Source organism: Magallana gigas, chromosome 5 (genome assembly GCF_963853765.1).
Source record: "Magallana gigas chromosome 5, xbMagGiga1.1, whole genome shotgun sequence".
NCBI lineage: Eukaryota > Metazoa > Mollusca > Bivalvia > Ostreida > Ostreidae > Magallana > Magallana gigas.
Genome location: NC_088857.1, coordinates 15,221,131 through 15,338,949, shown reverse-complemented (window position 1 = coordinate 15,338,949; position 117,819 = coordinate 15,221,131). Strand labels below are relative to the sequence as shown.

Here is a 117,819-nt window from a genome sequence, read left to right as displayed (position 1 = left end):
CTAACGGGAAAAGCCACCATGCAGATTACATGGAAACTATTGAAAAACGGCGTCCTATAGCCAAAGACGATAACGACGATTTCATCGAATCTTTAATACAAAATAACAAGGTTTATGTTTCAAAAAGAGGACACACGTTTAGTCCTTGGGGTGGTAAACGGTCTAGGATGAGTGTAGCCAGACGGAGAGGCGGTTCTTGGGACAAAGAAAAAATACGAACCATTTTGGACATTTTGGAACTTATACAATACGGACAAAGCAAGGAAGCCACTTTGGAAAACCGTGTTAAACCACCATTTGCGACTGGTTCTAAGGAACGCTTGTTTTATGAACAGTAAGTTGTCCGATTATAAGAACAGTAAAACGACGAGAGTTACTATTTTATTTACAGCAATTACAACAACTGGAATTTACCTAGTTGACCAGTTTTTGATTTTGACTGCAAATTAATGTACGGGTGATATTAAGCTTATTATAAAATTTTATTCATGGTTTTCAATTATTTATCAGAACTGTGTACTTGTACGATTGATAAACGATACCAGGATTCCTTCAAACTATAATGTTTCGATGAGGGTGCATAGTTGTGTTTTTTTGTGAGGAACTTAATATTTTACGTTGAAATATTAGAATAGAATTATATGTCTATCATTACATCGATTAGTTTCAAACTGTTGAAAAATAGTACGTTTTATTTAACTATTGATGTCTGAGGCTGTCATGATAAAAACTCAGTTTGCCATTCACTGCACATTGTTTTTTTCAAAAATATATGTGCAAATTACAAACATTGAACAAGTGTGTTATTTTTATTAAGGAGGCAGATACAATTGACCTCTCTGAACGACGTTTACGATTTATAAAATATTAAAAGTGGGTCCTTTTTAGAACGCTTATGTGTATATATTCAATGCAACAAAACACACCAGTAAAAGCTGGAAAATAACAAACACTTTTTCATAAAACGTAAAATATCAGAAATATTAGTAGCAATTGTGCACAAATTGTATGTAAGGAGATGTACATTTTTGAACATGGTTCACATATCAAATAGGTGAAAAGTGTTGCTTTGTTAAAAAAAGGAATCAAAATGATAACTTCTACATTTATTTATTACACATTAAACTCTCTCAGCTTTCAAGAGTTTATCTTTAAAAATCGAATTCATTGTTTGAAATACTTAATTACAAACGTTAAAAAATATTGTATTATGCTATGATTACGGTCATGATATATGAAGATCTGATTTTAATCAGATTTTACTACAAGCCGTTGTGATTCATACAAACACCGCCATTAAACGTGAAAAATAGTCCATACGTAGCGCTGTAAAAGTCTACTGTGTAGTTGCGACGACCAGAAAGTACGGGAAATGTTAAAAGACTATAACATCACACAAAACAAGTCATCAAAAAAGCTAAAAAAAAAAAAAAAAAGGAAAGGGGAATCGATCAATTTTTAACACGAGAAAAAGCATTTCATAAATAAACGAAACAATATCTTCAAACAATTATTATACCATTAATTTGATTAAATCCAATTTATTATGCCTGTTTTATCCAGCATGTAATTATTCTTTGGAGCGGGCTTAATTTTTTTTTTCTAGAGTGTTTAATGTACAAGATCGATGTGCTTGACACGGAATGCCTAAGTATCTAGATTCGCTTTTAACTAAGGCATACACTTAACAAATCATTATCATCTTTCAATTATAAGTTAAGGGATGTTTAATTTATCAAAAATTGTTGCTGTTTTAATAAAATTTATAGAATGAATTAATAAATATGTAAAATATTAAGCAAAGATCATACAAAGAACTGCGAACGGTAGCATATTGTCTAGCCGCCTAACTAAAAGTCATTTTTTGATAATTGTCTAATTGAATTTTTTTTTTATATTTATGGAAACATTTATGTATATTTTCATTAGACATAAATGATTCGTCAACAAAACGAAAAAACTTAGTATTTTGGGGTAAAATAGCTCATTTCACAATAGAAACTAACGGAAAACGAAATTTAACCCCCCCCCCCCCCCCTTCCTGTGAAACATGAATTCCTATTGGTGGGTTTCACATATTCACCTTAATATCCAACGTAATTATGTGATTTTTAAGTTTTCATGCACACATCGACCGCTAAATAATATTTTCCTCACTCATAGAGACCGATTTCAAATATTTAAATATTAAGACCCTCGTTAAAAAAAACTTTTGTTTCAAAATTATTTGACTTAAAATTCCATTTTGATATAAATCAATTAGGGATTGGTTATACTTTTTAGCATCGTCTCAAGCCACAGGTTTGGTGTCCATTCTATTTCCACAATAGTTTGTGGAAATAGAATGGACACAAAACCCTTGGCTTGTAGAAATTAATTCTTTGATAATTATTCGAATAAAAAATGAACTCTATACAAATCAGCATCCCTTCTCAGAATCTACCAGACAGATCAAATTTAAATATTATACTAAATTTTAATTCAAATAAGGGTATGACCTTGAGCACATGGGCACAGTTAAATGATCTAGACTTTGCAGATGACTTGGCACTTAACCCACACACCAAGGCCCAAATGCAAGAGAAAATTAACGCAGTGGCAGAAACATCAGCACAGATTGGTATTAACATCAACATTGCCAAGACAAAGACCTTCAGAGCAAGCACACCATCAAATGATACGGTAAATATAGAAGGAAAGGAAATAGAGGAAGAAGATAATTTCACCTACCTTGGTAGCATAGTGTACCAGCAAGGAGGAACAGAGGCGGACATAAAAGCTAAAATAGGATAGGCCAGAATAGCATACCTGCAACTTGGAAACATCTGGAAAGCCAAGGGAATCGCAACACGTACCAAAATTAGACTGCTTAACAGCAACGTAAAGGCAGTGCACCTATATAGTTCAGACACATGGAGGATGATTGTATCTAGGGGTATCTAGACTGTGTGTAGGCGGACAAAAAAGGAATGGGTAAAACTGTAAAGAGATAGAAGAGGTTGCACAGGATAGATGGGCCTGGAGAAATCTTGTCAGCGGCCAATCCCATAGAAAGGGTAGCAGGCATAAGTTACTCAGTAAGTAAGTTAATTTATTAACAATTGCTGCTACTTCAATGAAATTAATAGAATGAATTAATTAATACGAAAAATATTAAGCAAAGATCATAAAAATTTCAAACCGAAGATCATTTCTTTGATAGACATTTACTCTACTCTTAATTCAAAACAGATGACTATACATACGTTTGGTAGTCAATATTGTTCTGTAATGTTGGTTTACTTAATTTCAGGATGATTAACAGTAATATTGAGTAAAGAGAGTGGTACACAATTCAAATACTGCAGTTAGAGTTACTTTTCTTGAAACATTATTACATACTTTGAAATGACAGTTTCATATAGAGCAAAAATTCAAAACAATCAATTCTTACAAGACCAACATTGTATATAAATTGAAACATCTTAATGTAAGTATAACTTTTAGCAATATTAAGAATATTTCACAAAAAACTTTGAAAAAAAAAGTTTTTAAAGTAATGTTTTTTTCTTGAAACTTATTTTTATTGCAAAAATTTCTTTTCAGAATTTATGCCTAATAAGCTAAAGACTACACACCCTTCAAAACAACCACCAAATAAAATACATATAAGACATTTATTCATATGATAACCCGTAATGATGAATTTTTCAAAAGTGTGAGGAAAATATAATTAAGATTCGGGTAAATTACAGATTTATCTCGATATAATCCCATTTACAAACTTACTTATAAATGAGATACAAACAGTTGTTCATTTGACTAATGATAGTTCGTCGTTGGAGTTTCAAAGTGTCAATTTCTATTGTAAAGTGGATTCATACCTAATTAAAGTTTAGATATATCCAAATATCCGATTCATTTTTGCATCATTAAATAGAAAAAGTTTTGAAAAAATAAAAATAGAACAACACGGGGATTCAGTTTAATGGACTTTCAAACTCTTTTTAAGCCAAATTACTGTTGCTGTTGAAATATATTTTAATGCCGTTGTTTGTGTTACTCTTCTTGAATTCTTGATATTACCGACACCAAATGCTATAGATTACATACATCAAATTGACAGTTATTCTTAAAGAAAACACAATAACCTTTTATACCAAGACATGAAATAGATTGATTCTTTAGCAGTTTTATAAATCATTGTTATATTGTAACAGCATGCCTCTTTTTAAAAAAAATGAATTGCACTTCGTTTCCTTAGTCAAACCATCGATTAGCATTATTTGTTACGGGGTTTTTTTCCATTCAAAATAATGCAGTCGATTCTCATGACTCATTAATGAAATGAATTTAAATAGATTTATTTTGGGTGTGTGAATGGTATAAATTGTTTATTAAAGGTGGAGTTTGGAAACTAAAACAACTCAAAATCCTGCATAAACCATATCATATGCTCATTACCAAAATGCAAAATCCATGTGTTTTCAATGTCGTTAAGGAACTCCACCTTTGATGGCGTATTATATGCAGACCATTTTGTGAAATATATCTGTAAAATATATGAAAAATTACATTAACATATAAAATACATGACTCGCAACATGATAAATGTGTATAATTGTTAACCCGATCAAAACTATTTGTACATCCTATAGTACAAGTATGTCACATAAAGTATACGAAGATCAATCAAAATATACGTAGTTTTTTTCATAAATATTTAACTTAACGTCATTTTTTCACCAAATTTGTTAGACATAACTTAGCAATGGATATTTGTTTTATATAAAATAAAACCATTAATATATATTTGTTTAGAATTATTAAGATTTATTTATATACAACTAGAAAACTGAGGTCACATGTTGTGTTTTGTCGAAGGTCAGAAAAAAATTAGGCCTAAAACCAAACAACATTCAAACCTTAAAGAAAGTATTATTTTGTGTATGTGTGTGTACCCTATTGTGAAAGCGTATATAATTTGCTTGAACAGAATCATTTACAAAGAACAGAAATAGATAATCATCAAACTTTACTTAACAAAATAACATCGCAGGACTTCATGGAGCAGCCAGAAGTGTTCAGTCAAATACACCAATACTAACCGAAAATGCACGTCAATGCAAACAATTAGTCAAAAGTTTATCGTGTGTATTAATGGAATGTTTTTGGGGTGGTATAACTTTGTATTGGACGACAGCCTCAAAGTACACATCATCAGTAAATACATAGTCAAAAGAGTTTGTACCATTAAGTGTCGTTAAAAATATTTTCTCTGTTGTGAACAGAGATACGCAAAAAAATCAAACAAACAAACAAACAAAAATCGAAAAACTACCGTCTAAGGATTCTCCAACAAGTGTGGAAACGTAAAATTTTACGTGTTACTGAGTCAAGCTTACTTCAGTGTGAAGAAAAGAAAGGGGCATTTTGGAAAACAACAATACGTCATCATGATGTGTTTAAATGTTACCGTGATCAGTGGTGACAAAAAATAATGTTTTTAAAATCGGATAACAAAAATGTTTTTCAATCAGTTGGAATGAAACTTCACCAAATAAAATTAAAAAAATTGCTTATTCATAAATTAATCTTTAGATTTGACCTTGAAGCTCGCACCCGATAGGGACTTTGTGTACGTATTTTTCGATTTACTAGTATTGACAATATCGGTAAGTATCTGGCAAATGAGAATCGATTCTGATTGGACTGCACTAATAGGATCGGTTTACACTGTGTAGTCATTTCATAATTTATAATTCGTAATCGGACCACGATTTGAAATATGAAGATTTAGCGGATTTGGTTGGTAGTGTAAGGTATAGCATCAATTGAATAAGATAATTGAAGAAGGTGATATTCTAACATTTCTCATGTTTTGGACTGGTTATGAATAACGGACCTGAATTCAATTGTAAATGTGCTGCACAAGTATTTAAGGGGGAAATAATAATGATTTTGATAAATGGTGAAAATAAAAAATATGATTTTGACACGGGTAGTATTGACAAATTTTAAAAATTTGACTACAACTTGGGCAGTTGATTAACTCAAAAGAAGAAAAAAATCATTGATTCGACGTTTCGTCAAAATTAAGCTTCTAATTCTATTGATTGGGTTTCTATCAATATTAAAAATGCTTTCGGAAAATCTTAAAGAATCCTAGAAATAGTTCAAATATCTCAAGGTATGACAACACCTGAAAGGTACGATTCCTCCTAAATATACTTTAAATAAGCTAACTCCCACACAGGCTAATTCAAGTCTTATCTATGTCTTCTTTGGGTATCAGTAACTGGTTTTTTTTTTCTTAGGAAATAATGAAACCGTCTTCAACAGCAACTAAAACCAAAAAGCGTCATTAAATCTCGAAATGTCTTCAAGTCACGATAAAAATAAAGCTGGTGGAATTTAAATTGTCTATTCCGATGAAACCTATTCGGTTGTGCAAAACGATAAGGCATATTATCAGAAATAGAAAGCGAAACATTCTTCAAATTAATTAGACCGAATAATGTGTTCATCTATGACGCAGACGGCGAAACGTTCGTCGAATAGTTACATGTGTTGTTTAGCAAAGTCATTATTAAGAATTGTCGAAGTCCTTGTTTTGAAATGTTTTCATGAAAAACTGCTGTATCCAAGGGTACGCAAAATATTCAATTAGCTGGGTAGCAGACTTTCATTTTGTAAATCAAATAAATGTAGATAGGATTTGGAATTGCTTTCGTCCGTGGTGTACGCTCCACTAAGAATAAATAACATCTGATGCAGCGAGAATTCAATGGTATGATTACAACGTGATAATTTTATCAATATAACCATAAGGCATTTGAAATTTCTTTAAATTAGATTTTTAACTCTATTTAAAACCGTCTTTTTTATATTAAACAATACATCTTGTCTATTTTCTTATTTCAAAAATACATGCAGTACTCCACGCCCTGCTCGCCGGCACGCTATAGAGTATAACTGCAGAGCCTTTTTATCTTGATAATTATCCTTTTTATCGACGCTTATATATTTTAATCCTGCAATCTGCTTTAGTTTGGTTATTTATGATTATAATTTGTTTTATAATATGAATATCGAAGTGTTATGTATCGTTTAAGTTTAAAGATTTACACATTCGATTCACGATTCTATGAACCGATTTATGACATTTACATAGAGACTGATGCAATCTTAGTTTGCCATATCCTTAAATCCATCTGACTGCTCAATATGTAGTTCATCTAGCAATAAACATGTCTACAGGTATGATATGCTACGAATTATATGTACAGCATATTTTGTAATTTTAAAAAATACCTTTCTAAACACGATTTATCACAAATTTGACGTAAATTATTGGAACACATCTCTCCTCAAAAGAAAATCATTGATCAATGCTCACAGCTAATTCCAAAAATCTAATTTACAATGGTACAAGTATAACGAAATATCTAACCTTAACAATTTGTTTAATCTAAGAAAAGTAATTTTTGAAGAAGAATTATCTTTTGTTTCGTAGAAAAAAATTACAATACAGTGTACTTTATATGGGAGTGCGTCTCGGGAACGTAATGGGCATTGCGCCCTGTTGATAGACGAAAATTGAGTACAAAGTGAAAATTGACTGTAATAAAGTAACTGATGGACAGAAATAGCCGAACAATTGAAATTGAGAGAATGTGATCAATTGCAGACTATTTCAATGTTAGGAGGTAACTACAGTAAGGAATATCTGAGTAACATTTAATATTTTACAGAATGACAGACAATGCATTTGGAAGGTAACCTTTGCATTCAATGAAACGTATCTTTTTGTACTGAATTTTCAATTCGCAAATAACACAACATCAATAAAAAAGGGCAAGAATAAATTAAATAACGATCAAATAGACGCGTGAATTTAATATTATAAAATAATAGTAAAAATTATTGCATATAATGTCATTTCCTCTATTCTTACAATTTTAAACGATGCTAAAGCCTCTGATAAAAAAGAAGTTAAGGTTGAAATGACTGAATTCGATACGATTTTTATCAAAATAAATGGCTGCAAGACAAAACAAACAACGTATCCAGCCAACGTAGAAGACATCAAGATTTCTTAATTGCTTGCGTAATTGTACGGATACAGCTACCGTTACCGCTGCCACCAATGCTGCCTGTGATAAAGGTTTAGAGGCAATTATTCCTCCCCAACCTCGCGTCCTTCCACTGTCACAGAAAATTAATACGGGCGTCCCATTTCACTTGTCAAAAAAAGATTTATGTGCACTAGTTTGAATGGTGGCTAATTATTATCTTTTTATATTCTTAATCACATTTCATCGGTTTAGAAGAGGGTGTTCGAATCGCAGGAAATGATAGGATCACACAGTGGTAGGTGAAATTCGTAAACAAGACCAAAAACAACGAAATTGAAAAAATAATCCATACTAGGTAATACATGCTATCTGCTAAAGTTAAAACTGTACAATTATTTATTTTAAAAAAGCATTTTTTATCTATTTTTTTTTGGGGGGGGGGGGGGGGGTTAAAATCACAAAACTACAGATAGGCAGACCAATTAAAGTTATTACTCATTATTAAGATATTTTGTTGATTCAATTATTAACAAATGCATGCACACGAATAAAAGTGCTGGTTGGGCACCTTAAGCCAAACATATTTTAACCGAAATATTGACAGTCATTTATCTTTATATCTATTTCAAGTTGTAGTCCCTTTGACGCATACTCAACTATAATCGCAAACAGTCATTGCGTGCTAATAAGCAGTATTCACTTCTCTTTTTACTAATGTTGACTAACCCTGAAATGTGTGATCATGGCAAAATCTAAAATCAAGAGGGAATACTTTTTAATAAAGCTTCCGGCTGACTTACGATAATCAGTTTTTCCCACACAAATTAATACAAGGTGATAGTAAGCTCCAGTATATCTAGAAATAAAGAATTTCTGAGAAAAATTTAATTCCTAATACATTTTCAGCCAGTGTCGTCACAATTCTATGACACTATCAAATTACGCTAAGTCTGAAATCATGATTTGAAAAATTCCTCCAACTCGATGACACATATTACGTTCTCTGCTGAATAAGAAAACAACCTTAAGCTCTCTGAAACAAAAAGGGTGTGCGTGGCGATATGTCAGGTGGACTTGCAAACATTTTATGGTTGCATCTGCAATTTTTATTTTCTTATCCATAACATAGTACAAGTATAAAATATATTGACGTGTGTCTGTGTCATGTTACAATGTATATGCCCGGTACAATTGATGGCATTGTAGAATTTTTATAATTTGAAATTTGAAATCCGGTTATAAAATGCAACGCATTCGATATCATAATACCACTTATAAGAATATTAATTATGATATCAAACTGTTTATGTTGGGCATCAATTCTCGAATTTTTTAATCAAAAGAAGCATGCATATTGTGAATAATTAACCCTTTTTTGTACTACTTTTTATGATTGTCAAATATAAATCCAAAGAGTTGATATAGCTTATTTTTTTCTTCATCTTAACAGCTGCAAATACATATTTCTTCACATGTTGAATTTAACAGGTCGAGATAGAAGCACGAGTACCAAAACACAATGAATAACGAGAGAGATACTGAAGTAAAAAAACGAATAACTTTAAAGAAATCTTTTATCATACATATTTGCCGACAATGAAAACAAATTGAATAGGACCCTGCTTTCGCTTTTGTCACGTCCGGTTTTCTTTCACTTGGTGTGGAGGTTTGTTCAGCATATCTCCCAGAACTCATTGTTATTAATTGATTTCGAGAAGTGTTGGTAGTCTCATGTTTTGAAACAGAATGCCCAATTAAGAGTCTTTTGCTACGTATTCGGTTCGTTTTACGGAAGTCATGAATTGTATGCGTTCACAATTTGCTTCGACACCTTGCCAGCGATAAGATGTTGCAATGCAATTTCATCTTTTCTATTTGTGGGTGGGAGATAAAGTCGAGTCTTGTACTGATGGTCAGCACTTTTCCGTGGTTTTTTGTTATTGTTTGAATAGCAAGAGTTCAGTTCTTGTGTGTTTGATTAACAAACTGTTATGATCTCAAATGCATCTCGGGATGGATAACCAGGAACCAGATAATATTAAGTAATTTCAATTCTATCAATGAAGCAGTATCAGTACTGCCAAAGAAGAAACTATAATTACCAAAGGGAAGTTGAACTCCTTTGTATGAGCAAAATACAGAGAAAAAAAACTGGTTTAAGGGCAAAATCGCTCACTTATGCAATAACGTATAATTTCGACTAAAGTGTTAGCTAACTTGCTTTACGTAACGTAAAACACCCAATTCAAACCCCTCATTTTAAAAGTGGCATGTGCATATCTCTGCCCAGAGTAACTAAGAGCCTATGTTTACATTGTGCTTTAGCATGGAAACTCTTCATACTAACTTACATTTATTTAACAAATCAAATTGTCAAAATAAATATCCTCTAAATTTTCAGAAAAAAAAATTTCCATAAATTTTTTTTCCCGAAATTAGACTTTACTCAAAGCTAAAATTCTACATCCATATTCGTCTCCAAATTAATTATATTAAAATGTAAATTTATATATTTTCTTCAAACACTAGAAGTGTTTTGTTCTAAAGGCCAAGTACAATTAAATTAAACATAATCTGACCATTACACGAAGTATTAACTGTGAAGCACATTTATACAAGAATTACAAAACTTCATGAACTATGAGGAGGTGGTGTTAGGCAAGCAAGGTGTGAAATAAATATTTCATAATCTATTTGGCTTTAATCTAAAATTTGTCAGATAAACATAATCAAAGGTTATTATATATGGTGTTTGTCTTTAAAATAAAAAAAAATCAAGTACATGTGTTCATTATAATCTGATTATATATATATATATATATATATATATATATATATATATATATATATATATATATATATATATATATATATATACTTTGGAAATTCTGATATGTTTAGTAGCATTTGTTATGGCTTGATTGACACGTCCTTAATACAACTCTGAAATGTTCTCACTTCCAATATACTTTTGAATGAGTGTTATATTACAAATACGTATACATATCTCATGTAATACCCAATGTGAAAGATAAAATTTCATTTATAAAAAATCCTTTTAAACTAGAACGTTCAACCTGTAAATTGCATTTATCACTACTTTTTCATTACATAGCATTATGAAATATCGGGGTTTTTTATTAACATGAAGTAAAAGTAGATAGAGGTATTTTTGCATCAGAACATGTTTGACAACTTTATTCAGGACGACAATTTTGTATGGTTCATTTGAATTTCTCAGACACATCTTCACTCAAGTTTCTAATTAAAAATTGATTATTAAGCATAACGTTTCGCACTACGGTGCAATAAACTTGTCTTGACCTTTCTACACTGAAATTCAAACCTACCAATAAAAGGCTTTTTTTCTCTTTTATCTTGTTGTATAAAAATTCGTGGTACAAAATACAAATAAAAACCATTTTTTGTAAACTAAATAAATCAATAAACTCAAAATTTTTGAAAGAAAATAATTCACAGCACGGTTAGTTAGGTAACATTTGTGGACCTATGAAATACCTTTTTAGCAAACAGATTTACAAGCAACGACAATTTGTGTTAGAAAAGTCTAAAGATTTACAAAGCTTATAACAGACTGCCTAAATAGAATCATTCTGCAGGGGAAACATATGAAAAACAAATGAAGCGTGGGTAAATTTTGAAAATTACGAAAAATTGCTTTATTATTGTAAAACTTTTATGAGATGTTTTTTACGCTCTTAAATTATGCCGCAAATATGTGCAATCATGGTGATTCTGAATGTGACATAAATCATCATGGTAAATAAAATGAAAACGAGTTAATATTAAAAGTTTGCATGTATAGTATCAGGCATTCGGTGAGTTCTACTATTTGCGCACACATTACGAATAGCACTACTTTGTTGACTATGCAGTGACAGCTTTGTGTAAATTAAAAGTTTCATATTTTGATGCATATTTCTTGAGATTTACACTTTCATACAGTGACATAATTATGCAATCATACTTAAATGCTTAAAAAAAATTAATGGGGAAGTTCTCTAACCTCGCCTACTATAAAAGTAAAAAGTTAAGTTACATGTGTATTCGGAAAACAACAAAACATTGCAAATTATGATATTTGATGCATGTTGTAGTTTCGGCATAACATTAACTTATTTCATAATACTGATAGTTAATATCACATGCCAATCATTTCTTTAAAAGGAATACTTTGTTTCTGTACTGTTTACCGACAACTTTACAATTACAGCGCCTTTGAACTTATGTGTGCAGATGGCACGGAATCCCGATCCCGATTCAGACAAACGTGTGCTAGCCTGGTTCCCTGAGCTACCCATTACGCACAGGAACCAGGCTAGCTCATGCTCAGGTTGAATTTTCCCCATGGCATCCGGTTTAACCTCGCTTATAAATATTTGCGTGGACCTCAGGGTCCACGCAAAAACCTTTTTTAGTGTTTGTTATCCTTTAGCAAATATTCTACGACGTTATGCATTCTCTGATGCCTGGATTCTGTTAGAACTTTTATGTTATGCAGGTCTCATTACCAGGAACTAAATTATCACAACTCTTTTAGGTATATATTGATACAATTTTAGTAATTCCTTTGCAATTTTAACACGGACTTTCTTTTGTTCATCACTAAGCAAATGAGGTATCCACCTAGCGTTTATTTTTCTAAGCTTTAGATTTTGTTTTCAAAATCCCACGAACACGTGCTAACAACAAGTTTGTAATGCGAGCCAATATCCTCATGGTATATTTTACGTATTTTGATTTGGTTAATTTTTACATGATGACATTATATTAGTTTAAGCTCTTGTCAGTGCCAGGCAAGGTCATCAACTGACCAAAAAGCTAGCTAAGTATCGTAATTGACAATCACTGGAGTGGAAGTCCCCACTTTATGTCAACCTCATTGACTATGAGAAAGCGTTTGACAGTTAGAAAAAGAGAGGCTCTGTGGAAGATAATGAGGCATTATGGAGTGCCCGAAAAAACTTGTTTCCCTAATTCGTATCACATACCTAGGCATGAAATGCAGAGTTACCCATGCTGGTCAGATATTTGACAGTTTCGAAGTCAAAACAGGAGTTCGGTAAGGATGTTTGCTGTCGCCATTTTTCTTCCTCCTTGTTATCGATTGGATTCTGAAGACTGCCACATCAGACAGTAGTCATGGAATACAGTGGACAAGAAAACGGAACTGATGAAGATAAACACCACTGCCCAGATACCAGTAACAGTTGGTGATAAGTCCATCAAAGAAGCTGAATCCTTCATCTTCCTTGGGAGTGTGGTGAACAGACTTGGTGGCAATTGAGACTCTGACATCAAGTCACGAATTGGCAAGGGAAGAACTGCATTTTCCATGCTTAAAAACATATGGACCTCTAAGAAAATATACAAGCTGCGGATCCTTAACTCCAACGCTAAGTCCATCAGCCTGTATGGTGCGGAGACCTTGAGGACAACTAAAACATCACTGTAGAGGACGGATCCAGACCTTCTACAACACCTGTCTCAAGTGCGTTTTCAACATCAGATGGCCTGAGAGGATCTCAAATGAAGACCTGTGGAGGAAAGCAGGACAAGAACCAATGGAAATGCAAATAAGACGTCGGAAGTGGGGCTGGATAGGACACGCCTTGAGGAAACCACTATCTAGCTCTACACGCCAAGCCCTTACCTTGAACCCACAGGACAAGAGGAAAAGGGGACGTCCAAGAAACTTCTGGAGGCGGGATGCAGAGGTAGAGCTACAGAGAACGGTGCCGCCAGAGCAGCCCAGAACCGTGTTCGTTGGAGGACTGTTGTTGATTGCCTATGTTCCTCACTGGACGAGAGGCCAAAGTAAGTTAATAAGTAATTATATTTAACTGTTACAAGGCGACCTTTGCAAGCAGTATCTCTGAGGTGTTCGTAATCTGTTTTAAATTTAGCAACCCACCTACAAACAAACCTATGAGACATTTGACCATTCTCATAGATATCATAGACCTCACAATGAATATCTACGGCTTTAATGCAAAGTAAGTACCTACCTTTTATATAGGCCTTAATTTCAAGTTAATTGTTTGCTCTTTTTCAGTAATTTTGAATAAAGTGTAATAAATACGCTGTAAAGCAAAGTACATTGTAGCTAGGTCTGATATTGTGAACTGGAAATTTTCTTCCGCTTCGATTCAAGGATAAATCTAACGTACATTTGTATCAATGTGGTTTCAGAAAGATATTTACACGATTTTAACACGAAGAAGGTGAAATGACAGTTTTTTGGAACACTCCTGGTATATAAAACCAATTTATTTGTAGGATGACAATAATAAAATGTGACTTCAATCTGTGCATATAAATAGCTTTTCACACAAATCTATGATTAACAGAAGGTTCTAATCAACAATCATTTTTCTCATATAAGAATATAAATACAATTTAACGCTTAAAATTTCCGACATGAAAATGAAAGCTCATATTGTATTAACTAAGACTAAAATTTGATTTGTTATGTACTCTCACGATATATTTAATGCTTTTAGAATGAGATTCATATGACAGTTGTTTGGTAAGAAATTTGAGATCAGGAAATGAATAAATAAATAAATATTTTTATTGAAATGTATAAAGAGGCTACACGTGCAGTTTTCTAAATATATCGTTATTAAAAAGTTATTAATTTTTTTTTATCTCCAAAACTTTCGCAACAAAACATATGTTCTCACGTATTTCATTTCCTTCCAAGATGTCAGAGAATAAGTTTTATTTTCATGTCGCGGAAATATGAAATAAGTCGTTGTCATATTTCTTATCTAAATTATCAGTGTTTTTTTGAATTCGATAAAAATGATTTCGCTTGCAAAGGACACATTATCATCTTACATATAACACTAGATAAAACTGCCAGGGACTCTCGATTTTTTGTTTTTAAAATTGCCCTATATACACTTTCACGGTTCCCGAACCAGCCTCCAGTCCAGCTGTCATAAATTACCATGAGAATTGCAGGTTTATGTCTTACCATGCAATTAATCAGTTTCTTATGGGGGGGGGGGGGTCAATCATCTTTTATTCGAGTGAAATTTTGCGTTTTGTACCTAACCTCTTTTTCAAACACAATACTGAAAGTGAAAGTTTTGGCCACAGTTTCGCAAAAGTGCTAATAAAAAGTACTGATATGAAATGACCATGTGTTCCACTTCTCAAAAGATGGTCGATATAAATAATCTCATAAATTTTACCCCTCAAATAACCATACAAACCTCATGTTCTCCCCTTATTTAAAAATTTTCAGCATTGCAGAATTCAAATATTTAGGTTTGATGTAGACGTTTTTAGTCGTATTTTTTAAATCTTCTACAAGGATGAGGAACGAACCGCGTTAAAACGGATTTAGAATGAAAGAAATTAAATGTTTTTGCTCTTGAACTTGGTGTTTATTGTTGTTGATTTTTTATTTCTCTGGTAAATTTTGAAAGAATCTAATTTCTTTTCATCATAAATACTAGTATTCAAAGGTATGAGTATTTAACACTGTGTCGGATAATTATGCCAGTGCCAAGGTGGCATTTTTGCACCCGCTTGAGCTGCATATATCGAAAAATTCAAATATGCCATATGATAGACCATTGCTTAAAGAGTTAACAACCACCTTTGTTGTCAGTGCATCTCGCCTGTCAGGTAAGATATTTACCTTTCAAAAATAAATTCCTATAGGAAAATGATTTTTCCCATAGGAAAATCAATATTCCTATAGGTAATTTGAAATTTCCTATCGGAATACAAGAACTTCCTATAGGAATTTCAATTCCGATAGGATTTGATAAAATCCGATAGGAAAACTTAATATCCTATAGGAAAACTACGTGTCTGAATCAAATTTCTACAGGAATTACCATTGTCCTAAAGGAAATATATAATTCCTACAGGACTTTTAAAAATCCTATAGGAATATCAATATTTCCTGTAGGAGAGTCAATTCTCCTATGGGAATTATCATTTTCCGATAGGATAGTAATTTTAAAGGTAAATATCTCACCTGTCAGGTGAAACACACTAAAAACAAAAGTGTTTATATACTCTCTAGAAAATGGTCTATCATTTGGTATACATGGATTTTTCCGAAACTGCATCTTAAGCGGGTGCAAAAATGCCACCTTGGCACTGGCATAATTATCTGGCACAGTGTTATTCACAAAGAGACCTGTAATGAATCAAAATGTAAACGGGATGTGGCACAGGCACACCCTATATCTAATTATACATTATGTCTAACACATAAAGTAATATTAGATATGTATACTTATAAATTAAGACTTTTTGCAAATATACTACAAAATGCCTGCACCAGAGTAATTACTTATGTACACCTTTGGTATTCCAAAACGTGTAAGATGATGTCCGTAAGCGATAATTGAATTTTATCTAACATTATAAAAATAAACAATTATATAGTAATACAAATTACAATGTATATTGAAATTTGACCTTAAGTGCCAAGTTTAGAGAGAGATACACTAAAAACACACTCGCTGGTTTGATATGAAATAATAAAAAGTTAACTTTTTCAGTCAGCTGCAACAGACAGAATTAGGGCCACGTACATGTATCTATTATCCATTTCAGTTTAGATTTCTCTTACCTGTCCGCTCCTCTAAATATCCAGCCATGCAATATATTTTTTTAAATTAAATTTTAAAGAATATGTTAAGAACGCAATTAAGAGGAAAAGTCAGACAAAGTATTTATAAAAATGAAAAAAAGGGTTCAACATTTTTAAAAGCATTGTATCATATTCCTTACGAGCGGGGTTTCACCTATTAGGGTTTATATTTTTATCATGAGAAAAATATATGACGTCAGGTGCGAGTGGTTTGTGGGTTTCTTGTGTTGTAGATTCTCTTTTATGTAAAGAGTGCATTAATTATAAAGTTTATCTGATAATTGGTTGGTGTCTGTTTATTTAAGGTTAAGAAGTACCCAGCGCAAAGCTTGATCCATCCTAATGATTCCATCATACCTCGTGAATGAATATGATGTTTTCTGGCCTTTAACTGCGACAATAAATAGTATATAATAGAGAAAAAAGAAATGATTTGAATATCTGTGAAGTAGAGCAATCCTAGTAAAATTATTGGTTTGTGTACGTCACATTTTGTCTTGGTGTCAAGGGAAAAAGAGGGTTGATTTTATACCGATTTCTTTTAGGAATATCTTAATACGTAACTAAAACAAACCAACCTTATTGCGTGGAAATGGAATATATTTTTGGTAATTTCATTGTAATGCTGCCCCTCAAGTCGTCATTATTTATAAAATTCCCAAGGGTTGTTCATTACCTGAGTGGAAAGTCGAACAAACTTACATTGTAGTAAAAGTATTGCCAATCATTTGTTTTAGTATACTGGTAATGTCTGTCCTGAAAACGCCAATAAAACACAACGATAGTCAAACTCTTTTGAGTCTTTTTGCTGTTTGTCTATGACATGTATTTTCAAATGTTGTATCTGTTGAAAATCATAAATCGTGTTTTGTATTAAATAAAACATCGTACGAAACCCACGGGTGATCGCTTCTTTTACTTATCACTGTTACTGATAAGTAAAAGAAGCGATCATCCTTGGGTATATATCCGACGATGAAAAAAAAAATTATTTACATTTATATTCGATCGGTTAAACGAATGATTTATTGAAGATTTAATTAGAAATTAAGAGAGGGTGATGGAGATATAATATTTAGAGATAATAATTCAATTAAATAACGATGAAAATAAAATAACCGTAATGAATCCAAACAATGTGTTATTTTGTATTCCTTCGAGTTATCATATCCTTTGGTATTTTTGTACAATATAAATGCATCATTTTCATGTACATGTATGTACCTGAAGTGAAAGAATACATGACATTTAGATCAGAAAATACATGTTTCAATGATTTTTAAAAATATTCCAACCAATATAACAACTTCAAACCGTCAGTAATGTTTCACCATGAATTTCTAGTATTTACCAAAAGACAACAATTTCGATCTAGCTTTTCGGATAAACTTTCTAGGAAATCAATCTTACTGCCTTTAGTTTCAAGTTACCGTTCTACTGCCTCCTAAGTGTTGACCAATCATTTGATTTCATTAATATTTATCGATAACGACGCCTTGTGCGACGCGCCTTCGCACTGAGGATCGTACGCACACTATGCTACCTTTGGGCACAGATATAAGAGCGATTCAGAAAGTTTATTACGAGATAATTTGAAGAGATTTTTACAAAGATTTTAAGGTAGGTGAAAATGAAATAGTTCTTGCGTTTATGTTTCATCAAGCTTGGTACAGGGTTAAACAGAAGCATGTTTAAATGAGTGGAGTTTCAAATAAGGTAAGTAAAGTAAGAAATAAAGAATTTTCATCAAAACTTAAATCTATATTTTCGAATAAGGAATTTAAAATATAGCTTTCCATTTAACAATTATTTTTTATGTTAACTTATGATCGAGTTCATAAAATTATATGAAATAACTTCGACATCTTTGGTTTGCCACAGAGCTACTTCTAACTGTATAAATTGGATCTATCGTTTTAGGAGTTCATTCAAAGGCTTTTTAGAGAGATTCATGGCTGGTTGTCTTAATTCATTAACAAATGACACCATAACGGACCGTGAAATAAGTTATTTTCATCTTAACTTTTATCAAGAGCTTTATACCACATAATATGTTCTAGAAAGATCGTTTAAAATTGGGACAAAGACTACTCTCTCTCTTTCTCTTTCTCTTTCTCTCTCTCTCTCTCTCTCTCTCTCTCTCGTTTTTTTAAGTAAAATTTTTTAATAAATCAAACCCAGACAAATCTATTCGATTTAACAAGCGTCTGCATTTTGATAGAAATTTTGATAACAAGTACAATGTGTTTAAATTAAGGTGATTTTATTGTTCTCTTTTCGTATAAAGTTGATTTTAATCTCTGTTCGTAATTTCAAGAACAACTTTTTAAAGGATGTTATACAATATTTGAATCATACAGTTTTGTTTATATTTTTTATTATACACGATGGTTTCAAAAGCCAGCGAAATAATCCATCACATTTCACTCAAACCACGGAGACATATTTCTTTTTCATTTATGTTTGTCTAACTGTATGTCCGTCTTCAATAGTTTGGATATTTCGACATTATATTGTAACAGTATCTAACCAAATTTTCAGGTTTGGCAATTGTAGTTTAAAATATATGCAATACTTCTTTAGATGATCTCACATTTGTCTTTTTTTATTCTACACTTATAAGTCTTCCTTACTGCGATCTCACAAGATACATGCCTGACATTTCTCCTGATAAAACAAATATAGTTTTTCGAATATTTATCACACATTAGTTTAGTTTGCTGCCGTTGATAGGCACTTCTATACGACAAACACTTAATTATTGTTGCTATAGACTAAGAAGGTTGACAGCAAGTGTTGCTTTGTAATACTTTAGATTAACGCTGCGCTTCGCACAACCATTCAGTCGACAGTACCAGAAAACGGTATATATATTATCATTCAAATAAACATATTATAACAAGTCTGTCATCCATATACGTCAATTATCCATGTCTCTGTAACTTCCGCATCCTAGTAAATGGAATAATGAGATTTTTTTTAATATCATACGAGGTTATTTATACTTATGGTCGTTGATTAAGGTTTATATCAGAGCGCACCATAAGCTTGTCTACGATACACAAGCATTACAATATACATTATACATGAAAATATTCGCCCCTGTTTTATTTTCGTTCCTTTAAATCGTCAGCGGACGATTTTAAGACTGGGCGAATTCGGATATCTTAAATTATCTCAGTACTTTCATTACGCATCTTAAAATCTCTTCTTACGAAAGTCTGTGAAAAAGTCTTAAACTATTTTTCAAGAACAACGTACAGAATTAGAAGAAAAATCATTCAAACTCCATATACGTTTACTCCTATGAATTTGGTTTAACATCAGCACTAAATGTAGACATTTTCTAAAAACCCTGTTCACGCACTTTACTTTTCATACAGAGTATCTACCCATAGTATGGCTTTCAGTGAATTTGAAATTTTCTAATTTTCAACACCACCAAATTCTAGTACCATACCGCTTTCAATATGATTTAAGACCAGTGAGATGTGACACCATTGAATACACACATTTGTAAAGATATAACAATATAGATATATCGATCACATTGTCGTTCTGTGGTTTCGCACTTGTAACTCTATATTTTGATCAATTCCGTAGCCCTTGTCATGTACCCTTAATGCGATGTAAGTCTTAAAAGGTCACACGTGATCGATGACTAGGGGGGATGATAATTGCTAGATCTCGTTTCAAGACGCCTTGCAATGCGATATTCTGCAAATTGATATGCATCGACCAATTTGACCAACTGACCAAGTGCTTTAACATTATGCTAACTTTCTTGGACCGTGATTATCAAACTGTTACATTTCATGATATGATAAAAATAAAGATTTCAATTACAATCTTAATTGAATTTTTTTCTCAGATTAAATATTTATTTGCAAGTTCAAATGACTGATAATCGGTAGGACGTGTTAGAATGGACGGCAACAGTAGAGGGCTCTTGCATCGAAAGAAGCGCTTTCTAGTACATGTTTGAATATAAATTATTTCATATATTGCAAAAACAAATTCTAATGAATATGTTTATTTCTTGTTTTTACAGTTTTTCAAATAGAGTAACCAAGCAAGAAATTTGTAGAATGGTGTACTTACAGCGATCTCTTTTTTCCTTGGTGTTCCTTATTACGTATTCCGTGACGTCAGCAACCACAGGTCAGCTCTGGGACTCTGTAGTAAGTAACAGTCACTTCTAGTTCTTTACTGCGTTTAGCAGTTTTATATACGTGTACAGTTGCATGTAAAATGGGTGCAATGGTTTCTTCTGTATTGAACATTCAAGATTTGGCCAAGGGTATTTCGAATAAGACCTACAAAATGAGTCAACCTCTAAGATGAATTACGGAGATCTTAAAAAAATATGGATTATTTTTATGCAGAATAGAAGAAAAAGACTTACAACGGTGTTCTTTATAAATGTGTCTTCAGATATTAAAAGATGCATTCAATTCACTGTCAAAATAAAAATGAAGACTTTCAATAGAATACCAGCTTCGTGTTTTCGTGTTTCAGCCGAGTGTTCAGTAAGTTACATCATATAGGCGATCCTCAATGCACTTGGTGACGGTGATTTGAGGAAAACCTCAATTAAGGAAACCTCGCAACTAATGTCAGTGTTGGTCAATGACATTTTCAATATATCACAGAACGAAACATCACAAGTCCATATTACATGATTTGTAAAAACATAAGACAAAATCACATGAATTTGGAAATAAATATTGTCAGCATTTTATTATTTTGGTTATTTCATAAACAAGATAAAATATGCTTAGCATCAACATGTAAAATGTTGTGCTGCCCCTTTTATTATGTTTACATCGAAGAGCAACTAAACACTGTAATATGCATTCATATATATAGTTGTACATGGATAATTATTCATTTATTTCGCTTTTCCTTTAATCAAGTCTTCATCGGATAAATGTCAGCTATTATCCGGAATAGCGGATGCAAAAACCCTTCAATTTTGTATTTATTTTACATTAATTCGGCCGATGCGTATATTTCCCTTATAATAAAAGACCGAAAAATCAATTCTTGAAGAAAAGCATATATACGATGTACTTTTTATCAGTGGAATAAACGCATCTGTCAGAAATGTTTTACTTTTTTTTTTCTATTTCTTTTAAAAAATGAAAATAATTATGATAACGAATCCAAAGTACGATTTTTTAACAAAAAATTAAAATTTAATACATGTGATGCAACCAAACAGCTTGTCAATATTTTTTATTTCATGTTGTGTAAAGATCAATTTTTCATCACCTATTCATGCATTGGCATCACACTTTATAAATTTGTGATGATGAAAGTGATAGGAAGGTCAATGATAATCGTGTAGTATGTTACATTTATATCGGATTTTATTAAAACCGTACTGATTGATCATCGATTTTATCACGTAAACTTGAAAGCAGATATTTAAAAGTCGTGTTTTGGCTCATCTTTAGGTGTCAAAATTACAAATGTTTTATTCTCGTCGACTGTATTTTTTGGATATCAAAGGACGAGAGAGAGAGAGAGAGAGAGAGAGAGAGAGAGAGAGAGAGAGAGAGAGAGAGAGAGAGGGGGGGACGATCGGGCAAACAAAGTTAAAAATATACCCAGGATAATTGCGAAATTCAAACATTTCCCATAATGTCAAACGTTTAGATCAATTAAATATAAAAAAAAATGTAACAATTAGATGATCACTTTCCTTCGATGTCGTCAAAAGGAGAATTTTTAAGTCAGTAAAAATGTCTACGAGATCAATTTATACTATAATCCTCGAGGTATATAGTCTTTAAGTCATGTGCTTTGATCTAATCTTGAACGTAAAAGATTGCAGAATATGGTATTATAGGAATAATGAAAGCTATACCCACTAGTGCATAGTTCGGAGAACATAGTGCATAGTTCGTCGAAGACTTCTGAGCGAACAATTGACAACAGAAAGAAATCCTATAGTTTACATAGTTTATCCATAATCTCTACCAATAAGCTCAACTGGCCTCGAGGATATTTCCAGCCCACGAAATTTTTGCTCATTTATGTTCGATCTGTGAGCAGTTATGTAATTTTTAAGATACAGTGGTATAGAAAAATATACATCACTATGTTATCAAGTGCACCTCTCTCTCTCTCTCTCTCTCTCTCTCTCTCTCTCTCTCTCTCTCTCTCTTTCTCTCTCTCTCAGCTTTACATTTCATTAAACATTTTTAATAAATCGAACTCATGCGATTCTAAACGATTTAACATAATATAGATTTCTTCAAACAGAAGATAATTGAACATAAAAGACCCCCAATTAGATATCATAGCGTAGGACAGAATAAAGCAACGTACTAAGACAGAAGGTAAACTGTCGTGAAATTCAAGCACTGATGAGGAAACCCCTAAGCAAATGATATAGTGTGAAAGTGCATTTTGATAGAATACGACATCATGGTGAATGTTCGAATATTTATCCTGGATGACGCTCTCCGTCATGAGACGAGAAAAAGAGGAATCTGTTATAAATCTACTTTTGCATATAAGAAATGTTTTCTCGTTTTGTTGTATTTGGCCAATGCATCAAAAGTACACACCAAATGCCTAGATGACCCATAGTATTTTCTTCTCCGCTCATAACATTTAGAAGAAACGTAGCTCTTATAAGTTCCAGACGTTTCTGGTTAACCAAATGATGTATCTTTTGTGACCTATGTGTCAAATTTCATCGAGGTTCCCGGAGAAAATATCCATTTTGCCAAATTATTCTTTATTAGCGTTTTTCATCCATTTATCATATCAATTTGATCAAATTTACCCCTTTATAAGATTTTCGAGATACCAGGACGAGTAATGTGTTTGACCGCTGACTCAGACATTGAGGGAAGAAAACAGAAGAAACGTTCAGCAAAACCCCAGAATCTTTGGCCAGCGTTGATTTGGCATGAGTACATGTTAAAACTTGCCTAGCATATGTACATGTATAGACAACAAGAGCCAATTTCTTTACAACTCCATGGAAAATATATCTTAATTAGCAACTTATACTAAAGGACGACTTGGAAAATGAAGGTGATATATTTGCTTCCGACATACTAGTCCCGGGTTTTTTTCAGAATAGGCACCATATCACCATACCCAATTTATTAACTTCTTTCTACAGAAACACATTACCATATACAATTCTTTCTTTTTTTATCAATATAGGTCCCCATCATATGCCTTAGGTGAAGTTGAAAGCATCTCGCTTCCTTAGCGATTGCTCTTTCTTACTATAGGCAGTCCAGTGCTATCTAAACTGTGTAATTGTTCAATTACATGCACAATGTATCATCCTAATTCACCGAAATGAAACTCAGGGTTTCCGATTTGGATCACAAACATTTGATATAATTTCAAATTTCGCATAGTCTTTGTGTTTTTAGAATTAGTTACTCTAGTCTCTAAAAAACAAGTACATGTGCATTACGATATAGTACTACTTATTTTACTGAAGTTGGTTGGATGTACATGTACCCACGTTTGTGTTTTTTTCTTTCTTATTCAGGAATCAGACTTAGATGACACGATTGAAAGTGGGGACCCAGTTCATAAACCATTAATAAACTTTTTAATTAATCCCAAAGACCTTCATAAGGCAGGCATACCAGAATCATCAAGTGAGGAAAAAAGATTTGGGTTTGCTCCAATGCGAGGAAAAAGATTCAACAACGACGTGGAATTCCCATTAGTTCGGAACAATAAACGTGCTCGCTTTTTCGGTCTTCGAGGCAAAAGAGTTCCAAGTCTAGAACAGAGGCTTTCAGATGAAGACTTTAAGAATATTCTTGGAAAACTATTGAACGATGCCTATGATTTTTCAACGAATTCAAACGATGCAGGTCAGTTATTGAGTTTTACTCTATTTCTGTATTTTCAATAAACGTTGTTGTAAATATGCATGTTAAATAACCGATGTTTGGGTATTGGTTATTTAATACAACATCAAAATGCGAGTGGTTAATGTAAATTTAGACCAAGCCCAACATTACTTTGTAGAGAGTATAGCATATAAAGCTTTTCAGAATTAAGCATAAATGGAAACCTTTTTTCTCACAACAAATATCATTTAGTTAATTGATAATTCTACCCTTAATATCGACCCAAAAACCTTTCTATAGTGCCATAGATCTAATGCATAGAATGGTGTAATCGGAAAACTCCAAAGTCACAAAATATGAATTAACACTCACCTATAGCATGTTTGAGAGAAAAAAATCTTCTATTCAAACAAGGTCTTTATTTGTGCTTAAGATCAAAGACACATTCAATGCATTGGGGGAGGATGGGGCAAACCCACCATCAGAAAAAACCGTGGCCACTCTTTCCATTTTAACGGTTGATTAAATATTTACACTCTTTCCTCGTCCTTATTCACCCGGATCAATGTGTAATTAAACGATGGTATCTAGCGATAATATGCAATCACTCCGACAATTTGGCATTTCAGATACGATTTTAATTAACGACACATTGAAAATTATGCTTTTCTAGATTAATATTGCTGTATGACACGTAATATGATTTGCTATGGCTCAATAGCAAAATAGATAAACCGTAGTCTAGATAATTTCTTCTGTGTTTACTACAGAAACACCCATTCCTGTCATTGATCGGCGTAAGAATCTAAAAACCGCAGTTATTATAAAACAATTTATTTCGAATTCCTATCTTCTTTGAGCAAGTACAATGAAGTTAGTCATTAAGAGTGAGATAATGGCGGCTTTATTAAATTTATATGGCACTAAATCTGCATCATATAATCAATTTTCTAATAATGTTTTGCAGTTAATGCTGAGAAGTTCATTCTGTACATTACATCATTCGAGAACAATTCATTATGACGTCACAAAGATCATAGAGACTTGATCAATTGATACATGATGATCATTCATCTATTTTTCAACTACACAAATGAAGGGATCTGGAATTTATACTATGAATTCTTGACTTGCATGGATCAAAATAAGTCCAAATAACATTCTAAATAAGGATAGACATATTTTTAATGAAAATTAGGGTTATATTTAGCAAGTGTAATCTTTGGTAAAAAAAAAAAAATTAAGAATTCTATGCCCACATGTAATAAAAGTTTTGAAAACATTGTAAGCTTTTATATGTTTGCAATAATATGACAGAGAAAGTGTTAGCGTCTCGGTTTAATTGTTGTTTTTAATTTTAAAACTTATCACAAACCTCAAAGCAAATCACTACAAAATGATTACAAAGTTCTAAGATGAACCATATCTGTTTGGTTTATTTTAAAAACATATATTTATATTAGATATTATTAATTTTATATACGAGAGAGGGAAAAGGCAAAAACAAGCTGTGCCTTCTACTTGATCCAATTTAATTTTATTGAATGATGTATTGTTTAAATTAAAATTAACTTTATGAAGAAAATAAAGTGACAAATCATACGAAACATAGAAAGTATTAATCCCATACAATCGTAATTGTATTTCAAATTGGTAAAGTGCAAGCACTGCATCGACCTTATCAACATACCATATGGGTCAAGCATTGAGTGCGCATGTCAACAACCCTTCAATAAATGACAGATTCAAACTATGATTAAATAGAAAAATTGTAAATAACTCTCTTAATAGAAGCAAATAAATTGCTTTCTTATGGATGTTGGTAGCAAACATTTTCTTTTTATAGTTTGGGTTCAAGACATTCTCCCTTTTATAATTCTGTCAACTTGATTGGTTTTATATTGTTATGTAATGTTCTTTCGCGTTACATTTACGAGAAGAAAATGCTAATCGCATGGAAGACAATAGTTCTTTCTCCTTTCTCTCGCATTGTATCATTCCAGCCGATGATGCAATTAACGTGACGATTGGGATACCGATATGCAAATTTTCCAAATTAGATAATTGCTGTCTTAGTTTCCGGATACCAAATCACTTTTCGAAATAGTCATAAAGAATAATTTAAACAAAAATATCTTTATTTACGGCATGTAGCAATTATATGATACGAAAATTGATTCTCTGTAAATATTGGCAAAACCGCGCCATACGCGTCTTATCTCATTTAGCGCTTGGGTGATATAAACAAGTAACGCAATTAGCTCAGAAAATAGATCCCAGGAAAATACAGGTACTGATATTTAGAAATGCGAGCGCAAAACCTTTCTTCTGCCAGAAGAATTTCCATAATGAATACGATTTCTTTGATTTATTTCGTGTTATAAGATTGTAACGATACTGCTTCGGCCATATTTCTGCTTCGTTATCCACTAGAGTTGTTACATCCGGTGACAGTCGTTTGGAATGCGTATTTAAACCAATATTTAAGCAATCAGGAAACTACTAGCTTTAACCTCGCTGTGTATAAAACACTCGTAAAAAGGGTAGAACCAACAAAGAGGAAAAGGGCGGAAAATGAAGCCATGTTAATTGAAACCTCTGTATAAAGATACCTTTTGAATTTTTCATGACTTTCAAACTGTGAACTTGAAAACAGTTCTTGTTTTATAATTAGTATCCCCAGGCATGATGTTATAGTCCTCTGATGGAGTGGGATAAATTAAAAGAGATATTCAAATCAAGCTTTGAGTATCGATAAACTACAAACTCGAAAATAATTGTGAAATAGTGCACAGAAAATAAAAAAAATCTAACTCACGATGACATCGAAAGATGCGTTGATGACAAAACCACTTTGTATGTTTAAGTTCAAGGAAGTTCCCCTATTTCTGGTTACTGCCAACGCACTCTGTGGGTGCCTTTGGAGAATTTTATCAATGATAAAAGAGACTGTCAATTTCAAAGCTGTTGCAGTGGATCTTTGACAAACACATTGTAATGAAAATGTATCTCTTTTGTCATTTTATGTCCCACTTTTCCTTTGTTTTAATCGAAATAAATGTGTTGGTTTTTTTGTTGGAGAGGACAAGTTTTGTACGTAGCAAAAGTGCAAATTATTATCAGATTCAATTTTTCATTGATCACATGAAAACTTTTCCTTAATTTAAGCTTTGTTTTATTTTAATGGTATATACTAGTTATATATGATCCGCCTTAGACACTAATAATACGATATTGTTTTTTGAATTGTGAGCCTGAGGTATCTTAGTAGATAATAGGATAAACAGAAAGTATTACATAATTTTGTACTATCAATATTCTATATCTTGTTTTCACTTTCAAATGTGAAAATAATTGTAACATGTTGGCACAATGTGCATACAAATATCGCTAGCGCTTAGATTAAATTGCAACAGACCAACCCAGTTTATTTCATGTTACGCTTTTTACTATCGTTTAAGTTCTCTCTTCCACCCTATGACGTTACTCTAACTGTATTTGATTAATTGATTCTGATTTATTATCTTTTTCAGATTCAAGTCTTGAGAAAAGATTCCGCTTTACTGCTTTGCGAGGGTAACTAATAAAACCATCCCTAGCTAGAAAAGCAAAAAAATAACTTACTTTACAGAATATGGTGCATTTATCTTACGATACCATTGGAACGCTTTATTTAAGAATTTTATGTGTGTTCGACAAGACATCTTACCACAGATGGCCTATAAAAGTCTGCAATCGAGGAAATTCAGGTTCAAATGTAATTGTTCACATTTTATAGTTCGCACAAGTATACCGGCATTCATATATATGTTATCAGCACAAACATGAGTCATTGCAAATCCTGTTACCTTTGGTTTGTTTGAAATTAAATTATGCATCATTCAACTGGAGTTTATTTTTTATCTCTGTTAAATCAAAAGCAAGATATGACAGTTTATTAAATCAAATACCGCATTTGTAACAATGAAAGATAGCTGCTGACATCGAATTGGTCGATTTAATCAACTACGATCATATCTGCTTGCGGTTCTAAATCTAATGTTAATTTAACATTGGTAAAATGCAACAATTTATTTTGAGTAAATATCGACATGACAATATAAAATTTCAAATTCTGCTACCATGACAATGAGAACTTGCTTGGCTGTTGGTAGATACATGCAAAACATTGTTCTCTGTACAACCTAAACTAACTTTATTTGAATGATTAAGGTCTTTAATGATAACTGTCAATCTTCACTTCTTTTTATAAGATATAGAAATATTGTGGTGTAACCAAAAAAATAAACATTAATTTTTTATCTTCAACAAAATGACTGTTTTTTTTCTTCAAAATTCCAAATGATAAAAAATCAAAATGAAACATGATGCAAGATATAATAGATTTTCAAAGGCGGAAAAATGGTTTATTGACAAACGTATATATATATATATATATATATATATATATATATATATATATATATATATATATATATATATATATATATATATATATATATATATCTTATAACAGCGTTTTTGCAAGTTACAGGGTTTGCTAAGTTCTACAACTAAAGGGATTAAACGTCGGTTTGGATAAAGACCAGTGCGAATTACAGGGCTGTAACTGCATAATAAAAGCTGACATGTCTCTAATCACGGGGTCCAAGGTTCTTGCTGATCACAAATAGATAGATAATCCAAGATCAGGTTCAAGGACCGAAGACATGGAAATAGAATCGTGTCGTGTTTCTTTTACCAATTTCTATTGTAAGGATATCGAGAATGAATCAATCTTTTTTGTCATTATGATTATGAATTCATCTTTTCTCTATTGCGAACGTTTTTGAACGATAACACGCGATAAATAACGAAATATCGTATCAGAGACACGTAACATGATTTAAATCGTTTTGTAGATGATAATGATTATGAAAAAATACGTTAAGAACAATCGATGCCTAAATCATTTCAATTTGCAACATGTGCAATGATAACATAAACAGAAATGATTTAAAATTATATCTCATTTTAAAAATGAACTCAAATGGAAAGAAAAATGAAAATTTTCAACAAAGTTTATAAATCATTCGCTTTATAACAAGCATATAGATATGCATATCTAAGGTTTAAGGAAGCAGTGTCGGGTTTTGGTACTGTTTTATATATCGGAAATTTAAAGGGGTATAATCTCTCTCTCTCTCTCTCTCTCTCTCTCTCTCTCTCTCTCTGTTCACACAAAAATGGTAAATACTATTTTTCCATACTATATGGATTCGTTAGAAAAATAAACTTCTGAAATCGAAAGAAATGAATTTTCAAAAACAATGAAGAGAGTCGGATAATAACGAAAGATGACCTTGACCTTTAATTACGACATGAAAAAATCTTTAAAACGCATGGACACTACAATAATCTTAACAATGAGTTTGATCTTTAACACTTGATAACATTTATGTATTTACATTGACTAAGTATTATACATCTTTACTTTAGGGGAAAATACTCATCAGCTTTTTAAAACAGGATGTAAACTAACTATCGCTCAAAATTGTTAGAACCAGAATTTTGTAAGCTATCTATTTCAATATAACGTAATATGTGTTTGTTAAATATATATCATTACTTGTGATGATTGCTTTTCTTTTCCGTCACCGACTGATACGTATAATCATAAAATGGCCCCAGATAAAGTGTATTTACACAAACTTTATCTTTGGTTTTTACCATTTTTCACCTGCTGGTCGATACAACTTTGCTTTGTATGTCGCAACCTTTATATGAATAATGTTTTTGAAATGCATGTACCATGAAAAATTAAACAATGAAAAGTTAACAAATTATGAAACTCAAATTTTTAATAAAACATTCAGCAAATTTCGAAGTCTCAAATTAAAAGTAAAAAATGAATACAACCTCGGCGACTATTACTTTTGTCTTTTTAAAAAAGCCAACACAAGCAAACTGCAAGGGTTCTATTGAAATAAAACGAGTTCACGAGGATAGTAAACAAAGAAAACATCGATTTTAGATAGGCAAGCATCACAAATGTACATGTAAGTAAAAATAGACAAAGTGTTATAAAATTAGCAAACACCTCTCACCTAGGATTAAGAGTTGTATAAGAAAACGAACCAAATTTCATTGCAGCCGATTCATACGATGAAAAATGTTTAATTAGCACAAAAGGAGAGCAGAGAAAGGAAAGCCAAAGAGGAGAGATACTTTGGAAGTAAAAATTCACTGGTTATGTTAGGAGGCCTGTAACTGAAACCGTGTCCAGCATGAATACCGTATGAAAAGCTGCCTAAGCTGACCAGGAAGCTGTCCATGATATGATAGTTGGGTAATGAGGAAAGATCAAAATATGATAAGTAAAGTTTTACTACGATTTTCAGAATGTCCAAAGTCCATGACAATATTTTAGCAGTTCATAATCCGGTTGGTCATTTAAGGTCACGGGTGAGTGAATGGGGAGAAATTTGAGGGATATTAAAGCTTTCTACAATTGATTTAGATGAGTTACAAAATAAATCGTTAACATTATTACAATAACAAAGGAAACAGAAAATTTATCGAAAGGAGGTTCATTTTAAAGGTTTGAATATTTTCCTCAACTTTTCTAAACTTTTCAACCTCCCTGGCAGTAGCAAAACGGTAAGCTACAGTAAGCTTTAGGACGTAGGCATATAAAGCCACATTTACATATTAAACTTAAGTACAGGTATAAGATGCTTTGGTAGCTAAAGAAATGGTTCAGAAGGGGGATTTATTTTCACGTTTGATCTTAAATCATCTTAGACTTACCATCATATTGAAATTTCCAAAGAATACATAACAGATATTTTCTTGGCTTGTCAAGGGTTGAAGGAAATGCATAATTATGCATTTAATGTTTTGCATTTTCGTATTAATATTCATGAAAGCTTTCAGAGGACCGGTCAGATTCTATATCAAAAGGTATCAAAAATCACTACATTAAGGGTTTTAGATTTAGTAAGAAAGTTTAATTTCTTTAAACAAAATTGGTTTCCTTATTGAATTTTTTATGCATCAGATGTATGCTATTAACATTTATTTTGTTATGCTTCGTTTGGCTATGGTGTTGTTATTAAATGTACGTCGGACTTCAACAAAGTTCACAAAGGTGAACACGGCAAGCGCTGGAAGCTGTTAACAAGCTTTTCAAGAGCAATATGGTAAATTTAAAGGAGCATGGTCACAATTTTGGTCAAATCTTATTTTTATATTTTAATTGTTTACAATGCTTTAGTAATGCATTTCTAATGGTCAAACAAAACTGTGCATGTCAGTCTTACAATTATTAGCAACAAAGCTCACAATTCTTTATTATGTAAACAAGGCTCGTGCCATGTTTTTGTTTACATTGGTTCAATATACCAGTAAAAGTTCTTTTCAAACTGATTTCCCTATCTGCTAATTTGTTTTGAAGATAAATAAACAGTTCCTAGTGTTTGCTGTATTCATCTTAGGTCTAAACCTGAAATTCATACTTTAGTATTCAAAATGTAAACAATAACATGACAAGAGTTTTGTTTACAAAACAAAGAATTGTGAGCTCTGTGTCTCTCTTATAACTCGACGACTGACACTCAAATTTTGGTTGCTTATTCGAAATGCCTTATTGAAGCATTGCGAGCATAAAAATGGAAAAATAAATTTTGACCAAAATTGTGACCACGTACCTTTAAACAATGAATTGAATAAGCTATGTCATATAATAAAAATGTTTCTGGGATTTTACAATTTGGCAGTAGAAATCCTATTTGCAAAATACTGCTGATGATACTTAACATACATCCTTAAAGACGATAATTAAGTAACTCTCATTTGGAGTCATATGACTTAAAATAAAACAGATTTGCGACACATTGCAATTAAAGTATTAGAATTGGTGTCCTGGCACAGTTTACATAAATATTTTGATGCTAATGATATATGTTGGACATAAACAATTGGTTGGTTTTACCTCGAAATTTGAATCCAAACGTCATATAAACAACGTTTCTGAAAGAGCATATGCAACATTGATTATTCCAAACTTTAATTTGACCGATATTGTTTGATGGTAAATAATTTCTAACTTTTGTTCAGTGGAGGAAAAATTTACCAGAGTAAAGACGTCTTACTTGTAAAAAAAAAAATCAGTATTTGCCAAATTTCCTTGGATTCAAAATGAGTTAACACTGAGTCAAATTGCTTATGAGTGTTGAAAGATATCTTTTGTGCATGTATGTATTTCATTTAAATGTATGAATTATTTTTTTTTCAATTTTAGGATTAACTTTACAGTCAAATGTAAAAAGGGCAGTACAAGATAATAGTGTCGCTTGAAAAGCAGCATGTGAAACCTTACTAATCACTTGGCGAAATAGTGAGATTCAGCTAAGACTGAAAAAAATGAATTTTATTTATTTTACAACGATTGATAAACAAGTTCTCAAACTAATATTAATATCTTTCGTCGGCACGGATGTTAGCGCCAGGGGATCATTGAGAGGGCAAAGAGATTGGCTATAAAGTTTGAGCGACTGTGTAACTTACAGGTTAATTTTTCATAATCAACTTTGATACATCTTTGCTTCAAACTGCTTGCTTTAAATTAAAATCTAAAGACAATTAACATGTTTACATCAGAAGCAGAAAAATAACGCAAAAATATATTTAATGGAGAAGCCCATGAAACACCTTTGGCTACTAATCTCTCTGATGCTTTTTTCTTAATGAAAATATTTGTACTTTTCTCAATGAAAATTATCAAATACCCAGTAGTCATTTTTAACCAATTTTAGAAAATTAACCTGTGAATTAAAAAAAACAATTATGAGTTAACAGAAGGTCAGGTAATAAAACACAGGGCAAGTGATCAGTAAAGCTTCATTGATATTAAGGTGAGTTTATAAAATCTGAATGGTTCGAAAAATTTGTGGCATTTCCTCACCTTTTACTAAATTGGCGAGAGCTTTGGGAGCAAATCATTATCAAGAACCAAAAACACAAGAGAAGAAATAGTTCGAAGAAAGTATCGCACGTTTTGATACGAAAATATCAAATGGAAACCATTAAAAAGATGAAAAGGATCTAAATGAAATGGTTATATTTTACCAATGACTTTCTCACTAATTAAATTCCTGTGCTCACAATAGGAATACTTGCGTACGGCAACGGATTTTCCTATTGTTGCTTTTCAATGTTGCACCCAACTAAGTTGAATTGCGGAGCGTATTTGCAAAGTCGATTTTGCGCTATTTAAGTGAATACATTGATTTGTAGATTAATTGTTAAACTTAGATAACACGATCTCTATAATATGAACAAAAGTGATATAAAGTTTTGGGCTGTGGTTCACAGACTGCCATCAAATATTATTGGTATTAGGTCCTTGGTGCTATTTCAAGACACTGAACCCTAACATCATTGACACCTACAAAATATAGAACAATATATATTTCTCAGAATACTTTGAACTGCGTGTACTATCATGTTCATTTTGATACGTATTTTTTTCGATGCTACTTCCTAATTCCAGAACATGGTCGATCCTCGCCAACCCAACCATCCTCAGTAAATATCAAAATGGGATCTGAATTTCAAACAACACGTTATTTCTTGGAACTTGACAGTCATTAGCCGTCTCATTTTTCACAGTCCAAAAAGCTCAACTGGGAGTTATTTACTAGTAATTGATGTAAAAGTGTTACTCATTAATGATTAAGTGCGTTTGAGACTGGCATTCTTTAATCATTCACTACAAAATTCAAAAGTGTTAAACATTGAGAATTTTTACTTTAAAATTCGATGTCTTTATAAATGCAAATGACAAGACCATACTTAGTTAAAATGTTTTTTTGTGATGATGTTATCAATTAATGATGGCAATTTTAAAATTACTTCTAGAAACAAGATTTTTATATAGAAATTTTGATTTACGCATTTGAAATGATTCAATTCTTTTCATAATTCATTTTTTTTTAAAAAGAGATACGTGTCATTTCGACATATTAACAATGAATCTTGTTATTTAGCACATGACGATACGTACACGTAAGCAAAGAGTAACCATGTTTTGTTGTTGAAAAGACCAACTTCAATTAGCACTCCTTCTACAGGTGCATATCAGTGGTTTGTAAGTGTTGTTCACATGATAAATTGACACAGTATAGTTAGAGAAAAGGTTAAAATCTTGCTAATACTTGGTTTATAGCATATTTGAGACAATGTGGCAAAAATCAATATTCCAAAGAGATACCAACCTTTTTTTTTAAATGTAAGAATACCCAACAATATTTCAAATCTATACTTATATCTAAAGAGTGCATAAAATAAAATCATTTGTCTTTAGTTTATGTGTCGAATGCAACAAAATGGGGTTCAAGTAAACTTCGAACGTGTATGCATACATGCAAAATCATAGTAGACAAGCATAAAACATGGATCAGAGGGATGAGGGAGGTGTTATTTGTATTCATTTAAGAGTCTTGGTGGGTGGAGATTTCATGTATAGACACTTTAACCATTTTTGCTTTCATCTAACAGCAATTAAATGTACATTATATGTTTCTTTGTTTCATGGTCACTAATTTTCAATCTTCTCCGGCATAATTTAAACCACAATTTGTTTTTTGATGTCAAATATCTGTCGTCATATTAATAATAGAACAGTCCACAAACACAGCTGTAAAACTACTCATCACTAATAATTGTATGCATAATTAAAGACGTTCGTCACTAGTGTTCTCAATAATTCATTTGAATTTTCCCCTGGTGGTAGGTAACTTTATATATATGCAATTTTTATTTATAAATTTTGTTAATCATTGACCTGATTTTTTTTACAGTGTCATCTTTTTTTTGAGTTACTTTTATACCACATTGCTTAACCCAGAAACCTTGCAAAGTAGGCTGTATTAGTGCTTTTTTAATTATCGAATACTGGAATATAGATTGACATTGCATAATTTGATATGTCTTTTAAGAGACCATAAAACGTTAATCTCTGTTTAATACCTTGGATTATAACATATTTGAGAAACAAAAGAAGAGATACCTTATCTCTCCAAACCAGTAAGAAGACCCGACGGAATTACTTATTTATGCAAAATTAGAACAAAGGCTATCAATCGACAATAGCATCGTTAAGTGTTTACATGGAATGGCAAGAAAACAATAATAGGCCTAGAGTAAAGTTCTTTATATAGGTTGTTTAGTATAATAACAGTGCGGGGTGGGGGTGTAAATTGCACAGATTTCGCAATTAATCAAACTGTGAGAAAAGTTTTGCGAAATTAATCGACTTAGAATCATTTTAACAAGACCTTTGAATTTCAGTAGGACGTAGCTATCTATTTCTTGCGTCAAAACAAGTTAAAAATGATGCGGTTTCAAGCAAAATACGCACCGATTGCGAAGTCTGAGCTCAAAAGCCAGACAAATCTTGTTGATTTCAGAGAGCCATGGCTGAGTGGCGGACAATGAAATAGACAGGCGTACACCACAATGCTGTTAAACACAGCTAGCCGAAGTCCAAGCTCTTGTTAAAATGGTTCTAAAAGGTTTGGATGATCGTGACCATTTCAAGACTACATTAATCTACCTTAGAGGGAGAACTTTGTATAAAATTTAGGAAATTATTTCAGTTTTAATGCTGAAATACATTATCGAAACTTTTCTGCAGATGCTTGTAATATTTGTGGCAAAGAAATTCAATTCCAATATTTTTTTTAAGATTGACTACTCAGCCTCCTTAAAATCATCCAAAGAGTTATAGATAAATTTAAATTGATTATTTCTGTTTCAAGATATGCACCATGAGATCTAACGGTAGGGTGGGTTCAGGCCACAGGATTTTGACACAATCTGAGTAGAACACAGTTTGTATAAATAGTCTACATGTATATAACTAAGATCAATTTTCTTATAGTTTGCTCAGAGTGTGTCAAAACCCTGCATTACTACCGATCATTCCTGTTATCATTTGTATATACTGTTGGTAAGAACTGTTGCTTACATGAAGATGTCTGATGTGAATTTGAATTTGTATTCCCGTCATTTAATTCACAAATGCATTGTATATATAAGTATTTTGTAGAGAATTATGAGGTTGCAGTAACTTGTGTTCAATCCGTTTGTATGTACATGTACATGTAGGTGTATTTTTCAACAAAATATGTTCAAATTAATGTCTGTTATGTAGTATAACAAGGTTTGACAGAAATGGTTGAGAATACGGTTGCAACTTATAAACAACTCCTTTTTAATGTATTTTTCAAAACCTGCAATAAATAATCAAAATATATAGCAGGATTGTTCAAATTTTTTGGACGATAACGACAAAAAATGGAGCGCACACTCAAAATAATGAACCTCTAAAAAAATGTTGCTATATAAAACGTATACTTCACTTTCGTAGCATACATTCTGACTTATATACCAGTTTGTTTTAATGTTTTAATAATGATTTTATTGCAAAACGTATATTTTTTTAAGTACATGTAGAAACGTCAAAATCAATATTTTGGTGATGTTGAGAACGGATTTTTTTTGATATCTTTCTACAATGAAAAAATTAAGTTGCACTTTGTCACTCGTATTCTTTACAACAATATCTTTCAATTAATTTAATTTTTAATGACAATTTTCATAAAGTGACCAAAAAAAGTAAAGTTAACAGATGCCCTCTTTAACATGAAAGCATAGAAAATTCTGAGGTCAGCATAGATGAGATTATTTGATTTGAATTTACTTGAAGAACTTATATAATCCCAACAGTCACGAAAATTTCGCCTTGTCTATATCAAATTTTAAAAACTGCTGTCGTGTTTTATAAAATAAGCTTATAGGGTGAAAAAACTGGCATGGGGTATGAATAACCAAAGGAAAATGTGAAGTATGCTAGATAAATAGAGCTCGAGACTAGAGAATTTGTTTGTGAAAATCGTTAACTTTAGATGTGCATGTTTCACAAGAATTTCATAATGAAAGTAATATTATGAAACTTATTGATACTGAGTATGCCTGTACTTTGAGCTAAGAGCACACAAATACAGGGATTGAAATAAGCCGTGATTTTGACTTCTCTTGCAAATGATAGCCTTGTCAATAGTCAGTTTTTGAGATGTTTCATTAGTACTGTAATGCTATAAATTAAAATAAAGGAAATTTCTGAGTGTGCAATTATATCGAGTAAAGGCTACCTAACCAAAGAATTAAAATTGCACATATCCAATGCATCGATTCTAACCATTTCTAGGATTGGACATCAAAATAATCTTTAATAGTGGTAAAAAATGACGCCTTAGATACATGTATATTATGTAGCTCTGACGTCAGATGAACGTACAATACGTACCAGGCTGCGATTCTGATCCGTTGAAATGATTATCGGACAACACACCCATCAAAATCATAATCTCATACTTTGGTAAACTATAATTCTTTTAAATCGTGCTCCTTTCTACCCCCCCCCCCCCCCACCCCGAAAAAAATAATACTTGAACACTTACCCCCGACTTTTTTGCAAGTTTTGGTCGCTTGCTGTTTTTGCAGGTTGCCAGCGCGTGGTTTTTGTGTAATTTTAACCAAACTTCTTGGACTACTCGTGCAGATGTGTGCACTATTGTTTACATAATATTTAACTGACTATTGGCTTGTATATTTATATTCTTTATCGATCAGAAATATGGGTTTGCAATGAATAATTCTTTTAAGTTAAGATTCACGGTGATAGAAACATAGACTTTCAGTAGGACATAACTATTTCTTGCGTTAAACAATTTAAAAATGACGCTGGATTCAAGCGAAATGTACACCGATTGCGTAGTCTAAACTCAATAGCCAGACAAATCTTGTTGATTTCAAAGAGCCATTGTTGGATGGCAAGTAGTGAAATATACAGGCCTACGTCACATTGCTGTTTGACACAACTACCCAAAGTCCAAGCTCTTGTTAAAATGCATAGTTCTAAAAACCAGAAAATTCAAAAGTTCAGTTCACTTTCATAGACAGGTTACGTGGAAACGTTGATTTCTTGCAAATAATGGAATTGATTTTTTTGCTAACTAAAAAAAAATAGTTGAATAAGACAAGAATATGGGTAAATGGTAATCATTATATAAAAGCAATTACATAGAAAACTCTTAACTCGAACTATACTTAAAATAGCTAGAATGTCGGCTTCAAGTGTGTCTTTAAACATTATAAAGTTTCTATAAAATTTTGAGGGGCTCGAGTTGAAGTATTTTACAGTTCTCCAGATATAATTGGCAAAGAAAGATAACTTCTCAAATGCTATTCATCAAGTATGACTGGGGTATTGAATAAACAATCATGTCTGACACAAAAAAGGTATTGTTTACACTTGAAATATACATGCGCAGATCTAGAGGGGGTCGGTGGGTACTGACCCCCCCTCCCCCCCCCCCCCCTGGAAAATTCAATTTTCTAAAATTCAAATTTCTCAATTCCCAAATTCAAAATTCACACAGTAAAATGACCGAAAATATGCCTCGGACCCCACCCCCGGAAAACTTAAATACCCAAATATCCCTTGGACCCCCCCCCCCAACAACCCCCACCCCTCTGGGGAAAAATATGGATCCGCGCATGATATACCCTTTCCTGTTTTTTATTCGATTTGAATATATATACAAGGCAAGAGAATAATATAATGAATGGCTATTATGTATATAACGTTTTAACACTGATTGGTGGTCAGCACTCAGCATTGCTGGTAGTAAAACAAGTACCTTAAATTAAACGAGTCCCACGACAAATGCAATAAATTATTGTATATAAACAGTATATTGACATATACAAATAATCACACAATAAATACATTTTACCCTTATTTTTAATATTGGATTTTTAAAAGCGTTAAAGGGAACGATGATTAAAACCACACCACGTGCAGAACAATGTCACTCTTTGTTCTCTTAACGAATAAATATATCAGAAACTCGTGCATTTTTATTCTCTATTTATTTCACTTGATAAAATTAAAACAGATCATAAAACATTTCCTTATTCAACTTCATTTATAAATAAAAAAAATCGTGCATTATATAATTACTAATATTGATTTTTTTCATTGCCATTTTTTAAAGACACTTATCCACGATTAAAAATATTTTTTGCCAACGTTCAGCACATAAGACATCCTGAAATCACATGTAACAGTTCATCTATATTTTTCACACTTCATAGCCATCCTGATTTGTGAATAATATTTTCTTGTTGCAGTCTGGTTCAGACGAGTTCCGTCAGCTGTCCAGATATCCCATTTTGGCACCATCAGTCCACGGGTATTCCAAAACTGTACGATTCTGTTGGCGGAATAAAACTTTTGAAGGAATAGATTTATCTTGTGTACTTTAAAGTTATAATCTTCAGCCGTTAATCCCCTGGATTTATTCCTACGAAAAAGGCTTCCAATGACGACATATTTCAAACTATCGAATGCCAGAAGACTGCAGCCCACCACTATACGAATTGCTTGAATTATATCCATAATTGTTGAAGTAGTCTGTCCGACGTCATCTTCCCCAATTTGGAGAAACACTTTGGTAGGATGAAATGCCTTGCATTCTTTAAACTCCTTACTGTTTAAAAGGTTGTTTAAATTCGAATCTCGTACTCCAAAGTATTTTACTGTGAAGTTTTCAGGAAGGCCAAGATCGGCGTGAAGTCCATCAAAATGTCCATCCGCCAGGTCCTGCTCTAGACGTGCCACAAAACTATGTCCGAGAATTGCAATCCTCTCCATTTATGTAATTTTCAAAAGTTTGACTTCACGTACAACGACTTTCCTTAATAAACTGCCTTTAACTTCTAGTTATGTCATCAGTGTTTTAATGAGTGAAGTTTGAAGCTTTGATCCCTATATATGTGTGTACGAACACGTATTTACAATGAGTGATATTCACACAGCTAACTTGATATATGCTCACTGACTCTGCTGTTCGAAGTTAATACGGTTTGTTCCCGTTTTGCACACATTTGAAAATTAGGTATCGAAAAAAATGTGTGCGAAACGGGAATTTGACAAGGTAAGATAATTGCTTAATTGCTATAGTCTATATCACAGTTCCAGTTAGGGCAATTGACAATAAAATAAATAAAACATATCTACTCGCAATTGATATATACATTTATTTTATGTTACAATATAATATAACTTGCATAAAAACACATTTACATAATAATTGAAAACCATGTTCTTGAATTGAATTTCATACGTCAATTTGGTCATGAACAATTTCATTAATTTATTTAAACAAGAAAGATTATTGCAAAACTATTGTATATGTAGTGCTTTTGTTTAACTTGCTGTCTATAGGAAGTACATGTACATGTAACAAGTTTGAAGAGAAAATATATTTTAATATTCAATGATTGCTTTTGCTGACATAAATGGAGGAAATGTGTCTAGTGAAAACGCTGCTTAATATTTTTCATTTATGCTGTGGCTTGAATAATCAAAGAAAATAGACAAACTGTATGATGATAAATCGGCAATTTTATATGCTTCAAAAACTGAAAAAGATATTTTCACAAAACCTATCAAATGTAGACCTAATTCATGCGTGGTCAACCATCTTCAGTTTGAAGTACATTGTATATCGAATCCATATTAAAATTATCATTTTAGTCGGAATTTTTTGTGCTTCATGTATTTAGCTACTGATTTGGACAAAAAACCAGAAATTGGCCTGCAATATACTAAAGCGGTGATGTCATAAGAACTTACCGAATCAATGTAAAAAAAATTATTATTTTTGTTGAAATTTTTTGTGCTCCATGTATATAGCTACTGATTTGAAAAAAACCCAGAAATTGACCCGCAATAACTATTGTCAAGTTATATGATGCATAGTTATATGATGAAGGGGAAAAGTACATGTACAGTCATATGGGGTACCAGGAACGTAGCATCGGGGGGGGGGGGGGGGGAGTTCCCCCCCCCCCCCCCCCACTTTTTCGAGCAGCAAAGATTTTTCTTAAATTTACATTAAAAAAATTGAATTAACATGGAGTTGCCCCCCCCCCCCCCCCCCCCCCACTTTTCTGTGATCCTGTAAAAATTGAATGAAAAATAAGGAAATAAACAGTGAAATTGAAGATTGAAGGGAGAAGTATCCCCCCCCCCCACCCCCCCCCCCCCCCACCCCCACCCGGATTAGGATTTTCAGGATTTTGGAAAGTAACATTTTTCCTTTTTTTTATATATTTCTCTTTTTCTTTTTTTTTTTTGGCTTGTCAAGATTTTTTGGATGAGTCTGCCCCCCCCCCCCACACACACTTTCAAAAACGATGCTACGTGCCTGGGTACTCCCTGTCTCTTTTTACAACTTGACACTAGCTATCTTATGTACCGTGATTTTTACTTCATCATCACGTCCATAACGCATGTAATTACTTATTGCAACATTTTTGCTTTTGATTTTGTAGAAAAAGTTATATACATTGTAATTGTTAGTCGTTTTAATTTTGAAAAAGAGATATCGACATGTACGGTTAGATAATTGTAAAGTCACGCTTTATATAATGACTAAATGATATATTTTTATGGGATATTAATTGACGCTATTTCGGCCATAACTAAATGTTAAAATTTTTCTGTGAAGAATATACGTGAAGTTGTCATATAATTCATTCATTCATTCAATTAGCGCAGACAGACTATGCCCCCTCAAAACACCAATAGAAAAAAAAGGAAAATCGTGAAAACTTATCCATCTACCAGTTGTATTGATTCTTTCTGGGGGATCACACACAAGAAACAGATCGCATGTGATCATGTGGCTTGAATAAAATATCCGAAATTTTGATCTACGACATAACAACACACACGACTAGAATTAGGACAAATTAGCTAATAATAATTCCAGATGATGAAATGAGATTTCTGCTAGTCTCAAGATATAAGTTATAGATTATTGATGTAAAGGTACTGAGAAACAAATATATCTTAGTATTTACATGTGTGTGTTAATTGTGGGTCATTTTACATGATGAAATAATGTGTAAGCTAAAATTGCAGTTCGAATTACCTCTGGTCTCATGATATTGTTGCACAGCTGTGACAATCGTCAACCATTATAGTATTGGTGTATTAAAAGTCTTAAGTAGGTGGGGTGAAAGGAAGTTATCACAAAAAGATATCGGTATTGTGAAATATTTAAGGAGAAAATATAATGTAGCAAGTCGGAAGATTATGTTATCATATGTTTACAGATGTACCAGTGTGTACATGTGGACTTTATTTGTAATATTATCAGGTTTAAGACAGTTAAGTTATTGAGTGCAAAGCAATTGTTATATTCTACTGTATTTATTTAGATTTCATTAAAATGGCTGATAAACCAGAAGGAACAGTTGAGCCACATGTTGAAAAAACAAGCCCTGCTGATAAAAAGTCTAAAAAAGATAAGAAAGCAAAGAAAGAGGGAAAGGAAGTCAACCAAAAAGAAAAGCTGAAAGCAGATCCAGATCAACCTCAAAAAAGTAAAGCTGAGCTAAAAGCTGAGCGACGTGCTAAACAGGTATGCATTATAAGCAAACTAATTTTTAAGAATTGAACAATTTGGCTTCGTGTCTTTTATTATCAATGATATAATTATACCAACAATGAAGAGTGGCTTTAATTGAAAAGCAAGATATGATTAAAAGTGCAATGTATTTTGGGTCATGACAAGATTTTTTTGTTCTGTTTAGGAAGCTCAGAGGGCAGCCAAACAAGAAAAGAAAGATGCAGGATCTGCATCAGGGGGTAAGCCAGAGGCCGCAGGAGCAAATATAAAGAAAGAGGCCTCATCGAAAGATCTCTCTGCAGCATCAGCAGTGAAGAAAGAACCCAAAAGGGTCCCTGACCATTTAAAAGCTGATGACGCAGAGACACAAAAACGAATTGCAAAGAGACTGGAGAAACAGCGCCTCCCTCAGAGAACTGTTGCTCAGCGAAAAGTTCGACTGTTCAATCATCTCCATCAGTATGAGAGAGAGGTTTCACTAACAGGGTCTTTCTCGTAAGGATCTTTTTTTTCTTCCCTATTTCTCTTCTTATGAACAATTAGATATTGAATTGAAATTTACTTGCATACTTTTTACAAGATTTGCCAGATACAGGTAATTCTCGATGGCTCAAACTTCGATCGCTCGAAGTTCTTGATCGCTCAAAATGAGTCTAGGGTCCCGATTTTTTTCCCTAAATAACTAAGCAAATTTACTCTTGATTTCTCGAACTCTTGTTCTCTCGAAACCCTTGATCCCTCGAAGTCTAACTGCAGTTCCGTTGTTCATTATCTATAGTTTCTTACTTTCGATACCTCGAAGTCGCTTTGTATCTCCAAGCACTCTACCGTATTAACACCTACTTGGTCATTTAAATGGCTCCAGGCGTTAGATGCGGGACCGGTGTCACAGGTCGTTTTTTCAGGCGACACTTGTCCTGCAAGGTGATAATTATTTGATGTTGCCCATATTGATACCCAATCTATAATCAACACCAACCGTTTTACGATAATTTGGACACGCAATGAAAATGAGAAGTTAATTGAGACGAAACGATAATATTGAGCCATGGTCAAATTTTAGAATTATAAAACTGTAAAAATTATGCTTATCTGCATCATTGTCATTATAATGATTGTCATTATAATGATTATTGCTGAACAAGTTCTTACAGCTGGTGAAGGACCCGTACAGTGGGAACAATGGGTGATACTCAGTTATCATATGACATGTTGATCATCTCGCAGTACAAAAGTACTGAGCAATCTGGTCTTAATATGATGCATAAAATAAATAATTATTATGACTTTATTCAATAGTTGTTTGTATTTAGGTTTAAAAACATCCAGTTCTGAATATTTTAGTGAAAAGAAAGCGTTGTTTAAGCACGGTTAGCACTGAATAATTAGCTTAATCATAACATCCGGTAAGACTAATCCGGTAATACATAATTTTAAAACCAGTCGGTCAACCCGAAAAATTCCGAACTCTTGAAAACTCAAGCTCTTGAAACTTCGAACTTTTTCCTCGGTCCCATGGACTTCGAGCTATCAAGAGTTACCTGTAGTTGTCTAAAACTGTAAATGATACGTTACAATAAGATGTTTTGATATGTTTTACTTTAAATGAGCACCATTATACCCAGTGTTTGATGACTGTTATTATTGTTCTTAAAGCTTTTCGTCAGGAGGAATACATCCCGTTATCATAAAACTAGGTCTTCAGTATGCTGAAGGAGTGATATGTGGATCTAATGCTCGCTGCCTGGCTATGTTAGCAGCATTTAAACAGGTAAAGTCATCGGTTTAAAAAGGTCATAATTGCTCGATGTACATTATTACTTATTAGTTTTGGTACTGACCGTTTACAGAAATTTGTGGGGTTGGTAAAGTCCATAGACGGCGAGGCGGAGCCGAGCCTTCCATGGGGTTTTACCGACTCTACAAATTTCTGTAAACAGTCAGTAACAAACCTAATAAGTGTTTTGTTCTGTCGAGGACATTAAAATTGATAGGTAAACAAACGAAAGATAATATATGTATATAACAATTAAATTCATAGCTCAATTCTCAAATTTGTTACCTTTCTCATCAGTCATCTGTGCAGACCTGGAATCCATTGTAGGATCATAATATTACGTCAGAGGCAAAGGGGGTCACTCTAAATATTTTGGGGCTTAAAAATTAAAGGTATGGTTAAACGTTTGTGTAAAAAATCAGCTCAAATAAATTTACATCCGCCATGTTGCCGTATAAATTTTGACGCTTGCAGTGTAAAGAAATTTATAAAATAATTAGTGACGCGATTCATCCAATGACGTCGAGACATTCTAGTCCGAGGCAAAACAAATTTATATAAATACAAATGTATATACCCCACCCAATTTAAAGGAGAGTTCAAGTACACGTGAATCCAGATTTGGAATTTCTTTTGTTTGACTAATAACAGTGATAAATGATATAAAACTCCAAGAATGCAAAAAAGACCACTCTTTTGGTGTTCAGTGACTGCATCCTTTTTGCAGGTGATTCAAGATTACACCACTCCTCCTCAAAAAGAGCTCTCAAGAGATCTGGAAGCCACAATAAAGCCATACATAAGGTATGCATGTATGATTCGTATTACAGATTCACAATAACAGATAACAAACTAATAACGGTCTGTGCATATACACGTTTAACTAGATCAAGTGAAAATCATTCAAATACCTGTAATATGATACAGTAGAAGCAGAAAATTTTACATGGGCATAGTACACGTCATTTTTATAGTAAACCTTAAAAGTGTGTATTTTATTCCCAATTAATACTTTTTTAGGTCACCTGAGTCACTCAGGTGACCTATTGCAATTGGTCTTCGTCCGTCGTCGTGCGTTAACAATTTTACATTTTTAACTTCTTCTTGAAAACTACCAGGCCAATCGTTATCATTTTTGGTGTGAAGCATCTCTATGGTAAGAAGAATCTAAATTGTGAAATTTATGGCTCTTCCACCCCTGGGGTGCCACGGGCGGGGCCAAATATGCAAAAAAAGCCAAATTTTCAAAAATCTTCTTCTCTACTTCCACACATGTGAGGAAAAAACTGAATGCATGGTTATGATGTCCATGAGGCCCTCTACCTAAATTGTGAAATTTATGGCCCCTGGGTCAGGGGTTCTGGCTCTAGGGTGGGGCCAATATGGCCATATAGTAAAAATGTATTAAATCTTAGAAAATCTTCTTCTCTACACCCATATATATTTGTTAAAAACTAAATGCATGGTTATGATGTCCATGAAGCCCTCTACCTTAATTGTGAAATTCATGACCCCTGGGTCAGGAGTTCAGGCTCTAGGGTGGGGCCAATATGGCCATATAGTAAAAATGTATTAAATCTTAGAAAATCTTCTCTACTCTCATATATATTTGTTAAATACTAAATGCATGATTATGATGTCCATGAAGCCCTCTACCTAAATTGTGAAATTCATGACCCCTGGGTCAGGGGTTCAGGCTCTAGGGTGGGGCCAATATGGCCAAATAGTAAAAATATATTAAATCTTAGAAAATCTTCTTCTCTACTCCCATATATATTTGTTAAAAACTAAATGCATGTTTATGATGTCCATGAAGCCCTCTACCTTAATTGTGAAATTCACGACCCCTCGGTCAGGGGTTCATGCTCTAGGGTGGGGCCGATATGGCCAAATAGTAAAAATGTATTAAATCTTAGAAAATCTTCTTCTCTACTCCTATATATATTTGTTAAAAACTAAATGCATGATTATGATGTCCATGAGGCTCTCTACTAAAATTGTGAAATTCATGACCCCTTATTTAGGTGTTCATGCTCTAGGGTGGGGCCAATATGGCCATATAGTAAAAATGATTTAAATCTTAAAAAATCTTCTTCTCTACTCCCACACATGTGGGCAAAAAACTGAATACATGGTTATGATATCCACAATCTCCTTTACCTAAATTGTGAAATTCATGGCCCCTGGGTCAGGGGTTCAGGACATGAGGGGTTGGGCAATATGGCAATAAAGTGTTAATGCATATAATGTTTAAAAATCTTCTTCTCTATTCTCACACATCTGTATAAAAAAAAACCGACTAATAATTATGTTAACCAGGAAGTCCTCTACTGAAATTTTAATTTTCATGTCCCCTGGGGTATGGGTTTTGACTCTAGGGCAGGGCCAAAATGGATGTATAGATGTTAATGCATATAACGTTAAAAAATTATCTTCTTTACTCCCACACACCTGAAAGGAAAACTAAATTCATTATTTTGTAGACCAGATCTTTTAGTTTTTCACCAAAATTATAGGTTTCACAGTTCTTTTTGAATTAAATGTGGTTGTCATTACAAATTTTTCTACTCCAGTATGAAACCTAATTAATTAGATGCATATATGAGACTCCATGACAAGTTTGTGTATTGGATATATGCTACTCAGGTGACCGTTAAGGCCAATTGGCCTCTTGTTAAAGTATATTATGGTTTGCATTGTTATTTACGGTATACTTAATTTAAAATGCTGTTTTATTTTCATCTTTTTAATGTAATTGGTTTTTCTGAAAATGTATACCTTATTTTTTTCCAGTTTCCTAAATCAGTGTCGTTTGATGTCAGTGAGCATGGGAAATGCGGTCAAGCATCTGAAACACCACATAACTCACATGCCAAATAATCTAAAGGATTATGAAGTTAGTGTAATATTTTGTATTTTCTCTGGTATATTATACATCTGGCTGTATTTTATAGCTGTATATTTATTCCATTAACAAAGTGCTTTAGTACATGTAGGTAATTAAAATCTGATTTTTCAATTTCAATACATGTAATTGGTATATTTTTACATCATGCCTTACTGAAATTATACTCTACTTAATATTGTTGATCTAAAATACTGGCATGTGATTGAAGGGGGAGGGGGCTGATGTTACATAGGAATTCTGGACATTATTGAATTAACACATAAAAATACATGTAGAAAACTCAGAATGGTAATGATTAAATGAGAGGTTTAGAAAGCCCTCTTGGTTGTTCCTTATACCAGTATATTACAATTACAGATCAGAAAAGCATGTTAAATAAACGCACCTTATCACTTAAATGTTAACGAATCCTGATTTGATTTTGATTAAAGCTACATGTATGTGTGTAAATGTAGATCTTGACTATGCTAAATAATTTTATTGTTTTATTTCAGGCTAAGAAGAAACTTCTAGAGACTATTGACAGTTACATAAGAGAAAGGATTTTACTTTCTGCAGTAGCCATTTCAAAATATGTGCAGGATGAGGCAAAAATAAAAGATGGAGATGTTATTCTTGTGTATTCATGGTAAGGTTCATTAGCAATACACAATTGCACTTATTATTATATCAATGGAAATAATTATTCATTAGCAATGAGTCTTGTACATGTTGTATGTGTGTTTGTTCATCCTGTGATTTTATCGTTTCATATATTTTAATTGCATTTTGCAGATGCTGATGAATGTGTAACATGAAAGGATAGCCTTAATAACATGCAAATATGAAATCCTCTGTTTTGATAATTGCAGTTCGTCCATTGTTCGCAAAGTTCTCTGCGATGCCTGGAATCAAGGGAAAAAGTTCAAGGTCATTGTGGTAGATGCTCGTCCTAAAATGGAAGGTAAATGCATATTTCTCTGAATGCAAATATTCTGAAGTCCTTTTTTTGATGTTTACAAAAATGATGTTACATATATGAATTGATTTCTTCCTCTAGGGAAGGAGATGTTGAGGAGACTGGTGAGGGCTGGTATCCCCTGCTCCTACTTCATGATTAATGCAGCCTCCTACGCAATGCAAGAGGTGGGTGTTTCACAATGATTTGAACCATAATTTTAATAGTTACTGTATCATTTAATAGTCATTAGGCATTTGACTTTCGAATTGCTGTTATATTACTATTTCTTAATGCTATCATCTTTTTTTCAATTATTAACTGAAGATTTCTGTGTCTTGGAAGAAATTTTTAAAAAGTAAAGAAATATTCATAAAATCTCTTAGTAATAGCAAATTTCACCATTTGAATGCGATAAAAAAATGTTTTTAAGATAAATTTTAAGTGCCCTTTGACATGTGCATCTACATTTTCTTAAAGTGTACCTAAATAAAGAAATCTATGCATTACCTTGTAATTTTTATGGACAGGCTACTAAAGTGATGTTGGGAGCCCACGCTCTGTTGGCCAATGGCTGCGTGATGTCCAGGGTAGGAACCTCACAGATCGCCCTGATAGCCAAGGCGTGCAATGTTCCGGTCCTTGTTTGCTGTGAAACGTACAAGTTCTGTGAGCGTGGACAGACCGACTCCTTTGTATATAATGAATTGGGTCAGTGCTTTCTTAGATCAAACATTGTTCTTAATTTATAGAAGGAAAAAATAGTTTTCAAACAAATGGTCGAAAGAAGAAAAATGGTTAAAATGATTAAAAAGAGTTTTTATCAATTGTATGCACTGACCACCCTATTTTATAGATCTAATATATTTACAAGAATACTGTCATTTGGCCTCTGGCGATGTTAAATTCAAAGTGTAATGAGTCATGCTATATTATTCATCTCAATACGAAATGTACAATGCAGTTTGTTATATATACACAGGTGACCCTGATGATCTGGTGTTTATCGGCAACAAGACGCCGTATCTGAATGACTGGAGGGACTACAGCTCACTGACCCTCCTCAATCTAGTCTACGACGTGACCCCACCAGAGTTCATCTCCTTGGTGATTACTGAATTAGGACTTATTCCGTGTACTTCTGTTCCTGTTGTGCTTCGTATGAAGCAAGCTGAAACTAATGAGACATAAGACTTGTAAAATAAATACTGTGACTGGCTTGAGATTTTAGTGTTACTTCTGAAATTGACTTTTTTTGTACACTCTTACAAAATTCTTTACATATTATTTCTAAAGAAATTAAAAAATCACTGCATTTCATAACTTCAACATACAAAGTGGGCAAAATTGGGCAAATTGCCTCTATACTGGTCAGTTTTATAGATCTCGATACTGGTAGTCATTTATTGCTGCAAGACAAATCTAATAAGAGAGTTCCAGTATTGATAGGGAGACTTGGCCCTAGGATCATAAGGCAATCTTTGAAAAATGAATAGTCTTAATGTCTCTTAATTGAAAACACTGACAAAATTGAAATGCTATCAAAAAGTGTATAGATATTACATTGTTGATTACAAATTTCAATATTGATTTTATGATATGATGAACAATCATTTTATGACTGATTTAAAGTACAAATTTCAATAGTATTTTATGATATGATAAACAATCATTTAAGACTGTTTTAAAGTTTGATTTAAGTCTGAGATTGCTTCATGATCCTCAGGTTCCAAATGTAAATATTAACTGGTTAAATTTCATTACATGGATAAAATATATGAATTGTCACCACCATTGTACACTATGTAAATTTATCACAGATACACATTTGATCTCTCTGAATGTTAGAACTGCAAATAGGGAAACATAATCAACACAAAGCTCTGGGTTAAAAATAAATTTATTTTTGGAAAAAGATATAACATATACATAAATTGCAACCTTGATTCAAGATTTCCGGTAACATGACAATTTTTTTCTAACTTGGAGATAATGTGTTGTAAAGCTTTATGATAAAAAGTAAAGTGAATTCAATTCACTTCTAACAATTTTTCAACAAATGAAATCCTTGGGATACCATGCATATAAATTTCATCATTCATTCCATTTCAAAGATGTATGCAAGTACGTCTATGAAAAAATAATTTATGTCAAGGTTTGCTTGAACTAAACGATAGATGGCAGTTCAATGTAAAAATGATCTACATGTAACTATCCCTGTCCAAGTAGTCGTAGTTTATCTTTTCCTTTCCCTGAGAAGGCGGCCTGAATGGCAGCAAAGACAACGTTGGGTGGCTGCTTGGCATCCACGGCCGTGTGGATCCCTTTCTTGCTGTAGTAATCTACGAGAGGGCTGGTTTGTTTGTGATAAGAGTCCAGTCGCTTCATCAAGGCTTCTTCATTGTCGTCTGATCTTCTTATGAGTGGTTCTCCAGTTTGCTACAGAGATATAACAAATTCTAAACTGTGGATGATAAATAGGGATTGAAACCTAGAGATGATGAATAAAAATGCCTTTTGCGAGAAATTAAACATTCATGTAGTATTAATGAAACAAGAGCCAACAGTGAAGAAAAGTCATATCAAGTGTTGGAGATATCTTTTTATGCTTAATATATGCTTACATCATCTTTCATGGGAACTTTGGGTGGATTGAACTCCACATGATATGATCTTCCACTTGGTGGATGAATGAGACGCCCGGTGATGCGCCGCACCAATAAAGAATCATCGATTTTGAATTCCACACATGCAGTCAGCTTGGATTTTCTCTGCTCCAACAGTTTGTCAAGCTAAAATGATGAAAAATTTCTATTCAGTAATCATTTTGTAATTGAACATGCACCCCTTTATCAGGTAAAAATAGTAAAATGAGGCATAAAACCTGTTTTAGGGGAATAGTTTGCACAATAAAATGTTATCTTTAGCATGGAAGGTAACTTTGTATTCATCTTATAAAGAAAAATTCTAATACTGGTTTAACAGAAAAAATATTGATTCTTTGAAAAAAAACAAAAAGTTTTTCTTTTTAAACAATAATCTCCACAAATCCTTGTTAAACATTAACAATATTTGCATCATATTTTTAACATTTTAGGGTATTCATAAAGTAAGCCATTTTCTTACAGCAGATGCTTGTTTGATGGTGCGAGGGAATCCATCCAGCAGAAATCCATTGGCACACTCTGGTTTATCCAGGTTTTTGTCAATCATTTCAATGACCAGGTCATCGCTCACCAGTTGACCTTGGTCCATCACACCCTTGACCCTCTTCCCCAGTTCTGACCCCGAGGCTATAACTGCCCGTAGCATGTCCCCTGTAAAAAGAAATCAAAATAAAAGTCCTAAAAACATGCAAGTTGCTATAGATACCTTATTTCATGCAAGTACTTAGGTAATTTTGCTGATTAGTATATGTATCAAATTTCAAAAATATAAAGCTTCAGCCCTGAACATTTGCTAATATATGCAGATGTCAATTTCTAATGTTTAATTGGTAATTAATAGTAATGCTATCTTGAAAGCATTGTACATGTAAGTTATCAAAAAGAATAGAAAATATTGTTCTCAATTTTTTAAAACCCATCATTTTAAATAAAAGAATGTGAAAAACTTTTTTAGTTGCACACAAAGACTAATGTAAGCATTTATATTGAATTAACCCCTTCACAATAACTGAGGTACAGTTCTTTTGCAGGGCAAAATGACATAATTTGTTGAAATATGACAATTGTTTCATTTACGTCATTTAATTATCTACCTACTAAAATTTCGGCAAAGTATATCAATCTGCCCTGCATGAGAGCAGTACTGCAGTTATGGTGAAGGGGTCTATTTATACAGTTGCAAAGGGCGTTTTCCAAATGAGAATACGCATACCTGTTGAAAGATGACATACTTTGTATTCTTCTACTAATTTTGGTGCCTATAAAAAGTCCAAATAACAAATAATTATTGCTTAAAAATTACAACAAAAGTTTGTGATAAATTGGTTAAATTATATCAAACATTAATTTATAGCAAAAATGGTTAGAGGATGAAGGCTAAGCTATGCCCCAAGACATTTGAGCAATTTTAGCTAAATCATATTCGCAGAGTTCTTGAAATCTTTTGGTCCTGTCGGCAAGACCGATAAAAATAACCAAGGACCGATTACTTGAGGTTGCCTGTCAGTCCAAATGACCGGTAGATATGGACAGAGTAACTTGCGAAAATATAACTAATTTTCATACTCACTGAGGAGATCCGAACGCATACGATAAATCTAGAGGAGTTTTTCGCGGTTTTTTTCGCTCTCTCTAGACTTATTATACATTTTAGGAACACCTCAGTAATTATTACTTCCGTTGCTTTCAATAAGTTAGGCGAGTATTTCGTACATATTGATACGGTGTGTTTATAATGCAGCTAACAGATGTAGTCAGACAATAGGAATAAGTCTTTCAATCATTTTCCAACCTAGATGTCGTCAGAAATTATGGGAGAAAGTGGAGAACTTGTTTTAAACATAGCGTGAACTGAGGGCCCCCTATAAATCCAAGATGGCGAGTGTTGTCTCGTTACGTTTTTTCAATGTACATTGCATACACCGAAACAGGGTTTTCAGTGAATGTTTTTATTGCAATATACAGAAATACACACAAAAATCCCAATGTAATCATTTATAAATTTTTTCGGGAAATAAGAACTCCGCTATCTGACAACCGAGCCATAGTAACATATGAGATGTTCAGAAAGAGAACGAGAAAGAGAACAAGAAGAAAGTTGATAATGAGAGAGGGAAGGAAATAATAATTAATGAAGTGATAAATAAGAATGTTATCAGGAGCCAGAATGTGAAAGTTAGGAGAAATCAGAATAATTAAGGTAAAAATGAGAGAAACTATAAGGCAAATATACTTGTAGTTTTTCATCTTTCTATTGAAAATGTTTGGACTGATAGAATCAGTCTGGACTGACAAACTTCTGATGGTTGTCAGTCCAAATGACTGACAGTGGAAAAAAGATTTCAAGAACTCTGTATTCGATATTCATTTGTAACAGGATGGGAGAAATAATGACAGACCAGACCAGGATTCAAACCCAGGCCCCCTGAATCTCTAGTCAGGTGCCCTACCAACTGAGCTATCTGGTCCCGGTATTCGAATTGGTCTGACCGTCACACATTAATACATCAGAGTCCAACCAGAGTTTACTTCCCTTACCTTCCAAGAACACACCAGCCACTTATTAGTCAAGCACTTTATGTTTGTATATAATTAGAAAACAATAATTAAACTCCAGTCACGGTCAATGAAAGTGAACTATAAATTTAATTTTACAATATGTTGAATATTTCTGTCCCAGGTGGCCTAATTCAATTGAAAATATGACAGTTAGATATTCTTAATGTTCATTCTCAAACCTTTGTAATTTGTCAAAAACAATATCCGAACAATAATGACGCTGCATGATAAGAGACGTTATCTTGTGTCAATATGAAACATATTTCGAGGAAATTCGAAATATACCACATGTAACCTCCTAAACCTGGCGTTACACAATTAATCATCAAACTTGCATTGCAAGTTTAAAGCTATATAGTTTGGATAAAATACCTGTGTGCCTTTTCCTGCGCCAGGGGGTCCCAGTAGCACAGCGTTTACTTTCGGTGGCACTGGAGGCATTTTCTGTGACGATTGACGAGTCTATTTTTACAAAAGGAAGTTATCGATCGCACATGCGCATTGTATCATACTCCATATCATAGGTGAGCGGATCTAGTTTTTACGCATCTACGTAACATCGTTAGCCAAGGGTCCGATTCGTTTATACTTATCTAGAAGTACATGTATGAGAGTCTACACTTAATTTTGTAATATTGGGAATACATGAATGTGAAAATTTCTTTACGTTTTATGAACTTGGTAGACTACCTCTTATAAAAAGTATTTTTCATATTCTCTTTTGAGACTGAAGTGGACAGGCATAGCCTACATCTATTCTCTTTTGAGAAGTGGACAGGCATAGCCTACATCCACATCCATGTAGGCTATGCCTGTCCACTTCTCAAAAGAGAATAGTATTTTTCAATGAGCACATGCATGTGTACATATTGATTTGTAGAATCTCGGTCTATAGACACTGAGAGCAGCATATATAGTCTCTCAAAGTAAGGATTAATTGATTGCAGTAAAAATATACAGTTGTACCACTCTGATATATGTATCATTTAGTAAACTTGCAGAACATTAAAAAATAATCAAACAAATTGCAAAGTTTTAAGACAAAACGTAAAAAAAAAAAAAACTTTCACATGTTATTTAAAAAAAACAATTTATACTATAAATATTGTGTTTTAATGTACCAACTTTTTTAAAAATGAATTTAAGAGTGTGATTAACAACTTATCAATATCAAAACTTGAAATGTCAGTCTACATTACAGACATTTTGTTCTGATTTTTCTTGTAAATCTTTGAAATAGTGTTTTCAGTGTATATAAACACAATTTAATATCGCTTATTGTAGATTTTGGTTTAAATTTAAACTACAAACTGAATTAATAATTCATTTCTATATGCTTCTAAAAATCCACCCACCCTGACAAAAAGTAACGAGATAAGATGCCAAAAGGATTTAACTTTTGATGCTTTAATTTTCTAATATGACTGATAAACCAAGATATAGCACTGGGTAAGATACAGTGTATGTATATCAGACAAGCATGATATCGGTTCTTGAAAATTAGATAAAGATTGCGCCTTCAGTTTGCGTGCGCCACTTTCCCTATACCAACACAATATATCATTCTGAACTATAAACCTAAGAAAAATATATATGACTTGCGTTTGTATAAGGGATGCGTAAACCCATCTACTAAATCAAACAAAAAATCTAGGGAAAAATTCCTAACAACGCTACGTGACAATTAAAAAAGCCACAAATGGATTATTTTTCTAAAGCTCGACCTAGATAGCTTCATTTCTGTATCATTTAATATTTATTCGTTTGATGAGATATCGGCGCTTCTGATTGGTTGAAAAATTTCTTTGATACCTGCATCAATAAAATTTTTGCCGGTGTAACGAAGAATTTTGACCCGGGTTGAAAATTGACCCGGGTGTCATTTTTCCACGTTGAATATTGAGACCAAAGGTGTTGAATAAAGACCTTAATCCGTTGAAAATTGACCCGCATCGTGGAATTTTGATCATGAAACCGGTTCAAAATTCAACAGCAAAGAAGCACAAATTAACGAATCAATATTATAACTTGAGTTTATTTAATTAAAAATTATCAGTTTTTATATTTTTATTCTTTAGATTTACATGTTTCAAATTTTTTTTAGAATTTATATATTATCCCTTTAAATATGTACATGTAATAACTATTTTATTCATAATAAACTTTTCGCGTATAATTGCTGTGTGTGATATCTATATATTTTTAAAGAAATATATGTTTTTTAATAATATTAGTTTATATGGTTACACGTTAAAATATTCAATTCAGTAAAACTCTTTTTTTTAATTTGCTGGAGAAGTGTACAAATATAAATAATTAAAAAAAATTACAGTACGTCATATTATTTAATTTTGGTTTTACGTTCACCCAGTAAATTGAAACTTTGATATTGTTCATTGTAAATTTTCTGAGTGGGTGTAAATAAAAAAAATTACAGTATGTCATATTGAGATTTTTGTGTTTGCACCCACTCAGTTTGTTAAAACTGTGACTATCTGAATTTTGTATTCACACCCATCCAGCCAATAACAGTTTACAAAATGATGATATGGTAACATGATTGTACTCTTTCATGAACAATGCTGTAGTAACTATATCTCGAAAGCCGATTTTTTGATGTTTTGTTTGTTCCGTTAGGATAACTTTTGATGTAACTAAATATCATTAAATCGCTAATTTTTCTATGCATTAACAATTCTGCTTCATGGAATCCTTAGGAAGTTAGCAACCTAATTTTTGTACAGGATGACAATAGAATTTTGCTTTAAAGTTTCTAAATTGCTTTGATCACAAAATTTATCATAAATTTACTAACAGTAATTGTTTTCGTCAATAAATTGGTAAATTGCATTTTTTGAATAGAAATAAGTAGTAGAAGATCATACAGCAACGTTGGAGTAGATGATTGACCTTCCTATCACAGCCGCCTACATTATTAATTTAATTTAAACGTGTTAAATGTGTATATTATGTGTATAAAAGACATGAGGTACTTGAATATTAAATAATTATCTGAATATTTATCATATATGATTGTATGACATATTGTTGGTAGACATGTTCACTCACACCTATATTAACAAACATATCACCTTCATTTATACCTGCAGAGATACAAACATAATGAAATTTTCATGATCCAGCCCATTTAAAAAGAACAGTAAATAAAAGGGAACTGTATATTAAGTAAATATACAGGTATAATACTTAAATATGTTTAAACAGTGTACCTAAAGAGAATCAAAAACGCTTTGGAGATCTAATATAAGTATAAACATGGGAAACAATTTTACAATTTTATCTATATGAAAAATCAGAACTACCATAAAGTATATAGTTCATAAAAAATGGTACACTAATGTCAATAAGTTGTTTAAAAAGTTCGTCTCTTTGTTGAGTGTATCTTGGATATCCAGGGGAAAAATCACATTTCCTTCAGATTCAGACCCAGAGTATAAACATCGACTCACATCAGAAAAAAATTCTTAAATAAGTAAGTTTTACTAGCTTTATTCCGTAATTGGCGTAAAATAATATTTCCTATTGTCTTAACTGAAAGGTTTGTAAGCTCTAGGTATATTTTGTTTTTTAAGTTTTGACTTAAAAGAAAGATAAAGTTGATGAAATTTTCTTTTCTGCATGAAGATTATTCCATAATTTACATGTAGACGGAGCAAAGCTATTGTAATAAGTGTATAGTGGTAGATAGTAAAAAAGCTAATTCGATCTATGAATATATGCATGTTCAGTAAGAAAATATGATTGAATTCAATCTAACATATCTTGTGGTGCTAAACCATTTATATTCTTGTAGAATATAATTACTTTATGGTTATCCCTTCGAGATTGCAAGGTTTCCAAATTAAGCTCACTATATGAAATTATTTTAGAAGAATTAACTCTGATCCCTGTCACTGTCCTGGTTGCTTCAATTTGTACATGTTTAAGCAATTCGGATTTTTCCTTGACACAGCTGCTCCAAACAACATATCTATCAGTTGTATACTTTTCGCATACCTTTTCCTGTATATACCAATAATATAATTAGATCAACAATCCTCCGACTGTATATTTAGATGCAAACCTCCTTTTTTTTAAATTGATAACATTTTTGCTGTAGAGGGTATATGTTTTTAATTTTGAGAAAATATATTACGTCAGTTGCCTGTGTTTCTAATTTACAGGTAAATAATAGAATTGAAAACTCAAAATAATAGAAATAAATTGCATTTCTAAGAAGAACCATGACTGTATATGCAGAAAATTGGATGGTGCTTCAATAAAGTTAATCAGACAAGTTTATGAAAAATTATTTTTAAGTCGTAAAAAATTAAAAACATGTGTAAATATGTATATGCTGTATATATCCGTATAAAAAACCCAGTATATATGAAAAAGGAAAAAAATATGACAACCAATCATTTATTATTTTGTCAGTGAAATATTCTGACTTCTTCAAATTAAGCATAGGTATCTGACATTATATCCTTTTGTCTTGATATAAATATATATACCCTTTACCCAATAAAACAGTATAGAGGTTATATCTTTTCAATTATTAGAAAAATATACAACGTCAGGTGCCTGTCGAATAGAGCTCTGTTGAATTGCCTTAAAAGTGACGATAACGGGCAATATGTTTGTTAGATATATTTATCAGAGATTGTGACAAGTTTAAATTTTAAATTCTGTCACATGAGGGAATGAAAACCATGTCATCTATGTCAAAAAGTATTCTAGCCCTACTCGCCTGCTCCATTCCGAAGCAAACGGTCATCTTTTTAGCTTTTATACATAGTATTGTGATAATAAATGGATATCATATTTTCAATCTAAAAACTAAATGATTAATTGGACATATCAGCCTAAAAGAAATTGGCCACGTCCTCATATGTATCGGACAGTATGTACATTTTAAAACTGAAACTTTCAAATATGTGCATGATTGTACATTTAAACCGTGTAGAGTAAGTTCCAGTTCAGATCAGAACTCTGAGGTTTGGGTCAATTCTCAACAGGATCAATTTTCAACGGGTCGAGGTCATCAGAGTTTAGAAAAATCTTTCTCATACCGTTGAAAAATGACCCCGGGTATAAATTTCACGATTTTGGTCTCAATTTTCAACGTTGAAAAATGACCCCCCGGGTCAATATTCAACGTTGAAAAATGACCCCCGGGTCAATTTTCAACCCGGGTCAATATTCTTCGTTACACCGGATCTACTTTTCTCAACTGCTCTGATCTAACACTATTTATAGAACGGGAATTTCAAAGATAAACACTGTCAACAAAATGTAAAGTTGTGTCTGTTTTATTGTCAGCAAACAAAATGCAAACTTGTGAATATAAAAACTTGAAAGTTTAACCTTCAAAAATAAAAAAAAACCACTTTGTTTGATTCACGAAATAGAAAATTAAGCGTCTTCTCACGATTTCGTCTTCTTGAGATCAATCAACATTTACAGCGAGGCTGGCTGTTCCTTATCCAGGAATATCATAACGAACATATAGGCCTATAAACTTTCACGGTAACACTGCTGTTCAAATTTGGTAACGATAATTTTTACATGTACACACGTAGATGATCGGTCATCAGAATCACGGGCCCGTGATCAGAATAAGCGTCGTAAAGAAAAGCTATGAGTGATGCATCAACTCCTTCTGCACATTCCAAGCGGCTGATATACCATTTAAGTGCATCACTGGCTATCTAGTTACCACAAAGTTTACAAAAGTCGCTTATACATACTATTCTCTGTCGGCATATCAGCTATTTTCGTCCACGATCGCTTTTCCTTGGATGGTTATGTCCAGTTGCATATTCCAGCGATCTCACATGAAAACTAGTTTTAATACGAGTTTTTCTGCACAGTGAATGATATCACAAGCTATCGCATGTATTTTCCTTTCGTTTTCAATTCAGCTGGTTCAGATTTTAACTCACTATTTGTGTTTAATCCATTAAATTCAGCCTAGTAGCTCTGCATCAGCTGAAGGCAAATCCATTTTGAATATTGTTGCTGTTGTTGTTTTGTATTCATACGCGCCGCTTCATTTACATTATTTACATTTTTGATCAATGACACTTCACATTTTTTTTATTTAAAAATGTTTTATTAAATGATAAGAAATGAAGATAATAATTTTTCTATTGATCGACGTATCAAAGAAAAAATTGACCGGAAAACATTTTCATCAATGCGCTACGCGCATTGATGAAGTTTTCCGGTCAATTTTTTCTTTGATACGTCGATCAATAGAAAAATTATTATCTTCATTTCTTAAATCAGGTTACGAAAAGTCGAGATTATTATCACTATATAGTTTTTAAATATTGAAATCTGATGAAAACAAATACATGTAGTACAATAATGTAGTTATATAAATTCTTATGACTTCATAAAAGATAGACAGGAGAATATATTAAAAAAGGTTCCATTATCAATGATGCATGGCCTTTAAATGGGCATGGTCACGATTTTGGTCAAATTCTATTATTTGCAATGTTTTAGGAATGCCTTTCTAATGATCAAATAAAATTTGGGTGCCAGTCGTTGAGTTTTAAGCAAGATACAGGGCTTACAATTCATTGTCATGTAAACAAGGCTCGTGCCCTGTTTTTGTTTACATAGGTTCAATATACCAGTAAAAAATCTTTTTAAAGCTGGTTTGTAAATCTTATCATTCATTTTAAGCATAAATAAACAGTTCCTAGCAATTAACACATTCATTTTAGGTCTAAAACTGGAATTTTTACTTTAACATTCAAAATGTAAACAAAAGTTTTGTTTACATAGCGAAGAATTGTAAGCTCTGTAACTAGATAATAACTCACCGAATGACTCTCAAATTTTGGTTGTCTATTAAAAATGCCTTACTGAAGCATTGTAAACATTAAAATCGAAAAAATAATTTTTGACCGAAATCGTGACCATGCCCCTTTAAAGAGGCAGAGTGCGAGATACACTAACACATTTAGCCATCACACAGGGTAAGATCGTGTTGTAAAGTTATCTTCGACACAAAATTTTTTTTAGAAGAGAATGACAATTATATAGCTGGAGGATCCCATCAGCTGGAGCGCTAAGAAGACCACGTTTGTTTTATATCCTTTTTTCAAAGACATTATATAGATATAAAAAAAATCCGTTAACACTTGTTTTATACTCAGTCATTTTATTTTGCTTTTTAGTAGTATCGTTTGTCATGTTTTTGGAACTTCCCTTGCCACGCTTGCAATACTGGCTCGGTATATGGTCTGGAATTTAAAAAAAAAGATAAATCAACTATTAAAAAAAATGAAATAAATTATGTAATCAGGGGGTTTATATTTTGAATGAAACTAAAAGACAAAATAAAACCAGATCAGTGTTGCAAATACCAGTGTTTGTTATTTTCCATGTCCTATAGGACAACACACAGCAAACATGTTCTTTCTGCCAACACACGCGTAACCATACGGGCATCTTCTTTGACTGCACGTCACTGTGTCATCATTCACTTTGTGGGGAACCCCTATACTGCATGGATTGCCATCTGTATATAGAAATAAAATTAAAATATCGATCTGAATCTGGGCACATAACATTATCCAAAACATTTTTTTTTCTCGTAAAAATGGGTTTGTTTGACTTTAATGTCAGGGTATTTGATATGTATATTTGCTTTTGGTATTTTGATAATGATAAAACAAACCATTATAGAAATGAGATAAAACTTCAACATATATCATATGTAGACGCTTACTCATTTGTTTGGTTTTTTTTTTTGTTTTTGGTAAGTCGAGTACAATTTGATTGTTAAGTAACTTTACAAAAATTGGAAGTGCACGTTGTAGACATTGATCATTTTTTTAAACTGTTTTCTTGATATTATAATATTTTTACATCATTATGTCAAGCAAACGATATCACAAAATATCATTATGATAATGTTCATACACTGTACTTAGACAGCATGGACCCTCTCCATCGGCCGGACTATAACAAAAGAATCCCTTTGAACAAAACCGCGGACCGTTCTGCCAAAACATCTTTGGGTCAAATGACGCCCAAATTCGCATTTATCTAAATCACTGTTGAAATCTGGGAGCAAATGAAATATCATTTATTAAAGCTGAACACCGCTCGTAAATAGGCACCGTTACACAGGTACCTGGTATATAAACCCTTCGATTTCGTTACACCCGATTGCACATCTGAAACTCGTGGCCGACGTGTAGTGTTCCTTTCGTTGTCTTTGGATTTTTAAGCATTTAATTGTTATTTATGTGCACATTATGTCTGTAAATATTGCAATGACCAGTTCATTTGATGTTAGTACTCTCCTGGTTTGAAAAAAGTGCGTAAAACTTGACAATTTCATCGCGACCGAGTAACATGGCGAGGCAAGATGTACGTCCACACAGGTGAGACCTCTACAGCGATATACTTTGAACTGTTTAGAGGTCTATGGCTTATATAGGGGTGTAGGAAGAGCGGTGCTGAAAGAGAAATATGGCGGACAGTGCCTATTTACGAGCGGTGTTCAGCTTTAATAAACGCTTATATAAAATTGCGATGTTTGTAACAAAAATTCTATTTTCAATTATTTAATTTTACAATATAACTATTTGATTTATAATGTCTTTCTGAGTAGTAAATGCAGTATTTGTCAGTAAAAGCACGTAAAAACTAAAATGCATGTTACATATAGAGTCAGATATGAAAATAACAATGCTATAGGAAAAACATTTTTAACAACAAAAAAATATATATTTAACGAAATTATCTTAGATTTGATACAAAAATAAGTTTGAACTTTAACTGACCATCATTGGCTTTTACACATCATTAAACCCAAATGGAGATGACCAGTGGTGTCGGCGAAAGCTTCATGGTCCTGCCTGTACAGGTCTGTACGACTACAATGACGACTGCATGCGTTGTGTCTTAAATTTAGCCCGACACAGAAAAATCCCAAGGAAATATTAAGAACCGTCTTAACTTCATAAATGTGTTTAATTTATTAGCACAACACCACTAGTATGATTTACAGACAATGCAATTATGAGATTACAAAATGAGAAATATAAAGAAGTTGTTGAACAAAGTATGCATACATAGTTACATACAAGCAACAATCAATGAACTATTTAACATATGCACGTTTTACATGACAAAAGATTCGGACAAAGATTGTTAAAAGTATATTTGTAAGTGTCTAAGCATTAACTGTTTCAATAAGTAATGAATTATTATTGGAAGTACATAAAATTTACAATAATATAATTAATATATTGTTTCCTACTGTTTTCAAACGAGCTGTTTGACAATTTTAAATAATAGATATACTTTCTGATGTAGATACAATGCATGTGATGACTATTTCAGAAATAACTTTTATGAAAAGAAATTCGTCTTTCACTTAAAGAACACCATTAACACAGAACTCAAAAGGAGATGACGTAGTAGTGTCAATGAATGCTTCATGTTCCTGTCTGCATTTACTTCTGCAAAGACTATACCTACATGTATATGCGTTGTGTCTCAAATTCAGCCCGACACACAAAAAACAAGGAAACTTAAAAAAAATAATAATAATGCACAAAAATACATGGTTTATAAGTGAACTGTTGCAAAATATTATAGAATGCAATCAATGAGAAATATTTTAATATGCAAATATTCAGACCTACCATGGAGCTGCAAGCGACAAACACCACATGAGTGTATCATGTTTCAATTAAAGTGCGTCCAAACTTGAAGTGTAATCACAATGCAAATAAATCAAAAAACACACACATTTGTCAAACCCTGTACTTTTAGATACTTAAACAACAGCTTAATGTAACAATTCTGAATTACGCATTTTACTTGTATACACAACTTATATAATTTTCGCAAATAATTATCATTTTAGACATTTTTTAGACCTTAAAATAAACGTTGAGCATTTGTCTCGGAATTTGACATCGATCCGTCCCAAATACACCGCTCTGTATGGAGATTTCTATCAAAGTCATATTATGATTTGATTTAACTTGTTTTTTTTTCCAAAGAGAATGTGTTAGTTTTATATGTTTAGGACTGTAGACAGCTACTATTTAAGTGATACTTGTATGGTTACCCCTCATACAATCTAAAGGATTCGGAAGAAGAAAACAAACCAATTAAATACGAAGAATTGAATTGGACAACCAGGTTGAATCAAATTGCTTCGTAAATATATTTCATAAGGCTCTGTTTATACACTTGCTAACCTTGCATGTATAAATTTTGCTGGAAATACAAATGCTTAGAAACATATATATATTGATTTTCCATTTTCAAATGTAAAGTTAATAAAACCTTTCATCCTTCAATGCTCCTTAATTATGCTTCATGGTTTATCAGACGCCATATTTTATCATAATTTACATGAATGTAGATTTACATGATATCTCTTGTTTTTGTGCGGTCCTATTTTCATTACATTATTTTTTTATTTTATTTTTTTTTTGCCAATTTTTGAAAAATGTACCCCCCAAAAAAATTAAACGTATCAAGGACATAAATATTACAATATTGCAAAAAAGAAATTAAACAAATTCATAAAATAACTTTTTCTCTACCTTATTAATAATTAAATGCAAAAAATCATTTTAAACCCTATCTAGGATATGGTTTTAATTAATATCCTGGTCAACAAAATGCTTTGCAATAAGCAGGATTAGGTCACAAAACGTGCCTATCGAACAGCTGATTAAAAAAACATTTTCGTTTCACTGAAATTCGTGTAGAGTTAAAACTTTAAATAAGGTATCAGTTAAGGCATCCCATGAATTGTAAACAGTTGACAATTCTTAGGTCGTTATAATGAATTAATTATTAAACGGGTTTTTTTTGTTGGTTTTTGTTGGGGATTTTATTTTTCTGTTGCGCTGAATTTAGGCCAGAACGCACGAAATTGTCGATATGAAGTGTTTACTTACACCGCTGGTCATCTTCGTTTGTTTTTTGAATTTTGTACAGGCCTATGGGGGTAAGTTAAATTAAGATCAATTTTGAATCTGGTCAAACATGGATTTAGATATACTTTAATTTTTATTTTCTTGTTTTTACAAAATAAATTACTTGATCATAATTGTTTCATAATGATTCCAACACTAAATCTTTAATTAAAAAAATATATCGAACACCGAGGTAAATATTGATGCATAATTACTGGGTTGCACCTTCCAGCTGCTACCCCGGATCCCAATAACGGTTTTGATAAATGCGAATTTGGGCGCCATTTGACCAAGAGATGTGTGGGTAGGACCTCGGACCCACAGCTTAGATGTCCCGCAGACTTCTTCTGTTACACCCCTTTGGATGGAGTAGGACCTTGTTGTCGCAGTATGTATTCTCTATTGCAAAATCATAGGAATAACATCAAAAATAAAATTTATTTTAAGCTTTAAAATTAATGATATTGCAAGATTTGAGCTTTAAGAGGTCACGATTAAGATACCTTAAGAAAATGTACACATTCGACGTTTTTACTGTAGTGAATTATAAGGATAAGCCAGATAAATTTCATATTCCGTCATCACATTTTATTTAGCTCACGTCAAGAGAGCGAAAAATTGCTACTTATATGGAGCTTGTTAGTTTGACTGACATTTGTGGACTTTACAAGTTTTTTTATGATCTGTACTTTTTATCATTGGGGAGAATTTTTTTTTTACTGTTTATTCCTCTGATCAGTTTCATGTGTAAATAAAGTAACAAATATTGAATTAATAATTGATTATTTACTCTTATTTAGGCAGAATAAAAATTTCACTATCGCTTTTATTTGCAAATTAAAGTAGACAACCCATGCAGCACGGGAGTTCCCTACAAAGTGAACGACGATGCAGTGACCTGTAGTCAGAGAAAAAGATGTCCTTCCGGTCACGTGTGTACCACTGGCAAGGACTATGCCGTGTGTTGTCCCAGTAAGTACATGTCGCAAAGACCAAACTAGCTTGAGAAACATTGAAATTATATTACTATTTAAAAAATCATTTAATCTTAATTACTTTGTAAAGTTCTGCTATGTGTCAAAAATATATATTCAATATTAAAACAGAAAATTTGTAATAAAACAGAAATATCAGAAATTGGAAAATCTCTATTTTGTGTAAACTACATTTTCGTCTCTTTAAATTGTATATTCATAACAGTTTACTTTATTACTTAACGTATGATTTTTTGGGGAGGGGAGAAGGGGGCAATTAATGCCCACATTCGTTTATGTGGCTTTTTTTGTTGTTTGACAGTTCATCGACTTTGTCCTAGGCCTTTCAACTGTCCGAAAATTTCTCCATACTGTGCAGTACCAGATACGTTCCGTTACAAGGGCGGATTGATATGTCCCAAGTGTGACAAGAACATTTGCAAAAGTTCCAAAACAAATTAAAAAGAATAAAATGTACGATATGCATTAAAATAAAAAAAAAATACGTATGTATGTCTTAATTATCATATTTGTGTAAACGAAATATTAATTTACCTTTTTCATTCATTGTACTCTGGCTAAAATTATGTTTAACCTTTAATCTAGATGTTAAATTGGGTATGACCTTATATTTTAATACATTTCAAGTTTTCAAAGTTTGAACGAAAACTCCGCTAAAAATAAAAAAAATATCCTAAAATCAGTAAACTTATGTCAGTGAAAACCAAAGTAAAGATAAAGTAGAATGTAAATTACAAAACAAGTACTTTAGTCTATTATAGATCTGCATTCAACATGTCTTCAAAATATTAAAACTTATTAATAATAAGAATAAGTATTTTGTTTCTGTAGACATTTCGAAATTAATGTTGCTTATCAAATAAGACGCAATTTTCCAAAAGTTATTCGGTTTGTTGAAGGTCATGGACAAATTGAATATAACTTATTGATAGTTTACTGTTGACAATATTTTCCTAAATTGTTTAGCAAATTAAGGTGGAATAACAAACCTGGAACAAGAGGCCCAGGGGCCACATCGCTCACCTGAGCAACAATTGCCTTAATTCTGATCAAATTAGCATTACAGTATCAAAATATCTTGACAACTAAGTACAGTAGATCTTGCTAAAAAAAATAGAAAATCTGTCAATTTTTATCCACCTCTTTTTTTGGGTAAATACCAAGCCCCTCTTGTTGTTGTACCTGTAAGAAGATTTTTCTCTATTCCAATTTACCCCCCCCCCCCCCTCCATTTCGTGGCCCCCCTTTTCTCTAGGGAATCATGGTTTCATCAAACTTAAATCTGCATAACCTGTGCTTTCACACTAAGTACTGAGTTTTGGACCGAAAACTTTCCCAGAATATTTTTAAAGATTTTCTCTATATATTCCTATGTAAAAATTCAAACTGCCGTCACGGCCCAGCCCTATCACTAGGGACTGTGATTTTGCAAACTTGAATTTACACTATCCGAGGATGCCTCTACACAAGTTTAGGCTTTTCTGGCCAAATAGTCTTTAAAAAGAAGATATTAAAGATTTTCACTATATATTCCTATGTAAAAATTCATCCCCCATTGTGGCCTCACCATACCCCATGACTATTATTTAAACAAACTTGAATCTTTACGATCTTGGGATGCTTCCACTTAAATTTGGGCTTTCCTGGCCTTATAGTTTTGAGAAGAAGATTTTTAAAGATTTTCTCTATATATAAAAATTTATCCCCCATTGTGGCCCCGCCCTACCCCCAGGGACCATGATTTGAACAAACTTGAATCTACATTATCTGAGGATGGTTACAATTTGAGCTTTCTTGGCCATAAAGTTTTGAAAAGAAATTTTTTTAAAGATTTTCTCTATATATTCCTAAATAAAAATTTATCCCCTAATTGTGGCCCCACCCTACCCCTGGGGACCATGATTTGAACAAACTTGAATCTACACTATCTGAGGATGCTTCCACTCAAATTTAAGCTTTTCTGGCCTTATAGTTTTTGAGAAGAAGATTTTTAAAAAAAAATTCGATATATTCCTATGTAAAACATGACCCCCCTCTTGTGGCCCCACCCTACCCCCGGGGGCCATAATTTGAACAAACTTGAATCTACACTACCTGAGGATGCTTCCATTTTAATTTGAGCTTTTCTGGCCTGATAGTTTTTTAGAAGAAGATTTTTAAAGATTTTGTCTATATATTTCTATGTAAAACTTGATCCCCTAATTGTGGCCCCACCCTACCCCTGGGGACCATGATTTGAACAAACTTGAATCTACACTATCTGAGGATGCTTCCACTCAAATTTAAGCTTTTCTGACCTTATAGTTTTTGAGAAGAAGATTTTTAAAAAAAAATTCTGTATATTTCTATGTAAAACATGACCCCCCTCTTGTGGCCCCACCCTACCCCCGGGGTCCATAATTTGAACAAACTTGAATCTACACTACCTGAGGATGCTTCCATTTTTATTTGAGCTTTTCTGGCCTAATATTTTTTTAGAAGAAGATTTTTAAAGATTTTCTCTATATATTCCTATGTAAAACTTGATCCCCCCATTGTGGCCCCACCCTACCCCTGGGGACCATGATTTGAACAAACTTGAATCTACACTACCTGAGGAAGCTTCCACTTTGATTTGAGCTTCTCTGGCCTAATAATGTTTTAGAAGAAGATTTTTAAAGATTTTCTCTATATATTCCTATGTAAAACTTGATCCCCCCATTGAGGCCCCACCCTACCCCCGGGGACCATGATTTGAACAAACTTGAATCTACACTATCTGAGGAGGCTCCCATTTTTATTTGAGCTTTTCTGGCCTAATATTTTTTTAGAAGAAGATTTTTAAAGATTTTCTCTATATATTCCTATGTAAAACTTGATCCCCCCATTGTGGCCCCACCCTACCCCTGGGGACCATGATTTGAACAAACTTGAATCTACACTACCTGAGGATGCCGCCACACAAGTTTGAGCTTTTCACGCCGAATAGTTTTTGAGAAGAAGATTTTTGAAAAATACCAACAAATTTTCAATAATTCTCAATTATCTCCCCTTTAAAGAGGGCGTGGCCCTTCATTTGAACAAACTTGAATCCCCTTCACCTAGTGGTGCTTTGTGCCAAATTTGGTTGAAATCTGCCCAGTGGTTCTTGAGAAGAAGATGAAAATGTGAAAAGTTTACAACGCCAACGCCGACAACGACAACGACGACAGACAACGGACAAATTGTGATCAGAAAAGCTCACTTGAGCCTTTGGCTCAGGTGAGCTAAAAAGTCACTCAAATTAAGTTATTTGATTATGAAAGATATAATGATAAATAAACTGTACAAATGTCAAATAAGCGAAAAATTTGCAGTTTGGGGATAAAAAATAACTATCTAAAATATTCGATTCAGTAAGTTAAAACAAAAGCCACTACGGGATTCGAACTCCGGACGTACGGATTACAAACCCAACACTTTATTCACTCCGCTATACAGTGACAAAATCCTTTTAATACTACGCAATGTCGTTTCGATCAGAGGTCAGCCATTTTATGATGTGTTATTCCACCTTAAGAATCCCACTTCCATCACTGATAAGATAATAATTGGTTTAGATGCAGATTCAAATAAATATATCAGAGATAATGATACAAGTGTATTTTTAAAATGATTTATTATTCAAATAAATAATAACGAAGTTTGATTCTCTAAAATTAAAAAAAAACATCGTTTTCATCTTAAAACGGACATTCGAATCTTTTAAGATATTGGTAGCGTAGTCTTCCTTTCTTCTTTTGCAAATTTTTTTTCTTCTGAATATTCATGATATTCGTATTTTTCCAGCTTTTTGGATGTTTGTAAGGGCCATTGTTTAATATGCATACATGCATCATATAACTATCATTCTTTCGTGATTTAAGGTGATAGCTGTTACAATGGTGTAGGTATCGGAATTCATACACCAATCCGCCTCCAAATCTGATTGACTCTCTATTCAAAGTACAAACTTTGTTGGCGATTTTAACAACCATGTATAGTGAAAAAATCTTTATTTCAATACATTTTTCAAATTTTTAAGTTGGAATTAATATTGGCACAACTAAATTAACTAAATTTAAAAGTTGGCGAAGGAGCTGCTCTAGCCGAATTTTATATACATTGTATATTTTGGGGGCTCAAACCTATTTTGTCATGTATATATAATGTATAAATTCCTATACTCTTTAAAATAAAAATACTAAATCATGTTTAAGAGAAAAACGCTTTCATAGTTTATTTAAGTTAATGATACTGTGTCATTACGCACATTTCAATTTGATTTTACACTGTTTATGCTGGTATCGTCAATAAACATTTATATAACATTTTCGAGTTCGTGGACATCAATTTGCAATGTAATATTGTGAATACTAGAATCAGTAAAGGACTGTTTAATTATACAGCTGACGACAAATGTCCCGATCACAGCCTCTACAGATTCTTCCATTGAAACGAAAAAATGTTGGGTAAGCACATCCTCGTCTGACAGGCCGACACCGAACGACCGGACATCCCCGGTTATAATAACCTACAAACATGAAAAAAGTATGGACTAAAATTACTAATACATACTGTAGATTTTTAAAGTATTGATTCTAGCTTTGTCTCAAGATTTACAATAGACTCCTTCACGGTAACTGCGGTTCTGAACTTTTGCAGAGAAAAATGACTTAGTTTGGTGAAAAATGACTTAACGTTAATTGTTTCATATACGTCATTTGATTATCTACCTATTAAGACAACCAGTCCCTTCTTCAGGACCAAAACAAGGATTACTTTAGAGCGATCGGCGACAGTAGCAACACCTTCTTTAAGAGTTTCTTAAGTAGTTTAGTAGTAGCTTTAGATTTTGTTTTCTTTGTTTTGTACTCATGTAATTTATTTTTTGGTCCTGAAGAAGGGACTGGTTGTCCCAAAAATTTGACAATTTCTATTGTTCGTGTCGTTAGCCATTTTTAGTGCTTTATATATATATATATATATATATATATATATATATATATATATATATATATATATATATATACATATATTGTATATTTTCAAAGAGAATTTAATTATTCCAATGCTTTTGTAATTTGGGATCTAGACTCTTATGTTTAAAAATTTTAATTTTGAATTAATTTTATTTTGAAAATCTTAATAGGTTTACAATACAATAGTAAATCTTACCTTTTGAGTTTCCTAATGTAACACATTGAAATAAAACCAAAAATAAGAACGAAAGTATAATCAGCTTCATAATGAATTGATGTTTGATCTCATGAAGTGAATTTTGAAAGTTTTTAAACGTTTTCTAAAACTATTAATAAATATTCTGGCGAAAATTGGGACAGGTACATTGTATTTGTAAACAACAATTTGATTCATCATTCGTCATTATGAAAATGCATATTTATTTCAAGAAGCATACATTATTATTTTGATTGATCTAGAAATTCCGGTTGTTTTAATTAAAATGCAATTTGAATATATTACAAATTAAGTTAACAAATAAATAATAAAACAAATCAATTCCATAAGATTTTTATCTTATCACAAATTAAAAACTCCAAATTGATGATAAATTTGTTCTAAAAACAGATTTAAAATTAACAGCAATAGCATTTTTGAAAAACAACTTCCTCAAAGTCGTCATTTATATTCAGTGCACTTCTCCGTTGTATTTATTCTCATCAATCTTACAAGAAAAATGATGAATACAAAGATTTTCGGAAGATAAAAAACATTTAATACATACATATAAGATTATTTATTTTAAAATCTACAACAAAACACATTGTATGCTAAACTAGTTAATTACAATCCATTTATAAAAACTAAAAGTGCTGAATTTAATGCAGATTGAATTTTTTTTTTGGTCTTTAGTGTGCAAGTCTTAAGTGGTAGCATTATATATATATATATATATATATATATATATATATATATATATATATATATATATATATATATATATATATATATATATATATTTTAAATTCCGGTTTATTTGTCAATGTCCTAAAAATTAGGTAACGTGGAGCGAATGCACTCTAACAGTTTCTATATCATGGGGAACGATGACTGTGTTGATCAGTCCGCATCGTCTAAACTCTCGTTATTTAATTCCAAAGATAACCCTAATATACCTATTATCGAGGTATCTTTAATACTGTTCATTGATGGGACTCTCCTCAAGCCCTGACTTGAAGGACGTGGGCGTAAATTGAAACAGTTGCAATTATTTTTGAAATGCTTTTTTTTGGCAATTTATTTGGGTATGAAGGTATCGACATTGCAGAAAAAAATACATTATCTGTGTTTTGATGATTCGATCCTGACATAGTCGAGATTATTTCGCACGGTCCGGGTATTTTCTTATGTTGCTGAAGGTTTCGATAAATCGACGAATTACACTGTAGTAAGAACTGGATAGTGGAGATTTCAGTCCTGTATTTTTATAGAGCTATGAATCAGAATCTGTTTCCATAAGAAATAAGAAATTTCATTTGATACGACTGAAATGTAAAACAGTACTGAACTTAGGAAAAAGTTCTTTCATAAGATATAACGTAGTTAGAGTATGCTTTGTGAATAGATCCCCTGGAGAAGAACATGACTGTACTCGTTTAAGTTTTCCATAGTAGTTTAGTTACGTTATCCACAAAAATTATTTGTTGTTTTTAGAAATTTTAGTAGCAAATAACGTGTGAAGAAATAAGGATTAATTGCGATCTAAACAATGTGGAATTTTCTTTTTAAATTTTTGTGAATAATAAAAAATACATGTAGTACCAAATAATACAAATGGTTCTTGGTACGCATTTTTAAAAAAAGTTCTAATTATACTCGGCAGAATGTAATATAGAATGCAACCTTTATGAGACATTGTGATTTTCGGGTTCTTTGTGCTTGAGCTTGTTTGTGTACACATTCCCTTGTGATTTTGAAGATTAGCACGTGTTTTAATGACTTTTTAATTAAATATCAATGACAGGCCCTAAACGGCGACGTATTAATTTTAACATGTTTCAGATTCTTGTTATTTTGAGTCTTTGTTTTGTGCATATTCAATATACTACATGTATATCATGATTAATTTCAGAAATTGTACAATATCTTTATCCAAGACCATTTCCTCGGAACAGAGAGGGCGGGTGGCCCTTTTGATTACAAGAATATAATGTAAAACAATTAAAAGTTGATCAAGGCTTGCAATTGTATTTGTATAAAAACTCAAAAATATAAAACCAAATATTTTTTCATACATCTATTGTTTGCATTTGCATATATATCATGAGGTAACCCCTTATCTACCACATATATCAATGTCGCAAGCCTGTCACCCATTGTCAAAATAGAAAAAGGCAAGTTTAGTTTTAAAATGTAGTTACTAGTATTGTATTTCGTATTAACAAAAATTACGTGGCGTACATTTTTTTAATCAAATTGTTACTGAGAATAGAACTTGTGCATAATTTAAGTTCAATTTAAGCTAACTTGGTAAGCATTTTATTAGAAAATATCAGATGTATAAACGAAGCAACTAAATCACCGAGCTCAAAACATTTTTATTTAAACTTCTGAAACAGACACAATTGATGACATTTTCCAAGCGTCAATCAAACAAATCAACACATCATCAAAGACTCTCTTAACATTTAATAGGTCTGAAAACGGTAGTGCATAACATACAATCACACTGAAGACACAGGGAAGAATCTTGTATTCATCATGCAATATCTTTTTATTTTTTTGGAAATAAAACTTCTTATTAATAAGTTATTATTATTTTTCATTGGAAATATTCGACAATAGATTCTTCAATATATGCGTTCCTTTTTTCTCTCTGTCTCCCTATGTAAACCATGTGTTTGTCTGCATAGCATATTAATTCACTTGTTTTAGGACTCTTCGAGCAGACTGATTGAACTTCTTCGCTTTTCCGTCTCATGTAAAAAGTAATGCATTTCATTATTGTTTTAAAAAAGCCATATTTGATTAACAAACAAAGAAGAACCCTTGATATTTAAATAATGCACAAAACAATTTGCATTTTACATACAAGCAAATATGAACCAGAGTATCTAAAACTTTATTGCAATAAAGATATACATCCATGTATGTTTTATTTTTTGTAGTGATTTTTGGGTCGTTTACAGATGTTCTTGTCACAACCAGGACATATAAGCCCACCCTTGTAACGGAAAGTAGTTGGTCTGGCACATCGTGGAGGTGAAATTATTGGACAGTTGTTAGGCCTAGGACAGAGTCGATGAGCTTTCAAAACACCAACAAAAACATAAACTGCACATGCACGTATACAAATGCATAGGTGTCAAATGTTACATTCCATAACATATGCTTCGATAATTAAGTTATCAATATTTGATCAAATAGATATTAACTTTAACACATTAAGTAAAAAGGTAAAACAGATTAGAAAAATCAAGGAATTGGATAAATTCAGGTGATTAATTTTTATGCCTCAAAGTAATTACTCAAATGGTTCCTAATTTTAACACCGCCTAAAAAGTAAACGTAAACTATGCTGTGTGCTTTGTGCGTAGTTCGTGTAATTACCAGGACAACACACGGCATAACCCTTGCCAGTGGTACACACGTGACCGGATGGACATCTTTTTCTCTGACTACATGTCACTGCGTCGTCATTCACTTTGTAGGGAACTCCCGTGTTGCATGGGTTGTTTCCTGTAAAAAATGAAGAATCGTAATTGAAACTCCTGAATAAAGCGATTTTCACTTTTGATATTTAGAAATCTACACCTTCCCATTAAATAAATTCGGTGTAAGTTAGTCCGTTTGGCATTTGTGGTCTACAGGTACGATCTCTTTTTCGTTAATTTGAATTTTAGAAAAGAATAAATTTTTACTTTATACGTTAGAAATAAGGATTGACTAAGACATAAGGATGTTTTTTGAAAACAGTCCATATTTCACTTTCTTGATTAGACAAAACACAAAACCTGCGGTACAAGGCACTGTTTTTACTGGGCCGTAATATTCATGATCATTGTCAATCGTAAATACTTTTGGCACACTAAACACAACTGACTGCGCTTTGTTCTAAGGTACATGTAGATTGAAAATCAGTTAACGTAAACACTTATTTCGTAAATATTAATTAACATGAGTATTTTTAAAGTTTACATTGAATGCAATCTTACACATCAAATTTGTTTTATAAGTAAAATGTACACACTACGACAACAAGGTCCCTCTCCATCGACGGGGGTGAAACAGAAGAAGCCTGTGGGACAAACACTGAGCTGTGGGTCCATGGTCTCACCCACACATCTCTTGGTCAAATGGCGCCCAAAGTCGCATTTATCAAACTCGTTATTTGGATCCGGGGTAGCAGCTGGAAGGTATTCCAATTTTTGTTTTAGGTAGCACTGTACTTTGTACAAACGATGCTTTTTTGCTATGATAAATTTTGACTTTCAGAATTTATAACATTTTTCATTCTTAATACCTTGCAAAAATACACTCCTACTATTTTTTTTTTTAAATTTGATCATCTATGATATAAGATTTATAATCTTACCCTTTCTCCTACTAAAATGTATTTTGAAATCTGTGAATGTTAAACCGTACATTCAAAGAAAAATTTAAAGCTGTATTTATGCCCAATCTGAAGACGCATATATTGTGGATTTTTTTAATTAAAAGGTATATAATAAACTTACCTCTATAAGCTTGCACACAATTGAAAAAACAAAAGGAGATTAGCAGCGGTGTTAGTAAACACTTCATGTCGACAGTTTTGTGCGTTATGTCCTAAATTCAGCCCTACAGACAAGAATTTCGCAGGAAATACGAAGAACCTGTAATACACAACGCATAATTGTAATCTCATTTTAATTAATGAATAGAAATGACCTAGAATTAATTAACAGCTGTTTACTTGGGAAAGGCGTCAAAGGATGCCTCCATTTTCGATATTTTTAAAGTGTCTTGACAGAGTTTTTGACTTAACAAGCTAGAATGTGTCTTAATCTGGTTTTGATAAGGTTACTGTTTTGTCCAGACCATGCTTAAAAGATTGTAGATCGCAGCATTTGATAGAATTAAAACAATGTCCTCGACTTGATTTGAAATTTGTTTTTTCGTTAAGTTAATATACATTAAAAAACTGCTCGGCATTCCTTTTTATTTTTAAATAGCATTTTTCTTTTACAATTTTCAAACTGATGTCTCTTATTTGTATTATGAATCATGACATTGCTTTTTACATGGTGCATAATTTAAAAAAATTGAAAAAGCAATTTGCAAGGCGTGTCATCTGAAACTCCTTGAATAAGAAAATATACTGAGAATACACAGATTTATGCATAATGAAAATTAGCCAATTTTGGGTTACATTTATTTCATTGAAAAAAATGTGCCAAATTAGCCAGCATTACAAATAACGCCACATCAGATGCGCTACTCAATGCTTTAAAAAAAATTCTGAAGTTTTCAAAGACACACGATTAATGTAAAATATTATAAAATTACACTTAAACACGATGAACTAACTAATATTCCGTATACATGAAAGAGAAATGTCAAAAATACTTATGCAGGTGATTTCCCTGTTATCATTATTCTATTTTAAGACATGTTTCAGATACAATCGAAAAACATTTTTCTAATAGAAGCTTTCAGGAATGTTTGATATATCCTTGCATTTCATTTAAGACTAAAAATTTAAAAGTTTTCAAACTTAATAAAAAAAAATGTGCTTTAGATTGATATTTTTGCATTCTAAATATGTATATAATAATTCGTGATGAAGCAAAGCAAGATTTTTAAAAAAGTTATTATCTAAAATTTTATTTATACTTCACCTTACTAAAGCTTATAAATAAATTAACTTTAAATACATTATTACATAACATTAAACGACCTGCATTGTAAAAACTGAAGTACCACAAGGTATTTGATCTCTTAATTGCGGCAATTAAGCATGATACCTGACAGTGACATTATGGGAACAAAGTACTAGGTTCTTAATGCATGTTTTTTTTCTTTGTACGTATTAAAGACATATCAGATAAACGTTTCTAAGAAGATTGTTGAAAAGAACATGACCCAACTCACAGAATAAGAGTAGTGTTGACAACTTGTCCATCATGGTTTTAAAAGAAGTAAAAATACAATGTTAAATATGTCAAAACACGTTAAATGACCGACTTCCTTTCAATAGGAATTGTTTTTTCTCTCTTTTTATTTAGCAAAAAGGTTGTAATAAAAATAATCGTAGTTCTTGGTAAACAGCTCTTAATTCATTGTAAGACCATGTCAGTACACTAATAAACAACAAATTAAACAATAATTTCATGTTTTTTTATGGATTTAAGAGAAACGTCTTCAAACAACGTTATAGTACAAGCTGACAAAACAATAGTACGTTCAGTCATACTAACTTTCCTCTCCGTTTGTTTTTCCAAGATGACATCTGCATATTTGAGTAAGTTGAAATCTAACCATGTATTTTGTGAATTCAAGTTGACCAAATCATAAGTGACCATTTGGAAAATTGTTGCTCTAAATTACATCTCAACCGGAGAGATACGTCCAGCATCGTTCGCTCAAAGTTTAAATACAAAAAACAAAATAAATCAAGTTTTTTGAAAACCAAACATCTGTTTTTATGAATTTTGAGCTTTTCATCCATATGATTGTTGTTAAAGAGTGTTACGGTTCACCCCTGCGAATGTGTTCGGAATGTTTTCTTTATCGTTGCTAAGTACGTACTAAATCCAGAGATGCTCAAATGAAAGTTCACGAGACTTCACCGATATTTTTTCAGTTCCTGTGAAATTTCGAGCGGAAGTACAAGTGTTCGGATAATATTCTCAAAATACGTAAGTACTGGTCGTTTTTTATATCATATCCTACTTTGATTCATGTTAAAACGGGAAAAGCTTTCAAGATGTATGTCTTATTTCACCATCTAGCAGTTATTTATTTTAAACGATAATATTCAGAACAGAGTTATCCTTCGTGTTCAACCACGTGTAGAGTAGTTGAAAATATAAACATTGGGTTGTTTAATAAAATCATAGCCATGTTTGATGCCTGTGGTGTGCAATACCATGTTTTAAAAAAAGTAATGGGTGTCTGTTTTGTATTAAAACATAGTATATCGAGCCATTTTTAAGGAACATTCTGCATAAAATGGTATAGTTTGTTTCACTATTGATATTATTACTAGGTCAGGCGCGGATCGAAAATTAATCCTCAGGAGAGATCTTTTTTAGGCATGTTAGTTGTTGCAACAGCAGACAAAAACTAATTTTTGTATAGTCACATTTATTTCTAGAACACATTCTTTTCACCAGTTAATGAAGATAAAGTTTAAAATCAATAAATCTCTAGATTTTATATTTGACTACAAGAACCTACTAGTAGATCTGCTGTGAAATAGACTTTATACACGAGGTACGATTTTTACTGCGAAACTGAAAGGGTCAAATAAAACCACGTGGTCTAAAATTTGAATGACAATAACATTCGCAGGGGTGCGGTTTATCAAAACCAAAAATAGTATTTACTTAATAAGGTTTATCAAACTGAAAAAAGTGTATACTTATGAATAATAAATGAATTTTATTACCAGCAGCTACTCCATATCCCCACAACCCGTACGATAAATGCGACTATGGGCGTCTTTTGACCAGAAGTTGTGTGGGTCTGACTCCAGACCCAGCTGGCACATATTGCCCAGCCGGTTACTTTTGCTATGTCCCCAACCGATGGAGAAGGGCCTTGCTGTCGACGTTAGTGCCTTAACTTGATGTCAATATGTAATATTAGTAATGGGCAATTATAAATGAGTTACAATTAATTTTAACAAGATGCCTTAATTAAAGGGTCATGGTCACGATTTTGGTCAAATTGAATTTTATTGTTTTTATTATTATCAGTGCTTTAGAAATGTATTTCTAATGATCATGTGGAATTTGAGAGTCAGTCGTAGAGTTATAAGCAAGATACAAGGCTCACAATTCCTCGTCATGTAAACAAGGCTCGTGCCCTCTTTTTGTTTACGTAGGTTCAATATACCATTGAAACCCCTTTTTAAGCTGATTTGTCTATATTCTTATTCATTTTAAGCATAAATCAACAGTTCCTAACGTTTAACACATTCATTTTAGGTCTAAAACTTGAATTTTCACTTCAACATTCAGATTGTAAACAAAAGCTTTGTTTACATAGCACAGAATTGCAAGCTCTGTGACTCGCTTATAACTCAACAAATGATACTCAAATTTTGGTTGCCTATTAAAAATGCCTTACTGAAGCATTGTACACATTAACATGGGACAAATAATTTTTGACCAAAATCGTGACCATGCCCCTTTAAGCGCCTGATATAAAAAGATAAAGATTTGAAAAGTAGTATAGTCGTCTAATTAGATAAAATATATTCTAGTTTTTCTTCTTTCTTTCCACAAAACAATCCGCGCAGTACAGGAGTTCCCTACAAAGCCAATGATGATGCAGTGATATGTAGTCAGAGAAAAAGATGTACTTCCGGCAACGTGTGCACCACTGGCAAGGGCTATGCCGTATGTTGTCCAAGTAAGTATGTAGCAAAAATACGATAATGTGGTTCAGCATGTTAAACATTTAAAAGATATCATTTTCAAAATGTTTACAATTTGTTTGTTTACTTACTTGCTATGATACCTTTGATCTTTTAATGTGTATGGGTAGGTATGTGGGTGCGTGCGTGCGTGCGTGTCAAAAAATCGGTAAAGACTTAAAATATAAAAACTTTGAAACCACCGATTTAAAAAAAAAAAATAAACAGAATATTAATAAGACGACGGTTTTTTATTTCTTTAAAAGAAAAATAAATTTGAAGATTGAATACTAGTACTCTTCAGTCTACGTCCTTTAAGTTTGATTTCAGGTAAATCTTTCCAGGGTTGTCCGGTTTATAATTGTCCGCCTGTCAGACCAGGATGTGCTCTTCCAAGATATTATCTTCTCCAATGAAGATTCTGTAAACACTGTGGTAGAGACATTTTTCCTCGACCATATATGAACGGGCGTTAACTGGTTGTAAACCGTGCTAGTGCATGTAAACGATGTCTTCATGTACCTTCCTTTGCAAATATACATGTGCAAAAAGATGATATAAATTGTTTACCTGCGATACAAGCATTAATGATGTAATGCCATACCTAAATAAAGAGGTACGGTCACGATTTTGCTGGATCATTAGAAATGCATTACTATAGCATTGTAACCAAGAGCTCGAAAATTGAGGTTTAATAAGCGTTGTGATTTTTTTTATGGTTTTCTTTAAATATCTCTTTTTCGAATATATTTTGTTAAAATATATAGAACAAAAAAAAACCTTTAAAAAAATAAAAGCTTTTATTTGACATCAAGAAAAAGGGGCTGACCCTTCAAATTGGGGACCGAAATGACTCTAAAGTCTTACAGTTATAACTTCTGTGAAATATTTTGTAACACGTTGTAGAAGCAATTATGCTTATCATAACGTTGTTTACCTATACGTGAAAATTGGTTTCGTCCTTGTTTCGTAATTGGGGGTTTTAAAGGACCAGAAGTCCGAAATGTTTGAAAAGCAATATTTGATAAATATGCTCAAAATAATGTGCTTAACAATACCCAACCATAAATTTTGTTATCTTTCCTGAAAGGAGTAACATGGTCGGCCCCATAAATGTTCTTTTCCAGATGTCTCGAAAACGGTACTTACTTTCTAAACTTTTGTTGGAAAAAATGTGTTTGAAATGACAAGAGCTTTTTGACATCAAAGGACTGACCCTACAAATGTACTACAGAGAGCGTATTCAATATAATTATATTTAATATATTTGGTATTTTATGTGATAAAGGAAAAGGGCGGAACCTTCAAATCAGGGACACAGAGGGGTCTATACCTCTTCACTGAGGATTTTTTAATAATATAATTTAGAAGCAAAATTGTATTTACACATACAATAAGATAATTATCTCGTGTGTTGTGTAAATCAGGGGTTTTAAGGGACTATAAGTCACCAATTTTAATCATTTTTACGTTAAGTAGTAGAAATACATGTATTTGGAAAAGCGATAATGAAGAGCATTAAGATCCCACTCCCATTTTCAGATATGTCTCGTTGACGAAGATCAAAGGCAAGGTCATTTCACCTTCTAAAATTCACAACGAGATCGTGTCTAGTAATTATTACAATGATAGTGTTGATTAATATAATTTTATAACAAAATCTGTATATAACGTTTAAAAGATAAATTTTATTCCAACGCTTTAGTAAGTATATCAAATTTTACAGTTTATTGCATGTTAGTCTGGCATGCATATGCAAGAGACTATATCATGATAAAATTCAGATATAGTTGTACTTCTTCATCCAAGGACATCCACCCGGAACAGAGCAAGCGGGTGGGCCTTTAATTACAAAATAAAAACAACAATCAATTAAATTGATAGTACAGATACTTGCATCTAGACAAAATAGATGGACTATAGTGATTCTCAAAGAATAAAAAAATAAACATCAAGAAACCAAAAAATATATGTTTTTATTTTATCATTGATAATATTTCAGCTTTGTGTACATTTTATGAGGTAGCCCCTTACTTACCACAGATATCAATGTCACATGCTCGGCACCCATTGCTGTCATAGTTAGGCATGGCGCACCCAGGAGGAATCACGACCGCGGGACACATATACGGTTCACAGGAGACAGGGTATTTCATATCTGTCAGAAAGAATCATTGATTTCACTTGAAATGCCTTTTTATAAAACTGCAGAATTAGATAACGGATACTCAGTTGCAACGCATCTGAAGGAAGTCAACAACAAACCAAATGCGATATCTTTGCATGCGTACAGTTCGAAGAAGATAGGAAAAAAGGAGTTTTGAATTTTCAGACATATTATCTACCGTATAATTTATTGCAAAAAATCACGAGCCTTGTAGGACCCTTGATATTTTATGAAATATTACTGAAAATGGAACTTTTTACGTTTTTACATATACATTATTTAATATGTTACGCTTAAGAAAATAAAAGATGCATACATACTAAAGAAACAAGTAAATAACCACATGTAAGCTCAAAGCATCACTTACACAATTTTTAGTGACATATCCGATGGATGACATTTCCAAAACGTAAATCAGATTATAAAAACTAAATCAGACTCTATAAAAGCATAATTGTAATTAGGAGAATTAGGGGATGCAGTTCGTGTAGTTCGTGTGTAGAATTTCCATCACAAATTTTTTCTATTTTGCTATTTCAATATGGACATGCATATAGTGACGATTGACAACTGTTTAAGAATGTCAAAGAAGTCAAATAATCGATATGATATATTTTGTACACGGTAGAATATTTCTTGCCCCCAGGAGCCTGAGCGGGACGCATTTCTGCGGTAAATAATATTTTTTCAAAGTAATAAGCTTCAAAGTCATATGTAATGTAATGTATTTTTTGTATAAAATGTAAAATAACAAAAATAACAAGTAATTTTAGTATAAAGATTGCAATACTCACAAGGGAACCCACAGCAGGGTAGTATGCAGAGGATACTAAGAAGGAGCACAGTTCGGAGCTGCATGGTTTTGTTCTTGACATCCTTAATTGTTTGAGTCCCTTTTATAGGTCTGAAAACAGTAGTTCAAAACACACGTTTTTACAAATAAAAGGCAGGGAAAAACTTGTAAGCATCACACAATGACCTAGATTTTTCTTGGAAATGTTCGACACAGATTGTTTCGTGTACTTTTTGTTAATCATTTTCTGCTTCTTTTTTTTGTAAAACGTGTGGTTTTTTTCTTATGCTTGAAAAAAATTACAGCTATTACTTGGAAGATAGCGATTGCTTAAAAACACGTCAGGCAATTCGAAATTTAGAAGGCATGCATGAATTATTTTTTTAGGAAGTACTGAATATCCGTTAATTATTGTTAGAATTTTCTAATTTATATTTCTCACAAAGTCATTAAATATTTCTTTTTGTTATATATTGTTATCTATTTCTCTTAGGAATAATCAAATGTTTCATTTACTCAAAACGGAAGAAAATCAAGGTACTACACATTTTGAACAGTTTGAAATCTAGCTGTATTTTTTTCTTAATAATTTACAGTTTTTTATATGATATCAATATAATATCGTATACGTAATAACATATTGTTCGCTAGTTGATTTACACAGAACATTTGAAAATCATTGAACAAATTTATAGTGTCCTATTGTGGCACTTGTACCCACAAAATTGAGTGTATGACAATCTACATCGCCGGAAATCAGCGGTCATGCAGTACGAGTGGGTAATGGTGCTCCGACGATGGACGATTGAACACTTATTATTGCAAACTTACAAATGGTAAGCTGATTCTCAAAAATTACAATCATAAATTTTATTTGGATAAGACTTTAAGACATTAAAGTGGAATTCCTTGTGACGTTTGACTCAGTTAACTGATGCATGTGATAAAACGTGACCATCCTTGTGCGAGTTGTCAATACAATGACGGAAGTAAACACGTGTGACGCAACGAGCATTATGTCTTATTAGTAATTTACTTATGGTATGTAAGTCAATGTCCTTTAATGTGTGTGAATCATAATTACTAATGTTATAAATCAGTGACATGGTTACCCATTAAGTATTTGTTTGAAAATTACTTCGGATCGTTTTGTAAAAGGTGAAAGGATTGGCCAGCAGCCTTGCTTATTCACGGGAAATATATATGTACCAACTTGTTTTACAATATATAATGCGCTAAAATTTAAAAGGGATTCTTTAAACAGTTGTTTTGGGTATGTGTGATTCAACAATAAAACATTTCATATTGATAAAAAAGTTATATTTTTGGTGTTTGTTTGTACATACACTCATATAGAAACGCGAAAATTTCTAAGAGGATTTTTTTAAAAAGTAAAAGTAAGTAGTTGACATCAAGTTCACAGCCCCTTCACAAATTTAAAGCTAAGAGTAAGTGATATATAATATGCTGAAATTTGTTGTAGATTTATGATATACAGGTATACATATTTTGTGAACAAAGAGTCATAAGTTGGCTACTCGAATAAACAAAAAGAAAAGTTTTATTAAGGAATGCCAAGTTGGCTTGATTATAAACATCATAATTCTAAAACAGTTATGCCGATAACTATGTCATAGGAATTCATACATTGATAGTTTCTTGTTGACGATGGTTGTTAAAGTTTTTTACGGTGATTAATTTGAACGTAGAGAGAGAGGGGGAAAGAGAGAGAGATATATCAATAAGCACATCTTATTTTTGTAATCTAAACCGTATATTAAGATTCAGTTATTGGGGTTGTTTTCGAGTGGATTAAAACAGACATATACCGGTAAGTTGCTACAAAAACATGTTCTTCAAACTTAGTATTTTGATACACTTTTTTTTTTACAAAGATTATTCCGTTTTATGACAAATCTCAATATATTTCTAAACTTGTAATAAGACAAGTTGCTGTCCTTTAAAAAAGGACCGCCATACGTGGACCATATGCATGTGTTTCTAATTAAAATTAAACGAAAACGTGAATGCCGTAAGATTATAAAAGATTTCACCGACTCTAGCCCCCTGCATTTAACCACTAAATGTGTACGTTGTATTACATGTACATATATGTATAGCCCTGACTTTTTATCTCAGAATTGAAAGGGTTCATACACGTACTTCTAAAATTACTATGATCTATATTAATGAAGATTGCATGTATAGTATCGGGCTGCATTTGGCGAATTTTACTATTTGCGCACACATTACGCTTCGCACTACTTTGTTAACTATGCAGTGACAGCTTTGTGTTAATTAATTCATGTTTTAATGCATTTTTCTTGGGATTTTAACTTTTAAACAGTGACATGATTATTCAATCATCCATTATATACAGTCATACTTTTATACAGTGACATGATTATTCAATCATCCATTATATACAGTCATACTTGAGTTCTTTAAAATTTCTAATCGGGAAGTATTCTAGCCTCGCCTACTATAAAAGTAAGGTGAAGCTACATGTGCATTCAGAAAACAACTTACAACACATTGCAAATTATACTATTTGATGCCTGTTTAGTTTCGGCATAACATTAATTTATTTAATAATACTGACAGTTAATATCACATGCAGACCATTTCTTTAAAAGGAATTCTTTGTTTCTGTACTGTTTTCCGACAACTTTACAATTACTAGTACATCGCTTTTGAACTTATGGTCACATACCACTATTTTTACCCCGTGCTCATTGACCACGCAAGTAGTTCCATTCTAAAAATGTATGTATTATTTCAAAAATTCCTAGGGGTACTAAATGGTCGAATTTGGTTCCTTTAATGGCATGGATGGAAAGAAGAAGGTTTGAAAAAAAATACAGACAGGAAAATTTTTAGAAAAATTATCTTTACAGGCGCAATAGAAAGGGTGTAAAGAGGCCAATGTTTACACAAATTCCAAAGTGAAAGTGAATTTTTCATGGTAGGGGCTATTTTAGGGGCCATATCTCAGTCCCCTCTCGATTGATTTTCCTGTAGTTTGGATATGCTGTTGGACTAGTGTCATTCTATAGGTATGCTGTATTTGAACTCATTTGAGCCGGTGGAATTTTTTATATGATTTATTTTTGTATAAAGGAATAAGAGGGGAAAATAATTGTGGTCTGTGTCCTTATGGTCACATACCACTATTTTTACCCCGTGCTCATTGATCAGTCAAGTAGTTCTATTCTAAAAATGTATGTTTTTTTCCAAAAATTCCCAGGGGTGCTAAATGGGCGAATTTGGCGCCTTTTAGGGCATGGATGGAAAGAAGAAGGTTTGAAAAAAAATACTAGCTAAAAATAATTGGGAAAATCGTTCTTTAAAGGCGCAATAGGAAGGGTGTAAAGAGGCCAATGTTTACAAATATTCCGAAGTGAAAGTGGATATTGCAGGGTAGGGGTTATTGTAGGGGCCATATCTCAGCCCCCTCTCGATTGATTTTCCTGTCCTTTGGAAATGTTGTTGGACTAATGTTTGTCTGTCATTATGCCAAATTTGAATAGATTTGAGCCGGTGGAATTTTTTATATGAATTTTTGTTTTATAAAGGAATAAGAGGGAAAAATAATTGTGGTCTGTGTCCTTATGTGTGCATATGGCATGGAATCCCGATCCCGATTCAGATAAACGTGTGCTAGCCTGGTTCCCTGAGCTACCCGTTACGCACAGGAACCAGACTAGTTCATGCGCAGGCTGAATTTTCCCCATAGCATCCGGTTTAACCTCGCTTATATATTTTCTGCGTTGACCTCAGGGTCCACGCAAAAAAGAGTACAGGAAACTTTTGAATTTTTTTTAAGAAATCATCAATTTTTATGTAAATAAAGTTTCTGAAGTCATTTACGAAAGACAATAACATTTGATACTAACATTAACAATTGATTGGCTAGGCAATAAATAACAATGCGTGTAAAAATTGGATTATATAAATATAAATAATTTCCCTGATTGGAATATAAAATTAATACTATTTTGTATATCACAGTCAATTTAGTCACATCACTGCTCCTGTTTTAGGAATCTTCCGGTACTTGTGACAGACAGTCGTGGTAAACGTTAGAACCAGATCCCGACTGGTCTTTACTCTCTCTAAGACTGTTCTTCAATATGGATGTCGTGGTATGATCGTACGTATCATCGAACACGTCGCTCAGTTTACTCTCTCGAATCACCTTAGCCTGACAATTGTCGTAAAGAGCCTCCACTTCTTCGTCCGCCTTCTCCCATTTAACTTTAAAAGATCTTAGATGGTCGTAATCCCCATCGCGTGGTTTTTTCCGAATGAACCGATTGTCGTTAAAATCCTCTTTTAATTCCTCATCAACAATGCCATAACCGTCCTCGTCAAAATGAATGGCCAATCGTTTACCATCGCAAAATCTCCTCAACGTTGTGTCCATCGTGTCAAAACTACTGATGCTTCCCGTACATGGTTCTGATTGGTCAACAGCGGCGTCTATGGCAGTGTATGTGATCTCTTCGGACGGGACGAGGATGTTGCTGGGGTGGTACTTTGAACGGCCATACCTTGTTTCACCGGAAGTGGAAGCCCCTTCGTCAACAGGATGTACGCCACTTGGGCGTCTCTCATAACTTTCGTCTTGGTTGTTTCTTCTGTGAATTGAAAAAAAAAAATATTTGATGGATTAAACTGCAAAAGACAAACGCAATTAATATTTTTACGATAAAAGAATTATATATTGTATAATCAACAACCTGAAGAAATATTGGCACGTTAGATTAACTCACGTTTGTCTCCTTTTTGCGGCCACAGCAATCATTACCATAACTGCCACAAAGAAAGAAACTCCTCCGATCGTGACAGGGACTGTAACAAATACAGACGAAATATTGAGTGTGCTCAATGGTCGTGGCCACTTTTAGACTTAATTAATGTCTTAATGAAGAAGAACTCTATATGAAGATACATGTATGTGGCTTAAAGCGAAAATAATTGAAAGTTTTCTTTGCAAAAGACATATTATCACCAGTTATTGCATTCGTTGTCTCTTGCTGATTTCAGACCTTATGTAGAGAGTAATTGGCTGTCTGACCGGGTTTTTTTTTTTTGGGGGGGGGGTATTTCCAAAATGTTATTTTTTATAAATTTACCTTATTTCAGTCATTACAATTGTTCAGTCTGGTATATTAGTAAACAAACACGTAATCGGTAAGAAATTCTCTCTCTCTCTCTCTCTCTCTCTCTCTCTCTCTCTCTCTCTCTCTCTCTCTCTCTCTCTCTCTCTCTCTCTCTCTCTCTCTCTGTTCTTACTCAGTACGTCTCTGTGGGATCCTTGCTGTCCATTTCCAGTATTCACATAGAGCGTGTCGTCGGGTTTTCCGGCGGGCTCTATAACTTTAGTTGTGTCTATTTATAAGTATAATGAAACAGAATCAGCATACTTGCAACAATTATTTGGTAAATAATTTGCTTTCAAACTAAGTTTCCTATCCATACTTGTTTTGAGTGCAGTGCCTCCCGTAACTTTATTTGCCTCTGTGACGCCATCTGTTTGTCCGGTATCCCCAGATGTGACCTTTATTCCAGTACCTGGGGTCAGCGGTTTATGCGTACTGTTGTCTGTTGTTTCACCTGTTAATTATATTATATAAACATGCAAGAACTGGTTTTCTTTTGGTTGGAGTTTCGAGCTGTTGTTCATTCACATGTGATTTCACTTAAAACTTAAGTTCCATAGACCTAATGTTTCAAACTTACGACATTTTTCGATGGAACAAAATTCTATCACGCCCTGACTTGTGAAGCACCAGGGGGAAGGGCGGCCATCCGGGTTCCTACAGAAGTTCTCGGGTAGGCGCTGTAATTCGGTGCTATTACCCGCATCATGCCAGGACATACACGTGGCCCCCGACACCGCAGTACTTTGTGTGCCCGAATAGTCTGCCCCAGCGTCCGATTCAAGGCACTCCTTTACCTTTTCCACTGAAAAAATATTCATAATATGATTTTTATATAATTATCTATGAGAACAAATTTCAACAACAAAAACAGAATTGTTTTGGCAATTATGCAGTTATTTAGTGGTACCTTTATATTTAGCCAGATATCCAGCCAGCGTAAAGATCAAATCGGATTGGAAGTGTAGCCGAATACCCTTTCCGTATCCATAAACTGTGTTCGGGAGTTTGGTGCCCGATAATTTCACTAGCGTAGGAGAAAATGGATCGATTCCATTTTGTATCTGTGAATATATTTCATGTACGTTTGTATTCGTTCATTGCAGTTGATACAAACTAGAAAGAATCATCTGTTGGCAGATGATGATAATTCTAATCTTTAAAAAGAAAAGATGGATACCTCCAAAAAATCACTTGAATGAACATCGAAGAGAAGGAACTGGAGAACTATTCGCGAGCCCTTCTGGTTTAATATGGTTATGTAGTGATCGGCGTTGTTAGGGTATTCACCATGGTAACGAGGAGACGAAACCTTGCCTTCTGTATTATTAACTGTTTTGTCATAATCTGAAGAAAATAGAAGTGCAAGATATGAAAGGAAGGGTTAATTACCAAAGGAAAAGATTGTTTTTGATTTAACAAATGTAATTTATTTATATTTTTACAATTAAATAGCATGCATATCAAATGGGGTTATTAAAAGGGTTTACTGAATGAAAACGCACCTTCTTTGATCGCTGAGAATTCGGCACGAAACCCTTTACTTTCGTATGAAGAATCTGATATCATCCTGAACGCGCCTTTTGAAGATAAAATGACAACCGAGAACGGATCCCATGTTCCGCAATACTTTGTCAAGAATTTATAGCTCTCTTCGTATCTGTAGAACACCTGGCAATAAATCGATAAGTTATGTAGAGATGCGAGACCTTAGCAAAAGTTGATATACATTAACTAAATGACCTGTTCATAGACGTCACTGACGAAGATTTTCAAATTAACGTGTAGTATATATAAAACAGAATGCATCTTTGCCAGCCAAGTATCCGTTTCATATCCCCTTTCTAATGAAGGTCTGGCGCGGATTGGACACTTGTCTAGCGAAGATGCCAAAGCAGGCATTTTTCAGCTACTGAAATATTAAAGTTTGTTAACATTTTTTCAACAAGAGTTTGTCTTTTATTATTTTAATAATCTTATTAACAGCAGATATCAATAACAATTTCATTTTTTCAGATTTTTTCCTTACTTCTAACGCGTCTAAAACGCAGTTGAAGCTGAATTGAATTGAGAAATTGGTGAAGGTGACTAAAACTCTGTCCGAGTCCGGAACATCGAACCGGTACACTGTGTTGGATGATGGCGGGTAGTTGGCGGGGAAGTTATCCGAGGTAATGACGCTCGTTGTCTGCCCTAAAACAGAAGTACAAGCAGTTAGCTAAAACAGAGAACAAGCAGTTAGCTAAAACAGAGAACGGGCAGTTAGCTAAAACAGAGTACTAAGAATGCGCTAAAACAGATAAGAATCAGTTAGCTAAAACAGAGTACAGGCAGTTACCTAAAAGAGTACAAGCAGTAAGCTAAACAAAGTGCAAGCAATTTGTGAAAACAGAGTACAAGCAGTCGGCTAAAACAATTAGCTAAAATAAGTACAAGCAGCTAGCTAAAACTTAGTACAAGCAGTTAGCTAAATCAGAGTGCAAACAGTTAGCTAAAACAAAGAACAAAGAATTAGCTAAAACAGAGTACAAAAAGTTAGCTAAAATATAGGACAAGCAGTTAGCTACAACAAAGTACAAGCAGTTAGATAAAACAGAGCACAAGCAGTTAGCTAAAACAAAGTACAAACAGTTCAAGTCCAGTTATTTTCTCAAACAATGTAATGGTACATGTACGTTCATGAGGAACACACGTAATATTGCGACCTTACAATTCACAGAAGTATATTTGCATTTCCATTGTTCTTTCCCACTGTAAGCCCATACGGAGGAGCTGCAATTATATCTCTATAATCGCAATTGCTCTGTCAGTATACTATGACGTCATAAAAGTGTAACGTTATATATACTTTTCCATGACGTTATAGATTTATACCACTATACGATACATCATGTGTTTTTCTCCATCTCCATTAAAATTGACGCATTGACATGTAATATTAAAACATGTTTTTGATAACAATTTAAAGGAATTACTGTTATAACATATCATTGATTCTGTTAACAAATCTATGTGAATTAAAAAGATACATTACAGTCTGAATGTTTACTTTTGATGTAATAGCTAAATGTCAAGGTCTAGGCTAATACAGGGTATTTGCGAGTGGTAAAATGCAAATATAAGTAATAAACAACGATTATTTAGTGAACATGGCGTTATGAATAGCAACTGCTCTGCTGGCATATTTTCCATGATGCGCTAGCGCGCATCATGGAATATGCCAACAGAGCAATTGCTATTCATAACGCCATGTTCACTAAATAACGTTGTTTATTTCTTAAATATATATGAGATAATACGTAAGAACAATTACGTCTATAAACAATATACCCATAGTGTCAGAAAAAAAAGAATTATGGAAGGCACTGGTTGTAATTGCGGAAAATTAACCTTAAATTATCAATTTCTTAATGAGGTGATTTTTAAGTAGTTATACTCATTACTACACACATACCGAGACATTCAGTTTATACATGTAGGGTTACTATATTAAAACCTGTAAATTTCTCAAGGTTGTTATACTTAAGGCTAAACTGTAAGAAAATCTAAACAATGTGTACAAATGGTGTCATAATGGAAAATGAGATTTTATGTAAAGACATTGATACTGACAACCAAAATAAAATAAATCTGCATTTCTGAATGAAATAAAATTATAAAACTCCGCACCATATCTATAACGTTTATGATTATTTAACGTCATATTATTATTTTCTAAACGTTTCATTAATATTTTCTCCATGGTTTTTTTTCCTCGTTCATTTTTAATCTCAAATAACGATCAAAAATTCATTTGTAAAAAAAGACTGACCACCGAAACACAAACATGTAAATAAACAGCTGTTTCCTACAGTTTGTTTTGAGTGTCATTATATTACTTGTAGTAACGAACTTGTAGCCTACTTAATAGTATTCAAATCGTAACACCAAAATAATCTTACCTGCAGAATATAAACTAATGAAAAAAATAAAAACACAGCCTATGAACAAAAATCGGTCCATTTTATAAGAATCTTGTCCTATTTCTAACGGTTGTCATTTTAATGTGACCTTACTCACAATATAGAAAGGATGCAGGATGTCCAAATAATGTAAGATCCTGAACATTTCCGTAATCAGTGGCGGATCGGAAAGTTTTCTTTTGTTTACACATACATGTATATACTTACATGTACATGTTTACGAAATTGATGCTTTATTAATGTAGACTTCTTAATCGTCTAAACTGCGCAAATGCATATGATTATGCATGTATATGTAGTTTTGAAGTGAAAATAAAACGGCAAATAAATAAATATCACAACCTTTTTGTCAATGTCACCCATAAAGAAGTCACCGAGTAAGGGGAAAATCTCAGTTTTAAAAATAAACAGACATCTTTCGGGAAATCTTTTCATTTGACAATGACGTCATAGTCAGTAGCCGTTGAGTGAACGATTTGAGCTGCATTCATTATACTCAACACTGATCCAGCGGTACAGGTACGTGAGTAGAGTTTGTGTTGAAATTGTTTCGGTTTAAACAGTTACACATACGTTTATATAGCGGCTGGATGCCTTACGATGGAACATGATGTATTTCCTTACCACATATTCTTCTGTTTGATTTGTTTTAATCTCAATAAGTCACTGTGTGTGATTCTCACAAGACAAATTCTCGTGATTATGTCATTCCTGAAATTACATTTTTTTCATACTGCTTCACTTTTCATCATGATTAGGCATGCCGCTTTATCAGTCATTATTTGTTTTTAATTTATAAATACATTTGCATAAGATATAGTAGTATGCAAAGTCCCAGTCAACCCCGTACATATAGACGAGAAAAAGAAAAAAACGTGTGCTGTTGTACACAACGGAAAAATTATCTAACCCATGGACTCTTGCCTCCTTATGTTATGGTATGCTTATTTAACAATTCAAAGCACTAGATATTCATTTTAAACCAGACATTACTGCCTGGTGATGAGTAAACATTTTTACACGTGTGCGGAGTAGTAAAAAGATTCAATTATTACGTAATGATCGACCCTTGCTGTCTGACGAAGGATATACCCAATCTCGCATAAGAAAATCAATTATAGAATTTGTTCTCCACAGAATATGTTGGCATTGTGTGCTTAGAATAATAAATAGTAACTCTTATTTCAATTTTAAACAATTAACACTGAAGAACAACAGAAACATCTTTCCATCTTCGCCATTTCTATGGAGAATTTTACTATGTTTCATACTGATATGCGTTAAGTTCTAGAAATTCAAAACTCTCACCTACTTTTAATATATAAACATGTAATTAAATAGATGTACCAATTAAAGAACACAACCAGGCGCTTTCACCAAATTGATGTACCCTCTTCAAAAATATGAACCAACATCGAAACCTTTCAGTAGTGTTTATATCATTAATTTATCAGCATATTTATTAAAATAATTCCAGTATCGCACCATACTTTAGAAAAAAAACGCGCTATTTTTTAACTTTGAATATGCTGTGAATTCAATTAAGTGCACCTAACTTACATGTATATGTCTGGCGTGCTTTCAGACATGCCTCTTTATTTAATTATATATATAATGTCCGGAAATGACGAATAGCTGTTGTTCAATGATTTAGGATAGTTGGGGCGGGGGGAAGGGGGGGGGGGGGTCCGTGATCCGCCACACACTGTGTCTGGGACATCGCAGACATGGCCGGTGTAAATATAAACCTGTCAGAGATAACACAAGAGGAATACTTAAGATATCTGATCTGGGGTCAGTCCTTGTTAGAACGATAATTTAGCTCCTTTTTGTAAACCAAGTGTAGCTATATTTGGGTCATAAACTCCACGAGCATACCGCAGCATGAATTTCAGTTCGATTACGTTTTAGTGGATTGTTGGTGTTTTATTAGTATGATATGATTCCTTGAGCAAGATCCTTAATCATGCATTTCAGTGTAAGTATACATGCCTGTATATATTGTATATAGAAACACATTGGTGACATGCGTTGTTTTAATTGTATCTTACGCTAGTTCAGACGGTGTTTATAAAAAGTTATGGAGTTGTGAATTCGTGAACTGAAATACCGTACGCGTTATATAGTGCTTGTATCAAAGAACAATCGAAAAAATCTAAAATACATTATAATGACCCTGGTATGATTTATAAGTAATTGGTAACTATTAATTATCATTCGAAATCTTTCACAAAATTGATCACTGATAGCGAACATTTGACATCTTTTTCAATTTGCCCTTCAACAGGTGCAGAATATGTGCATTTTACCGTTCATTTCAAGAATTCGTTTGGAAATGTCTTTATTACGAGCACACAAAAAATTCTTTGGAGCGTATAGCTAAAAAAATTAGATGGTTGTGGCTAGAGGTGATTGAATGCCCAGGTTTTAGCAGCAGGTCAATAATATGTATGTTTAGTACTAACCTACATAATCGGAATGTATTCTGGTCTACAGCCTAGCAGTCTTTGAATGAGCAATATATTAGTTTAAAAAGATATAAAGATATTGACCGGTCCAAATTTGACATATATACAGTACGGTTGTATAATCTCTCTCTCTCTCTCTCTCTCTCTCTCTCTCTCTCTCTCTCTCTCATTGTAAACCGAGAGATAAATATTCCAGCTAAAATTATCTACAGTATACAAGTTCATGCACTGTGTATACATAGTGACGGTAACCATGCTGAAGAGATCACAGATACAACAATTCCTAACCCCAGATACAGTGTGAATCGCTCTGTGTGCACATTATGAATCACACAGAGAGAAAACGCATACACATATACTTTCACACACACTCTCTCTCTCTCTCTCTCTCTCTCTCTCTCTCTCTCTCTCTCTCTCTCTCTCTCTCTCTCTCTCTCTCTCTCTCTCTCTCTTCGATTTGCCTTTTTACAAATAATGAAAAAATTCTCTCTCTTTTGCTGGACAGGTGGGCAATAAAATGGCCACGCCTAGCAACATCCCGAGCAACGAATTTATAAAGAGGGACCAAACTCTCATTGAAGGTAAACAAAAATAAGCCATGTAAAACCATTAGTTTACAACAATGCAAAGAGCTGTAACTCTAGATATCCAAAAATAATGATTTTTGAAATGGTGCACTGATTTAATGAATTTTCCTGATATCATAATAGCATGCTATCATTGTCGTTGTCTTTGTCGTCAATACTATATAATTGTTTCTCAACCTGAACGATGTGTGTTATATACTGTAGATATAGAAGAGGAGAAACAGCTGGCCTTGTTTGTGGGGGTGGTAATCTTAGGGGTGTTTTTCGCCGTGGTAGGGGCAGGGCTGACCATGTACTGGATCTACAGAAAGACCCACCCTGGCGCCTACAGACACAGCAGACTGGATGACCTTCAGAGGTTACGGTCCACTTCCAGCACTAATGATGACGTCAAAAAGACATTGGCATGAAGACATCAGAAAAAAACACCGGCATAATGACGTTAGAAAAGACATTGGCATGATGACGTTAAAGCGACATTGCTGTGGGGACGCCATTTTTATCATACTTGATTAGTTCATTCGAAGGTTGTTTATAAATACGGGTATCAACAAGTTTGTACACATAATATGATGATTGATAAATTGTTCAATATTTCCAAACTGTGTATATGTGTGCTTTTAATTTTGTTTTCGTACATCGAAGTTCCAAGGAATGTTTGTTCCATCAATTGTTCAATATTTTCAAACTGTGTGTATGTGAGCTTTTATGTAATTTTGTTGTTGTACAGTTCCATATAAGGAATGTAAATAAATGATACATGAGGAAAAGAACTGTTATAAAATAGTTTGTCAGTCTTTTGTCGGCAGATATAAGGGTCGTGGAAGCAAGACAAAAATAATCGTAGACGAAGATTCTAAGATTACATGCATAGAAATCGTGAGACAATTTCGTATCGATGATTAAAGTGTATTCTCTTCATATATTTTTTTAATCTTGAAATAATTACAAATTTTTCTCATCATTATGGCATTCATAAATAAAAAATACATGGTTAATACTGTCTGGAAATATAAGCTATATTTGGGCGAGGGTAAGAAAACGTTTTCTACCCGAGCCCAAATATCGCTTATATTTCAAGACAATTATCATGTTTTTATTTATCCTGGAATATAATATCATATTTTGCGCCACAAATGAGCTTTATTCGACAAATTTCGCTGCATATCTGCAGTTGAAACCATGACGCCATGGCGTAAACGAAGCAAGAAAGATGACGCCACAATGCATCTGAAAGTCAATTATATGCATAAGGCTATATTGGGGCTTTGGTTTATTGGGTTACCTTTATTCGGTCAATGCATGGGGTAGTTGCAGGATAAAAATTGTAATGGTTTTAATTTTTACAATTGAAAAATAGAAATGCAATTACCGGTAGAATCAAACATTTCGAAATGACATTGCCCATTAAGAAATAAACAAGGTTAAATGTTAACCGGGATTTGAACTTAGTTGGTCACATGATTCAATCCTGTGAAGCCCAAAGGGCTGCATGATATATGGTCACGTACCAATCAATTGAATGCTTTTTTTTGGAAATCGGCGGTCCCATAAGTTACACGTCAGGTCGTGCAAACAAATTGAATACCGGTACCTCGCGTTACCTCAAAATCCCTGTGTTATCGTGTAGGTAAGGTTAAATTAATGGAAGATCCACTGTAACAGCCACATTCTCATTTGTGACGTCGCACTTAATTATGCATAGAATCATTATTTTTTAAAGCGTCGAGCTAATGCTCGGCAGCCTTCTAGCGATCGTCTGGATTGGCAATCGTCCAATATTCATGCTCTGCACCGCCTTTTAAATGCGCATAAGAAATAAAGTTCCTTTAAGTATCAAACGTATTACAAGATTTTTATTCCATTTATTCAACTAAATTGTGTACAAAAAAACCCATCTTTGCCTCCCTGGTTAATGACAACTGATTGTATAAGTATAAATTTGCTTAATCAAGAAATGGCGGATGAATACAATAAGGTGTAAACATTTACTAAATAGTAATTTAGTTTATCGCTTAAATTTTAATTTGAGACCGTGCCCGATAGAAATAAAATTTGATATGTAAATTTATTTTTTATCGGGCACGGTCTCCAAAATAAATGTAAGCGATAAACGTATCTAGTGATTTTGTTGCAATAAGAAAACACGATAATGCAGTTGTTTTGGTCGAGCATTTTAGATAGCACGTGTTGTGGATTTGTTTGTAAACAATCATACCATAGGTAATCATGTTTCAAACGGGAATTGATATAAATAAAAGTATGTTTTATCATTATAATTGGGGACACACACTGTTAATTATTCAAATTATGAACCTGTGAAAATTGTTTAAAGACTGTTTAAAGCAGAAAGAGAAATATTTTTTTTTGAACTTTGATATTTCTTTGATTTTTGTATCCATGATAAGTTATTGTATTATATAAACGCATCACTACCTATTTTATAAGGAAATATACTGATTTTTTTTTTAAAAGCAACACAAAACATAATTAATTTGCTTTTTTATTCTAGTATTATTTGATATACGACTATAATTATATAGAAGAGAACTGGCCCTGAAGAAATTCAAATTATTGATATCATATATATTCTATATAAAAGAAAATGTCAGCTCGACGCCTTTGTGGCCGTTCCGGCCTTTGATTTTTAAGTTACAGTCTCATAACTGCAGTGGTGTGTTCATACCAATTGATAAACGCGCGTTAGCTATGAGACTATAATTATCTTTGAAGAAATAATGGTTTAATGCTTATATTTACATTTTTTAAAAACTTCTTGCCTTGTCTGCAAAAGTGAATTATACCATTTAAAAATCCTATTTTATCCTAAGGTTAAGTGTGCTTTCCATATAACCGGCATCGCCGGATTTGCCGGTGTTGCCTAATTCGTCGCCGGATGCTGGAACGCGCGTCGCCGGCGAGCGATTTTGGCAACGCAATAAACCGTTGCCGATTAAGCCGGCGAGCAACGTTAATGGAAAGCGCCTAGGGCAAGATCTAGTAAATTAAAGGTGCCTACAGGTTTATGAAATCTAAGATATAAATTCTTTTAATGATGCATCATAACAATATCTTTGTTTCATAGGGTGTTCAAGAGCTAAAATATTTGGTAAACACAGTGAAAAATCATGTTTTAAACAACCATTTTCTATGAAATATGAAGGGTAAAAGTAACAAATCTCGGAGTTTTGTCCATTTTTGACCAATGAAATACATCTAGATTGCCTACAGCCTCTCCAAAAACGACATTAAACAAGCTCTTGTCCTCCTCTTAAAAATGAAGTCAAATTGAATATAGGTAACGGACTTATTTTTCCGGTGATTAAATATAGAATGTCAAAATATTGTTTTATTTTCTTCATTATTCCTTTAAATTTAAAGAATTATGCATGATGTCATAATGGTTCTAGCACAAAAAAGACAGTCTAGAATCATTTACTAGATCTTGACCTTAAGGTCAATATCTAAAAAGTTAATGATTCCAGACTGTCTTTTTGGTGCTAGAACCATTATGACGTCATTATTGATTTGATGAATCTTTTTTCCGTATTTTACGGCAAGGAATTGTGTAGAAATTAAAACAATATTTTGACATTCTATATTTAATCATGGGAAAAGTACTCCCGGTACTTATATTAACTTTGACATCATTAATATGTTTTACGGTGTGACCGTTGGGGCGAGCGCAGAAGGAACCACACATCTGTCATCATTGTTAAATGCAACCCGTGGACTTGCCCTAACCAAAAAACTTTGGCTTTGTCTCGAAAACTTTTACCACCGCAAGGAACCCGAAATTATCAAACTTTTATTCCAATGGCCCCTTCCTAGTCTTATACACTTAAACAAACTACCACTGAGCATTAATAAAATGTTAAACAGACTTACATTGTATTAAAATATTTTGATAAACACAACGCCGTATTTTTTATGTAGATACAATTATGTTTTATCTTTTCTTTACCTTTTAATAATGATCATTAAAATCAGTAAAGATAAATTTTGTTTGTTATTTCTCATTTTGTTCCTTGTTGTAACCCGTGTTTTAATTATTTTCCTCAGTGACATTAATTTTGTTTTAAATCTTTTTAATTTTTGTACGCTATATAAGCGTTGTAGACATGTGCCCTCACCCCTTTCTTAGTGTGTGATATCCAATATTATTTGACCACATATGCAACTATATAACAAATACATGTACCGGTAGATATTTTAACAGTTTAATTCTTTTCATTTATCTATTCATTACAAAATGACGTGGCTGCACGTAGATCTAATAATGATTAGACTTTTCTTGCTTAATAATTTTTTGTCACCTACCTAACAGCTGCCTAACGTATGCATATATGATTGGATCAATATGACAATAAATTTAGCATGGAACTTGCATGTGTATTTACTAAGCAAAAAAATATCATCAAAACAAAACTAATCAGCCAAAGAGTCACCGTTAACACTGATACTGAGTACTTCCTACATGATCCAGTTCATATGCTTGATCCACCTCTAAATGTATCGCGGGAAATTAAAACGCGAGATCTTTGTGACGTCATAGTTAACATTCTTTTGCGCTTGACAGTTTTCGTCGGACAAATTCGGAGAAGGAAATGACGTCATATGTCAGCAAAAGTTCAGTTACGTAAGTTTATGTGTTGTTTACTGTAATGTTTTTAGAAGGATTTTTTCTATTGTTAAATGAAAATGATGTATGCGATGTAGAGGTATGAATTTACGTAGAAACACTTTCTGTTCCACCATGTTGCTATGCACCGAAAGGATCACTGGGATAGTAGAACGTTTTCACGTGGCCTCATAAAATTTTCTTTGAACAATGTGCAGATTTCAACTCGAATTTCCTCCGTTCGTACACGTTGTCTATGGAGCTCGCTACGCGAGCGGCGCTTCGCGCCGCCTCGCTGCGCTCGCTATAAAGAGGCGGTCAAAAGCTTGTTAAATGCCCGGTTTTTTTTTTTATAGTCTGTCCCAAGATATTTATGCTGCACATTTGGACGATTTTTAATAAAAATACACTTACCTGTGAAAGAAGTGCAATTGAAATAGTTGAAAGGGATATTTTCCAAGATAATAATATGTTTTACGGTGCGACCGTTGGGGCGAGCACAGCATGTGATCAAACAATGAATTATAATAAATTTAATAAAATAAAATTAACAACGTGAAATTTGAATGCCAAAAAATAAAACATACCTATTTTTCAGTAAATTTTCATAATTCATAGTTTATAAGATTTGTTATAATTTATCTATTTATATGTAGAACAATAGTTTAATCTCAGATACAATGTTGTTAAATAATAAAGATTTTAATATATAAATATTCATTGCACTGCATCTCCTCTTTTAAAGTGATTGTGATTATGATTGATTGATTGATTTCCCCCTTTTTTGCAGTAGACATTTTTTCTTAAACTTACATATAAAACTTGACTCATCATAGAGCTCCCCCATGCTAATTTTTTTTCATTTTTGTCAATTTATACATAGAAAATCGACTTACCATGGATTTGCCCCTCCACTTAAAAAAAAACAATTAATGTTTAATTTTATTTTTAATTTACGCTTAAAAATATATGCTTATCATGTTAAAAGAACATGGTGTTGTCCCCCCCCCCCCCCCCCCCCCCCCCGCATCAAATAAATGGAAGTGAAAATAAAGAAACCATTGAACTGCTAAAGAGCTGAAGGATTAGAATTTTCATGATTTATTTTTCTTTTTGCTTGCAAAGATTTTTTGGATGAGGCTGCCATCCACCCACCCACCCCCTTAAAAAAAAGGCGCTGCTACGTATAACGTTACGTTTCAGGAAATTACCGTAATTATAGTGAAGTAAATATTTGTGAGCATTCATCCAAATTAGTGGAATTTACAACTGTTTCCTGTATTTGAAGAAATGTCCTTATTCGTCAGCTGTTCTTTATCTTAGCCTTTGCAAGATTTTGAGAGGATTTTGGTCATTTCAGCAGATTTACAATAACTTCAATTAGAGTAATTTCCCCTTATCAGTGCTTATTGTGACGTCAAAGCTGACGTTGGTTAAGTGTCGTCTTACTCTTTAAAACTTCCCTGAGAAATAAAAGTATGCGAAGTATACTGTTTTATTTACTTAAAAAGCATGATGTTCTTAAAATTACACATCTTATAAGCTTTTCAAAGGTTTTACTTTGATTCTCGGGAGAACGTGATGTTGGAACGTGAGGTTGGAAACCATTGGTACTATGAATTGTGGGTCAAAATTTACTGACTCCGAAAAAATATATCGGATCAATGTAAACGTTTGTGACGTCACACGATTATTTTTGATTGAAAGTGTACTGAGGTGAACTTTAGAGGTAACATTGACTGTATGTCGCTTACATCGTTATTGTTTTTACTGTCTAAATTTGTCTTGCTGATTCTCGTGAGAGTGTGAAGTGATAAAAATTGCCATGATTACAGGGAACTACTGGGACGATTAAAACGATGCATTACTGGTCCGATTTACTGACGCCAAAAAAATCCGTTGAATGAATGTGCAATTAGTCCGAATTTTCTATTCACACACGCCTTGCCGGTAGAGCTCGCTTCGCGCCGGCGCTGCATATTTTACTTATACAGGTCTAGATTGTAGCGGTGTGGAAAAATTTAAAATCCAACTCAGGTACCTGTACTAGTTTTTCCCCTCTTTAGATAAGCACAAACGGTGCATTACATAATCCTCTTATTTCCATATTTCAGCAAAAGGTTTGCCTTTTCGCAATGACCGTTATTAGCTAGTTAATTAAAAACACGCTTAATTATTGACCATGCATGAAATAACTCTTGCAAAATGCATCTTGTTTGTGAATTCATGAAAGTACATGTAGTTTATTATATTTATTTTGAAATGCAACCTACAATAAATGTTAACATATGTAATTCTAAACCACTTAGTACGCAACAGATTTGTGTCAACATGCAATCAAATTATTTCAACAGAAAGCCTATCTACAGTTATGTCATGTTTTAAATTTACAGGATAGCAGTAAACGCAAAATTTAAAACGTTGGAAAAAGAAAATATCATGCACGGTAAGATAATATATTAACAACCTTGTGTATAGGGGGAAAAGTGGGTCACATGCGCGTTTAGTTTTGTTAATATTTTGCTGAATGCGCGCTATTGACATTTCCTATTAAGTTTGTGGATGTGGGAAAAGTACACATATAGTATTGCTTTCAGGTGTTCGATATTTAAATCCACCGTAGTTAAAACTGTACTAGATTTTACCCTCTTCAATAGTCGAAACAGGAATTTTGAAATACACGATTTCGGATTACTCAGCATTGCAAATGTATAATTTTAAGTTCATTTTGGTTTTAATGATTTTATTAAAACTGTTCAGTACTGTCTCATCAAACCTTGCCAAAAATTAATAAAGGACAGGAAAAAAATTCAAACAAAGACTTTTTAATAGCTTTAAATTGTAGAGTGAAGGGGGTTTGGAATTTTTGAGATTAAAAAAACCCACAACACATTCATTACATGTCACAAATTTATTTTACACAACAATTGTTTCACTTGTACAATAAACGTAACAAAATATACTTGAATTATTATTGCATAAAACATGCAATCTGTACGCACTAGCTATATCTTCTTTGTCTTTTGTCATCATATAAATCAAGATTGCATTATTGTTGGCTTATTTCAGAGTCATATTCAAGGCTACTGACGTCACGTAACTCATGGCGACTGACGTCACGTTACACTGTACGTCCACTACTTCTTTCTGTACATTTTCCCTGTCATCTTTGCATTGTAGGACGGAGCTTCGACGAACTGAAAACAGATTAAAGAAATAAAAGTCGTGAATTTTCTGATGTAACTTTAATTAGTCACCCTTACTAAATAATAATACTTACTACGTCCATGACATCGCCATTGATTTTTCGTGTAATGACAAAAGACCGATCTTTGCCGTCTTCAAAATTGGTCTTCTCGTCTTCTTTTACTTCGCTGTCACTAATGACCGTCATTGTCGTCTGAAACACAATTTTTGACCGTACAATATTGTTTGGGAAGAAAACACTATTTCTCAATTTCAATTTTAGGCATTACCAATACATAGTCGTAAATAGCTAGTAATTTAGACTAACTTCAAAACCTCATAAAAAATTAAATATATACATGTTACTTATTTTACTTTGTATCTATATGATACAGCGTATGCTACTTATTGCGAAAATTAACTTATAAACAAGCGGTATGTTTGATTTAATGCGTCATTAGATGTTACTATTTATAAACATACATGCATGCCATTTAGCGATTACTGCTAATACAACTAAATATATTACACAGCTAAACATTATAAATTTACACAATTATATCATGAATGATGCAGACCTTGACATCTGATCCATCGGGGCCCTTTCCATCGAATGGTTTTCCGATCTCGACGTCATAAACCATGGGTTGGTCAGGGTACATGCTCGACAAGTAAGTAATCTTCCACTTGTTCCCGTTGATTTCGTAGGTCATTGTTGATCTCTCATCCTTGTATTTGTCTTTATATTCTCCAAGCCCTGAAACGAGGGTCGTTCAAATGTGTACGGTAGTTGTTTTGCATCAGCATTGCAAGGATTTTTTTTTCAAATACACTAAATGCTACATTCCCTATCTTGAGATTTGTTTTGTTCATTTTCTTGTAATGATTGCTTGATATTAATGTATTTTGACAAGTGTTGAGCAACAACATGTTTATTTAGATCTGTCAATTTCAAACTTGTGAATATTCAGTGCCTTTTTAAACAAAATTTAATCAGGGGTTATTAAAATATCTTGGAAACTCGGAGGCATTGTCCATTACTTACATTATATCATTTGTTAATGATTAAGATAAAGTATGAACGCAATACGCAAATCAAATATTTGCAAATTATTAATTTAAAAGGTCAATATATAACCAGTGTCAACAAGAAAACAGACTTTCTTATGGCTGTTTTTTAATTACATGTATTTGACCCCCCCCCCCCCCCCGAAAAAATAAGATAAGACCAATTTATTGAGAACCGATTAAACTTAGGAAAAGCAATCAACAGACCTATTGCATCCATGAATGCCAATGCGCTTGGGTCCAATTCCCGATCCTCCCATGTTCCTTGGAACTGAGCCATTTTAAAAAAACAGTTTTTTTAAAGTCGGACTGACCTCAATGCAGAGAGAAAAATGTTCTGATCGTTAGGCTACCACTGTGGCAATTTAAATGCATTGTAACACTCGCTGATTGGCCAGATATATTTATAATTTTCTTTAAATTACCGACGACAAATATTATGAAGCTGAACTGTTGATTTTAAATTTGGGGTAAAGGTATCGATCTTCAGTACCACATGAACATGTTTCAATAATTAAGGTCTTGCTACATGAAACTTTTATTTCTTCATCATAGATTCATGTGAATTATATGTATTTAGTTAACTTTGTCACAAAAAGTGTTAGTTTTTTTTTTTTTGCTAGACTTTGCAGCGATGCTCTCTCTCTCTCTCTCTCTCTCTCTCTCTCTCTCTCTCTCTCTCTCTCTCTCTCTCTCTCTCTCTCCAACAATGCTGCTTAAGTCAATTACATCGCTTTATCAAATTCATATTGTGTATAGAATGTTGAACATTTTTGACAACAAACGGATATCTACGATTCAGGAACTACATGTGTACTATAGTAAACCGATATCATGAACATCATTAAAAAATAGTCAATAAATTTATATATTTTGTAAAACACCTTTATTGCAATACTGGATTTATATGTTTTAACATTGATTTGAAGAAAAAAATCTGTGTCGCATATTCACAATAAAGTCTCCGTTTTTTAAAAGTATTTGTATACTAGTGTGCTCATTGTTCATAAGCTACAAACATTTTCAACATGTCGATGAAAATCACTTCGATGGAAAAAAAATAGCCTAGAATAAATTGCACTGTATAAATTTTGCATGCCAATGATCAGTCTATAAGACTGAAATAGAATAAGATTTGTATTGTAAAACACTGTACAATTGAAACAAAATGTTAGGCACTCATAACCGCTCTTATTGTGCAACTCCTTCTTTCTCTCTAGATAGATGTACTAGATTTAACACTTCTCAAAATTTGGAACAGGATTTTTTTTTTAATAAACAATTTTGGATACAGCATTGCAGAGTGTAATCTTGTTCCATCTTATTTTTCTTATTTTGAAATAATCAAAACTGTAAAGTTACTGCCCTGTTAAACGTTTCTGAACATGCAAATAGCTTAATAGGACAATGGAGTTTGTTAAAAACGGTTGTAAATCTTAATGGAGTTTTCTCTTGTTTTAAATTGTATTTGAGAGAAGTGTTCGGAATGTTTTGGATAAAAAAAACACAACACATTCCTCACAATTTATTTTGTAAACAATGATTTCTTTTGGTGTACAATAATCAATTAAAAAGCACTTGAATTATAATTGCATGTTTATTAGGTAGATGCATAAAACATGCAATCTTTACGCACTAGCTACCTTCTCTTTTAATTCGCTTTTAATTCATCATAAAACTCATGATTGCATTATTGTAGGCTAATTTCAAAGAGCCCTAGCCAAAGCTACTGACGTCACGTTACTCATGGCGACTGACGTCACGTCACACTGTACGTCCACTACTTCTTTCTGTACATTTTCCCTGTCATCTTTGCATTAGCGGAAACAGCTTCGATGACCTGAAAGCACGTTAAAAATGGAAATTGTGAATCTGATGACAATTATTTAGTTGTCGGTTTGTCAATTTAGTTGTACTCTTTATAGTAAGATATTAATACTTACTACATCCATTACATCGCCATTAACTTTTCGTGTAATGACAAAAGACCGATCTTTGCCGTCTTCAAAATTGGTCTTCTCGTCTTCTTTTATTTCACTGTCACTGACGACCGTGAATACAGTCTGAAACACAAAATAATACATTGTATTTATTAAGAAAATTAAAACTGATTAGATACACCAATACCATGCACAATCATTACATAGTTGTAATCAAAAATAAAAGTCAATATGTTAGCATTTTAAAGTTCTATGTTCTTGTAATATAGAGACTTAAGTATATTTATCGTGAGCGATATTTGGCGAAAATTGATTTCACTGTAAAGAAACGTAGGTTTGACGTATTACTATAAATGTACCCTATGGTGGCATAATTACGAGGATTGCTCGATATGTAATGTGTATTGTAGCACAGCGCAATGACGCTTTGCACTGATTTAGTGGATGGTGATACTCTTGAATAGCTCCATTGAACACTTTTCATTATTTAAAGTCAAATTCAGTCAAAAACAATGCGCAAATATTGTTACTGATGACGAACCAAAGGGTTCACTATTTCGAATTGATAAGAAATTTGGATACAAATTATGGCTAGCTTAACTCGGTAGGAGGCATGTAGTTGCCAAAAGAACCACAAAGAAAAGAAAAATATTCTTTATTTATTTTACATATTTTCTCATGTGATGATATAGCAATGCAACTTCCGGTGTAAAAGTGTTACAGGTCAGAGATGTTGCGAGGTCGTATACTAGGCCAAAGAAGGTAACTGCAACATCTACCGTACTCTCCAGATCTAGCCCCATGCGACTTTTTCTTCTTTTTTTCAAACCTTAAAAAGTTCTTATCTGATCATCGTTACAAGTCCCGACAAGCCATTGGCTCAGCCATGAGTCAGTGCCCAAGTGGTCGACCTTAAGCAGCGTACAGCTAGTAAGGCATTTCAGAAATGAATTCAGAGATTGATATTACTAGTACATATATCAAACCTCGGAGAACACTTTTGAAGCACTAATGCTCATTTGAATGCTATTAAGATATCGTACAATACACACTACATATCGAACAACCGGCGTATATACATGCATGTCATTTAGCGATAAACTAAATTTACACAAAAAACCGCTAAAAAGAATACACAGCCAAGTTTAATTCGTTTTTAGTCATCTATGTTTATCCCAGTTGATGCTGACCTTGACATCTGATCCATCTGGGCCTTTTCCATCGAATGATTTCCCGATCTCGATGTCATAGACCATGGGTTTGTCAGGGTACAAGCTGTTTAAATAAGAAATCTTCCACTTGTCTCCATTAACCTCGTAGGTCACCGTTGTTCTTGCACCCGCGTATTTATCTTTGAATTCACCGAGCCCTGAAATAAGAGTTTTGCAATGACGCAGGGTTTATGTTTTGCGACCACGTGAAAGTGACCCGCCGGCATATTCAAAAGTAAAAAAAATGCTGCATTCTTAATTCATCCTGAACTGCTTTACTTTCTAAACATTTGCTTGATATGTACATATTTTCACCGATATTGAGCAACAGTAATGTCGATTATCTCAAATTAAAACTTCAGTCTTGTGTTTGACATTGTGCATGGTGAATCTATCATTCTTATCAGAAATTTCTTAAGACATATCACCAGTTTAAAGTTCCCAATATGCAATTCATAGGCTGGATAAATCGAAAGCTACGAATCAGGAATTATAAAATGAATGCTATTGTTTTGCACGTTGACGCTCTGACCATCGCCCCCCCCCCCACCCTACCCCCCTCCGCAAAAAAGATAAACTTAAGATCAATCGTCAAGCACCAATAAGAGTAAGGTAAAACAAATAAAACAGACCTATTGCATCCAGGAATGGTCCCATGCTTGGATCCATTTCTCGGTCCTCCCATGTTCCGTTGAACTGAGCCATTTTAAAACTGACCTCGAAGCAGAGAGAGAAAATGTTTGTTTTGTTCGCTAGCAGCGTGGCTATTTCAACACGTTGTTAGCGCTCTCTGATTGGTCAGAAAACGTTTGTGATCCCCCGAAATTATCGACGAATATGACAACTGAACTGTTAATTTGAAATTGGGATAAAATTATTGATCATGGCATTGTTACCAGGGGAGACTGATGTTTAACTCAATGAGCTATGCTAAGAGTTCTTGTTAAGAAAGCTTTTCTTACGGAAAAAGTGGATTTTATTTTCATTTGAATTAATAGTAATTAATTACGTCATAGTAAGCTTTTGCAAAGTTATCCAGTGATGTCAAAATATATATTAACATAAATAAAGAATATGGAACCAATTCGAAAACCAATGGAAATGTACTATTTTGAATTATTTTATTTATACATTAACATTACAAACAATCAGCCCACGACCTAGTACATGTAGCAATACATGCATTATTTCTTTTTTCCTTCCCTTTTGAGGCACCCTAATTGTCATATTGGTACCAAGTGTTTTAATGTCCATTTAAAAGTTCAGTCATGTACTGTTTTTCGAGAGAACTTACGACTTTAGACCAAAGGTGTTAAAGAAAAGTTTTGATGTGCTCAATATTCATAAGCTGCATAACTTTTCAACGTGATATCAGCGAGAGTTACATGTATGATCGAAATATAGGCCTATAGTTTGGATCAAACCGTATTGTATAAATTGTGCATGTCAAGGGTCACTCTGTAACACTATATGAAATAACGATCATTGTCTTGTAATTGCTAGACGACTGAAGCAAAAAGCTAGCAAAAAGGTACATAGTATACAACAGCCTTCTCCGTAAATAGCATGCAACCACCCCTTCTTTTATTCCCTTGCCCCCTAATTAAACGTTAAAATATAAACATTGATAAATTAACACCAAAAAAGCAAAACTTTTTTTTAAAGTATCGTTACTGTAAGGGACCTATAGTAAAATAATTTAGCAATAAATGGCGTTTGCAATTATTTAGAAAATTAAGATCATATTTATTTAATGGATTGATATCGTTTGTTTGCCAACCTTCTCAATATGTCAATACCAACTTCACGTGTTCACAATGGAGAGAGAACAAACATACCTACAATGGAAGCGTCTATTGAACAGCGACAGGACGGCTTCTGGCGTTTGTATATAAACAAAGATATCTTTGATTTTCTTCAATAAGTACCGAATCAAAGAACTCTCTCTCTCTCTCTCTCTCTCTCTCTCTCTCTCTCTCTCTCTCTCTCTCTCTCTCTCTCTCTCAGTGTGGGGATATATATAGATTTTATTCTAACATTGCAGAATTGCCTGGGCACAGCACAAGCACTATTTTTTAAAAATAAGTTCAGAGATAAAACTTTGTCTAGACACATGAGTCACAATTTTTTTTTTTAAAACGTGACCTCTTACTCGTCTTTAACATGTACGGACTAGATAGTTTAACGATCGATTAAATTCATTCAGATTAACTAACAAATACGTCCTTCATTTTGCACTATATCACTTACATGTATAGAATTAAGACTATTTACAAAAATGATTTAAAATAGTTTGCGTTTCCTTTTCTTTAATTACACTCCGAAACTCAACAGCTGGGTTTATCATATGATTAAAAAGCAAATAATGATAAAGAGACAACGGATCAAAAAGTAGGTCACACGATTTACATGTCCTAATGCAAATCTAGCAATTAGTGATTATTACAATATTCTTGCATTTACTGACGAGCATGAAAAAATAAATGAAAATTTACACATATCATTTTAGAATTAATTAGGATGTTTCTTATTTAAAAATGAAAGTATTTTGATAAATACAATTGTTTGATGTAGCCTAAAAAATAAGATTATGAACTATAGATAAGCTGATAAGGGACTGAAAAGAAGAGAAGGGGTCCACGTTTTTATGAATGAAAGTTCGTGTAGAAGTGATGATATCGAACTGCTACGCTAAACTAAAAATTGAAAAATACATGTACAGTTTTGATTTCTGTTTGTCCTTCAAAAATATCTATTTTATTTTCTTTAATAAATACAGTGTATAACAAAAAAAGACCATCCAAATACATGGCACTGGTACATGTATTCCTGGCCAATCTGAAAGCTAGCTACATTTGTACATCGTGCATTTTTTATCAGGGCTACGTAATGTTTGTAGAGTCCTCTTTCAATTTAAAAAGCATGCCCAATTTATTTTAAGGTTGAAAAGATTGTTCTCAGAAAAGTAAATAATATACATGTATCTCTATATTAAGAACATGATACTCAGACCATGCGGGAACCTTTATATATGGTTGTAAAAGACATCTGTAATCTTTAATCAGAAGAACTTTGTTTTGTTGGTTCAAACCAAACGATTGTGCTTTTAGGTAAAATAACTAACCCCAAATCATTAGTCATGTTTAATCATGGATTATTGAATCATAATTACAACTTTCCTTGATAAAGCGACAAATCTAATTTGAACGATATTATAACTTAAAATGGGCGTGTTCATTGCTTTGTACCACGTGGTATATATTATATGATGTAAATTGTTGGGGGTGCAAGCTAGCTGAGTGTGTATAATTATGGAAATATCAAGTATGTACGATGATGTTAACGTAATAATGTCGATAATCGTATAAAAATTGAAAAGAATTTAGCAATGGGTCGTTTTTGTCTGGGATACGAATATGATATCGTACAGCTATTATAAAACCATCCGAAACACTCCGGGTTTTCTCTAATCCATATTGCTTAAGTGAGTTTGGTGGGGAAAATAGTGCCAGAAATCTTGTGGAAACATTTTTTCGAGATGTGAGAAATATAATTTTTTGATGATGTCAAACATTTAAATAAATTCCTGTTCTAAATACCCGAATTCAGTTTTTCTCTTAGATGTGCAGGATTAAAGAGGAAGACTCCTAACAATATGTATGCAGATCAAGGATAAGAGAAAGATGAACCAAAACGAGGATTAATGCATTACGGCTTGATAATGAATTGCATCAGAATCAAAAGAATAATCTTTTTCATTAAGGAAAGAGCTTAAAATATTTTATATCAATTCTCTACATGTACACTATATATGATAATGATACATTTTGGTATCCACGGTAAATAGGTTTTTATTTCCGAAATATTTCTAAAACTGTAACACATTATACTCTTCATTCAAATCCCCCGCTTAACTTCAACATTTCTTCTTAATTATACTCGATAAAAATGAAAATTCAACCTGTCAATGACATGGCGTCCATTAAATTTGCATAAGCGGATTACGTCCCTTTTCAGTGCGTTTAGGAGGTAAAAAGAGAAGCGTTGTTTGATTTTCTTTGGATACCAGATACCACAGTGTCAACATAAACTTCCCGTATTCACCATGTCCTTATTGATTATGTAAAACACATGTGTACGCTATCAGAACTTAAGCACATCGGACTTGTATATCGGACTTGATAGAATTGATCAGATATTGTCTAAATAGGTATAAATTTCAAGTGGTATTAATCGACTCGGGTTTTTTATGTCCGTTAAAGTTTGTAAAAGTTTGTAAAGGATATTTAGTTGCTTAGAAAAGTTTTGAAAGCACTCCACATTCTTATATACCCTCCAAACTAATGATAGTCATTTACCTAAAGGCCCTGTCACATCAAGCTGCGTCCCCACGGCGTGTTCACGGCGTTGTAAAATTCATGGAATCGCCGTAGGACCGCAAGGAAAATTCAGGAAAAATGCAGTTTTATTTGAAAATTTTACAAGTGGAGATGTCACGGCGTCCTAGATTTTACACTTCTCATAATTTGGAACAGGGTTTTTTTTTAATAAACAATTCTGGATACAGCATTGCAGAGTTTAATGTTGTTCCATCTTATTTTTCTTACTTTGAAACAATCAAAACTGTAAAGTTACTATCCTGTTAAACGTTTCTGAACATGCAAATAGGTTAATAGGACAATGGGGTTTGTTAAAAACGGTTGTAAATCTTAATGGAGTTTTCTCTTGTTTTAAATTGTATTTGAGAGAAGTGTTCGGAATGTTTGGGATAAAAAACACAACATATTCCTCACAATTTATTTTGTAAACAATGATTTCTCTTGGTGTGCAATAATCAATTAAAAAGCACTTGAATTATAATTGCATGTTTATTAGGTAGATGCATAAAACATGCAATCTTTACGCACTAGCTACCTTCTCCTTTAATTCGCTTTTAATTCATCATAAAACTCATGATTGCATTATTGTAGGCTAATTTTAAAGAGTCCTAGCCAAAGCTACTGACGTCACGTTACTCATGGCGACTGACGTCACTTTACCCTGTACGTCCACTACTTCTTTCTGTACATTTTCCCTGTCATCTTTGCATTAGCGGACACAGCTTCGACGACCTGAAAGCACGTTAAAAATGGAAATTGTGAATCTGATGACAATTATTTAGTTGTCGGTTTGTCAATTTAGTTGTACTCTTTATAGTAAGATATTAATACTTACTACATCCATTACATCGCCATTAACTTTTCGTGTAATGACAAAAGACCGATCTTTGCCGTCTTCAAAATTGGTCTTCTCGTCCTCTCTTATTTCACTGTCACTGACGACCGTGAATACAGTCTGAAAGACAAAATTGGACAATAATACATTGTATTTATTAAGAAAATTAAAACTGATTAGATACACCAATACCATGCACAATCATTACATAGTCGTAATCAAAAATAAAAGTCAATATGTTAGCATTTTAAAGTTCTATGTTCTTGTAATATAAAGACTTAAGTATATTTATCGTGAGCGATATTTGGCGGAAATTGATTTCACTGTAAGGAAACGTAGGTTTGACGTATTACTATAAATGTACCCTATGGTGGCATAATTACGAGGATTGCTCGATATGTAATGTGTATTGTAGCACAGCGCAATGACGCTTTGCACGGATTTAGTGGATGGTGATACTCTTGAATAGCTCTATTGAACACTTTTCATTATTTAAAGTCAAATTCAATCAAAAACAATGCGCAAATATTGTTACTGATGACGAACCAAAGGGTTCACTATTTCGAATTGATATGAAATTTGGATACAAAGAATGGCTAACTTAACTCGGTAGGAGGCATGTAGTTGCCAAAAGAACCACAAAGAAAAGAAAAAGATTCTTTATTCATTTTACATTTTTTCTCATGTGATGATATAGCAATGCAACTTCCGGTGTAAAAGTGTTACAGGTCAGAGATGTTACGAGGTCGTATACTAGGCCAAAGAAGGTAACCGTCTTGCAACATCTACCGCACTCTCCAGATCTAGCCCCATGCGACTTTATTTTCTTTTTTTCACACCTTAAAAAGTTCTTATCTGATCATCGTTACAAGTCCCGACAAGTCTTTGCCCAAGAGGTCAACCTAAATCAGCGTACAGTAAGGCATTTCAGAAATGGATTCAGAGATTGATATTACAAGTACATATATCAAACCTCGGAGAACACTTTTAAAGCACTGTAATGCTCATTTGAATGCTATTAAGATATCGTACAATACACACTGCATATCGAACAACCGGCGTATATACATGCATGTCATTTAGCGATAAACTAAATTTTCACAAAAAACCGCTAAAAAGAATACACAGCCAAATTTAATTCGTTTTCAGTAATCTATGTTTATCCCAGTTGATGCTGACCTTGACATCTGATCCATCTGGGCCTTTTCCATCGAATGGTTTCCCGATCTCGATGTCATAGACCATGGGTTTGTCAGGGTACAAGCTGGTCAAATAAGAAATCTTACACTTGTCTCCATTAACTTCGTAGGTCACCGTTGTTCTTGCACCAGCGTATTTTTCTTTGAATTCACCGAGCCCTGAAATAAGAGTTTTGCAATGACGCAGTGTTTATGTTTTGCGACCACGTGAAAGTGACCCGCCGGCATATTCAAAAGTAAAAAAAAATGCTGCATTCTTAATTCATCCTGAACTGCTTTACTTTCTAAAAATTTGCTTGATATGTACATATTTTCACCGATATTGAACAACAGTTACGTCGATTATCTCAAATTAAAACTTCAGTCTTGTGTTTGACATTGTGCATAGTGAATCTATCATTTTTATAAGAAATTTCTTAAGACATATCACAACGTTTATGAATTCGAACCATGGCTTAATAAAGTTCCTATTTATGCAATTCATAGGCTGGATAAATCTAAAGCTACGATTCAGGAATTATTAAATGAATGCTATTGTTTTGCACGTTGACGCTCTGACCATCCCCCACCCCCACCCCCATCCAACCCCCAACCCTCCTCAACCCCCAACCACCCACCCCCCCCCCCCCCCGTCTCCGCAAAAAAGATAAACTTAAGATCAATCGTCAAGCACCAATAAGAGTAAGGTCAAACAAATAGAACAGACCTATTGCATCCAGGAATGGCCCCATGCTTGGGTCCATTTCTCGGTCCTCCCATGTTCCGTTGAACTGAGCCATTTTAAAACTAACCTCGAAGCAGAGAGAAAATGTTTGTTCTGTTCGCTAGCAACGTGGCTATTTTAAACACGTTGTTAGCGCTCTCTGATTGGTCAGAAAACGTTTGTGATCCCCTGAAATTATCGACGAAAATGACAACAGTTTATATTGTTTGTTTTCAATTTGACCAGATTATGTCAGAACTGATGGCATGTCTTCAACGTTGTTCTTCAAGCATTGAAATTCAGTTTTTAATATTTATAAGAAAAACTTGGCGCGACCTGTTCAATTCAAGTAACATCAAACATACAGAGAGGAGTATGGAGGGTAATCGTGTTCAAAAATCGAGACATGTAAACTTGTAAATCCGAATATGCAATCGTGTTGATGTGTGAGCCTGAGTATGAATATGTGTAATTCTGATCGTGTAACCTATAAAACTCGGGCATACACACGTGTAAGATTTGACTCAGTTCCTTTGCATGATGCACATTTTGCAACCTTATTGTTTACATTAGTTAATTAAACCTTCAACTTTGCACACTTTCAATCCGTAGTTTCTGCATTTGTAACTTCAGGCTCGGCAATAGCACATCTGACATGATACAAATTGACAAAATGTAAAGTCTACAAGTTTGTCGAATTTTGACATGACCTTATATGGAAACAGCGACGTCACTGATAGAAAAAGGCTAGCTGCAGGTAAAGGCATGCCGTAATCGCCGGAATAGGGACGGAATAAATAAATAAAAATATTTGGTAGGCCTATAATCATATTATCTCTGGATGACAACATTTCATAGAGTATTATTTTTCGGAAAATTAAATTATGAGATTGGTGTACATTTTATCAAGAGAATGTATAAAAGATGCGAGTAAAGAATTCGATCGGCTTCAGATATCCTCTTAGAACTGAAAAAAATTACATTTAATGACTTTGTTTGAATACAAGTGTATAAAGATATATACGCATTTTTATTCATAGGCGTCCGAACCGGGAGGGGGGGGGGCTAAGGGGGGGGGGGGGGGGACTTAGCCCCACCTACCACTTTTTTGCCAAGTTAGACCTAACCATTAGGAACATAGCAAAAGGGAGGATTCACCTCCCCCCTACTTTTTCCTCGCAACAAACAAAATTGTTCCTTAAAAGACATTAAAAAGAATGAAATATTAATAGTGATAATGAAAATTAGAGTCATAGTAGGTATACTAGCACCCCCACCACCACCACCACGGATTAGGAATTTCATGATTTGGGGGGGGGGGATTGGGCAGGTAAAATTGGAGATATTGATATACCCTCCCCCACGGATTAGAATTTTCATGAATATGGGAATTCTTGTCAAAATTTTTTATGATTAGTTTAGCCCCACCCCCTTTCAATTTGCTTCAGACGCCACTGTCATTAGAGTACATGCAACAAATTGTTAAAGTATAGGCCTCGGCTGAATTAAGAAAATATCTCCAAATGCATCCTTATCGCTACCACAAAGTTGTGACAAGACCTCCTTCCCCCACACCCCCGCGAAAAATTACACGGGGTCGGCCAGCTGAGTTGCAAAGTTATCGATAAGAAAAACAAACTATTTAAAGACATTGGTTTTGAGATTGTGATTAATATGAAATATAAGAAGCGACACCCTCTTTAAAAAAATGAATAAAAATTCTAAAGATAAGGTTAACTGTCGTGAAATTAAAATATGTATCAATATTATTTTTAGAAATGTTTCTTTGCATTGTCGGCAATATATAGGGAAAAAAGCATATCATGCAGGTAAAAATTGACATTTTTTTTTTATTATTTCAAGCAATTATTACGGGATATGAGTATGACGTCCTGAATGTCGGTTCAATACAGACTGACTTTGTGAAGTTGGTTGATAAAAATTTTCTGGAGAGCTATTATAATACAGCTTTACAGCCACTTGTGGACTACCTGCAGGTCTGTAGCTCCCTGTCTAAAAATACAGATGGGCGATCTAGGAGCTACAGTGCCTCCCATAGTAAAACTTCATTTTACGGCGCACAAAAAATACGCGCTAGTTTTATATTATTTGACTGTTTGACATAGCATAAAAAATAAGATTATGAACTACAGAAAAGCTGATAAGAGACTGAAAAGAAGAGAAGGGGTCCACGTTTTTATGAATGAAAGTTCGTGCAGAAGTGATGATATCGAACTACTACGCTAAACTAAAAACTGAAAAATACATGTACAGTCTTGATTTTTGTTTGTTTTTCAAAAAGATCTATTTTCTTTTCTTTAATAAATACAGTGTATAACAAACAAAGACCACCCAAATACATTGTATTAGTATTTCGGGCCAATCTGAAAGCTAGCTACATCGTGCATTTTTTATCAGGGCTACGTAATGTTTGTAGAGTCCTCTTTTAATTTAAAAAGCATGCCCAATTTATTTTAAGGTTGAAAAGAGTGTTCTCAAAAAAGTAAATATACATGTATCTCTATATTAGGAATATGATACTCATGCAGGAACCTTTATATATGGTTGTAAAAGACATCTGTAATCTTTAATCAGAAGAACTTTGTTTTGTTGGTTCAAACCAAACGATTGTGCTTTTAGTATTACTAATAGAAAAAGTACACGTGTTCTCGTTTTTCGTAAGAAACCTCCTGATAGGTAAAAAAAAAAAACTAATTCAAAATCATTAGTCATATTTAATCATGGATTGTTGAATCATATTTACAACTGTCCTTGATAAAGCGACAAATCTAATTTCAACGATATTTTAACTTAAAATGGGCGTGTTCATTGCTTTGTACCACGTGGTATATATTACATGTATATGATGTAAATTGTTGGGGGTGCAAGCTAGCTGAGTGTGTATAATTATGGAAATATCAAGTATGTACGATGATGTTAACGTAATAATGTCAATAATCGTATAAAAATTGAAAAGAATTTAGCAATGGGTCGTTTTTGTCTGGGATACGAATATGATATCGTACAGCCATTATAAAACCATCCGAAACACTCCGGGTTTTCTCTAATCCATATTGTTATAGTGAGTTTGGTGGGGGAAATATAGTGCCAAAAATCTTGGGGAAACATTTTTTGGAGATGTGAGAAATATAATTTTTTGATGATGCCAAACATTTAAATTTTGGGCGAATGCTTCCTGTTCTAAATACCTGAATTTAGTTTTTCTTTTAGATGTGCAGGATTAAAGAGGAAGACTCGGGTGACCTTAAAAACTAACAATATGTATGCAGATCAAGGATAAGAGAAAGATGAACCAACACGAGGATTAATGCATTACGGCTTGATAATGAATTGCATCAGAATCAAAAGAATAATCTTTTTCATTAAGGAAAAATACCTTTCACTGATTTGATTTATAAAGGTCGGCATGCAATCAAATTCCATAGAGTCCGAAAGAGCTTAAAATATTTTATATCAATTCTCTTCATGTAATACATGGTACATTTTGGTATCCACTGTAAATAGGTTTTTATTTCCGAAATATTTCTAAAACTGTAACACATTATACACTTCATTCAAATCCCCCGCTTAACTTCAACATTTCTTCTTAATTATACTCGATAAAAATGAAAATTCAACCTGTCAATGACATGGCGTCCATTAAATTTGCATAAGCGGATTACGTCCCTTTTCAGTGCGTTTAAAGAGGTAAAAAGAGAAGCGTTGTTTGTTTTTCTTTGGATACCAGATACCACAGTGTCAACATAAACTTCCCGTATTCCCCATGTCCTTATTGATTATGTAAAACACATGTGTACGCTATCAGAACTTAAGCACACTCCCGGTGTCACAGTATTGTTTGTTTTCAATTTTACCAGATTATGTCAGAACTTATGGCATGTCTTCAATCATTGAAATTGAGTTTTCAATATTCATAAGAAAAACTTGGCGCGACCTGTTCAATTCAAATAACATTAAACATACAGAGAGGAGTACGGTATACTGGACTTTCAAAGAATTGATCAGATATTGTCCAAATAGGATAATACCGTGTATCCAGTTTTTTTCT

At 33.1% G+C, this 117,819-nt stretch overlaps 10 protein-coding genes and 3 long non-coding RNA genes across 18 annotated transcripts; 4 read left to right on the top strand and 9 right to left on the bottom strand.

Annotated features, from left to right (window-relative positions):
• Positions 1–18,228: 18,228 nt before the first annotated feature.
• LOC105319540 (uncharacterized) lies at positions 18,229–28,427 on the top strand. 2 transcript variants are annotated; one of them, XM_011417125.4, is made up of 4 exons: positions 18,229–18,321; positions 20,753–20,882; positions 24,230–24,563; positions 28,076–28,427. In XM_011417125.4, exons 2-4 carry the CDS (start codon positions 20,790–20,792, stop codon positions 28,120–28,122), a joined length of 474 nt encoding a protein of 157 aa, XP_011415427.3. In that variant the 5' UTR covers positions 18,229–18,321; positions 20,753–20,789; the 3' UTR covers positions 28,123–28,427. The 2 variants fall into 2 exon arrangements, with proteins under 2 accessions (XP_011415427.3, XP_019919380.3); XM_020063821.3 differs by lacking the exon at positions 18,229–18,321 and adding an exon at positions 18,399–18,417.
• Positions 28,428–42,381: 13,954 nt separating this feature from the next.
• Positions 42,382–49,913, top strand: LOC105319541 (translation initiation factor eIF2B subunit delta). The gene is made up of 11 exons (XM_011417126.4): positions 42,382–42,489; positions 42,882–43,084; positions 43,257–43,567; positions 44,729–44,843; positions 45,577–45,653; positions 47,643–47,745; positions 48,252–48,385; positions 48,609–48,700; positions 48,797–48,882; positions 49,225–49,405; positions 49,677–49,913. The coding sequence occupies exons 2-11, from the start codon at positions 42,893–42,895 to the stop codon at positions 49,883–49,885; spliced, it is 1,500 nt and encodes a 499-aa protein (XP_011415428.3). The 5' UTR covers positions 42,382–42,489; positions 42,882–42,892; the 3' UTR covers positions 49,886–49,913.
• Positions 49,914–50,576: 663 nt separating this feature from the next.
• Positions 50,577–54,421, bottom strand: LOC105319542 (adenylate kinase 2, mitochondrial). Its single transcript, XM_066084377.1, has 5 exons — positions 54,292–54,421; positions 52,574–52,619; positions 51,821–52,011; positions 51,319–51,486; positions 50,577–51,133 (listed from the first exon to the last, which is right to left on the bottom strand). Exons 1-5 carry the CDS (start codon positions 54,358–54,360, stop codon positions 50,906–50,908), a joined length of 702 nt encoding a protein of 233 aa, XP_065940449.1. The 5' UTR covers positions 54,361–54,421; the 3' UTR covers positions 50,577–50,905.
• A 6,645-nt stretch (positions 54,422–61,066) lies between these two features.
• LOC136275553 (uncharacterized) lies at positions 61,067–63,048 on the bottom strand. Its single transcript, XR_010714132.1, has 3 exons — positions 62,730–63,048; positions 61,302–61,456; positions 61,067–61,178 (listed from the first exon to the last, which is right to left on the bottom strand). It is a non-coding gene; the product is annotated as an uncharacterized lncRNA (long non-coding RNA).
• Positions 63,049–64,744: 1,696 nt separating this feature from the next.
• Positions 64,745–70,023, top strand: LOC105319544 (uncharacterized). Of its 2 annotated transcripts, XM_066085085.1 has the most exons (5): positions 64,745–64,921; positions 65,122–65,277; positions 65,733–65,861; positions 66,186–66,337; positions 69,769–70,023. In XM_066085085.1, exons 1-4 carry the CDS (start codon positions 64,855–64,857, stop codon positions 66,323–66,325), a joined length of 492 nt encoding a protein of 163 aa, XP_065941157.1. In that variant the 5' UTR covers positions 64,745–64,854; the 3' UTR covers positions 66,326–66,337; positions 69,769–70,023. The 2 variants fall into 2 exon arrangements, with proteins under 2 accessions (XP_065941157.1, XP_034328201.2); XM_034472310.2 differs by lacking the exon at positions 69,769–70,023 and having other exon boundaries at positions 66,186–66,877.
• Positions 70,024–70,095: 72 nt separating this feature from the next.
• LOC117689893 (uncharacterized) lies at positions 70,096–71,224 on the bottom strand. The gene is made up of 2 exons (XR_010714131.1): positions 71,060–71,224; positions 70,096–70,415 (listed from the first exon to the last, which is right to left on the bottom strand). It is a non-coding gene; the product is annotated as an uncharacterized lncRNA (long non-coding RNA).
• A 2,724-nt stretch (positions 71,225–73,948) lies between these two features.
• Positions 73,949–75,741, bottom strand: LOC105319545 (uncharacterized). Its single transcript, XM_011417130.4, has 4 exons — positions 75,580–75,741; positions 75,093–75,251; positions 74,453–74,581; positions 73,949–74,149 (listed from the first exon to the last, which is right to left on the bottom strand). The coding sequence occupies exons 1-4, from the start codon at positions 75,644–75,646 to the stop codon at positions 73,998–74,000; spliced, it is 507 nt and encodes a 168-aa protein (XP_011415432.3). The 5' UTR covers positions 75,647–75,741; the 3' UTR covers positions 73,949–73,997.
• Positions 75,742–81,160: 5,419 nt separating this feature from the next.
• LOC117689892 (uncharacterized) lies at positions 81,161–84,248 on the bottom strand. Its single transcript, XR_010713993.1, has 3 exons — positions 82,428–84,248; positions 81,505–81,624; positions 81,161–81,308 (listed from the first exon to the last, which is right to left on the bottom strand). It is a non-coding gene; the product is annotated as an uncharacterized lncRNA (long non-coding RNA).
• A 919-nt stretch (positions 84,249–85,167) lies between these two features.
• Positions 85,168–91,783, bottom strand: LOC105319547 (uncharacterized). 2 transcript variants are annotated; one of them, XM_034472261.2, is made up of 10 exons: positions 91,651–91,783; positions 89,621–89,784; positions 89,097–89,262; positions 88,772–88,938; positions 88,502–88,655; positions 88,172–88,396; positions 87,911–88,045; positions 87,725–87,820; positions 87,202–87,280; positions 85,168–87,066 (listed from the first exon to the last, which is right to left on the bottom strand). In XM_034472261.2, the coding sequence occupies exons 1-10, from the start codon at positions 91,742–91,744 to the stop codon at positions 86,466–86,468; spliced, it is 1,881 nt and encodes a 626-aa protein (XP_034328152.2). In that variant the 5' UTR covers positions 91,745–91,783; the 3' UTR covers positions 85,168–86,465. The 2 variants fall into 2 exon arrangements, with proteins under 2 accessions (XP_034328152.2, XP_011415436.3); XM_011417134.4 differs by having other exon boundaries at positions 91,533–91,668.
• A 154-nt stretch (positions 91,784–91,937) lies between these two features.
• On the top strand, positions 91,938–95,392 carry LOC105319546 (uncharacterized). 3 transcript variants are annotated; one of them, XM_011417131.4, is made up of 4 exons: positions 92,005–92,072; positions 92,368–92,491; positions 94,527–94,602; positions 94,813–95,392. In XM_011417131.4, exons 2-4 carry the CDS (start codon positions 92,378–92,380, stop codon positions 95,016–95,018), a joined length of 396 nt encoding a protein of 131 aa, XP_011415433.3. In that variant the 5' UTR covers positions 92,005–92,072; positions 92,368–92,377; the 3' UTR covers positions 95,019–95,392. The 3 variants fall into 3 exon arrangements, with proteins under 3 accessions (XP_065940694.1, XP_011415433.3, XP_065940693.1); XM_066084622.1 differs by lacking the exon at positions 92,368–92,491 and having other exon boundaries at positions 91,938–92,072; XM_066084621.1 differs by lacking the exons at positions 92,005–92,072; positions 92,368–92,491 and adding an exon at positions 93,333–93,531.
• A 6,733-nt stretch (positions 95,393–102,125) lies between these two features.
• Positions 102,126–103,850, bottom strand: LOC109617543 (hypothetical protein). The gene is made up of 4 exons (XM_020063817.3): positions 103,691–103,850; positions 102,994–103,172; positions 102,510–102,629; positions 102,126–102,426 (listed from the first exon to the last, which is right to left on the bottom strand). Exons 1-4 carry the CDS (start codon positions 103,761–103,763, stop codon positions 102,367–102,369), a joined length of 432 nt encoding a protein of 143 aa, XP_019919376.3. The 5' UTR covers positions 103,764–103,850; the 3' UTR covers positions 102,126–102,366.
• A 1,143-nt stretch (positions 103,851–104,993) lies between these two features.
• On the bottom strand, positions 104,994–107,427 carry LOC105319548 (uncharacterized). Its single transcript, XM_011417135.4, has 4 exons — positions 107,267–107,427; positions 106,614–106,792; positions 105,427–105,546; positions 104,994–105,323 (listed from the first exon to the last, which is right to left on the bottom strand). Exons 1-4 carry the CDS (start codon positions 107,337–107,339, stop codon positions 105,264–105,266), a joined length of 432 nt encoding a protein of 143 aa, XP_011415437.1. The 5' UTR covers positions 107,340–107,427; the 3' UTR covers positions 104,994–105,263.
• Positions 107,428–111,417: 3,990 nt separating this feature from the next.
• On the bottom strand, positions 111,418–113,913 carry LOC105319563 (uncharacterized). Its single transcript, XM_034472243.2, has 4 exons — positions 113,754–113,913; positions 113,028–113,206; positions 111,849–111,968; positions 111,418–111,745 (listed from the first exon to the last, which is right to left on the bottom strand). The coding sequence occupies exons 1-4, from the start codon at positions 113,824–113,826 to the stop codon at positions 111,686–111,688; spliced, it is 432 nt and encodes a 143-aa protein (XP_034328134.1). The 5' UTR covers positions 113,827–113,913; the 3' UTR covers positions 111,418–111,685.
• Positions 113,914–117,819: the final 3,906 nt, after the last annotated feature.

Coding starts and splice junctions, on each gene's coding strand:
- LOC105319546 (XM_011417131.4), top strand. CDS start 92,378: ATGCAAAGTCCCAGTCAACCCCGTACATATAGACGAGAAAAAGAAAAA. Junction 92,492..94,526: donor TCTTGCCTCCTTATGTTATG/GTATGCTTATTT, acceptor TTTGCTGGACAG/GTGGGCAATAAAATGGCCAC. Junction 94,603..94,812: donor GGACCAAACTCTCATTGAAG/GTAAACAAAAAT, acceptor TATATACTGTAG/ATATAGAAGAGGAGAAACAG.
- LOC105319548 (XM_011417135.4), bottom strand. CDS start 107,339: ATGGCTCAGTTCAACGGAACATGGGAGGACCGAGAAATGGATCCAAGC. Junction 106,793..107,266: donor ACCATTCCTGGATGCAATAG/GTCTGTTTTATT, acceptor CTCTTATTTCAG/GGCTCGGTGAATTCAAAGAT. Junction 105,324..105,426: donor ATGGCGATGTAATGGATGTA/GTAAGTATTAAT, acceptor ACGTGCTTTCAG/GTCATCGAAGCTGTTTCCGC.
- LOC105319542 (XM_066084377.1), bottom strand. CDS start 54,360: ATGCCTCCAGTGCCACCGAAAGTAAACGCTGTGCTACTGGGACCCCCT. Junction 52,012..52,573: donor AGTATGTCATCTTTCAACAG/GTATGCGTATTC, acceptor TTCTTTTTACAG/GGGACATGCTACGGGCAGTT. Junction 51,134..51,318: donor AAGTTCCCATGAAAGATGAT/GTAAGCATATAT, acceptor ATATCTCTGTAG/CAAACTGGAGAACCACTCAT.
- LOC109617543 (XM_020063817.3), bottom strand. CDS start 103,763: ATGGCTCAGTTCCAAGGAACATGGGAGGATCGGGAATTGGACCCAAGC. Junction 103,173..103,690: donor GGCATTCATGGATGCAATAG/GTCTGTTGATTG, acceptor CCCTCGTTTCAG/GGCTTGGAGAATATAAAGAC. Junction 102,630..102,993: donor CCGATGGATCAGATGTCAAG/GTCTGCATCATT, acceptor ATTGTGTTTCAG/ACGACAATGACGGTCATTAG.
- LOC105319540 (XM_011417125.4), top strand. CDS start 20,790: ATGGTGTACTTACAGCGATCTCTTTTTTCCTTGGTGTTCCTTATTACG. Junction 20,883..24,229: donor GTCAGCTCTGGGACTCTGTA/GTAAGTAACAGT, acceptor TTTCTTATTCAG/GAATCAGACTTAGATGACAC. Junction 24,564..28,075: donor AACGAATTCAAACGATGCAG/GTCAGTTATTGA, acceptor TATCTTTTTCAG/ATTCAAGTCTTGAGAAAAGA.
- LOC105319547 (XM_034472261.2), bottom strand. CDS start 91,744: ATGTGTAAACAAAAGAAAACTTTCCGATCCGCCACTGATTACGGAAAT. Junction 89,263..89,620: donor GCGTTTTAGACGCGTTAGAA/GTAAGGAAAAAA, acceptor ATTTATTGCCAG/GTGTTCTACAGATACGAAGA. Junction 87,821..87,910: donor AGGCACTGCACTCAAAACAA/GTATGGATAGGA, acceptor ACTTATAAATAG/ACACAACTAAAGTTATAGAG.
- LOC105319541 (XM_011417126.4), top strand. CDS start 42,893: ATGGCTGATAAACCAGAAGGAACAGTTGAGCCACATGTTGAAAAAACA. Junction 43,568..44,728: donor TCACTAACAGGGTCTTTCTC/GTAAGGATCTTT, acceptor TTGTTCTTAAAG/CTTTTCGTCAGGAGGAATAC. Junction 49,406..49,676: donor CTTTGTATATAATGAATTGG/GTCAGTGCTTTC, acceptor ATATATACACAG/GTGACCCTGATGATCTGGTG.
- LOC105319545 (XM_011417130.4), bottom strand. CDS start 75,646: ATGAAGTGTTTACTAACACCGCTGCTAATCTCCTTTTGTTTTTTCAAT. Junction 75,252..75,579: donor TTGTGTGCAAGCTTATAGAG/GTAAGTTTATTA, acceptor AATACCTTCCAG/CTGCTACCCCGGATCCAAAT. Junction 74,582..75,092: donor AGAGGGACCTTGTTGTCGTA/GTGTGTACATTT, acceptor CATTTTTTACAG/GAAACAACCCATGCAACACG.
- LOC105319544 (XM_066085085.1), top strand. CDS start 64,855: ATGAAGTGTTTACTTACACCGCTGGTCATCTTCGTTTGTTTTTTGAAT. Junction 64,922..65,121: donor TTTTGTACAGGCCTATGGGG/GTAAGTTAAATT, acceptor TGCACCTTCCAG/CTGCTACCCCGGATCCCAAT. Junction 65,278..65,732: donor AGTAGGACCTTGTTGTCGCA/GTATGTATTCTC, acceptor TGCAAATTAAAG/TAGACAACCCATGCAGCACG.
- LOC105319563 (XM_034472243.2), bottom strand. CDS start 113,826: ATGGCTCAGTTCAACGGAACATGGGAGGACCGAGAAATGGACCCAAGC. Junction 113,207..113,753: donor GCCATTCCTGGATGCAATAG/GTCTGTTCTATT, acceptor CTCTTATTTCAG/GGCTCGGTGAATTCAAAGAA. Junction 111,969..113,027: donor CAGATGGATCAGATGTCAAG/GTCAGCATCAAC, acceptor TTTGTCTTTCAG/ACTGTATTCACGGTCGTCAG.